This window comes from Phascolarctos cinereus, unplaced genomic scaffold, assembly GCF_003287225.1.
Source record: "Phascolarctos cinereus isolate Bilbo 61053 unplaced genomic scaffold, phaCin_HiC Scaffold_5;HRSCAF=322, whole genome shotgun sequence".
In the NCBI taxonomy this organism is placed as follows: Eukaryota; Metazoa; Chordata; class Mammalia; order Diprotodontia; family Phascolarctidae; genus Phascolarctos; species Phascolarctos cinereus.
Window position 1 is genome coordinate 475,147,062 of NW_027555958.1, and position 135,095 is coordinate 475,282,156.

At 36.6% G+C, this 135,095-nt stretch overlaps 1 pseudogene; it reads right to left on the bottom strand.

Annotated features, from left to right (window-relative positions):
* Nucleotides 1-11,926: 11,926 nt before the first annotated feature.
* On the bottom strand, nt 11,927-121,317 carry LOC144457719 (serine/arginine-rich splicing factor 9-like; annotated as a pseudogene).
* Nucleotides 121,318-135,095: the final 13,778 nt, after the last annotated feature.

Consider the following 135,095-nt stretch of genomic DNA (forward strand, 5'->3'; position numbering starts at 1 on the left):
CTCAAAGTCTTTTAAAATGCCTCAGTTTCAATGTAAAATTTACACTGTATCTCTATCTATCTGTATTTGTATCTCTATCTCTATCTATATACCTCTGTCTGTCTATCTATCTATCTATCTATCTATCTATCTATCTATCTATCTATCTATCTATCTATCTATCTGATTTCTTCATAATTTTTATCCTCACATATTTCCCAGTGCATCTCTTCCCTTTACTTTTCCAAAGAACCATTCATTATAACAAAGATTAAAAAGAAAATAAAAAGTTTAGCCAAACTATGCAACAAACTGGGGAGAGAGGAAAGCCTGACAGACATTAAATGAATTGTTACATGATAGTGTGCCATCTTTGTAGGAAAGTTGAGAATGTCTTCTTATCTTGATTATTTTCATATCTTGTCAGGTTATTATAATTTCTAAAATACGGTTTTGATTCTTTTGTGGCTGTTTTTCTTTCCAAGTTCGTGTTTGTGCTCAGTGCATGTATTTTCCATGATTCTTCTTAATGAACTTTTCATTGCTTCACCAAAGTCTTCCCAGATTTCTCTCTATTCCTCATTTCTTACAGCACAATTATATTCCATTTCTTTCATGTGCTACAAGTTGTTTATCTATTCCCCAGTAGATAAACTTCTTTGTTTATCAGTCTTAAACACTCCAAAAAGTGGTGCTGTAAATATTTTCACCTTTATAGAGCCTATCTTTTTGTCTTTTAAGTAAGTGGATCTATGTTTATTTATGGGAGAGGCAGCATGACATAGTGAACAGAGTTCTGGCTTCATGATAGGGAACATCTGTGTTCAAAATTCTGCTTTGATATAGAAGGAAGGAAGGAAGGAAGGAAGGAAGGAAGGAAGGAAGGAAGGAAGGAAGGAAGGAAGGAAGGAAGGAAGGAAGGAAGGAAGGAAGGAAGGAAGGAAGGAAGGAAGGAAAGGAGAGGAAGGAAAGAAGGAAGAAAGATAGAAAGGAAGGAAAGAAGGAAGGGAAGGAAGGAGGGAGAGAGGAAGGAAGGAAGGAATGAAAAAGGAAAGAAGAAAAGAAGGAAGGAAAGTGGAAAATTGACATTTATTAAACTTCTGCTATGTGCCAGGCATCACGCAAAGCACTTAACACACTTTGTTTCATCCTCACAATAATCCTGGGAGATAGTAGCTATTATTATCCCAATTTTACAGTTGAAGAAACCAAGACAGACAGAGGCTAAATGCTTTACCTTGGGGCACATGTCTTCAGGCTAGATTTGAATTCAATCTTCCTGATGCAGGCCCAGCCCACTGCCTTGTGCCACAAAGCTGCCATAGGAAGGTAATTTAAAGTCTGTGAACTTCAGTTTCTTTATCCTGAAATCAATATTTTTGTTGTTTTCCAATTGTTTTTCTTTTATGTCCCAAACCTTGTGATCCCATTTGAGGTTTTCCTGGCAAAGATACTGGAGTGGTTTGCCATTTCCTTCTCCAGCTCATTTTACAGATGAGGAAAATGAGATAAGCAGGGCTAAATGACTTGCCCAAGGTCCCATAGTTAGTAAGTGTCTGAGGATGTATTTGAACTCAGGAAGATGAGGCTTCCTGACTCCATGCCCAGTGTTCTTTCCACCTTATCATCTTAACAATCAATAGATTGGACTAATGAGCCTCTATGGGCCTTTGCAGCTCTAAATGTAAAAACTATATGAGTTTCTATCTCAGAGGGTATGGCTATTTTAACTACCCTCTCTGCATAATTTCAGTTGCTTCTCAGGAATGGGTGAAACGATCCGCAGCTCCGAATACAGTGCAGCAGTGTGTTTCTCTGTCAGTGACTCTTCGTCTCTTATGTCATCTTTTCCAGATTTGCTGTGTTTCAGCAGAAAACTCAATGTTCTTCTCTCCAGATGACATTTTCCCAGTCTCTTTTGCTGGATCTTTGTTCAGGCCACAAACACTGACTATAGATTTTCTCTATGTCCTGTGTCATCTTCACCTTTAGCTCTATATTATCTCCCTTGTTGATACCATCAACTCCCATGTATTCAGTTATCATCTGTATTCAAAATATTCAATTTGTTGTCAAGTTTTATTCCTATCATTAAAACATTTCTCCTAAGATTCTCCTTCATTTTCCTCATACAGCCACTAATCTGAAGTAGGTCTTGATCACTCGATTCCTAGATCATTGCAACAGCCCTCAGGCTGATCTCTCTTCTCCAAGTCTTGGAGGGGTAAACATGATTGGGGAGTTTAGCATGATAACAGGTTGGGATCCTGAGTAACCCTAGAGAATGGTGGAACCCTCAATAGTAACAGGAAAGTTAGAATGAAGGGACAGTCTGGGAAAGAAAGAGAGTAAGTTCTGTTTTGGGAAATATTAAGTTTGAAATGTCATCTTGCATAAAGTTTCAAATCAAGTGAGCACAGAGAAAGTGAAGGCACCTAGGGTAGATAGCTTTCCAAGGAATTAAGCCAAGAAAGGGGAAAAGGAAGATGTAGGTAGATAGGCAGGATGTTCAGATTGATTGAGTTGTTTTGTTTCTTTTCTTTGTTTTGTTTTGTTTTGTTTTGTTTTTTCCCAGGTAAGAGAGTGATATAAGTGCCTTTGTAGGCAAAAGGTAAAGATCTGATAGTTGAAAATGGAAAGTTAGAGAATGGGGTCAATATACTAGGAAAGATAGTAGGAGATGAAATCATCCATGCATTTCACATAGTTTTCCTCCAAAAGGAGATAAAACTTTTAATCTTAAACAAGAGGGAAGGAAGAAAGAGAGAGAGAGTGAATACTCATATACATATAATATACACACATATTATGCATGCATACATATATATTCATATACACAAACATATACATATATAGACACTAATATGTGTATTTTTTTGCTTTTGTGATTTGACCTCTGTACCACTCATTATATAGAATTGCATTAACTATTTACGTTTGTGATTGTTACCCTGGAATTGGTAAACTTGTTTTATTTCATTAAGCTAGGAATCTTAATGTTTTTGCATGTTTGTCACGGACAAACAATCTGATCTTTGGCAGGCTGATCAAGCCTATGAACACTTCCTCAGAACAATGTTTTCAAATGCATCATTAAAAAAAGTAGGACTACAAAGGAAACTGATTATGTTGAGCAATGACTTATATAATATATATATATATATATATATATATATATATATACATACATACATATATATACATATATATATATATATATATACATACATACATATATATACACATATATTTTTTTCCTTGCTAGTTCACAGATTCCTTGACATCTCTCATTAGATTAAGAATAATTTTTCAGCCTTTTTCCATTCATTTGCTATTTATCTATGCCCCAATTCATGATCTTTTTTTTTAAGTGTTATATGGTGTTGTATCACTCTGATCCAAGCTAAATACAAGATGTAGGTATTTATTCTTATTGTTTCTGGATGTGACCTCTGCTACAACAAAAGAGTCTTTGGTTTTATTTTGGCCTTCTTCAGTCCAATATTTTATCCCCCTCTATCACACTGATTGAAGTCCTTGGATTTCAGGATGTTGAAAATATCCTAAAAACAATAATTAGCTTTCTTAACAAAATACCTGTGTATGTAACTAATAGTGAAGGATACAAAAGCCATGTAGATGAAAATGATAAAAATCTTTGTAAAGCCTTATAAATGACTTACATTTCGTAGGTAAAACACAATAGCCATGATCAGGAGAGGTTTTTTTGTTTATTTCAAAATTCCTACCTAGTGAATTACTGATTATATATATATATATATATATATATATATATATATATATATATATATATAGTGTGTGTGTGTGTATGTATGTATGTCTACACACACATACATATACATGCATATATATATTATATCTATAATATATACAACACAATATATATATATATATAATAATATATATAATAATATATATATATATATATATATATACATACACACACACATATATCAATGTTTCTTGTGTCTGTCTTTCAAGTCATATGACCCCATGCAGAAAGGGTTGCATTAACAAATAAGAAGTGGAAGGAAATGATGTGTGGTTATTGTTATTAAGCCAAGATAAATGAAGTCTCCAGTGTAAGTGACACAGGCCAAAATGAAAATTGGTTTAATTTGTCCCACCAGAGAAGATTTAAGTTCCTTCAGGCTTAATAGCTGTTTCAAAACTTCAAAATTAGCATGAAATTAGGGCCAAAAATGAATACCTGTTCTTGTAATGATTGTGTGTGTAACACACACATACACACACAAACACACAATTTATCCAGAGGTTCACCTCAACCAATTACTTTTTTTCTTCTCTAGAAATCTGTTTACTTGAGAGATAAAACTGCTTTCATTGGGTCAAGTAGTGAGTATAAAATAACATTTAAAGCCAACTTTTTCTTGATAATAATGTGGGCCTTTTATCTACAATACCATGCTTGCTGTCAAACATCTAGACAGGAATTTTGAAGTAAACATTTTGAGTCAGTAACTTTATACAGGCATAGCATAAATGAAAATTTTAAAAAAAGACTTTAACAAGTCAACAAGGATTATTAAGTAAATATTATATACCAGTCATTGTGCTAAGCAGTAGGGATACTAACAAAGTCAAAACCAAGGTTGTTGACCTAAAGGAGTTCACAATTTAATGGGAGAGACAAGCAGAAAATTTTCAAATTTATGAGACTTAATTAAAACCATCAGCTCAGATGGTTTTTACCCTGCTGTAGTCTAATATTCAATAAATGACATGCATGGAAGTCCAAATTGAGCACCAAGTACAAACAATGAATGGATTCGTAAAAATGAACAGAATGTTTACATTGCATTTAATAAATTATGAGAAAAAGGTCTAATTCCCTCACCTTTAGGATTTGAGTCTACAGCTAATTTTGGTGTCATGTCTACATCTGGGCAGCCCACCAGGCAATAATAGAGTTATAGTGCTGTAATTATGAAGGTAGCCATATTTTTTATTTCACATTATTATTCTCATAAAGTAAAAGAGAAAAGACAAAGACAGTGACATAGCATTAAACAATGAGTTATCTTTTATTTAAAATGTTGTGTGATGAAAGCAAATGAAAAAAGAAATCTTTCCTAAGTGCTGTCATTTCTTTTATGGAAAGCATTAACCTCAGTAGAGAAACCCTCCATTGATTTATCTTCATTGGAATACAAAGATGAAGGACCTACAGTATGATGGGGGGAGGAGGAAAGGAAAAATCCAAATCTTCCATCACATTAGAGAAAGCTCATGGTAACTTTTTAAATTGATTGTATACTATGGCAATTTTTTTTTTTCCAGTAAAAGTATTGATTGGGAGGCAATCCGAAATCAGGGTCTTCATTTTACAGACTTACCACTGATGCTTGCTTTTTTTTTTTAAGTTAATGCAGATGAAGTGGAAATGAGGGAAAAGGTTAAAGTTAACATTTTGCATTTGAAAACCTTTTTAGGCTATGCTAAAATCAAGCATGCTTTAATTGTAGCTAAGGTCAAGTCCAGAGAATAAGAATAAATACCTTTGTGTTATATTTAAAATATAACCAGTGCTTTTGCTCACTTCAGAAAGACACAGTAGAAAGGGACCTGAATTTTGTTTGCATTTAGAGAATCTGGCCTTAAGTCTAACGTGGTAGTTTCCTGTATGGCATGGGCAGCTAGGTGGTACTTCAGTGGGTGGAGCCCCGGGCTTGGAGTCAGAAAAATTCCTCTTCCTGAGTTCAAATCTGGCCTCAGACACTTACAAGCTATGTCAACTTAGTCAAGTTACTTAACCCCATGTTTGCCTAAGTTTCATCATTGGAAAACAGGCTGGAAAAGGAGATGCCAACTTACTCTCATATCTTTGCCAAGAAAATCCCAAAGGGAGCCATGAAGAGAAGAACAAGACTGAAAATGGCTAAACAACAACCTGTTTGACCTTGGGCAAGAACAGCAACAAGAACAAGTTAGTATTTATTAAAGAAAAAAAAGCTTTAAGTTTTGAAAAGCACAAGAGACATGGAATTTCATTTGATACTCACAGGGACCCAGCAAGGTAGAAGTTATTTTTATCCAAATGTGAAGTATGAGTAAACTCAATCTCATCATACAATCAATAGAAGTCATCTAATTCCAATCTGTCTTTACTCAGAGAGTTATTTGATTGGTAGTATGCTGGTTTTGGATTCAAAAGACTTGAGTTCAAATCCTGTTACAGAAACATACTGGTTTTAGTGAATTCAGCATTATTGTTTATTTTTGTCTTTATTTGACTTGCTCAGCTCCAAATCCCTTATCTCATGTTCTCATTTTATCCTCACAACAAACAAATCTGGGAGGTATAGTCAATATATCAGAAATAAGGGTCACAGTTGCCAAATTACCCCTAAAACCTTACTTACAAAATGATCAAAGAAAATGCCAAATTGAATTTTGAGTGGAAAAGCCAAAAAAAAAAAAAAGAAAACAGAATGGGTCACTACTCTAGTCCAGGAAAGCTTAGATAAACAGAAAGAGAAGTATAAAGACATGAGATGAGGGATGGCCAGCACTGCAGGTGGGGTTTCCACCTGTTGGCCTCAACAGCTGTGGCAAGATCAACTGGACACCAGGCAATCCAAAGACACAGGCAATGGAAAATGACTGAACACCTGGCCAAAAAGAGATCTCAGGGACTCCAGTGAAAGTACTAGACCCATTACCAAATGTCACATGACAGTCTGTAGCCTATTACCAAGTTTTGAGTGGAGACAATGGAAAAGAGTGGTCACAGTCAGGAGGGAGCAGGACCCCTACATAAGAGAAGACCAGGGTTCAGAGCAAGACATCAGTGATCAAATCTCTTCTCAGATCAAATCACATCTATAGGGCCCTAGATTAAGCTACAGAAACTCAGACCAAACATTCCTCCTTCCCTTATATATGAAAATAACCAAATTTTAATATAATGCTCAAAGTCAAGAAATAGGCAGGAGAAATGAGCATATAACAATGGCAATAAAATAACCTAATCATAAAAAGTTACTATGGTAACAGGAAATTTTAAGACAAAAACTCAGAAGACAATAGCTTGAAAATATCTACATGCAAATCCTTAAAAAAAATCCAAACTGGACCGAAGCCCAAGAAGAATTCCTAGAAGACAAAAAGGAAAGAGATAAAAAAGAGCAAAAAAAATTTTTTTTAAATCAAATAAGAGTGGTAGGTGGAAAATTGAAAAAAAAAATAAAGGAGAGTGATGCAAGAATATCATGAACAGAGAATTATCAGGATTTTAATGTAGAAAACAATTTCTCAAAAATTAGAAATTAGCAAACGGAGACTTATGATTCCATGACACATCAAGAGATAATAAAAATTAGTCAAAAGAATGAAAGGAATAGAAAAATCAAGAGATATATCCTAGGAAAGAAAACAAACAAACGACCCGGAAAGTAGATTGAAGGGAGCCAGCGAAAGAATTATGGACCTACCTGAAAGTTATAATGAAAAGAATGAGCTTGGACATCATAATTCAAAAAATTATAAAGGAAAATTGTCCAGATATCATAGAACTAGAAGGCAAAATAGAAATGGAAGGAATCCACTTCATCACCTCATAAAAGAGAACCCAAAATGAAAATTCCTAAGTAACATTATAGTCAAATACCAGAATTCCAATGTAAAAGAGAAGACATAAAGCAGTCAGAAAGGAACCATTCAAATACTATGAAGCCAAAGTTAGTATCACCCAAGATTTAGCAACTACCACATCAAAGGACTGAAGAACTTGGGATATGCACTTCTGGAAGGTAAAGGGGATACAATTTAAAGCAATAGTAATCTACCCAGAAAAAGTGAATATAATCCTAAAGGGGGAAAGTAAGTTTTTAATGAAATAGATGAGTTGCAAGCACAAGACTCAAAAGAGTCACGAAATAAAAAGAACATGAAACAAATTGTAAAAGACTTAATAAGGATAAACTGTTTATCACATAACTAGACATAGAGATAGGCAGATAGATATGAATCTATGTGTATATGTATGTATGTATGTATGTATGTATGTATATATGTATGTATGATGTATGCATGTTCATCTAGAAAAACCAGAGCTCAAAAATATCAAGGGAGTCAATGAAAAAAGTGAAGAAGGGCAAACTCATAATACCTAATTTCAAAATCTTCTACACAGTGTAATCATCAGAACAATATAGTACTGATTGAGAAATAAAGTGATTGATCAATGGAATGGATTGAGTACACAACACACAGAAATGAAAGACCACAATAACCTAGTGTTTGATAAACCCAAAGATCCAAGCTATTTTAGCCAAAAATTAATATTGGACAAAAAACTACTGGGAAAAATGGAAAGCAGTTTAGCTGAAATTAGGCACAGGCCACTATCTCACACCATATACTAAGATGAAGTCAAAATGGGGGCATGATTTACATAAAAAGGGTGATGTTATAAGCAAATTAGGGAAGTGTGGGGAGGGGGAGGATTGCCTATCAAAACTATGGAGTTTATGACCACACAAGAGATAAAGAGTATTACGAAAGGCAAAATGGATTATTTTTTCTCACATTAAGTAAAAAACGGTTTTACACAAACAAAAACAATGCAGCCAAAATTTAAAAAGAAAGCAGGTAATTGGGAAAATATTAAAAAATTTCCTTTAAAAGTCTCATTTCTTAAATATACAGTTAACTGACACAAATTCACAAGACAAGAGTAGTTTTCCAACTGACAAATTGTCATAGGATATGAATAAGCAATTTCCAGAAGGAAAAATCAAAGCTAACAATAATCCTATAAAATGCTCACATAAACAATTAGAAAAAAAATGAAATAATTCTGAAGTACTACCTAACACCCATAAGATTGACTAACCTGAATGAAAAGGAAAATGATAAATGGAGAGGGGAATGTGAAAAAAATAGTTATACTAATGCACTATTGGTAGAGTTGTGAATTGGTACAACTCTTCTGGAGAATAACTTAGAAGTATGCCTAAAGGGATTTAAAAATAATTACCCTTTTTTTTGGCAATTGGGGTTAAGTGACTTGCCCCAGGGTTACACAGCTAGTGTCAAGTGTTTAGTCTGAGGCTGGATTTGAACTCAGGTCCTCCTGAATTTAGGGCCAGTGCTGTATTCACTGTGACGCCTAGCTGCCCCATAACTGCTTACCTTTTGACACATCAATATTGCTACCACATCTTTACCCAAATAAATCAAACAAAAATGCAATATGTACAAAAAACATTTATAGCAGCTCTTTTTGTAATGGAAATGATTAGAAACTGAAGCTTTAGGTTCCATTGTTTTTAGTTGTGTCTGACTCTTCATGACCCCATTTGGGGTTTTCCTTGGCAAAGATACTGGAGGAGTTTGCCATTTCATCTCCAGTTCATTTTGCAGAGGAGGAACTGAGACCGACAGGATTAAGTGATTTGCCCAAGGTCACACAAGTAGTAAGTGTCTGAGGCCAGATTGGAACTTATGAATAGGAGTCATTCTGACTCCAGAACCATCATTCAACCCATTGAACCACGCAGCTGCATTGAAGGGATGTCCACAAATTTGGGAACAGCTGAATAACTTCTGACATGTGATTGTGAAAGAATGCTATTTTGCTAGACGAAATTCTGAAGGAGATGGATTTAGAAAAAAAAAATTAGAAAAGTAATATGAAGTAATAAAAAGTGAAGTGAGCGGACCTACGAGAGCATTGTAACACAACGGCAATATAGTAATGATAACCAAGTGTGAAATAATTACCTACTCTGGTCAGTACAATGATCCACCACAATGCCAAGGGACTCATGACAAAAAATACCATCCACTTTCAAAGAGAGATTTTTTATGAACTCTGATTGCAGATTGACACATTTAAAAATATTTTTTCCTCCTTTTTTTCTGCAAAATGGCTGATGTGGAAATGTTTTGCATAACTTCTTATTTATGATGGATAATGTATTTCTTTCCTTCTGAATGGGTGGTGGAGGGTCTAAATGGAGATAATTTCAAACAAAATACAATTTTAAATAAAAAAAAAAACTTAGGAGGCAAGTAGTCTATTTTATTCCTGATTTTATAAAGAAATATGGTCTTCTTGTGGTTTAATGTCCTGCCTAAGAACATCTACCTTATGAATGGTAGTGGCAGAAGATAACCCCCAGTCCTATTATTTCAGTTCCCATGCTTTCCCAACTGCACAACTGAAGCCTTTATAAGGTTGAAATTATAACAATGGTTATCGTCTTAACACTTCTTGAAGGGTCATTACATGTGGTCTAGTCCAACCTTTTAGCCCATGTATCCAACCCCTTCTCAAACATCCTGACAACAACTTATCCAAATTTGATTGAACTGGAAGTGCTAAGTGTAGCAGAAAGCGCTCTGGGGATGAGAACAGAGAAATGTGATTTCCATCCTGGCTCTGTGCAAACATGGACAAGTTGTACAAGCTCCCTGGGCCTTCATTCCCTTACCTTTAAATTGAGAAATTTGTAATAAAAAAATAGCTCATCTGTTATAATAATACCTAACACTCTACTGAATGACCTCTAAGGCGTCTTCCATCTCTAAATGCAATGATTTTCTGTGGTAGGGAATTCAGTGCCTCATGAGGCAGCCTTTTTTTCCTCCATCTTTTTCAGAAACCTCATACTGCTGGGAAATCTTTTCTTCTATTGAGCTGAAATCTTTCTCCCTGTACCTTTCATCTGTTGCTTAATCTGCCCTTTGGTACTTTGCAGCCATGTCTTACTCATCTTCAACATGAAAAACTTTTACATTTGTAAAAACAGCCACTAAGTGCTAATCCCATTCCTACCTAGCATTCCAGGGCACTACTACCCTGGGGGTTAATACATGGGCTAAAAGGTTGGACTAGACCATATGTAAGGACTGCTCCATGCCCCTGTCTTTTTATCCTACTTCTTTCAAACTACCTTCATGTGACATGGTTTCAAGTTCCCTTGACATCTTTAAATCTCATGACTGGACATGTCCCTATTAGTTAACGTCTTGTCATAAAATGTGCCCACAAGAGGGAAACACAGGGCTTCATTTCTCTGGGCCAGAGTCCAATGGGAGGAGAATCTCCCCATTTTTGGATGTGCTCCTGTTAGTGCAGTGTCAAACGATCTTTAAAAAAAGAATTCTGGTAGCCGTGTCAGGTTGTTGATTAGCAGAGAGCTGGTGTTCACTTGAAATCGCTAACAGATATTCTTTGGCATGGTTTTGTTTACCCATCTGAACTGGTATCAGCCGGGCGTTCCTTTTTGAGGACTTGATGCTTTTTAACTCATGCACAGTACTGGACATCCATGTCATTGAGAGAAATTCAAATGGAAAGATCAATTGATTCAGCTTATCAATGATCAATTAGCAACAATTTATTAAGTGCCTCCTGCTACCACGACGAGGGAAGTTCTGGGAATCCCGCCTCTTCTTAAAGTGATCGCTCAAGGGGAAGCCCAAGCTCTGAAGGGGGTCCACCCCTGCCACTTTGGGACGGTGTGAATTATTACAAAGGCTTTCCTGCTGTCAAGCTTCACCTGACATCTGGATCACATCTTCTCATTGTTCTAGGTGCTTCTCTCTGAGACAAAATAAACAAAAAAAAATCTCTCTTAAAAAAAATATTAAACTTTAGAAATATATTTCTAAACACAATGGGCTGATTCCTATATATAGTGCCTGTGCAGAGTGAGCCACCATGCCAGGGCACTGATTTTTCTCCATCATTGGGGGAAGAAAGGGAAATATGCACCTTGCTTCTAAACCAAAAGCACAATTTCCGCAGTTACAAACATTTCTCTGCCAACATGGCCCTGGCAGAAATTGTACATATGTAGTTGTGTTGTATAGAGTTTTTCCTTTAAAAAAAAGTTATTAAAAAATTCCTAAGACACCAAGTCAATTTGGAAGTAGATTCCAAGCAGAGGGTAACTCAGTTCACACTAAAAATAACGACAACAACAAACCAGAAACGGTTTCCTGACGGTGCGAAGGGAGAGGTGTGATCTGGGGAGCCCCTGCTCTGGGAGGCAGAATCACGGCCCCTTACCACGAGCGGACGGGGAGCAGCCGCAGCTGGTGCTTCTTTCTGCATCAACTCTGATATAGGAAGTTTCACCCTCCTGAGAATGGAATTCGGGGTGGTCCGGCCTGGGCAGGGCGTATTCCGATCTTCCTTGCTGAGGGGCGGCACCGCCCCACGCCATCGGTCTGCACACCTGCAGCTCCTCGCCCGTGATCTTCACATCCTGCCGGCTGCCCGAGGGAGGAAGGACTGGGCCAGAAAGGCCTGGGCCAAGACCTCGACATTCAGATCTTGACCACGGTCTCTTCCCCCCAGAGGACCTTCACCCACAGGATCCCCGGGTAAACCTCCCCGCCTCAGCCGGCGCTGGCCATAGTCATGACCGTCCCTTCCATACTCGGCGTCCTCTGCATCCCTGCCGTCGTGGAAGCGCACGGAGGCCGATGGCTCCAGGCCCCGGCGGTTCTGGAGCGCCAGGGCCCGGGTGCGGCCGCACTTGCAGAGCAGGTCCTCCACGACTTCTCCCTCAAGTCAGCCGCACGTAGATCCTCCAGTCCTGGTCGCTGCCCCAGCCATCTTCCTCCCCCCAGGCCATCATCCCGGACATCCCCTCAGCCACTTCCCGCAGCCCAGGCTGCTCTCTCCTATTCTCTCTTTTGCACGTCAGACCTTGAGTTACTTGAGTTACTTTCTTTCTATGTCACCATTGAGATTTCTTATCACTAGTTCTTTTATTACTAGTAGTTATTTTCCCGCACTTTACAGATGAGGAAACCGAGTCTTGAGGGGAGGGGAGGGAAAGAGCTGGGGAGCCCTGAGCAGTAAAGTGGAAAATATTTTGGAATTATAATCTTTGTGACCTTAAATAAGTCATTTAACCTCTGGCCTTCAGTTCTCTTACCTGTAAAATGAAGGGTTTGATTATATACGTATACACATACATACATTTCCGTATTTATTTATTTGTTTGTTAACTGAATGACTGCCTGGTTAGCTGTCTGCTACGTTCCCTTACCATTCTGAATTGATTCTTCTATAGTCCTATAAGTTATTTCTCATGGACACACAGTTGGTTGGCGGAAGATCTAGGACTTTCCAGCACCTTCCCTCTATTTATTATCTCCAATTTATCCTGATCACAGAGTGATTTTACATATTTGTTTTCCTGTTGTCTCCCCTGATAATTTTGAGGTTAAAAAAGTGTCCAGGGTCCTCCCTAACCTCAGTAAATGGGGAAGCAAAAAGATGTACCCACAGACCACTCCATGTCTTTCTGAAAGAGCTAGCACAACATCCCTATTGGTAAAAAACGAATGTTATCATAATTTATGGCCAATAGTAACACATCTGGAAAAAGGCTAATTGCTGAAAAAGGTGGCTATGGAGAACTGTCCATGGTGAAGAATTGTTCCAGAAAGTTACCTTGAATTGCATTGTTTCCCTCATAAAGTCCACACTTTCTTGAACAGGATGTGAATTGTCCATGCTCTCATGTCAATGGCTTTCAGAACACTTTGGGATGCTAAAATGCTACCCAGTGTTTCCAGCATGGTGCAATCATTGGCCTATTATATTACAGAATCATTGAATGTGAGGCCTGGCAGGAACCGTACATTATCTATATTCAGCCCTGTCATTTTTCTGAGGATGTCACAGAGAGTTGTAAAGGTCAAATGAATGGATTAAGTCACATAGCATTAGTGGCAGGGTGTTACTATCTATTTTTGAGATTCATTTGTGTTTGGGGTGGGATTTAAAGGTATAACACTAAAAAGTGTGAAGATTGTACAGTATCACCTTTCTAGACCTAGCTCAATGAAGCCTTCCCTGTTCACTTCATCCAGAAGTAATCCTTTCTCATCTGAGCTAATAGAGAGGATCCCATTTGAATTATTGAAACTCAATATTCTACTCTCATGGGATCTCTGATCTCCAAGCATAAGGGTTATTTCAGAAAAGGTCGTCTCATCTTTTACCCTCAATTTACAGAAAGGCAAACTGAGATAGAGAGAGACAAAGTAACTTAACCAAGGCTAAAGAATCTTAATCTGATCTCAGGTGTGAATTATAAGTTAGGTACTCTTTATTATACCATTTGACCTTCTTGATATCACCCTACTTTATTACTATAAAACTTAGCTATAGTATAATAGCACAGCACAATATAATTTATTATATTATAGTACTCTATATTACATATCATATCATAATAATATAGAATATTTCACTACTTAGTTGTACCTCTTTGCATTAGAGTTATCTCTATTTTTTGCTCTTGCACACTTAAATCAATATACTTGCAAGTCATGGCATCACCCTCCTGATGCCATGGTCCTCTTCGAGAATGAAGGACAAATAACAACAAAAATAAATTGGCTGACACTAGAATAAAAACTCATTAAGTGTATGGGCCATAATTTAATTAATCCCAAATTTTCAAGAACATGGACAAAGTATAATATTATGCAATGCATAGAGCACTTGACCTGGTTTTAGGAAAAACTGAGGTTAAATCCCACCTCTGATATTTAGGTCTTATATCACAGTTAATCAGTTCATCAAATATGTCCATGTAGGAGATAAAAAGAGAAAAATTAAAAAAAATATATTTTTTCCAAAGCTTCATATTCTATGTAGGGCTGAAACATGTTCACATATAAGTATATTCAGAATAAGTACAAAATGAATTAAAGTAGTTCAGGGAGGGAAAATGGACTCCACTTGTTGAGGGTCTAGTACTTGAGCTACAACCTGAAGATGAATCTGGTCTTTTATTAAGCCAATTATTAAGCACTTACATTGTGGCAGCCACCTTTGAATAGGGTGGCAATGAGTGGGGAGTGAATTCTGGGTATAATGACCAATGAAAATGTACAGATATCAGAGATGGAGCAATCTGTGTGAAGAATAACAAGAAGGCAATTGTGTATAAAGAGCAGAATTCATAACAAGGAGGGATTTATAATACAGCTTGAAAGGTATGCTACTTAACATCTCTGGGCATCAGGCTTTTTTGCCTGTAAAAGTGAGAAAATAATACCTCTAGTATCTTCCTTACGGACTTCTTATGAGCTCAAATGAAGTCATTTACTTAAAGCTCTTTGCAAATTGTCAAGCACTTATGAAACTGCTTAGATAAGAAAGATAGGCATATTACCTCTACTTGGCTTGAGGTAAAATAGACTTATATACAGTATGACAGTAACACATATTTACTTATTTAAATATACACTAGGATTTTGAGCCCTAAGCATATGAGATGAACAATAGAGACATTTGAAGGTTGAGGTAGAAAGGGGTAGATGGTAACCTAGCTGGCAGTGATGCCCAGAGACAATTCAAGGTCAGGGAACAGGATAAGCATGTCAGGCTAGAATAAGAAGGTGTGTAGCAATGATGCACAAGGTAGGGGCACTGAAGACAAACTTTAAACTCATGCTGTTGAAAACAGATTTCCAATGGGAAGCAGACCCTACATATTCTTGTGATAAAATGATAGAATTTTATATTAAGCAGGGGGTTTAGATATCTAGTCCAAAGACCTACTGTATTCCTTAATCAGCTTTAAGATATCCCTGAAATGTGATCACCCTATTTATGCTTGAATCTAAGTTAAAGGAGACTTCTCCAGGAATGGTAAGGTTGTCCAGAGCAGCCCATTTGCACATAATAGTGTGTTGATTGCATCTAGCCCAAGGACACTGTAAAACTTCCTGGAAACACTGCATACTCATTTAAAGGAATCTGGTTGGTCTATACACTCAGGAAGGACCAAGGCGATGAAGAATGCCTGCTGCCCAGATTTCAGCACAAATTTGCATAAACACCTAACATGCTCACCCAACATTACATATAGTATGTGTAGGAGAGACTGTACAGGTGGGCAATGGAATGGGCCCAGAATGAAAGAGGAAAACGAGAGAAGTCTGGACTGTTTTCCATAAATTGCAAAACTTTCTCGATGATAACAAGCTTGCTGTGAAAGCAAAAATCATTTTTTCCCCCATACTAACTTTTCAATGGCACGCTGTATGATAGAAAGGCATGGATCACTACTATTTCTAAAAAACCAAAGATAGTCATCACATGGTGTACATTGATGGGGTATATGATGGCTGTGATCAGGATTCAATAGAGAGAATGGGATCTAACAAAAAACATCATTTCCTGACTGCCAACAGTACAGCAATGTGATTCTCTCAGTTTACTTTGGTAGACCCTCAGGTGAATGATTCACATGTCCATCAAGAGGTCCGTGCTGGAAGCCTTTCTAAGGCTATATATATCACACTCCATTAACATGGCCTTTAAGAATCTAGGATCAATATAAGACTACACTGCATGTTCGAAACCCATAAAAAGATAAGAAGAATGAGATAATAATAATAAATAAGATCAGAGGAAATAATAGTGACAAGTTACTATTGAACCGTTTGTCTTTGAACATGATCAAAAAATGTCAGATTCCAGAGGAAAGTGAGATCAATATTAGAAAGCACATATATTAATTGAAACAATTAATAATTTTAGCAAAGTAGCAAGATAGAAATAAATCCACATAAATCATCAGCATTCCTATATGTCATCCACAAAAGTCTGCAAAAAGAGATAGTAAAAAATACCCCTCTTCAAATAACTCTAGACAGCATAAAATACCTGGGAGGATACCTGTCAAAACAAAATCAGGAACTAAATAAACAAAATTATTTTTAAAAAAGGTTTTGTATAAATAAAATCAGATTTAAATAATTGGAGAAATATGAATTGTCCATGGGTAGGCAGGGCCAGTATAACAAAAAATGATAATTTTACCCAAAGTAATTTATATATTCAATGCCATCCCAATTAAATTGTCACTTTTAACTGAATTGGAATGAAATAATAACAAAATTCATTTAGAAAAACAAAAAAGTCAAGTATCAAAGGAAATAATGAAAAGAGTACAAATGAATGAAGTTTAGCAGTACTAGATCTTAGACTATATTATAAAGCAATAATTATCAAATCTGTCTGGTACTGGCTAAGAAATAGAAAGGTAGATCATTGGAATAGAGTAGACATGCAATTTAGAGCAGCAAATAAATATAATAACTTTGTATTTGACAAGTGTAAAGTGGGATAAAAATTCATTATTTGGTAAACAAAAATGTTAGGAAAACTGTAAAGCAGTATGGCAGAAGTCGGGCATAGACCAATATCTTATACCATTTGCCAAAAACAATTTGAAAATGAATACATGACTTAGATATATATATATATAGATATAGATATATATATATATATATATATATATATATATATATATATATATATATATATATAGATATAGATATATATATATATATATATATATATATATATATAGAATTATTTTATTTTATTTTTGGCGAAGCAATTGGGGTTAAGTGACTTGCCCAGAGTGACATGACTAGTGAGTGTTATGTGCCTGAGGCTGGATTTGAACTCAGTTCCTTCTGACTCCAGGGTTGGTGATCTATCCATTGGGTCACCTAGATGCCTCTAAAGAGAAATGTTTTTACAAGACAATTAGAAGAACAAGGAACATATCACTTATCAGACTTATTAATAGGTGAACCATAGACAAATAAACAAGTGTTAGGGAGCAAAGTTAGGCATAAAATGAATAATTTTGATTACATTAAATTTAAAAAGAAATTGTGCATATAGCCAAGATTAGAAGGAAAGAAGTAAATTCGAGGAAAAGTTTATGAACAGTTGATCAGACAAAGGTCTCACATCTCAAACATATATAGCACTTTGTTAAATCTATAAGAACGTGAGTCATTCCTCAATTGATAGATGGTTAAAGGATATGAACAGGCAGGTTTCAAATTAAGAAATCTAAACAATTTATAGTCACATAAAATGCTCTAAATCACTATTGATTAGAGAAGTTTAGATTAAAGTCACCTTGAGATAGCATGGTATGAATATCAGATTGGCTAAAATGATAGAAGGGAAAGTGATAAATGGTGAAGGGGAAATGAAAAAAACTGGGACAGTAATTCATTGTTGGTGGAATTGTGAACTGAGGTAACTATTTTGGAGAGCAATCTGGAAATATACCCAAAGTGTTATTAAACTACCTACACCCTTTGGCCCAGAAATGCAACTATTTTATCTATTTCCAAAGATCATTAGGGGAGAAGTAAAAGAGCCTGTATATTCTAAAATGTTTATACTGACTCTCTTTGTGGTAGCCAAGAACTAGAAATTGCAGGGCTACCCATCAATTGGGGAATGCCTAAAGAAGTTGTGCTACGTGATTGTGTTAGAATACTATTGTGCTATAAGAATTAAAGAGATCAGTGATTTAAGAAAAAAAGCATTGAAAGATTTGGATGTAGTAATGAAGAGCAGAAAACATTGTATAAACAGCAATATTGTTTTAAGAACAACTTTGAGTGAATAAGTTATTTTGACTCATAAATATGAAAAATTAATCATAAAGGACATACGAAGACACTATCTGCATTCAGAGAAACGACTGATAAATAGAAGTATGTATAGAATAATTGTACCTATTTGTGTATAATGGTAGCTATCTCTAGAGTGGGAGGATGGAAGGGAAGAAAAAAAGAAAACAGTTGCATGAGAAGTTTCTTGTCTACTTGAAAGGAATAGCAAGTTGAGCACAGTAGATTTGCAGTTTTGTGCGCAATCATCTTCTTTGTTGTGCTATGTTATGGAAATGCTTGCTTTATTCCATAAATTAAAAGTAAAATAAAAAAGAAAGCTCAAATGGCAAAAAGGTAACAAAACACAGGTGCTGGAGGTGCTTTTCTTCTCTTTGTGAAGTGCTCAAGAAGCTTCCTCTCAGTCATTGTGCTGAGAACACTGGACTTGTTATCAAAAAGGACTAAGTTCAAGCCCTACCTCAGATACTTACTAGCTGTGTGACCTTGGGCAAGTCATTTAACCTGCATATACACACATGTATGCATGTATACATATGGATAAATGTCTGTGTATCTGTGTATGTATGTGTGTATACATATATATGTATGTATGTATGTATGTATGTATGTATGTATGTATCTCAGAACAGATTTTTTAGGTAAGTAGTATGTGTATTCTCATTTCACTGTTAAGGAAATTTAACCTCAGAGAAGTGATTTGAATTGCCCAGAACATAGTATTTATCAGAGGTAAGATGGTGACAAGGATTCCTTGACAGTACCTTTTATGTTCATCAGAGACCCGGCACAAATGACTGAGTCCTGTGACCTCTGACAGCAATGTGCCTTGAAGGGAAGGCCCTGCAGATCATAACCTGAGACAACCTAGTGACACAGATTCATCCTGGCCAAGTTTCGTTTTCCTTTTTTTTCCCCCCCTAACTTCTTGGCAGCATGGTGGAGCACAAATACATTCTTGAGTTCCTATTCCCACTCTGACAATCACTATGCCTTTTGTCCTGGGGCAAGGAATCTATTCCAGACTGTCGTGCTCTCTCTGAAGTCAGAAGTAATCCTATGATGGCATCAGCTCAAGGCTCCTACCGTAATTTCACAAAATTATCCGTTGAGAGTCATTTGAATCGTCTGTAATTAAGGAGGTTTTAATAAAGCAGTACAATAGACACAACTGGTACAAAAGCCACTTCCCAAAGTCTGTGACATTCTACTGTAATCACATGTAGAGGACAGGGAAACATGCTTAAGCTTAGAAAGCATGTGTGGCCAAGAGTAACATGCCACCTGGTCCCTGGCAGGTCTTCTCTGACATTTGTGGAACACTCAAGCAGTTCCTCATTAGGCATAGTGCAGATTTTTTTCTAGGTTCCTAATATAGCCAAGGATCTACATTCCATCTATCCTTGATTTTTAATGTTGATGCTACCCTCACCTGACCCAGGGATGCTGCTAGAACTCTGATGAAGTGGGACTTTCCTCATGCCCTTTTGAGCTCTCAAGGGCCTCCTCCATTCAAACATGGGACTGAGGCAAGCGAAGTCAGCCACTGGTGTACCGCCAGTTAGCAGATCAGCTGGCCTGCAGGAGACAGTGGTGCACTGGTGCACTAATCCCATCTCCCTGTGATATTGTAATGACAGAGAAGCTGAGGTGGCATGAATCACATCTTCTCAGAATTACATGTACCATTCAAAATAGTTCTTCTTGTTCAGTTGTTTCAGTTTTCTCTGACTCTTTTTAACCCCATTGGGGGATTTCTTGGCAAAAGTACTGGAGTGGTTTATCATTTCCTTATCCAGCTCATTTTGCAAATGAGGAAACTGAGGCAAATAGTGTTATGTGTCTTGCCCAGGGTCACACAGCTGGTAGTTGTCTGGAGCCAGATTTGAACTCAGGAAGATGAGTCTATCTATTCAGCACTATCTCTACTGTGCCTTCAGCTGCTCTACCAATCAAAATACTTTTGCTGTAATATGGAAGTTGTTTACTCCTGTCTAGAAAAGCAGCATGCAATTTGATTTCTACAAATCTGACTTTGTATGTTAAATAAAATCCTTCTAACTTTTTTCTTGAGTTTGCCTTATTTGAGCAGGGAAAGTCCTGAACTAAGTCCTGAGATTTTGTTTAATGAAGGAACGGAGCCTTGCCTAAGTTTGAACCTGGGTCCTCTTTCCCCAGCATCCCAACCTCACTCCACATGGTTCCTCTTTCTGGGTCTTACTTATCCCACACTTGCTCCAGTGTCTTCAATAATTGCAGTTCAAAACTCGTTAAACAATTTGTACTGACTTCTGGACCAACCTGCATTTCTCAGGAGTAGTGGAATATAACTGTTCTGCGAAGTTACTCAACTTCCAAAGATTTTCTGAGTGAGTCTAAAGCCTCTGCCTAAGATTGAGCTATTGGGCATCTTAGCACTTCCTCAGGGAGAGCTAGCATGACTCAATGGAGTAAATAAATCCACCTTGCCCTTCTGACAGCATGGCATTTCCCTCATATTATAGTAAGTGAAGATCCAGTAGTCCTTAACATTTTACCAAATGCTCTGCAAACATTATCTCCTTGGAGTTTCACACAAGTAAGTTCCTATTGTGCTCATTTTAAAAGGAACCGCAGAGAGGTAAAGGGATTGATCTAATGTCACACAGCAGATGAGTGTTAGAAGTTGGAATTGGACCTGGGTCTTTCTGATTCTGCATCTGTCATTGTGGTCATTATACTTTAATCCCTTTCAGGGCCTCTGACTCCCAAAGAGACTCACAGAGAGTTCACCTACCAGGAGAAGCAGACTGATAGACAGAGGCAAGCAGAATGATGGCTTAGGACCCCTGAAAACTCTGTTCACAAAGTGGCTGGCTCACCTCTTTCTTCCGTTAGCCTCCAAGCTTTGTGAGGTTCTGCAAAGGCTGCAGGATTGGGAGCAATGTCCACATTCCAACAGAGAACTCTGCTTTTTCCTGCTGTTATATATACTGGCTGCAGGCAGCATCAGTAAGGGAGAGAGAGGTGTGTTTATGAGAGGTGCAGGAAGACACACTATACTTTGAATTCAATCAATCAAGGTGCCTTTAGTAAAAGCCTGCCCATTTCCAGGCCCTAGAAATACAGAGAAAAAATGAAGCAATCACTTACCTCAACGACCTTCCATGCTATTAAATGAGACAATATATTTAATAATAATGATAACGATGATGATGATAGTAACAACAACAATAATAGCTGACGTTTCTATAGACACTGTGCTAAGTGCTTTACAATTATTAGCTCATTTGATACTCGCCACAACTCTGAGAGATAGGGACTGTTATTTTCCCCATTTTGTAGTTGAGTTCATTGAGGCAGACAGAAGTTAAATGTCACATCCAGGGCCACACAGATTATAGTTGTCTGAGGCAGAATTTGAACTCAGGTTTTCCTGAGTTCAGGCATGGTGATCTATCCACTGCATCCCTGCAAGGCCCAAACTTGAAAAGTTACAGAGAGAAAAAGAAGATACCCAAAATCACTTATTTTACAAAACCAGAAGGAAGAAAAAGGGAACTGTGGGAATGGAGGAAATGGGGCTTGAGGTGGGCCTTTATATGTTAAGTCCTCTTTCCTTCCCTTCCTTCTTCCCTCACTTCCTTCCTCCCTCCCTTTGTTTTTTTTTCCTTCCTTCCTTCTTTCCTTCCTTTTTTCTACCAGTTTTCCCTCCTGTCTTACTTCCTTTTTCCCCCCTCTATCTATTCCTATTCCCTCCCTCCTCTTTTTTTTTTTTTTTGGCTCCTTCTTTCCATGAAGATGTATTAAGCATTTGCACTACTGTGTGCTAAGTATGGGGCCGGATGCTAGGAACAGACAGATAAACAGACCTTATGGGAAGGATTTAGGTCAGAGTACAGAATGCTTCTCTTCCCCTGATTGGGTGTTCTGAAAGCTAGTACTAGACTTGTGATCCCTTTTAGTGGTTTCTTTGGTACTCACTGAAATTTGGGAATGATTACAGCCCAGAAGGACTAAAGACCTTCTCATGTTAATTAGAGTTCCTGCCAGGAATCATAAAAGACACAGCCATCAGCTGGACAAAGAGAGTTCTGAAAGCTGCTCCAGCCCTGAAACGACTCCCACTTCTTACACTCCTTAAACCAAGGTCAGGTGAGGCAAAATGATGCCTGGTCCCACAGAACTTCTGAAAAATCACAGTCATTTTTTATTTCAGATTTGTTCCATATGTTTTCTTACCTAGAGTAACAAGTAGATTACAGTTCAACTTTTTTCCCCTTTTCATTACAGATTTAAACTGTTTTCTACCTGTAGCCAATGTTTAAAAACATTCATTGGTGCCTGTGTTTCACACAGAAAGGACAAATTCCAACATATTTATTCACAGGTCATCTATGACAATAAAAGCATTCAGCTGGGAGTCATGAACATTTCATTATGTGTCTCACATTAGCTATGAGTCCATCAAAAAGTGCTTGGAATTGTCAGAAACTTGGTTGTCTCATTTGTAAAACAGAGATAAGTTGACTTGTAGCATGTAACCCTCAACATGATCATGCTAATTAGATGTGAAAAAAGCAAGAGGTCAGAGTGATCTGCCCACCAGAATCATGGGATCAGTGGTTTAGAGCAGACAGGCCCATAGCAGTCATTTAATTCAAGTCCCTCAACTAAAGCCCTGCAAAGTTAAAGAATTTGCTTAACATAACACTATGAATAACTTTCTGAGCCAAGATTTGAACCCAAACCTACTGATTCCAAACTTTGTACTCATCCCAACAAGCTATTGGGTTGAATCAATGGTTTGAAAATAGAGTTCTCCCAAACTCCAGGATTCTGAGAGGCACTTCTCAAGGACATATGAAAGAAAGAATGCCCACTGTGGGTACCTTAATTCACAATGCAGCCTTCAGATCTGGTTATTTTAGAGTCCAACTGATTGAGACAGATGCTCCTGAAAGCCAGGTCCCCACTGCCAAGTATCTGAAAACCAGAGACCACATAATTTCAATCAAAAATGGCTATTCTAACCCAACTCCTATATCAGAATGTGTAACCTTAAGTGAGAGACATCATTCTGGTCCTGTCTATATAACTTTATACTAAAGATAGGGCCTTGGCCCAGGATTCTAGATGCAGATAGGTGAGGTGGTATAATGGAGAGGGGCCTCTATTTGGATACAGGAAGACTTAATGACAGATACTAGTTGTATGACCCTGAGAAAGCCACTTAAATCCCCTCAGCCTTGGTTTTCTTACCTGTAAAATGGACATAATAGTTGTGTGAATAAAATGAGATGATGTTTTAAAGGAGTCTTGCCAGCCTTATAATGCTATGTAAATGCGAGCTATTAATACTGATTTTAATATATTTCATTAGTATTAGGACATGCCAATGCATGATGTTACTTTCTTTGCAACATATAATCCTAAAGAATTACTCTGGAACCCTGAGCTCTGGATGAGTCAGAGGCAGGACTCAGTGCAGGTGATCCTGATGGTGAGGCTGGATCTCTGTTGAGGACACAATGCCACCTTGTTTCTTGTAAAAAAAGCATATTATGTCTTCAAACAAGGAAAGTTCTTTGCCATTCATTGAGAAAATGATTTAAAATGAGGTAATGTCAATGAGTACTGAATCGTGAGGTCCTTAGCAAACAGAACATTTCATAGAGGCATCTATTGATGGTGACCACAGGACAGGATGGAAATGGGGAGTAGGCTTCATGGAGATAACAAAAGGAAAAGAATATATCAAGAGCTGCTGAGCCTCCATAATGAAGAGGGGCAGGAGAAGCATATACATTGGGAGCTTCAGCTGATGTTAGCCAAGGCAATAGGATTCTTGCAGTCCTTCACTTACAGACTTCTCAAATTGGGTCTATAAACTCTAGGTCACTTTCGGACACTAAGGACAGTAAAGCAATTCAATGGCTGGGGGTGGGGGTGCACTGCAGACACACACCGGCAAGAATTTTCATATCCCTGAATTCAGTTTAGTTGTCAAAGCATTCAAGAGACAATGACAGAAAAGTGAATGAAGATTTTCTGTCACTGGGCTAACAGGAGAAAGAGACAGGGACAGAGACACAGACAAAGAGGCAGAGATAGAAAGGGATAGAATCAAAGAAATTCAGTAAAAGAGATAGAAAATCAGAGAGAGATGAAAATAGAGAGAGATAGAAACAGAGAGGGGAAGGAGGAGTAGATGGTGGAGAAAGAGGAAGAGGAGAAGGAGAAGGATGAGAAGGAGGAGGAAGAGGAGGAAGAGGATGAAGAGAAGGAGGGGGAAGAGAAGTAGGAGATGGAGGAGACAGAGGAGGAGGAGAAAAAAGGAGGAAGGGAGGAAAGCGTGAGCAATGAGGGACCAGAGGGCACTGTGTTCCTCTTCCTGTCTGCTTCACTCCCAAGGTTTCATGCCAGCCCCTCATTGGACCCAAGCTCCCATCAGCAGTGACATTCTAAGATAGAATAAGATGTTCAGAGGCCTTGGATTCCCTTTCACTGGCAATCTCCAAGCAAGAATTGAACAAAGGCTCAGTGCCTTGTTGGGCTGCACAGGGATCCGGGCAATAATGTGGGGCTTGGGCTGCCAGCTCGGAGAGTTTGTGCTGCTGTGAGAAGAGGAAGATTCTGAGATTGGAAAAGAAGAAGACAAACATGGTTTTAGGGGAAACTGAGGTGACTGGAAGAGAAAAGAAAGGTTTTCACTGACCTTGGATTCGGGAAGATCTCGGCTCCAAGTTCTGCCTGAGTCGGTGACTGCATGACTTTGAGCAGATCATTAAACTTGCTGGTGCCTGAGGCAGCTCTCTAATCCATGGCAGTGGAATTTACTCCCATTTGCCAGTGAAATAAAAGTTTCAGGTATTATTATTACTAAGAAAAAAGCTACAAAATATCACCAACTAATTTTGCATTATTATTATTGTTATTATTATTAGTAGTAGTAGTAGTAGTAGTAGTAGTAGTAGTAGTAGTAGTAGCAGCAGCAGCATAGGAACAAAGCTAACAAATGCCAACATTTAAATGTGGGTTGGAGGGGCATGGTTTTGGTTGTAAACTCTAATCCTTCTTCCTGATTCATTCAGATAGACTTCCTGCCAAAATAAAGGACAATTCTTTTAATTTTTCCAGTGTTTTGCTCTCAAATATCAGACACAGGTAAAAACCAAAATATGACAAATACAAATATTTAAAAAATAAAAAAGCTAAGCCTGGGAAGGCTATTAACATCATGATCCAAGTTTGAGGAACAAATATAACAAATAAAGCCTTCTTTTGATTATTTTCTCCAGACCCTGGCTGCCTCTGTTTGTAAACCTGATGTCTCAGTTAACACTTCCTGTTTAGATTGAGCCTTTTTTATTTTTTTTTTCATTAAGAAACAAACAACAGAAAAAAAAAAAGACTAGAAGGTTAGTATATGGTAGAAGGATGAACAAAGAATATGTTATTTACGGCAGTGAGAAGATGCAAGGACTAGAGCCCTGGGCCTGAAATCAGGAAGACCTGAGTTCAAATGTGTCCTCAGAAACTCACTAGATGTGTAATACTGACAAGTTGCTTAACCTCTGTCTGCCTCAGTTTCCTCACCTGTAAAATGGGGATAATAACAATACCTGCCTCCCATGGTGGTTATGAGGATCAAAGGAAATAACAACTGTAAAGTGCTTAGGACAGTCCCAGGCACATAGGAAGTGCTCTATCAAGGGAATTATGGTTATTATTATTTAGAAATTTAAGAAGCAACCTTTGAGATTCCCAGGGGTTATGATATACTTCATGGAAGCCTACACTTTGTAGCCTGTGAGCTGCACAGGGACATACCCAAGAAAAGAGTGTTCCAAATAGTGGCCTATCTTTGCAATTTCAGTTTTAACCTGGGTCTTGTCCGTCAATGAGTTCTACTCCTAGAGACTGAAATGCCTGAACCAGGGGTGGGGAACCTGCTGCCTTGAGGATGCATGTGGCCCTCTAGGTCCTCAACTGTGTCCCTTTAACTGAATGCAAACTCCCCAAGGCCACAGGTCCCCTTCCCTGACTAAACTAAACTAAGATGATCTGAATTTATGAGGCAGGTGATATCACTCATGCTAGCCCAGAAAAAGCCTGGTTGGTCTAGCATTCCTCACTTTCTTTCTTCTTTTCTAACATTTCTATTTTTTGATATCTCACTTCTTGTGCAGAAGTCACTGTACATACTATATTTAGTATACTTATTTATTCAGAGCATTCATCTTTCATTTGGACTTTGGATGACCTGTAGTTTTGATTCTGCAAAGATGTAAGTATTATGTGACTAATAGCCATATAGAATCCCTGGAAGAAGTTTCTTGTAAAAAAAGTGTTCAAAATGCTGGTTTATTTGTTTGTTTTAGAGGTAAATTTGAGGTCATTAAAAGTGTTGTACTCTTTTCCTGAGTAATTCTATCTACTCTGTTGAAACAAATACTTTTCACAATAACTCCAAATGTCTGATCATTCAAAGAAAGTCAAGAATGATAGTTATTACAGGATAATAGGATTCAGAGATCATTGGGTCTATAAATTTGATCTCCAAAGCAGATATTTTACAGCAAGAAGCAATGCAAGGCCCAGGTTTCAGGGCTCTTTTGCCTCAATCATCCTGCTTCCGCAACAAAATCAGATGCTTAATGTTGAAAGAAGAATAATTCTGCATGAAATGTCTTTCTTAATGCACCATAGCATGGTCTAAAAAAAATCAAATCATCCAATCTCCGGACTTGGTCCTAGGAGGCTAGAGCTGGAGTCTTTCCTCTTTAGTTGATATATTTGTGATGTTAGTGAAGTCACTTGTAATTTTTCTGCATCTTTTTGATCTCATCTTCAAAACAGGACTAATAGCTGCAAAATCTCCCTCTCAAGGAAGCTTTGCATAATGCCTAGCACGTGAGAGCTGCCTTGTAAATGCTTGTTGACAGACTGGAGGCTGTTATAAAGAAAAATGAAACTACCTAGAGTTTACATGTGAGTGTGTGTGTACAAACACATACATACGCATATACATTTGTGTGTTTGGGTATGCATAAACCATATTTAGTTTGTCTATACACACAAATTATATTATAGTTTATATGTGTGTACCCATGTAAATATATATGCATGTATATGCGTGTGCATGTATGTATGTATGTTACAAACAATGGTAAGAGGTAGTTTGGAGAGGTGCCATTCTAGCAGGGCTTAATGAAGCTGTACCTGCCCCATTGTTTCATCAGATGCTTTCATCGGAGCATAATTAGCTTCTTCTGTGTCATCTGGAGGCTTGGTTTGATGACGGCTAGCAGTTGTTGGTGTTTTGTCCGAATCGCTCCAAGCTCCTCAAGGACATAACATTGTCCAGTGTCCTGTGGTATTTATGAGAGTTCTTAGTCAAAATTAATCATGGAGGAACCAAGATGGCAGAAGAAAGGGAACATTTTTCCCAACCTCTCTAAACATTGCCCTCCAAATGTGTTGTTTTTTTAAAGACACCAAATTTAATTTTAAGTGGTGCAACCAACAGAAAGTCATTGTTCCAGCCCAGGAACACCAGAAGGCTCAAAGACAGGTCTGGGAATACTGGGATCAGAGCTGAATAGGAGGTAACATCAACAATGGGCTTTGGACACAGCTGTTAGAGTAGCAGCAGTGCTACTAGGAGTGCTCAGTGCCCACACAAGTGAAAGGGTTTAAACTGGTCGGAGAGAGAATAATGGGGCCGCCTGTGTTATCAGGTACAGGTGTCATCTGGAAAATCTATCACCCGTTCTGTGGGTCTAGCTCACAGCGTCAGTAATGAGCATCTGTGGTTGCAAGGGAGCAGGGTTCCAACCTGGAAGGGCCAGAGTACAGACCAGGAGAAGAGTAAAGTCACCTTTCTCTGATTACATTATCTTGGAGGAAATGAATTTTTTTTTCTTCTTTTAAAAATTAATTTATTTTTTGTTGATGTATTTTGATTCATCAACAATCACTTCCATAAGCTTTTGAGTTTTATATTTTTCTTCCCCTTCCTCCCCAAGATGGTGCACAATCTGATATAGGCTATACATATACATTCCTATTAAACATATTTTCACATTAGTCATATTGTAATGAAGAATTAGAACTAATAGGAGGAACCACCAGAAAGAGGAAATAAAACAGAAAGAAAAAAAGAACAAATAATATACTTCCACCTGCTTCCAAACTCCATAGTTCTTTCTTTGGATGTGAATAGCATTTTCCATCATGAGACTTTTGGAGATACCTTAGATCCTTGAATTCCTGAGAAGGGCTATGTCTATCAACATTAGTCATCCTACTCTCACAGAGTTGTTAGTTTCCACTTGCCAAGTTCCAATTTTTAACAAAGTGTTTTCTTCTATTAGATTTTGTACCTCTTTTTCCATTTGGTCCATTTTATTTTTTAAGGAGTTCTCCTCAGTGAGTTTTTGTTTTTTTGGTCTCCTTTTCTATTTGGACAATTCTGCTCTTTAAGGACTTGTTTTCTTCCATTAATACTTGTCCTTTGTTTTGTCCTTTCTCCTTCCTCTTCTGAGCTATTGACTCTGTTTTATCTCTCTCATTTCTTTTCCCATTTTTCTTCTCCCTCTCTTATTTAATTTTTAAAATCCTTGTTGAGCTCTTCTGAGAAGGTTTTTGGGCTTCATGCCAGTTCTTATTTCCTTTTGAGGCTTTAGATGTGGGTTTGTTGACAATGTTTTCCTTTTCAGAATTTCTGCCTCCATCTTCACTCTCCCCATAATAAGAATTGATGGCACATTTCTTTTTGCTCATGATGTTTGCTCATTTCCTGGCCTTTAAAGAGATTGAGCTCTCCTGCTGGGGAACAGGGAGTACTGAACCAAGCCTCTTGAGCTGGGAGCCTGGGGCCTGGTCACTGGCTTCCTGTGCTGGTGGCTCAGACGCTGGCACTTAGAGGCTTTGGGGTTCTAGCAGGTTACCTGCTGTTAGGCTGGAATCAGCAACACTGCAGCTCTAGGGGGAGGGGTGGGGAGTCTGGCACCTGGAGGGTAGCTGCTCACCCAGGCCTTTCATTCCTTTCTTTGGCTCCTGCACATCTGGGCCTTACAGATGGATGTGTTGCTGCTTCAGGATGTTTTACTACCTGGGACTTTCTGTACTGCTCCCCCTCCCCCAGGGCAAGAAGGACCTTTCCCATTAATCCCTCAAGCTTCCTGAACTACAGGACTGTTGTGCCCCAACTTTCTGCTGGTTTAGTTTTTACAGGGTTTTTTCCTGGGGCAATATTTTCTAGGTTTTCAAGAGTTAATAAGGAAGGGTGTGAGGGACTTACTTCTTACTCCGCCATCTTGGTTTCCAGAAGGGGAACTTAAAGCAATGAAATCTTAAAGGCCTCCAGAACAAAGTATGTAAATAGTAGGGCATAAAAAACATGAACCACCCAAAGACATAAATTTAAACCAATTCTACATTAAAGTCCAAAATCAAGAAATAGGCAGGGGGTAAAAAAGAGCCAACAACAAAAAAGATCCAGACCATAAAAATCTCTGTGATAATAAGGAAGCTCAAAATACAAACTCAGAAGACAATGACTTGAAAATATCTACAAGCAAAGCCTCAAAGAAAAATGTAGATTGCATATAAGCTCAGAAAAAAAAAAACCTAAAAGGTATATGGAAAGAGATAAGAAATATTTTCAAAATAGACTAAGTGGTATAGGAAAATCAGGACAAGAAATGAGGGCAATGAAAGAAAATTATTTTAAAAAAGGAGTTAAGAACTGGATAAAAGAAATTCAAAAACTTCATTGAAGAAAATAATCCCTTAAAAAACAGAATTGGTCAAAAGGTGAAAGAGGCACAGAACCTCTTAGAAGAAAATAATTCCTTAAAACTTAAATTTGATCAAATGGAAACTAGTGACTCAATGAGAAAATAAAAGACAATTTGAAATGTCTCATAAGGGAAAAAAAAACAGACCTGGAAAAGAGATCAAGGAGATATAATTTAAAAATTATTGGATGACCTGAATGTTATTATTAAAAATAATTAGAGAGTTAATATATTTCAAGAAATTGTAAAGGGAATTTTCATAAACATTAACTTGGAACCAGAGAGAAAAACAAATAGAAATGGAAGGAATCCACTGATCACCACCAGAAATAATTCTCCAAATGAAAATTCTCAGGAATAATATAGCAAAATTCCAGAGCCTGCAAGTGAAGTATGAAATATCGCAAGCAGTCAGAAAGAAAAAAAAAATAGCATGGAGGCACAGTCAGAATTACACATGATTTTGTAGATACCACTACAAAGCAGCAGAGGGCTTGGAACATGATATTCTGGAAGACAAAACAGTTGGGATAACAAACAAAATTACCTGCCCAGTAAAACTGACTATAATCCAACAAGGGTAAATGGAAATTTAAAGAAATAAAGGTCTTCCAAGAATTCTTGATGAAAAGAAAAGAAGTGAATTGAAAATTTGACATTCATGTGTAAGCCTCACAGAAGCATGAAAAGGTAAACATGACAGATAAATCATAAGGAACTTAATAAAGATTTTTACGTGCTGAAACGGAAAGATCGTACAAGTGCCACTTCATTAATTTATCATCATTTGGGCAGTTAGAAATCTACTTAAAGGACATATGGGTAAGTCTACTATGTTGGGATGATCAGAAAAAGAAAAATGGAAGGGTGCAAAAGAGGGATTTACTGGGAGATAAAGGAAGAAGAGGGGAAAATAATCTCATGTAAAAGAAACACATAAGGAAGAGACTTTATGACAGAGGGTAAAATGAAGAAGAGGAAGTAGGTAATGTTTGAATCTCCCTTTCAACTCTGTTGGTTCAAAGATATTCTTTTCTCTTTGAACTAGTACAGATGAGAGTGAGAATCAAACATTATCTACTCCCTCTTTATCATTATCCTGTCCATTATCAAAAGCCTTTCTTGTGTGCCATGTGTATAAATATTGGATTTAAGTGAGGCAGAGTTGCACAAAGTTGTCAGCCTCACTCTGTCTTCCATAGTCATCAAAGTCCTGTGGCAAGAAAAAAGTCAGACTGACTGGTGATGACCCAGGATGCAGTAGATGATTTTGGCATCATGATGTCTGATTAAGCCCTAAGTTCTTCACAGTGCCTGCTTTCAGCTGCCCTGATGGCCATTTCACCAGGGGAAGTCTTCACAGGCTTGGGGTAGACATCCCCTACCTCATCAATCGGTTTGAAGCTTGTTGGTATATGAGGTGTTCAGGGAGGACTAGCACCTCTGGTATGACTTCTTCAGCCATTTTAAGGGCTACTCATATACCTTTGGTGTCTGCCTGTCTTCCAATTCTCATCTGTGGCTCCAAAAAGCTATAACATGTGTGATGGCCATACCCAGGTATAACCTTCATAGCACACAGGCTAAGCCAGATTGAGGGTAACATATATACACATATGTATGTGTGTCTTTATGTGTGTGTGTATGCATACACATGCATATATACAAACACATATACATAACAACGTACATTATGTATATTATCCTCACAAATATTTTGCACTTATGTGTATACAAATATACACAGATGCGCAGAGTTGGGTATAGAAATCCATCTTTCCAAACAGGTGAGCAGAAAGGGGAGGGGCTAAGAGAATGGTGGCAGTGGGATTGAGATGAAGAGCTGATTAAGGTAGGCAGCTGTGAGAAGTCAAATTGTTTTTTGAAAATGTCGTGGGTCCGGTAAATACAAGAGAATGGGATGGAAAGAAAGAAACTGTTAGCAGTCCTAATTGTGAAGGTGAATGTGATGAACTCATCCACAGAGGAGGAGAATATATCACAATCTGTATAGGAAAACATAAGCTCACAGTATGTTATTTGTAAGAAGCATACTTAACAAACAAAGACATCCACATAATTTAAGGGCTGGAGCAGCATCTATTATGCTGCAACTGACGTAAAAAAGGCAGGAGAAATAATCATGATCTCAGACACAGAAATACAGCAAAAACAGACCTAATTAAAAGAGACAATCAGGGAAACTACATTTTGTTTAAAAATTCCATAAACAATGAATTAATATCAGCACCGAACATATATGCACCAAATAAAATAACATTTGAAACCTTGAAGGAAATGTTACAGGAGGGGATAGTAAAGCTATTCAAATAGTCATAAGAAAAAAATGCTCTAAATCACTAATAAATAGAGAAATGCAAATTAAAACGCCTCTGCAACACCACTTCATAACTATCAAACTGGCTAACACGACAGAGAAGTGAAATGACAAATGCTGGAGTGAATGTGCAAAAATAATAGGGAAGCTGTACAACCATTCTGTAGAGCAATGTGGAACTATCCTCAAAGGGGTGGGAACCCGTACCCACCCTTAGACCCAGCAATACCACTTCTTGGTGCTATTTTGTCATGTTTTTTTTGTAGCCAATTCTTTGTGACCCCATTTGGGGTTTTCTTGGCAAAGATACTAGAGTGGTTTGCCACTTCCTTCTCCAGCTCATTTTACAGACTAGGAAACTGAGGCAGAGTAAAATGACTTGCCTATGGTCACATAGCTAGTGAGTCTGAGGTCAGATTTGAACTCACATTTTCCTTACTCCAGTTTGGGCATTCTATCTACTGATCCACCCAGCTTCCCTCTGGTGTAATACCATTATTAAGACTATATCTCAAGGACTCAAAAGAAAAATAAATAGAACCCATCTGTGAAAAAAAAAATAGCAGCTCTTTTTGCATTGGCAAAGAATTGGAAATTGATGTGAGGCCCATAAATTGGGGAAGGGCTGAAGAAGTTGTGGTCTATGACTATGAAGGGCTAATATTTTGCTGTAAGAAAAAACAATGTGAAAGACAGCTACTCTGATCAATACAATGATCCAGGAAAATGACAAAGGACTCATGATGAAAAATTCTATACACCTCCAGAGAGAAAACTGATAAGCTCTGACTGCGTAGTGAAACATATTTTTCCCTAACAACAGCATTTGTATGAAAACATGTTTTGCATTACCTCATATGTAAACGATATTAAATTTCTTGCATTTTAAATAGGTCAGTGAGAGGGTCCAGGCAGAGAGAGAATTTGGAACTTATAATAAAAACTTAAAAAAATTCTACATGACCTGAGATATATATATATATATATATATATATATATATAAAAATATATATAAAAGTATATATATATATACACATATGTATATATATATATACACATATGTATATATATACACATACGTATATATATACACATATATATATATATACATATATATACACACATACACACATATATACATACATATTTTTTCTTTTAGTCATAATATTGATTCATTTCACTGGTAGTGTGGCTAAGTAGTGGAAACTTAGTTCCCTCAGACTTTTTCTTAGGTTTTCAGTGAGAATGAGGTAGGAATAAGATCACTTGGAGTGTTAGAGAATAAGTTTGTAATTTAGTTATTTGATGTGCATGTGGGAATGCAAACACTGTCAGTACCATCTCATTTGGGTGCAATATATATATATATATATATATATATATATATATATATATATATATATATATATATACATATATCCCTCTCCACTGGTTCTAGCCTGGCTACTGCTAGTGCTTTTTTTTTTTCTCCTGAGATGACTTCCTCTTCCCTATGTACATTTTAGATGTACAACATTGTTTGCATGTCATCTCATTGCACTAAATGTAAGCTTCTCGAGAGCAGGTACTCTGTGTTTTTCTTTTATTTTTTTTTTTATCAACAGCACAACAGACAGTTCTTGGTATACTTTAAGCACCTACTAAATGATTCTGGACAATGGTGATAAAGTCAGTATTTCCTGCCCACCAAATGCGTATGGACAAGAATAAAGTCACTATTTGAGATAGAGCCCTTTGGATCATGTGAAAATCTGGAGACCAGTGATCTGGCCATGCATTTCAGATGTCTGACTTTACAAGCGGCTGCCATGATCCACCCCTAGATGAGTTAAACACAGATGACTCAAATTACTTTTGACACTGTAAATTTATGCTACATATTCAGTTATGCCTCCCAGCTCTTCTGACTCCTGGATCTGTGTGTGTGCACACGTATGTGTGTGTATGTGTAAGCATGTATGTATGCATGTGGTATGTGCATGCTTGTGTGTATGTTTGTGTGTGTTGAGAGAGCCTCAGTTTGAGTTTCTAAATGGTCTTGGTACCAGTATTGATTGTGGTTTTAGGTCTGTTCATTATTATAACCCAATGGGCCTTTTAATGCCCTCAATAAGGGGAATGACTGTCAAGGTACTAGTACAGATTGTAATAGTTTGGAGGAGATTTTTAACTATAGACATTTCCTCAGCCCTTTAAGTGGAAGAGGAAAAATCCTTTTTTTTCTTTACAATGCAATGGTTTTTTTTAGGGATTGTTATTTTCCTACACATGCTCTTCTTTGTGCTCTTAAAGTCCTTTACAAACTCTCCCCAACCTACCTCTCAAGCTTTATTACACAGCAGTCTCCTTCGTTTACTCTATAGTACTATTGAAAGGACTTTCTCAATATTCCTCAACCACATATTCCATTTCCTATCTGCATGCCTTCCCAGTACTGTCCCCAGATGAAACACCTATTCCTGTTATGCACTCTTTCTTCACTCCCCCCCCCCACCGAATCTTTGGTTTCTTTCAAAACACAGCTTATGACCAACTTTTATATGAAGCCTTTGATGATCCCTCCCCTCAAACTCTGCCAAATTATATTACCTTTATTTTGTATGAATCTTCTGTGAAAGAAAGAGAAAAATAAAATAAGGAGAGAAATAAAAAAAGAGAAGGAACAAAAAAGGAGAAAGAAGAAAGGCAAAGAAAGAGAGAAGGGAGAGAAAGAATAGAATGGGGGGAGAGACAGAGAGAGAGAGAGAGAGAGAGAGAGAGAGAGAGAGAGAGAGAGAGAGAGAGAGAGAGAGAGAATTCATTAAGTGCTTACTGTAATCTATACTCTAGGTACAAGGTACAAGCAAATGAGACAACACTTCCTTTAATGGGCTTACATTCTAATGGAGGAAGATAATAGCTAAAGAGGAGCTGGGGATCTATTGTGGGCTTAGAAACAAGGTAAATGATGTCATATGGAAGTGACATGGAAGCCCGGACCCAGGCAAAACAAATCAAAATTTGACCTATGAGACCCCGTTTTTTCAGGGATAGAACCTAGGTTATGGGTAGTGTGGTGGGGTACTGGTGATAGTTCCTTTAGATATGGCGTAGCTTAGGTTGAAAAGGGTGTGTGGTACCTTCTATCACAAAGTGAAATGTCTTCCTTATAGGCGAGAGTGTTTTGTAATTGTCTCTGGATCTCCATTGTCTGTCACATGTCACTTACTAATACCTCATTAATTGATTGACTTGTAGATACAGTTTAGTAAAGTGAATGGGATCTTTTACACAGTCTTGAGACCAAGCATGACCAAATGTGTTTTATGGATATAAAAAGAAGATAAAATTTTGGTTCAAATGGATTAATACTGCTGTCATTGTAGCTATGAATGCAGTGTGCATGACAAGGAAGATCTTCTGCTTGTCCTCTTGCTATAGCTGGGCATTGTATAGAGATGAAAAGGCATAATTTCACTGGGGTTTCAAAATAACCAAAGCAGGCACTGTCTAGAAACCAAGACCTAGAGATCTTATTGACATGCCCAGAGTGATTGTGCTGATAGAGCACATAGGCTGGATTGGACTCTTGGGATTTTTCTGTTGTGAGTGCCAGCATAGTTTGCTGTATAGAGAGTTGGCCTCAAGCCCAGGAAGGCTAGATTTAATCCCTGCCTCTGTCACATATAGACTGGGAAACCCTAGGTGAGGAAGGGGTTACTTCATCCCTCAGAACTCTAGGAACCCTATAACACAATAAGTTGCAGAGGGGACAAAAATATGCATTATTAAAGGGAGTTTTCTTTTCCCTATTTTATTTTATTACATACACACACATTCTATAAATACTTCTCTTTTTCAGTTCTTTCTCTGGATGCAGATAGCATCTTTCTTCACATGTCTTTTATAGTTAATTTGGTTATTTATAATAGTTAAAATGACTTATTCACTCAAAGTCATTCTTAAAACAACATCGTTCTTCCTGTATACAGCATTTTCTTGTTTCTTCTCACTTCACTCTTCATTATTTCATGCAAGTCTTTCTATGTTCTTCTAAGATCATTGAGCTCATTATTTCTTATAACACAGTTGCATTCCACCACAACCATATACCACAACTTGGGAGTTTTCTCATGAAGAATGTGTCAGTACAAGTCCTCTACTGATGACAAGTTTAGCTTACTAGTCACTGTATTTTCCTCCTGCTTGAAACCTTGCCCTGTCCTACATAATGCTTATTCCTTACCTGGGTGATTATCTCCAGTTTTTCCTCCATCCTGTTTGTATATCATTGTCTGCATGTTATCTCTCCCTTTAAATTATTTGGATTGTAAGCTTCTTGAGGTCAGGGATGTTTTTGTTTTTGTAACCTTTCTTTGTGTCCCCAGCAGGTAGCATATAGTAGACACTAAATCCATACATGTTGACCTGTTGGTTCTGAACCTATGGAAATATAAAGCCCTGTTGCTATGGATATTTCAGCAAGGGAAAATCTGTTGGCATTTAAGCCTTGAGAAAATTGATAGTAACCACTAGCACCTGTAGCTGTAAGAATGCTTTGGGGCATGGATCACTAAAAAGAAAACCTTTTACTTTTTTAGACTTCCAATTTCCCTGTTGCCAGTTTCAAGCCTGGTATTTACTGCATCAACCTTCTATAAATTTCAGTGTTTCCAGCCTTCATGAATTTGCTTTTTTCTCTCCTGCTTTGATCTCCTTCTCCTTCATTTGTCTCTATGTCTCTCTTTCTCCCTTCCACCCTCCTCATAGAAGATAGAATGTCTAGTTTGAAACCTGCCTCTTCAAATTCACAGCTATGGAGCTTTGGGCAAATCATTTAAAGTTTATTCTTCAGTTACCTCATCTATCAAAGGAAATGGCAAAGCTAGATCTCAGCTCTGGCGGCAATCTTATCTTGCTCAGATACACCACGCCACTTCCTGGTCTTCTCCATGCTATGTTATTCTCCTTCCAGCTTCAATCACGGGCCCAGAATTCAAGCTTCTGCCCCGAAAGCAGTGATCTGATTGATGACCACTCCTGTTTACTTCACTATTGATCTGTTTGTCATTCCTTAGTACACCTGTTCTCCTCACTCACATGCCTTTCCCACTGTACCTTTGCAAATAGTAACAAAATCAATATTAATTCTTCTGTAAAAAAGGTACAAAAACATACTATAACTCAAATCACCATTCTCTCAGAGCCCCTATACAAACACTTCCTCATACACCACTTCTATTCATATGTTGTTTTCCTATACTAGAACATAATTTCTTCGATTGCAGGCAATGCCTTGGTTCCTTGTGTATGGGCCCCCATTACTGAGTGCAGCAGCTAAAATGCAGTAAGTGCTTATTGAGAGCTTCTTCAGTCATTCTAAAGTACTCTTCATTCTGTGATATTCCAGAAATCTACAATCCACAATGAAATCCAATGGATACTGTCTGGCTCGTTAATGAGAAAACAGTCACAACTGGATTCTTCTTTCCAAGTTCCAATCCCATCTTCTACTTTGTTAGCCTAGTCCCCATCAGACTGATGAGTTATGCAGATATAAATACCTCCCATCCAACAACCCCATTCAGTAGGTGGGTTTCAGTAGAAACTATCAAATTAAATTGAGGCAACCAATTAACTAATCATTGAGTAGCACAGCCTTGGCTTGTGAAATATAGCCTAAAGTAAAGGAGGATATTTTCATTTATCAAGCATATATATATATATATATATATATATATATATATATATATATATATATATATATATATATATATATATACATATATATTTTTTTTGCTCTGGAAATAGGCAAAATGTCTACATATTGACTAGAACCACTTTGGAAGAACAGAATTCTTGATCCTAGTGGTATTCACAACCTGAATTACAACTCTAATTTGACTTCAAGGAACTTACATTTTACTGTAATAAATGAAAAATATTTGCAAAAATAATAATAAATACAGGAGCACTTATATGGCATGGTGGACAGAAGGTGAGGAGTGGAGTCAGGAAGACTCATGATCCTGAGTTCAAATATGGCTTCAAACACTTACTAGCTATGTGACCCTGGGCAAGTCACTTGAACCAGTTTGCCTTAATTTACCTGGGTCAGTTTTTCTCATCTGTAAAATGAGCTATACAAGGGTACGGGCAAACAATTCCAATATCTATGCCAAGAAGTGGGGTCATGGAGAGTTGAAAACAACTGAAAAATGATTGAACAACAACAATAACAAGATTAAATATAGAAAACATACAAAGTAATTTCTGAGTGAACCCAAGAAAAATTAATTCTCTCTGTTTCTCTGACCTTCTTCAGAGCAGCAGCAGCTGCTGCTTAGAAGGAAATTATGTGGGTCTCTTTCTGGCACTGGTGCAGGACTCTGGCATTGCCCATATTCAGGTATAAATCACAGTCCTAGGGCAAGGAAGATCACTAGTACACCAGAGCTTGTGGAGTGGGAACCCTCATTGTAGTTCCAGGGGGAAAATGAGTGCTTGTGATCACTCATATACTAGAGGGTATGACAGGAGAGTAGTAAACACACTTTTCCTTAGATCATGCCATCTTGGAAGAACGTACACACTCTCAGAAGTATCTGTGAAATCAGCTACACACACACACACACACACACACACACACACACACACACACACACACAAAGTTAAAGCTTGGGACTTCACTCCCTCCACTCCAGGCCAACTTTCATATTATGGTAAAAGTCAAGAAATAGGCTGGAAAAATGAGCAAAGAACAACAAAAAATATCCTGAATATAGAATATTACCAGGGAAGATTGAAACTTACACGAAGAAGAAAATAATAAGGTCAAAACTGCTACATCCAAAGGCTTAAGGGAAACTGTGACTTGGTCTCAGACCATGGAAGACCAAAAAAAAAAAAATAAAGATTTTAAAATTAAAATAAAAATAAAAAGGGTAGAGGGAAAATGTGGGAAAAGAAATGAAAGTGTTACAAGAAATTCATGAAAAAAATATGCAACAGCTTGATACAGGAAGCACAAAAATACTGAAGAAAATAACACTTCAAAAAAAGAAAACAAACAAACAAAGCAGAATAGGCCAAATGGTAAAAGAGGCACACAAATCAAAACTATATTAAACATTTTAGAAAGAAATACATTCATTTTATTTTCTCCATAATTCATTTTTAAAAGCAATAGATTTTTTTATTCTTTTGTAAGTTCCAAATTCTCTCTTTCCCTATTCATTCTCTACCCCCTCAAAAGGCAAGAAAAGTGTTAAATCTGGTCATCATCCTAGCAGGAATACACTTATTAAAAAAATCTTATTTTTTTGAACATTTATTTAAAAAAATTCTTTCAGTCCCTTTAGGTCCTCTCTTGCTCACTGAGAAGGCAAGCAATGTGACTGATTATACACGTGAAATCATGCAAAACATATATCTGTATTGTCTTCGATCAATGTGTTAATTGGAGTAGCTAAGTCTTTCATAGTTGATCAGTGTTATGATATTGCTTTTATTGTGCAAATTATTCTTCTGGGTCTGTTTTCTTTATTCTGCAACAATTCATTTAAGTCTTCCCACATTTTTTTTTTCTGAAACCATTCTGGTCATCATTTCCCGTAGCACAATAGTGTTCCATCACAATCATATACCACAACTTGTTCAGCCATTCCCCAATTGATGGACATCCCTTCTATTTCCAATTCTATGCCACTACAACAAGAGCTGCTACAAGTGTTTCTTTCAATTTCTATTTTATTCTCTGCATCTAAGCTATCAGGATAATTTTACTTTATAATTTCATGAAATATGATGTCTAGGCTCCTTTTTTTTTTTAATCATGGCTTTCAGATAATCCAGTGATTCTTAAATTATCTCTCCTTTTTTTCCCCCTATTTTCCAGATCAGTTGTTTTTCCAATGAGGTATTTCACATTGTTTTTCCCCCATTTTTTATTCTTTTTATTTTATTTTATTTTATTTTATTTTCTATGGCTAATGGAAACAATAGCTTCCACTTGTCCAATTCTAATTTTAAAAGAACGATTTTTTTTAGTATCTTTCTTCCATTTGGTCAATTCTGCTTTTTAAGGAGTTCTTTTAAGTATTTTTTTTTGCCTCTTTTATCATATGGCCAATTTTGGCTTTTAAAGTGGTATTTTCCTTAGTGCTTTTATGCCTCTTTTACAAAGCTATTTATTCTCTTTTCATAATCTTTTTGCATGACTCTGATTTCTTTTCCCAATTTTTCACTCTATCACTATTATCTCATTCTGTAGCTCTTCCAGGAATTCTTATTGGGCTTCTGTCCAATTAACATTTTTCTTTGAGACTTTATTAGTAGCTGTTTCTACATTGTTGTCTTCTTCTGAATTTGTGTCTTGATCTTCTGTGCCACCATACTAGCTTTTTATTGTCAGAATCTTTTTTTTCTTCTCATTTTTAAGTCTCTTTCTTAACTTTGAATTTTATATTAAAGTTGGACTCTGCTCACCTGAGGGTGGGGCGCTCTCCCAAGATTCAGGCTTTTTTATGCCATTGTTTTTGGAACTAGTTATGGGGGATTGTTAGTTTTGATGCTTTTGAGGTGGTGTCTTCTAAGGAAAGGTGTGATCACTGTTTTCTTGTTCTGCATTCTGGTCTTGACCTAAGAAAGGCCCCTGCTCCCTAGTGATCACAAGCATTAGTGTTTATCTCTCCCCAGGAATGTCTCTGGTCTGAGTGGTCTCAAAGCTGCTGATGCTATTATAACCTTCTCCAAGGCCCATCACTGGTGCTATAGCCACATGGGCTCTTAGCCAGCCCCCACACTGGGTATCACTGATTTTCCCTTCCAACTTCCTCAGTTGTCTTGGGCTGGAAATTTGACTCATTCTAATCTTTTATTGGCTACGCAACTTTCATATTGGGGAATATTGGAGAATTTGGTTGGGTTGCTGTCTCTACTTAACCATCTTGGCTTGGCCTCTCCAGGAATGCAAATTGAATTTAAGGCTTTGGAACCAGTTTTACAAACATGTAATAATGCAAAACAATATTTTACATTAGTCATGTTCCCTTCCTCCCCCTCCCCCCAAAAAAAAAGGAAAACAAAAAGGAAAGAAAAAGAATGCTTCAATCTGCACTCTGAGTCTATCAGGTCTCTATCTGCAGGTAGACAGGATATTTCATAATGAATCTTCTGGAATTCTGGTTGGTCATCGTGTGGATCAGATTTTCTAAGTCTTTCAAAGTTAATTACCTTTACATTATTATTGTACAAATTGTTTCCCCTTCATTCTGCATCAGTTCATATAAGTCTTCCCAGGTTTTTCTGAAACCATCTGGCGCATCATTTCTTAAAGCATAATAGTATTTCATCACATTCATCTACCATAATTTGTTCAGTCATTCCCCAGTTGGTGGGCATTTATTAGTTTCCAATTCTTAGCTACCTCAAAAAGAGCTGCTATAAACATTTTTGTACATATGCATCCTTTTCTTCTTTCTTTGATCTCTTTAGGGTATAGAGGTAGTAGTGTACCGCTGGGTCAAAGTATATGTATGGTTTTGTGGCATTTGGGGCATAGTTCCAAACTGCTTTCATAATTTTTGGATTAGATCACAGTTTCACCAACAGTGAATTTAACATTTTCCTATATTTTTCAATCTTTTGACTTTGTTTTTTATTATTTCTTGAAGCCTCATGGAATCATTAGCTTTCATTTGGCCAATTCTAATTTTTAAGTAGTTATTTTCTTCTGTAATATTTTCTACCTTTTTCATAACATTTTTCATTGCTTTCACTTCTTTTCCCATTCCTCCCTGCTACTGCTCTTCTTTGGTTTTTAAAACCTATTTTGCTCTTCTTTTATCTCTTTCTTTAATGCTACTAAGAATTTTAGTTGGATGTGTGTCCAATCTGTATTTTTCTTTGAGGCCTTGCTTGTTTTCAAGTCATTATCTTCTGTTGTTGTGTTTTGAGCTTCTTTGTCACCATAGTAGCTTTATTATAGTGAAGTTATTTTCTTTGTTTGCTTGTTCTTGCAGCTTATTTCTTCATGTTGGACTTTATGTTAGCCCTGAGCTCTGCTCACTTCTGATGTGTGTTAGGTAAAATGTCTATTCTGAGCTTCTGTCTTTTCAGACTTTTCTGCTGTCTTCTGAGCTCAGTCAAGGGGCTACAAGTTTTTGGTGCTATCAAAGTTGTGTGATCAAGGCAGAGTTCTGTTTCATTGTGCTCATATACAATACAGACAGTTCTCACTTTATATAAATATATATATTATGCAACTTTGACTTTATATAAACAGTTCTGAAAGAAATCTGAATCTATCCCCAAACCCCCATCTATGTTAACTTTGCTGCATAGTACTGCACTTTCTTTTTCCACTTCTCCCCCTCTATTTGACAATCTGTGGTCTCTCTTCCCTTCCCCCAACCCCCCACCCCAAAAAACCCCCTCTAAATGAAAGCAGAAGAATGGGGGTAGGAGACATTGCCACTGCCACATTGCCACCATCAGTGGATCAAGGTCTTGGCTTGAGGCCTCTAGCTCTAAGATAAGAAACCTTTGCCCTGCTTTCCCCATCCACCCATGTGTCAGGCCCCTAAGTGTCCTTGAACTATGTGCCAGCTCCCTCCTTCCGCTGGGTGGGCAAAATTACATTATACATATATAAAAAATTATGTAGAGGTCTATGGAAATGTTCACTTACGTAAAATGAGAACTGTCTGTCCTTTGTTCAGTTATTCCTCAACAAATGGGCAACTAATTTGTTTTCAGATCTTTGTTGCAATAAAAATAGCTGGTAACAAAAAAAAAAAAGAGGCACACAAATCATACGAAGAAGAATGCCTTAAAAAGCAGAATTAGCCAAATGGAAAAAGGTGTACAAAAATTCACTGAAAAGAAAAAAACTCCTTAAAAAATAGAATTGGACACATGGTAAGGGAGGTACAAAAGCACAATGAAGAAAATTATCCCTCAAACATTGTAATTGTGTAAGTGGATGCTAATGAGTCAATGAGAAATCAAGAAAAAAAAATCAAAAGTATGAAAAAAAAAAAGAAAATTCAAAATATCTCATTGGAAAAAACACCTGGCCTGAAAAATAGATCCAGGAGAGATGATTTAAGAATTATTACACTATCTGAAAACAATGATCAAAAAAGAGGCTACACGTCATCTTTCAAGAAATTATTCAAGGAAAACTGCCCAGATATTCTAGAAACAGAGCATGAATTAGAAATTAAAAGAATCCACTGGTCACCTCCTGAAAGAGATCTCCAAATTAAAAGTCCCTGGAATATCAAAGCCAAATTCAATGCTTTCAGACCAAGTGAAAAATGAAGCAAGCGGCCAGAAAGAAACAGTTAAATAATATGGAGAAAACATCAGGGTAATATAAGATTTAGCAGTTTCTATATTGAAAGATCCGATGGCTTGGAATATGATATTCCATGCTACCTACATCCAAAGAAAGAACTATGGAATTTGAATGCAGATTGAAGCGTACTACTTGCTATTTTTTTTTCCTCTTCTGCTGAGGTTTGTTTCCTCTTTCTGGTGATTTCTACTATTGGTTCTAATTCTTATTTAGAACATCACTAATACGAAAATATGTTTAATAGGAATGTATATGTATAGTCTATATCAGATTGTGTATCATATTGGGGAGGGTGGTGGGGAGGAAAGGGGAGAAAAATTTTGAAGTCAGAAGCATATGTAAGTTATTGTTGATAAATCAAAATAAATTAATAAAAAAAATGATATTCTAGAGGAAATAAGTGTTAGTGTTATAACCAAGAATCACCTACCCAGAAAAAATGAATAGAATACATCAAGGGAAAAATGGACATTTAATTAAACAGAGGATTTTTAAGCGTTGTTGATGAAAAGACCAGAAGTGAATAGAAAATTTGACTTTCAAATACAAGACTCAAGAAAAGCATTAAAAAAGTAATCAAGAAAGAGGAATCAAAAGGGATTCAATAAGGATAAATTGTTTATTTTCCACCACGGTAAGCTGACACTTGTAACTCCTAAGCATTGTCAAATTGTCAGGGTAGTTAGAGGGAGCATACATAGCCAGGGGGCAGGGATGAGAGTTTAATATGGTGCGATAGTATCCAAAAAAAAAAGTAAAATTAAGAGGTGAGAAAGAGGAATACAAAAAATTTAAAAAAGAAGAATGCTTTGGAAGGAAGGAATTGGTAGAATGGGGGTAAATCATCTCACATGAAAGAGCTTTTATATTGGAAAGCAAAATGGGGGATGTAGGCGGGAGCACTTAAACTTTACTGCCATTAGAATTGGCTCAAAGAGGGAATAACAGACTCACTCCGTTGGGTATAGAAATCTGTCTTACCCTATGGGAAAATAGGGAGGAAAGGGGATCAGAGAAGGAATTGGGGCGGTGCTGACGAGGGAGAGAAGATTGGGCAAGGCAAAACACTTTTGAGGATATACAGGATGAAAGGATAGATAGAGTAGGATAAAAAGGGGGAAGTTAGATGGGGGAAAATACACAGTTAGTAATCATAACTGTGAAAAAGAGTAACAGCAAGTATCTCTGATAAAGACCTCATTTCTCAAATATGCAGAACAGAGTAAAATTGGTAAAAATAAGAGTCATTTCCCAATCGATAAATGATCAAATGACATGAAAAGGCAGTTTTCAGACAAAGTAATCACGCCTATCTATAGGTTAGAGAAATGTAAATTAAAATAACTGAGGCATCACCCCACCCTATCAGATTTGTTAACATAACTGAAAAGGAAACTCACAAGTTTTGGAGGGGCCATGGGGAATGTGAAACACTAACGCACTGTGCTTTTGTTATGAACTGGTTGAACACTCCTGCAGATCAATTAGAAGCCGCCCACAGGACTGTGAAACTGCGCATGCCCTTGGGACCAGAAATACTGCCGCTTAGTTTGCGTCATGAAGAAATTGAAAAAAATGAAAGGACCTACAAGCACAAAAGTACGTGTAGCAGCTCCTTTCCTGGTGACAGAGAACTGGAAATCAAGGCATGTCCATCAGCTGAGGAGTGCCTGAAGAAGTTGTGGTATATGATTGTGGTAGAATTCTACTGTGCTATAAAATGGTGAGCTGGAAGCTCTCAGAAAAAAAAAAAAAGACTTACACACACTGCTGCAAAGTAAGCAGAACCAGAATAACAGTGTATACAGTAACAACAACATTGTACGACGATCACTTGCAAATCAGTTACCTGTTGTTATTAATACAAAGGTCCAACATCTCAATTCCTAAGGCCTTATGATGAAAATTATTCAGCTCCAGAGAAAGAAATGATGGAATTAATGCAGGTTAAAGCACAATTATTTTTTGGTCTATATTTTCTTTTACAACATGACTAATACCGAAATAAATTTTTCATGACTGCACATATATAACCTACATGAGAAAGCTAACTGTCTCATTGAGAGGAGAAGGGAAGGAGGGAGAGAATTTGTGTCTCAAAGTTTTAAGAAAAGAATGTTAAAAGTTGTTTTTGTGTGTAAATTGGAGAAAATTATATTATTAAAATAAATTTTTAAAAAGTATTTTAAATATATGTTCCTTGCTATCTACATATACATATGATTATGCAGTATTTCAATATGCCAATGACGTCTGATGTACTATAACCTAAAATGATTGCTGGCTTGAGGATCACTATTTAATCTTTTTTTCCATAAAGTTTATTTTAATTAATAATTGAAATTATGATTTTAAGCATCTTAAGCAATTTTATATGACATTCTCCCCTGCTGTTTATTAAGGGTATTATTACACAGCATTCTGGGAGTTGTGTCAGCTAAGAAAAAATAGCTTATAATGATATCTTTATCATCAAACTGTGGATAAACAATAACCTAGCATGAAGAATATCTGCTCCAACTACTTTTGCCATGGCAGGGCTAGCATAGGATGCTACATTAAGGTAATATGCAGTTGAACATTTTGAGGACTACATTTTATGATACTCCTGATTTTAACTTCTATTAGTTTACTAGCTCATCCATTCATAATATCTTGTCCTGTCATCCATATTACCTTTTATAACTCATCTCCTATTGTCCCAAACTATCCTATTTCAAATGAATTGCTTTAAAATATACTGTTTGTGAAATTTTCATCATCTTCTGTAGTCAACAACATGCAAAGTTTCCTTAACCCCAAAATAAAGAACTGAGCAACTATTCAACAGAACCCTCCTATCAGCACCGTAGAAATAACGTTGAATATTATAACCTTATATTTGGAAGCACGCTCTTGCATCACCTAATTTCTGACCCAGTTTAGATATTCATTTAAAAAATTCTCAATGACCCTTTGCCTTCTTTTGAAATCATTTCTATGATGGGGAGTTCATTGCTCTGGATGATGATATAGCTGAATTGCTTCACTTCCTAGAAAAGTTTTCGTACTAAATTATGCATCCCTGTAATTTTTACCCATTTGATCAATATATTCTGGCTGGTACACCACAGATTACTTTTTTCTTCCTTTCGTTTTCCTTCTTTCTTCCTTTTCTTCCCTCCTTCTCTTCTTTCCTCCCTCCTCTCCATTTCCCCCTTCTTTCCTTCCTTCCTTCCTTCCTTCCTTCCTTCCTTCCTTCCTTCTTTTTCCTTCTTTCTTTTCTTCCTTCTTTCCTTCCTTTCTTCCTTCTCTCCTCCCTTCTTACCTCCCTCCCTACCTTCCTTCTTTCCTTCCTACTTACCTACCTGCCTGCCTCCCTCTCCAGTTTCTTCAATCATTACTAATATGGCATTGTTTTCCCACATTTGTCATCCTGGTAATTCTCCTTTATACGTATTCCACTTGGTCCTCATGATATTAGCTTGCAATTTCTCCAATTCTTGAAATTTTATCTCTCATCTCTATTTTTTAAACACTTGATTTCTGATGTCTGGGATGTATTCCATCCTTATTTTCACTTCATACAATTCTCAGATTTCTTCAAAGTACTTCTTAGGGACTTCCTTCTTAACAAATCCTGTCTCACTCTAACTGGAGTTGTTCTACCTTTTGAAACTATGTAATGTGCATACATGTACATATGCACACACATATATGTATCTGCATGTGTACATACATATATGCTTATACATACACTTCCCTCTGTCTTCTCTTCTCTGGCTTAGATATCTCTAATTCTTTAAAAAAAAAAAAGAATCTTCTTCCATATTTCCACTGAAGGAACTACAAATGTTGACTTGAAGAATGGTAAAATCATGAAGGATGTAAGAATAAACTTCAAACATCTGACAGACAATCTCATAGAAGAGGTATTAGGCTTGGCCTGGTAGACGTTGGAGAGCAAAACTAAAAACAATGAAGTTTCAAAGAGGGAGAGCTGTCATTTTGTCAAGGAAAAACAGAAACAAAAATAAAATTGGCAAACAAAATTTACTAACAATTAGAGGTCAATAAAGGCAAAGAAATTGTTTAAGGCCACCCCTCTTGCAAATGGTTCTGGATGCATTTGGCTTGTTCTGTGAGGTTATAACTATCAAGTCGAGTACATTCAGAACCGTTCAAATACTCTCTTTCCTGAGATCAATGACATGGGCAGATCCCTTAACCTGAAGCCAATTATCTTAAATGTTATGGAGACTAGACTGGATTTATTGTTTTCATTGTTGTCATTGTTAATGTATTAGCTTTGTGTTAGGATTAATAACAGTAATAATAATAATAACAATAACAATAAAACCTTCATTTAGCGCTTTATCATATTATTTTATATTCAAAACAACTGGTGGATGTACTATCATTAATTATTGTTAATGATACCATTATTTTCCCCATTTTAGAGATGAGGAAACAAATTCTGAAACTGAAAATGCAGATGTTGGTATCGTGCAGCAAATTATTCTATTTTCTCTCAGTGACACTTTGGCAGGTAAAATTTGACATCATCTCAAATCTTTTATTCTTGCTGCTACAAAATGACTATATTTTTAGAATGCATGCTGTATTTTAACCATTGTCCCTTTGGAAAGATGTATGGTTAGCACATACCATATATTTTTCTCTTAAGGAGATTTCATTTTCTTCTCCACTTGTTCTTCTGTGCTCCCTCAGCCAATTTCTGAAAAATTGCAAGCCTCTGCAATCCAGCTGAACACAAACTGAGTAGGATATTAAGCTCATTTGGCCTTTCTAAAACCTTTTCTTAACTTCCTTTTCTGGGCATCTCCCCAGTGGGAAGAAGGGTACTAAAGCTTCTGTGCAAAGGTCAGAGAAAAAAGACAATTTGCCCAATGACTTCACAGCATCTTTCTGTAGCCCCACATGCACAATTGGACTACGGAGGACTGCCAGGGAGGCAATATCCAAGGCATATTTTAAGCCAACAGGCAGAGCCTTCATCATTTTGGAATATAGATGATTCACTGCATTAATTTTACAATTTACCTTAACAAAGATTCTGGAAAGCAGAAGCAGTCTGACACCGAGTGGGTGATTTGCGGGACCAGTGGTGTTTGAAGCCATCTATTATATGGGGTGGGCCATCAAAGAGGCCGTTTAGAGACTGATGTCCAGAGACAGACTAAAGTTCAATATTTCAACAGTGAAAGTATTATTAATAATAATGCTGTGGAAAGAGGCTTGGCCTTGGTGAAAAGGTGACCTAAGATCAAGTTTTACTGCTGACACTTAATTACTGGGCAACCCCTAAGCCCACTTTTCTTCAATGATCCCAAGGACTTTCCTTTTGGGTGGGGGGGAAGTTCATATTTACTTATTTCTTCCTCTACTTATTTGTTTGTATTTTCATTTATTATCTTTGTCTCCTAATGAAAAACTTTGCCCCAAGTGAATTTTCTTTTAAAAAAAGAAATCCTCATAACCAAAATGCGTCATACAACAAATTAAATATCCACATTGTTCAGGCTGCAAACTGTATGTCTCATTCTGGATTTCAAATCCCTCACTTCTCTGTAAAGAGACAGCAAGATCTCAGATTGCTAATCCCCAGTCAGCATGGGTAGAGAGGATTTCATCATCAGGGAACTCCTATGCTGACAACATCATCATAAATAATAAAATCATAAATAATAAAAGTTGTGATGCCTATATTAGCAACAACAACAAATGTTTTATAGCAACATTGAGCTTACACAATACTGCACACTTTGAGATAGACTCACAATGACACTCAAGTTAAATGTTATCTGTAATACTTTCCCATTTTATAGAAAAGGAAATGAGGCTCCAGGAGATGAGGTGACTTGATGATGGTTCCAGAGCTAGTGAGTATACAAAGTGAAGTTCAAACCCAGACCATCCCGACTCCTCTATCTACTACGCTCCACTAGCTTTTGTCTAGACTCCAGTGGGGAGCCTTCTTCAATAATCCTATCTTAGACTGGAAGGCATCTCACAATCATGTGCATCATCACTACTGAGAAATAGATTGTATAACTTTCATTACTCCTACTTTACAGATAAAGAGGAAACTCAGAGTGACACAAGTAAATCCATTTCTTCCTGATTACACAGTTAGGAAGTGGCAGAACTAATAATAAATAGAGTTGTTGTAATTATAACCGACATTTATATTTTTATTGTCTTTAAAATTTATGAAAGTTTCCATCCATCATTCCCTCTGCCCCGTATACACTGTTAAAGTTTATTTTCCCTGACAGTAGACTATTATTCATTGTATTTACTACTCCAGGGCCTATCAAAGTCCCTGGCACATAGTAGGCCCTCAAGAAAAGAGTGTTTGTTGACTAACTCATTTGAGTCACACTCCAATCCTACAGGTTAAGTGTTGTCATTTTTACTACTTTACAGATGAAGAAACTGAGGCTCTGGAAGATTAAATGCAAATACAGTGTCTAAGTACAAGAGGTCATATTAGAAACCACATCTCTGCCAGCCTAAAAGAGAGCAGACTTTCCAGCACACTGGATTGCCATGGACTAGACACAAACAAAGACAAGTGCTTGTCCACAATAATGCCTAGGTCACTGTCTACTATCATCTCACATTCAACTTTATGAGATAGAAGAAAACTGGGAATGGCTCTAGAATACCCTGACAGGATTTGGTTAAAATCCACTCCCAAAAAAACACATGAGGGGAAGGTATTTCTGGTGGAAGTGGAGCTTCAACAAAAATCTAGGTATTTACCAAATGCTTCCCTACATTTAAAAAAAAAAATTACCAGTGAAGGTGAAACAGGGAAAGACAAAGAATCATTTCAGCCTTGCATCTATTTTATTGGGCCCTTGCTATTTTTAGTTATTTTTGTTATTTAATTAAAAGGGGTTCATCTATCAGAAACAATGAGATACCCAATTAGATGCTGAAAGTGAAGAAGTCTGTGAAAAGAAGTGTGTATAAATGCTTGTTTCTGCATTTTTGGACTTCCTAAGTAGTGCTAGACTTCTACTTCTCCCCTGATGATTGTTCAAGATTCAATGGGTTAAAATAAAGAAACAAATATAGGCTAGATATAAGGAAAATTTTGGCAGAAATGAATGATTTCCACAATTGAAATGGCCAGCCTGGGGAGGTTGTGTGGTAGCCCTCTCCTAAAAAGCATTATGGCAAAGCTGTGATGGCTATTTATTGAATATGCTATGAAGGAAAATTCTGTTTCAGCACTCAATCATGCTTGAGGCCTTTTTCAACTCAGGGATTCAATGAATTCATGATTTTGTGAACACATGAAAATTGTACATGTTCTGACAGAGTAAAAACATGGGTCCAGCAGGAAAAACAGCATATCCAGAACTGAAGAACCTGGGCTCAAATCCTTGCTCTGCCATTTAAGCCTCATGTGACCCAAGGAAAGTCATCAAACTTCTCCGGGCCTCAGATTCTTATCTGTGAATTGAGGAGTTAAACTAGAAGACCCATAAGGCCCTGTCTAGCTTTAAGTATCTGATCCACATTATTAAAATGAATCCCAGTCCAGCTTTGGACTTCTTGGGAATGTGTGTGTGTGTGTGTGTGTGTGTGTGTGTGTGTGAGTGTGTGTATTTTCCTTATGTCTGCTCAGAAGTTAACAGTATCAGATGCCTTGGAAGAGCATCCTTGAAATCAATGTATTACTTTGCAATCTTTCAATTTACAGTTATTCACAGATGCATCAAGTGTAATGAGATCCATTCAGCATGCCAGCCTCCTTTATTGGCTGTGGGTTTGATGGTCAAGGACATACTCTCCTATTCTTGGAATGCTTCCCTCTTTCAATCACCACACCAATGATCACTCAGAATACAAGTGGATTCTTTTTATTCAGAACAACCAGGTGGTTGAAGAGAGTTGGTTAATAAGCAATCAGCTGAATCAAAAGCAATAATGAAGTGCCTTGAGGTTTTGTACTGTATTGCTTCATGCATAATATCTATTTTGTGAGTAAATATACAGCATGCTTCACCATTGAATGACTTTGCTGATGCCACATTTCTCTCTTTGTGGGAAGATTCAGTTTCAAAGCTCTTACTGCCAAGAGAGGCCCAACATCTGGGGAAGGAGCTGTGGGTCCTTGGTTGTGCAAAAACCTCACAACTGCAGTGTTGAGGTCTCTTCTAATGCTTAACCATTTACAGAAGTACTAGTAAATTAAACTCATATTCACAGGGAAATGAAAAATTACCAGGGAATTCATTTTAAATATATATATGCTTTGATTATCCTTCCTTCCAGGAAAGAGAGGCAGACAGGCAGACAGACAGACATACAGAGAAAGACAGAGAGAGAGAGAGAGAGAGAGAGAGAGAGAGAGAGAGAGAGAGAGAGAGAGAGAGACAGAGAGACAGAGAGAGACAGAGAGAGAGAGAGAGAACAAAGTAAGCAAGCATAAAAGCTCCAAAGAAAGAGAAAGGAAGGAAGGAAGAAAAGATAAAAAAAGGACAACATTTGTGACAAGGAAGGAAGAAAAATAGCAAAAAGCACAATCCTTCAAACAAATATGAATATTCAATAAAAATTTTCACATTGACTTTGTCCAATAATATCTGTCTCATTCTGTATATTTAGTCGATCACTTCTCTTTTAGAGGTAGGGTGATATTCTTCCTTATTGGTCTTTAATGGAGATTGCTCATTGTATCGGTTAGAGTTCTTAAGTATTTTTAAGAGTTCATCTTTACAATTTTTTTCATATAAATAGATTTTGTTCACTTTGTGCCTTATCAATTCATACACATCTTTCAAGATTCCTCTAAAACCCTTCAATTGATAATGTGTAATAGAACAATAAAATTTCAATATACTCATATATCATCTTTTATTCATTCTGGGCTTCAGAGGAAGGAATTAGGATGGCTAAGGTTTCCAAATTCATGCCTCATGGAGATAAGCTAAGAAACATGAACAGGTTTAACTTGGAGAGGAGAAGATTTTAGAATACATGTTGTTTGTCTTCAAGGATGTGATTTTTTTTCCTTGAGAACTGAAGTGTCCAAGTTTGTGTGTGTGTGTTTGTGTGTGTGTGTGTGTATGTGTGTTTAATGCATACTTCCTTGCATAAGTTCTGACACATAATTGAACAACTTTTTGATTTTGCTAGGACCCTGTGGGTTGTACTATGAAAAAAGAGTAGAGTTTGAAAGGAGGCAAATGTAAACTTGATGTAAAGGGCAATAAAACCCCCACTAAACTAAACTATACCAAAAAAAAAATCCGTACAGTGAGCACCATTTTAAAGTCAAATGGGATATTTTGAGATGGTGTTAAAGTCAAGGTAGAGAGTGTGCTCTATCTCCTTCGGTCTTGAAGTAAAGATTATATGATCACTTCCTGGGGATGTGGGACTGAATTAATTTTAGGTATGTTCAGCTAGATGAAATGGTATATGGAGGTCCCTTTCAACTCTGAAATTCCATGATTCCAATATTGTTGGTAAAGTACTAGGAGTATCATTAGAGTATCTGAAGAGTCTTTGTTCAGAAGACAAGCTTGGGAATTCTGAGATACGCTTAAAAGTTTTGGTTGCCTTGAAAAATTCTATGACTAAACAGATTTTTTTTTAAAAATGAACTATTTTGGTATATATGCAAAGATATATGTGTATGTACGTATATGTGTATGTATGTGTATATGCATACATACATAGACATATGTACATGTACATACACGTACATGTATACATGTATAATATAGATATTGTATAAAATATATAAATGATTTATATATAATAATTATGTATAATATGACCACAGAACATCACTTACATGTAATAAATACTTTTAAATAATTAATATAGATATAACTCTTCACTCTGGGTCTTGCCTTACTCAGACCTCCAACCAGCACTGACACTGGTGATTTGAGATCCCACAGAGGAAGTCTACTACTACTTTCAGAGTTCTATGTGTAAACCTATGGGTGCCTATCCTCCTAACACAATCTTATGAGTCATGAACAGCATCCTGTCCCTTAACACTCAGCCTACATTTAATTTCAAGAAAAGCCTTTATTCAAATGCTATAGCAAGAAGAGTAGTTTCAAAGCATATTCCCTGAACTGCAGATGCTTTGTCCTACAAATACACAAGTACACTGAGAAAGAGACTAGGCACGCATTTCAAGTACATTAGTACTGAGACAAAAGCTTAGGCAATAGAGATAGGTGAGAGAACACACAAATGCAGATTTCTAGGCCTCAGTGTCTTTTTTTTTTCTTATCCTTAGGTTCCTTGAGATGTGTGATACCATGTGAGAAATTAAAGATGGGCCAGGCCTTGTGTTACTCAGAGGGGCTGCCTTCTCACAAAGCACAATGTATCCATTGTACAAGTGACTCAGCTGGACTTTTTCCCTCTATCACGCAACTTTTCTATGAGTACACAAGTAACTCCTTTTTGGGGCTGTCTGGCATGTTGTGTAGCTGCTGAGCTCACTCTTCTCTGGGTTTAGCAGCTCCTAGGCTAGACAGGAAGTTCTGTCTCACACCTGACTGCATCTAGGCTGGCCCAGTTAGGTCACTTGCCCATGGAAGCCAGGTTGTGCTGGGAAGGCTAATCTGCTTCTGGGAACACCTGACAGATGCTGTACAACTCGATCAGTCTCCCCCCCAAAATAAAGCAAACAGACAACAACAACAGCAACAAACTACATACATGGGCATAACAGTATACTTACACTAAATATACATTTTAGGTTGTCCAACTGTTGGTTCTTTTCATTCATGAGAATTGGGGTGAAATCCCCCAGCTCTTCATGGAAACTTCTCTCAGTCTGTTCCTATCCCCCCTCTTATTTACTGTACTTGGTTCCTTATTAACTGGCTCTCCTTGTCCTTGAAGAAACCTTTGATCCTTTTCAAAGAAATACTTCACAAATCTTTTCCCAAAGATTTGTGAATTTGGGCTGGAATCCAACTGTCCCCAAGGGTATCTCATACTTGTTCTTCCCTGGAGAAGCCATTGCCCTATTCTCTCTAAATAAACTTGGCCAGATTCTTACCCCACACTTTAAGTCTCTCATCTTGCTGTTGAAATCCCAGAAGCAGATCCCTTTGACATTGCTGTGGATATACCATTCTTGGCTGTACTATAATGTTTAAAATATTTTAAAAGCTAAATAACTAGATGGAAAAGAGTAAGGGAAGTCATAATTTTCAGAATCACAGAACCTTTTTGACTAATCATCATCATCATCATCACCATCATCACCATCATCGTCATCATCATCATCACCATCATCACCATCATCACCATCAGCATCCTAATACTACCTACTGGCCCGTTATCTGGTGATGAACCTATCCAAATATATTTAGGTAACTACTCAATTCACAAATATACAAACTATCGAAAACATTGTATTGGAAGTTCTTTCCAGCAAGGTTGGACATATTAGCACTCACAGATCCCAATGCCCTAAATAGCATGTCTGTTCAGAAGCCAGTTTTCGCCAAGCCATATAGAGACAGTGGACTAGAACTTTGCATCTCATTTCTACCCCAATGTGGAGAACCCTCTTTATCCTCTCTCTTTTTATACACGCACACACATACATACATACACATAATATTATATAAATAAAATATATACATACATGCATACACACTTGTGTATACGTATACATACATGTATGTGTAGGAATATTTTCTTAGATTTGGTCCAAACTAAACTGTGAAGATGATTTTGCATCTTTATTTAGTCTCAGACACATTAGCTTAAAGACTCAGTGTGGGACAATGGATACCACACTAAGAGTAAGCAAATATGGGTTCAAAACAATTATCAGATGCAAGTTATGCAAAATAGGTATCATTTAATCTCTTAGTACCTTAGTTTGCTCATCTGTAAAGTGAAGATAGTGAGAATGGCATCTCATAGTGTTGTTATGAAACATCACTCAATAAACATTTATTTAGCACTTATGTGCAAGACACTTTGCTAAGCACTGGGGATACAAAAAGAGGTCAAATATTGTCTGTCCTCAAGTAGCTTACAAATGAATGATGGAGGCAAAATGCTAGCAAATATACACAAAGTGATGCACACACACACACACGTACACATAAATACATATGTACATATATACATACACACAAACATACGTATACACAGATGTATATATACGAGATACATAGGAAATAATTAACAGAGAGAATATATTGGAATTAAAGGTGGTTGGAGAAGTCTTATTGTAGAAGGTGGTGTTTTAGTTGGGAATTAAAAGAAGTAGGGTGGGAGGGTAGTAATCAGACTGGAGGATGGGGAGCATTTCAGGCTTGAGGGGCAGCTGAAAGAATACCTGGAGCAAAGATATGAATGTCTTCTTTATGGAAGAGTCAGGAGGTCAGTGTCACTGGATCAAAGAGCATATGTCAAGACGTAAGATGTAAGAAGACTTGTATTTGCTCCTGGAGGCAGTAGGAAACCACTGGAGTTTACTGGGTAAAGGGTTGAAATGTTTGGATCTATTTTTTTTTTAATGAAAACCACTTTGGTGGCTGAATGGAGGATGGATTGAAGTGGGAGAGAGATTGAGGCAGGTTGGCCCACCAGCAGGCCATTGCAGTAGTTCAGTCATGAGGTGATGCTGCACTAGGATGGTAGTTGTATCAGGGGAGATAACAGGGGATATCTAAAGATATTGCAAAGTGAGGTCCATGTGCATTGGCCACAGATTGGATATAATAAAGGGTGAGTGATAGGCTATGAGCCTGAGGGACTAGGAGAATAATGTTGACCTCTATAGTAGTAGGGAAGGTAGAAGGAGGAAGACATTTGAGGGAGATTAATGGGTTCTGTCTTGGACATATTGAAGTTAAGATGTCTACTGCACATGAAGTTCAAGACATAAACACACTGGAGTTCAACAGAGAGACTGAGGCAAGAAAGGTAGATTTTGAATAATCAGCACAGAGATGGCAACTAAATTCATGGGAGCTTATAAGATCACCAAGTGAAATAACATAAAGGGAGAAGAAAAGAAGTCACAGAACCCTGAGCAGAATGGAATGGGATCATTTGAACAAGTTGAGCTTGGTTAAGAAGTAAGAAGACAACATCAATAAATGTGGAGAATTTTGCCATATTTAAACTTTATATAGATACCACTTATCATCATGATCTTTTATACATTTTCATCATCATCAAATCTGTAAATACCTTTTCATCTAAGTCTCTAAAAAAAGTTTAAAATAGCCATAGCTTATAATGTTAGTGCCCAGGAAGCCCAGAGCACCAGAAGGAGGTTGCTCAAGAGTGGTCCTCAGATCACAGAATTATAAATAACCTGACAGTCCTTGTGGCTTCCCTTTGTTTGTTTTGTGGTTCTTGTTTCAGATTAGAAGATTTACTTGTCTGCTGAAATCCCAGACAGGAAACCCCTTTATCCTATACAGATTATCTTTTGTTTTACAAATTGCAGTCTTTATGGAGATGTCTGGGGTACATTTATGTGCTTTGCCTAGGGTTATAAAGATAGTATGCATTAGAAGTGAAACTTGAATCCTACTCATTCTGATAACACAGCTACCTCTCTATTCACAAAGTTCAAATCTACTCTGTGAAGTTTATATCATTTATGTCTAACTATATCTATTGTTGTTTATTGTTCAGTTATTTTTCTCTCCAACTCATCATGACCCCATCATGGGTTTTCTTGGCAAAGATACTGGAGTGTTTCTCCATTTCCTTCTAGAGCTCACTTAACAGATAAAGAAACTAGACATTGCTGGGTCAAAGGCTATGCATTTTTATAGCCTTTTGGGTATAGTTCCAAATTGCTCTCCAAAATGGTGGGATCATTGCACAACTTTACCAACAATGCATTAGTATTCCAATTTTCCCACATCTTCTCCAAAATTTATCATTTTCCTGTTTTGTCATGTTGGCCAATCTGATAGGTGTGATGTGGTACCTCAGAGTTGTCTTGATTTGCATTTCTGTAATCAATAGTAATTTAGAATATTTTTACATATGACTATAGATGGCTTTAATTTTGTCATATAAGAACTGTCTGTTCATATCCTTTTACCATTTATGAATTGGGGAATGACTTGTATTCTTATAAATTTCACTTGATTCTCTATATAGTTTATAAATAGAGGCCCTTATCAGAGACACTATTGTAAAGGTTCTTTCCCAATTTTCTACTTTCCTTCTAATCTCAGTTGCATTGGCTTTATTTGTGCAAAAAGTTTTCAATTTAATCTAATCAAAATTATCCATTTTGTGTTTCATAATGTTCTCTATTTCCTGTTCTGTCGTGATGTCTTCTGTTCTCCATAAATCTGATAGGTAAATTATTCCTTGCTCTCCCAGTTTGCTTATAACATCAGCCTTTATATCTAAATCATAAACCTATTTTGACTTTATTTTGGTATATGGTGTGAAATTTTGATCCATGCCTAGTTTCTGCCATACTCTTTTACAGTTTTCCCAGCAGTTTTTGTCAAAGAGTGAGTTATTATCCCAGAAGCTGGAGTCTTTGGGTTCATTAAATAATAGATTACTATAGTCATTGACCATTGTGTCTTGCATACTTACTTACCCTATTCCACTGATCCACCACTCTGTTTCTTAGCCAGTACCAAACAGTGTTGATGATTGCTGCTTTATAATACCATTTAAGATCTGGAATGGCTAGGCCACCTTCCCCTGCATTTCTTTTCATTAGTTCCCTTGACATTCTGGACCTTTTTGTTGTTCCAAATGAATCTTGTTATTATTTTTTCTAACTCTATAAAATAATATATGTATGTGTGTGTTTGTATGTATGTGTTGTATGTATGCATGCATGTATGTATGTATGTATGTATGTGTGTATGTATGTGTGTATGTATCTCAGATTGGGTCTCTCAGTCTCAGGTGGAAATGCAGCTGGCTTTTCACAGGACCTATCTCATTACTGATAAGCATTCCAGCCGTCATTTACTCCTATTCTTGCCTGAGTCAGTCTCTGCAACCTTAGTCAAAGTCCGCTCTCAGAGATTCACATTTGAATGCCAAATGGAGCACAGACGCTTGATCTCTATAGCCTCCTAGAGCTCAGAACTTTAGAGATCAAGATAGCTGCCAGATTTAGATTATCTGGGAGCTAGGGTTACAGGTATGCCCCATGACATCCAGTCCCTTGGCAGCAACATAAGGATTATTTCAGATATATTTGGTTGAGCAAGAAAGGTCATTGGTTAACTTTATCAATAATTATTTTTGTCCCCTAAAGATTGTGGGTGTGCATGTGTGTGTGTGTGTGTGTGTGTGTGTGTGTGTGTGTATGTCCAGGGACATAGTGCTGTCTACCTTACCCTATTTATAACTCAGGCTGAAAAACAGTGGTTCAAGGAAAGATTCCAGGCATACTCTATGGTAAAGAGACATATTCTAACACAAATTTAGGCATGAAATTTGGACCTCTACATTAATACTTTCTTTATTATTTTTTTTTTTTATAGAAAACATTTGAGGTATCAAACTGATTTTATGACAGAAGTCTCAAGCAATGTCCTAGTGACCTTTTGGGTATATTTCACAATTTCAGGGTATTTACAAAAAAAGAAAACATATTTTCATAAAGACCTTGTGCCTTGAATACATCCAGGTAAATGGCCAGAATTCCTTATTAGTTATGATTTCTCCAAGACAGCTGAAGAGATTTGGTAAAAAGAACACGGAAAGAAAGTTAACCCAATCTGTGAGTTGCAGATTTAGTTTTGGCCCTGCTTCATGGCAGTGATTTATTTGAGCACGTGGCAATGTCAGCCCAATGACAAAATGAGTCCAGAATGATGGAGCCAAAGACTGGAATCACTATTTTCCATTCTTAGGACTCATACTGAAACTGACATCTTTGTTGTTACCACTGGGACAGTGGCAGGAACTGTGAAGTGGCATTTGATGAACAGCATATGATAAAACTAGTGAGGGAAGAGGAAAGAGAAAGAAAACTGAGTTAGTTTACATTTAAACAGGCACACAGAGGTGGAAGAATTCCCCCAGATACTGTCAGTCATGTTTTAAGACTCAAGTAATACAGAGGAACAATCAGTGCTCTACTTGAGCTCATTGGGGAGAAATATATATATATATATATATATATATATATATATATATATATATATATATATATATATATATATATGTATGTTAATATGGTGTCCGGTGTATAGAAAGCTGGCCTTTAACCAAGGACAAACTGTGTGAGTGTGGACAAATCACAACCTTTCAGTGCCTTAACCTCTGACACTAAAAGTTTATAAGATTCTGAGAAGGTAGCTAGCTCCGCTGCTACAGATTTTCCTTATCCTGGCATTCCCTTTGCCAGTGCAATTGCAGGTTCACTAAATATCATCCAATGATGACCTTGGGACTATCTCACTTAAGAGAGAATGGAGGTAGAGGCTAAGCATTGGTCTGTGGCCATTTCATCTGGAATCATCAACTCATCTGGAACATTGCCACAAAAGCCAGAGACATTGACCCCACTTTTTAAAAATTTTGAACATATTTATTTTTGAATAATATTTCCTCAATTGTAAAAATACTTTTTAATATTCATTTCTAAAATGTTGACACCCTAATTCTCTCCTTCCCTCCTTCTCTCTCCTCAATCTAAGTAATTTGATATGTTATACATGAATAATTATGCAAAACATATTTCCCTAGTAGTTATATTGTGAAAGAAAACAGGAAAAAATCCACAAAAATTTTAAAAAGTAGAAAATTGTGTGCTTCAATTTGCATTCAGATGCCACGAGTTCTTCCTCTGTAGGTGTATGCCATTTTTCATCATGAGTCCTTTGGAATTGTCTTGGAACATTGCATTGCTGAGAATAGCTAAGTCATTCAGAGCAGATCATCAAACAATATTGCTTTCAGGTTTTTCTGAAATCATTCTGTTGATCATTTCTTGTAACACAATAGTATTCCATTTCATTCATATTCTACAACTTGTTCAGCCATTTCCCAATTGATGGTCATCCCTTCAATTTCCAATTCTTTGCTGCTACAAAAAGCGGTACTATCTATCTATCTATCTATCTATCTATCTATCTATCTATCTATCTATCTATCTATGTATCTATCTATCTATCTATCTATCTATCTATCTATCTATCTATCTGTCTGTCTGTCAGTATCTATCTATATTTGTACAAACAGATACCTTTCCATATTTTTTAAAAATCTTTTTTAGGATACAGACTTAGTAGCAGTATTGCTGGGTCAAAGAGAATGCATAGTTTTGTAGCCCTTTGGGTAGAGTTCTAAATGGCTCTCCAGAATAGTTAGAAGAGTCCACAATTCCACCAACAATGCATTCGTGTTCCAATTTCCCCACATCCTCACCAACATTTATCATTTTCCTTTTTTTTTCATATTAGCCAATCTGAGGTGATAACTCAGAGTTCTTTTAATTTATGTTTCTCTAATCAATTTTCATTTAGAGCTTTTTTCACATGATTATGTATAGGTTTTATTTCATCTGAAAATTGCCATTTCATATCATTTAGCTATTTATCCATTAGGAAATGACTTGTAGTCTTATGAATTTGAATCAGTTGTGTACATATTTGAGAAATAAGGCCTCTTATCAGAAAAACTTGCTGTTAAAAAAAATCCTCCCCAGTTTTCTTTTTTTCCTTCTAATCTTGGCTGCATTGGTTTCGTTTGTACAAAATAAAAATATTAATCTAATCAAAATTACCCACGTTATATCCCAAAATACTCTCTATCTATTGTTTCATCATCAATTCTTCCTTTATTCATAGATCTGACAGGTAAATTATTCTATGCTACCTTATTTGCCTTTGGTATTACCCTTTATTCTTAAATCATGTAATCCACTCTAATTGTCTCCATTGTATAGTGGGTTCATCTCATTCATATTCACAATTAAGATTAGTAACTGTGTATCTCCCTCCATCCTACTTTTCCCCCTGTTATTCCTTCTCTCTTTCTCCTTTCACCCTGTCCCTCTTCAAAAGTGTTTTGCTTCTGATCACCATCTCCTCTAATCTTCCTTCCCTTCTATCAGCCCATCACCCCTTTGAAATTCCCTTCCCTTCTTGCTTCCCTGTAAGGTAAGACAGATTTCTATACCCAAATGAATCTGGATGTTTTTCTCTCTTTAAGTCAATTCTGATTAAAGTTCAAGCCCTTCCAAATTCACTCCCCAATTCCCCCTCAATGTAAAAGCTCTTTCATGCCTCGATATATGAAATAATTTACCCCATTCTGCCTCTCCCTTCTTGCTTCCCCCAATGTACCCCTTATTCTTGTCCCTTATTATTTTTTTTTATATTATCTCATCATAGTCAACTCACACCTGTATCTTCTTTTATGCATAGTCCTAAACTTCCCATAATGATGAAGCTCTTAGAAGTATCATCTCCCCATGTAGGAATGTAAACAGTTTAATATTATTGAATCCCTTATGATTTATCTGTTCTGCTTACCTTTTCATGCTTCACTTGAGTCTTTTATTTCAAAATCAAACATTCTATTCAGCTCTGGTCTTTTCATCAGGAATGCTTAAAAGCTCTCTATTTCATTGAATATCCATTTTCCCCCTGGTGGGATTTAAAAATCCTGAAACTCTGTTGCTATAACTGCTATCTCCACTGCAGTATATAAGGGCTTCAGACAGACCACCACCCCAATATCAAAGAGCTCTCTTGAAAACCTTTTCAGTTTCCTTAGGCCAGAAACATGTCTCATCCTGATCTTTTGTAGGCTCTAAAATTTTATTTAAGGCATTAATTTAAAAGTTGTTTGGAGGGGAATGTTGGAAAACCTCAGCTTGGTGGCTGCCCCTCATTCACCATCAAGATGATAATTCTTAACAGCAGCTTCAGTGAAAGAAAGCTGGCAACCATTCCTGCAGGGGATTAAAATATTAATCTGGATCTGAACCAGACACCACCAGACCTGGAGGAGTTGAAAGGAAGATCAGAAGAACATGGGTGCCAACTGTTACCTTTTCTATTGTTCTGACCAAAAGCAAGTGAGCTATGGTAGAAGGATCAATAATGGTGTCCCAATCCCTTACTCAAAGGCTTGTCCTGAGCCCTCCATTCTTTTTGTGTCTCTGTCCCTGTTTCTCTTTCTCTCTAGGTGTCTCTCTCTGTTTCTGTCTTTCTCTGTATCTCTGTGTCTCTGTCTATCTCTCTGTGTCTGTCTTTATTTCTCTGTTTCTCTGTCTCTCTATCCCTTTCTGTCTCTGTCTCTCTCTGTCTGTCTCTGTGTGTGTCTTTCTCTCTGTGTCTTTGTGTCTATGTCTCTGTTTCCTCTCTCTCTTTCTTTCCTCTTCTTTATCAGCATTTTGTTCAGTACTGACAGATGTATATGTTGAACCTTCATTTCCATGTCTGTCATCACTGCCAGTTTCCTCCTGGGTATCTCCACTTGTAGATCTCATTGTAACCCATACCCTAAATCCACCCATCTTCCAAATTTCCTTTTGTTCTGTGAGGGTACCACTTTATTTCCAGAGGCCAGGTTTTTGAGCTTGTTGTCATTTTCCATTTTTGCCTCCCCAGGCCCCTTTTCCATGATTGCCAATCAGTTGCCACTCTTTTGATTCTGTGTCCACAGTATCCCTTACATCTCTACCTTTCATTTCACCCACACACTTCAAACCTTAGTTCAGGCTTCTTCACCATTCCCTAGGCTATAAAAATAGCCTCTTGCCTTCATTTTGTCCTTGGGTCACTCGATTCTCCAATCTACCCTCCATATAGCTGCCAAATTAATATTCATAAAAGGTTTGATCATGTCTTTCCCCTTTTCAAGATATTTCAGTATCTACTTGTAACTTTACATGCTCACTCCTTGTATGGCCCTCAGCTCCTCAGTTTTCTGAGCCTCCTTGTTCTTGTTGATAAAATGAGATGATAACACTACCATTTATCTCACAGGGTTATGGTAAGAATCAAGTGAGATAATGTATGTGAAGTTTTTTTGAACACCCAAATGAAACACAACTATATAAATGAGTGATATTCTTCTTCAACCTCAGCACAACTCACTGGGGAAAATAGTATGACTACCAGGATTGGGAATGATGGAAAGTTCATGCTGTAGGTTGCCAATCTTGCTACTCCAGCATGGTGTCTGTTAATTAATATTGAATGCCCTAGTTATCTTTGAGGGCCATCTAGGTTACACAGTGGGTAGAAACTTAAGTTTGGAGTCCAAAAGATTCATCTCCTTGAGTTCAAATCTGGCCTCAAGCATTTACTAGCTGTATGTACTTGAGCAAATCATTTAACCCTTGCCTCAGTTTCCTCATCTGTAATGTGAACTGGAGAAGGAAATGGCAAACCAGTCCAGTATCTCTGCCAAGAAAACACCAAATAGGGTCACAAAGAATGAGATATGACTAAAAATGACTGAACTGAATTTATCTTTAACCTCCCTGCTTCAGGTGGCATCTGTCACCTCTCCACCCATACAATTACCCCCTTGCTGCAGGCCCTCATCACCTCTTGCCCTCACTCTTTTGATCACAGAAGTTATTTGCACATACTATTATTACAGGAGGTTATTGCATGTTCTCATTTGGTCTCTGGGCATAATCTTGTTCTACCATAATGCAGTCCTCCTCACAGCTGAGAAAGAGATTTTCTAAAATAATCCCCTCTCCGTCGAAACAAACTTTAAAGGCTTCCATTTAGGTTTAGGAAAATATATGAATTCCTGTTTTGCATTTAAAGAACTTCACCACCCAGATTCTACTGTCTTTTGCAGCCTTGTGACATATTAGCCTCTCCATCCAACACACACACACACACACACACACACACACACACACACACACACACACACACACACACACTACAATCCAGTCACACAGTCCTTATCATCCCTTACAAGCTGCTACCATCTTGGTGAAGACCTTCATCTCCTCATCCCCGGATTATTCCCAAAGCCTGGGAGCTGGCTTTCCTGCTTCAAGTCACTTTCCAATCTAGTCCATACTAAACACAACTGTCAAATTGCTCTTCCTAAAGCGCAGATGTGACAAGGACACCTCGATAATCATTAAACTCCATCGCTTCTCTGTCTCCTTTGGAATTGAATATTAAAACTTCTCTTTGCTATTTATATCCCTTTATAGCCCAGGCCCTCCTACATTTCCAGTCTCCTTCCAATATTCCTTCCTCCACAAATGCCCCACATACTCTGCCGTTAGTGATTTTGTTGGTGTTCAGTCATTTCAGTTATGTCTCACTCTTCATGTCTCTGTTTAGGGTTCTCTTGGCAAAGATACTAGAGTGTTTTGGTTTGCCATTTCCATCTCTAGCTCACTTTACAGATGAGGAAACTGAGGTAATAGGGTGAAGTGACTTGCCCAGGGTCACATAGATAGTAAGCATCTGAGGCCAGATTTGACCTCATAAATGTAAGTCTTCCTGACTCCAGGCCCATATCTATGTACTATGGCACCACCAAGCTGCCCACATTCAGTGATTCTGGCCTCTTTTGTTATTCCTCACAAAAAATGGTTCATCTTCCAGCTACATACATTTTACATGACTGTGCTCCAAACCTAGAATTATTTCTTCCTCATCTCTGCCTTGTGGCTCCCCTGGCTTTCTTTCAGTTGCAGAAAAAATGAAATATTTTGCAAGAATTCATTTCTAAGCCCCCTTCATTCTAGCATATTTCTTCTGTTGATTATATCTAATTTCTCTGATTTAGAGTTTGTTTGTACAGGTTTGTTTTTACCTGGTTGTTTCACATTGTTTTCTTTATTGGGATGGCAGCTTCTTGAGGGCAGATTCTGCCTTTTTTTTTTTGTATACCCAACATTTAGCATCATACCTAGTAAATAGTAAGCAATTAATAAATGCTCATTAATTAATGGAAAAAATCAAATTGGTCAACCAAAAATAGACATATATTAAGTGCTACCAGGTACCAGACACCATGTTAAGTGTTGGGGACAAAAAGACAAAAATGAAATAGATACCCTTATGGAGCTTAAATTCTTTTGGGAAGTGTAACCTATTGTTAAGTAAGTATATTGAAAAATTCTGGGCACTTTTTTTTGGGTGGCAATGTTCTAACAGCTAAAGGCATCAAGAAAGAACCATTGTTGAGATGGTTCTCTCCACTTTATCTCTTACATCTTTCCACTTTATGACTATGTCGCATCAATATTCAAAATCTCTCAGTGGCCATTGCCTGTCTGGACTTAGACATTAAATAGATACTCCTCTGACTTCAATTTTTTAGTCCTCTAAAATCTTATTCCCGCCAAGTTTTTCAGTGGGAAACTGATAACACCACTCCCATTCATGAACACCACATTTTGATTTCCCAGGATTTCTGACTAAGTCCCAACCTTGATGCTTCTCATATCTCTATGCTTTCTATAAACCATTCCCCACACTCAGAATGTTTTTCTTCCATATCTCTCCAAGCACCTCAGAATCTTTAGCACCTTTGAAAACTCCGCTCTCAGAACACTTCCTCTGTGAATATTGTGCCAGTCCCACAGTGGTTACTACTTTCACCTCTCAATTTCCCTAACCCTGAATGGGGGATCAAAAAGTTCATTCTAGTTTTAAGCTACTGAAGCTTAGAACTGTACTAAGTTTTGGAATACTCTGTACTTTGTGGATGCACATTTCCTCTCTCCAAGTATAACAAAAATTCACGGAGGGTATTACGCATTTTTTTATTCTGTTTTTGTTTCCCCTACACCAAGGACAGTGTCTTGTATGTAGTAGATACTTAATAAATGCTAATTGAATTTAATTTACCTGTATCTATTGGTGTTCTCTTTTTCTTCATAGTTATACCATATTCTTTTCCAGTATTTTATACCAGTATTCTTTTCTTCCTGTTTCTTAGCTTATGAAAAGCCCAATTCCTTTTAATTAAAGAAGTCAAGCTGAGAAATAGGATGTCCTCTAAAAAGTAATAATAATGAGTCTTTACCTTCTGCTGAAATCATAGCATAAAAGACAAATATATATGTAAAATAATAATAATGTAATATGCATATATAGGTGTATATATGTGTGTATCTATGTTTATGTGTATATGTATATTTATACATGTATGTATAGATGTGTCTATATATTTGTATAATTTCTGACCTTATTATCAAACCTCAGCATGAAAATGGCAATGGACAGACCACAAAAGGCTCTTGCTTGTTTAGTCTAATGTGCAGAGTAGCCTCTGAAAAGTCGCCTACAGGTATTGCATGTTCTGGGAAGCAGAGACTTGCCACTAACGTTTGGCAGAAGTCATCCCTCCTTGTTGATAATGGGCAGTAAAACTATCACACACATTCACTAAGCTGCCTGATTCAAGAAAGCCTGAGCTTCTTGTACAAGACTTTGGAGTTTCATTTCTTCCTGTCAGCATGCTTTGCTTATAGGTATTGACATTTATTTCCCCATTTTTATCCGTATAAATGCAATGGGAAATGCTACATGCTCAAATCAATAAGATACCCAGTACACATCTCCATACAAATGTGACTGTGTAGCCAGCAATTCCTTTGTGATTTCGGGGACTGTTGCTGTGTACAAGAAGAGAGTTTTATCTGTTGGCAAGTCTTGCCACACATACAAAACATATGGACAGAAGCCAACCCCTCCAGAGCTTGCCTGTTGCCCTGAGGCATAAGGGATTCATTAAAAGCAGATGATAATGTTGGAAGCTGTGGGATGGCATCTGAAAAGGCTACTGGATGGCCTTGTTGCTTAACTTTCATGCTAATCATTTGCACAGAGAAGGCCAATGTGCCCCATGTCATCCACACAGGAGCCTTAAACTCTTTGACACTGAGGGCTGTCGTGGTGATTTGCCAAGAACTAGAGGACTGAGGTTAATGTAAATGTGTTTTCTGAAATGTATGAAAAAGCAAGTTTACTTTCTTACTTCTTGCCTGTTGTCACTTCTTCCATTCATACCTTGGAGTGGAGGAGAATACTGCTGCTAAGCAGATATACCATCAGGCCAAATTCACCATTCTTCATCTATTTCTCTAGTCTATACGTGCTAAAGAAGAATGGAAAAATAATACCTCAACCATGTGACTGTACTATTTGTTGTTCAGTCATTTCAGTCATGTCCACTCTTTGTGACCCCTTTTTAAGGTTTTCTTGGCAAAGATACTGTAGTAGTTTGACTTTCAAGGAACTGAGCCAATGAGGGTTAAGCGACTTGCCCAGGGTCATACAGCTATTAAGTGTCTGAGGCTGCATTTGAAGTCAAGGAGATGAGTCTTCCTCTCTGTAGATCCAACACTACCAAATGTGCCACCTAGCTGCCCCTCTGTATAGTATACATGCCTTTGTGTGAATAGATTTCTTCCATTTAATTTACTGAATTTTAGTCAAGAAATTATTCAGGAGGTAGGTAACTGATTTCTAATGATTAATGATTTTTGTCCCTGGCTTATAATTTTCCTTTCCATCATCTGTCATGATCACCACCACCATCAACATCACCCTCATCATCATCATCATCATCATCATCATCATAATGCATTTTTATTATTTTTATTTCAATTCTTATTTTTATCTTATTTCATTGTTATGATAATCCTACAAGGTAGATGCTGTTATCATCTTCTTTTTGAAGATGAGGAAAATGATACTGAGAATTTAAGTTTCCTGGGTCATGTACTTCAGAAGTGTCTTAGGAAGATTTGAACTCAGTTCTTCTTGACTCCAAGTAGAGGATTCTACTTCCTCCACCATATAGCTTAGTTATCTCATCTCTGGTGATTGATGCCAATACAGTTCCGCTTACAATCCCAAGAGTAAAATATGTATTGAACTTTTTTTTTCCCCAAAAGATTACAGTACTTGATAGAAGCATGTCTGGGTTCCTCTGACAACAGCCTTATCTAATACACCATTTACCACCAGAAAACTTTAATACTGAAATCATTCCTACTTTAAAATACATATTTCATTCTTCACTACTCAACCTAGAGGAAAAATAATCTACTTTCACTGACTATGCTTTCTTACCAACCAATGATTCCTCAAATGAGTGCAATTAGACTTCCACTAACTATTGACATTTTTCTTTTCCAAGTCCTTTAGGGCCTCCTAATCAACAAAACTACATGTTTGGCCTTGTTAGCAAGTCATAGTATATCCCAACTTCCTTGATGTGTTCTTCTCCCTTTGATTCAATGACATTTAAAGTTCTTACTTCTTTATTACTTCTCCTCTTCTCCTTGTATCCTTTATTATAGATGTTACCTAGACCTAGGCCCTCTGGCCTGTGATATCATTGTCTCTGTATACTTGGAAAGCCTATGTAATCTCATGGCTTCTATTATGCATACTATGCAGTGGTCTCTGGAACTAATATATCTTAAAAACAAGGGCTCTTAATCTGAACTTAAATACATAAAATCAATTTCAGTATCATTCATTCCTTTTGTAATACTATATATTTAAATACATCATTCTAAGAAAAATTCAATAAGTTTCATCATATGTGCAAAGGAGTCCATGAGACAAGAAAAATGAAGAACCCCTGAATTAGCTAAAATAACCTATTTTAAAGAGAAAAAATAATTGAAGTTTTGAAGCACCTCACAACTTAGCTTCAGCCCATTTTTTTCTAGTTTATTATTAGTTGATTATCCTCTTTCATAAACTCTATAGTCCAGTTAAATGAGCTTTTTTTTGTCGGTTCTTCCCAAACATGGTCAGTGATTTACCAATGGTGGCAAAGTTAGATTGTTAATAAGAGAGCAGGACATGAACTAACATTTCCTGCCTTCTAGTCTAGAACTCTAGTCACTATATGCCAGTTAGGTTTACTTGGCAAGATTTACATTGAAAGTATAAGCTGAAAGACAAAAGAACATCTATATTGGAGCAAATCACACTTTACTACTCTTTCTGAAGGGCAGTGGAAGAAAGAATTCCATATTCCTTTTTCTCAAATGCTTATCTCATCAAAATAAAAGAAAAAGGTTTCCTTTTCTTTTATTTCTAATTTTTTTTTATTAGTTCTTCATCTCAAGGATCTATTCAGTCTTTAGCCACATTCATTATGAAGGGACAGCAGTAAATGCACATATATGTGCATATATATGTATGCATGTAATACACACACACACACACACACACATATATATATATATATATATATATATATATATACATATATATATATATATATATATATATATATATATACATATGTATAATAAGAAAACTGAAGCTAAAATACTTTTTTATAACATTTTCTGCTGGAGTATCCTTGGGGGGAGGAACTGATTGTCTCCAAACATGAATAATGGGATTCATTACTACAACCAGTTGAAATCCAGCCTCACCCCAGGTATTCCCTTGCTGGTAAGCATCTTATAAAATGTGAATGGTCCTTTTATCTCCACTTTTAGAGATTTGCAAGTTTTGATGCTAAATCCAACATCAATTGAATATAAATCATCTCCCTTAGGAATAGTCTTGGCTAAGATCTCAGGCTGGGTTAAAATGGAAATGAAACTGGGTGACAGCCTAGGTCTCTTCGAGCTGTCACTTCTATGATCCTTTGATCCTATGGCCTTCTCATATGTTTAGTATAAACTAGGTTTGCGGCAAAAATAGTGCTCTGTCTACGGATTCTCTAAAGCTTAACACATCAACCAAACAGTCCATATGTATGTATTAATTTTTTAGTATATTTCAGGTAATGTGGTAAGCATTGAGGATCCAAAGATGAGAGAGGAAGAGGGAGCTGTTCTAGGTTCTAGTTTGGTACCTAGACTCTCCTTGTAGTGAATATATACAAAAACATATATTGAACAAATAGGAGCTAGTTTTGAAATACAAGACTGTTAAAGGGATGGAGAGGAAAAGGCTTCCTGTAGAAACGGATATTTCATCTTAACCTTGGAGGAAATTGGAAATTTCATGAGGTGAAGTAGAGGAAGAATGACATCTTATACATTAGGGAAAGACAGTGAAAAATCAGAGACCTCCTATGTGTGGAGAATCAGGCAGGCCCATTTGGCTAGATTGTAAAATGTGCAGAAGAAAGTAATGTGTTAGAAGAATGGACAAGAAAAAGGAACCAGGTTGTGAAAAAATGTGAATTCCTATCCATAGATTTTACATTTCTCCTAGAAGTAATAGGAAATGATTCTAATTCATTGAGTTGTACAGAGGGAAAGCATAATCAGACCTATGCTTTAAGGAAATTGTTTTGCCAGCTCTGTGGAGAATCGAGTGCAGTGCGGATATAAACCTATGTATTGAGTAATAGAGACATAATCAACATGTTAGGAAAGTTGCTATAATATAATGTTGGTCTTGCAACTAAGAACATTTTGGTTCATATCCTATCACTGTAACATACTAGTAATACTATTGGACCAAAGTGAAAAAATGTGAAGCTGTCTGAGCCTCAGGAAGGCCTCTAGGAACACCAATTTGAGGAGATAGGTTGCAATCCATAATTGTGGAAGGAGTTTCTAAACCTATGAAAAAGCAGATGTGTGATGTTGATGTTAGCCATAGTTAGAGAGTCATAGATTCTGTAACTTTTAACCATTAAAAGTGTACTCAGAGCTCACCTGGTCCATCCTCCTTCCCTTAGACTGCTAAACACCATACATTTGGAGAGAGGACATTGCAGAGTGGGTAGATTGCTGACTTGAACTCAGGAAGATGAATTTATATCATGATTTTACTTCTTAATAGTTGGGTGTGGCCACAGGCAAGGAATTTGTCTCTCCAGGCCTCAATTCCCTCATTAATAACATGCCCAGGATTGGACTAGATGACTTCTAAGGTCCCTTCCTAATCAAAGTTTGCAATTTTATGATCCCACCATTATTATAAGGGAAAGCCACAACCTAAAAAGTTTTTTATGGTCATGATGTCTGGCTTTCCCCCAATAGTTAAAGTATGATACTAGAAATGTAAAGAAAAATTAAACATTCTTATTTCATACAAAATAATGTACATAGGTGTTTGAGCATTGTATCTCCCATTAAATGGTAAATTTCTTGAAGATGCGTGATAATGTTTTAACATTACTTCATATCCCTAGTGCTTAGCCCAGTGTTTGGCACATAGTAAGCACTTAATACATGTTTTTGAGTGATTTATTTAAAACACCATGCCATATCAACATGCTAAGTCAAAATTAAGAGGCTTCATGAGGCTCTGACAAAAGCTTTTTTCTTGATTCTGGAAAGCTGACAAACTAGAAAGCTTGTTTGCACGTTCAGTCATTTTCTAGTGAAATATAACACTTCACATAGTGGATTCATCAAGACTAGAATTACAGATTGAAAGAGGAAGGAAGGGGCCAGGTTGTGAAGAGCTTCATGTGCCAAAATGCAGATTTAGTGATTTATCTTGGAGGTAATAGAGATGCCTATGATGTGTGGAACCTTGGTTTAAGTAGTAGGGAAGATACAAAGTTGAACCAGACACTTCTCTTGCCTTAGTGAAATTTATAATCCAGGGGGGTTGGGGGGGATGTGACATAGACAAAGATTTGAATTGAAATTCACCTCTCAAAGGATCTTCTTTGACTTTGAATATGTGCATAAGTAAAGGCCTATTGGAAGAAAGCCTTTAAAAGGACTTTTTTTTTTTTGCAACAAATCATTTCCTTTCAAAATTGAAATAAAATAAATATACTGTGATCTAGAATTTTATGTAATTTTCTGTCAGTTGTGTAATTATGAAGATATAATCTTATGAATGAATTATTTTCCTATGGTCTTCCTGTTTCCTTCTCATGCCTTCATCAAAAATGCCTCCACTACATACTGATACTATTTTCAAAAAAAAATGTAGAAATGATAAAATACTGAATTATTGCTGGTTTCTTCTTTGCCTTTGGGGAAACAACAATATTTTTTTCTCTGAGTTTGTTATCTTTTCTTCTTTCAGGTATCTTGAAAATCTGGACACTAAATGTACCTCAATTTTTTAAACTGTATTGCCACCATCTTAGATCTAGTCTATACATAGTAATTCTGTTGCAAATGTTTTCTTCCCATCTTTGTTGTCTTTAATTCTTTTTGTCCACAGAACATGGAAGACTTTTAAATTAGTGTCCAAATTAAATGACTTGGTGGCCATTGATGGAGAAAATATTGTTATAAAAATATTGATAGATGATTTTTTAAAATTTTTGTTTATTTTCTTTATTCCAGGTTGTTTTAAAATGTTATTTAGGTGCTGTGGCTTAACTGGAACTCTTGAATAACTTTCTATACACTTTTATTTTCCTCTTTCTTTCTTGCTGTCCATATTCTTCTCCCACTTCAAATTTTACAAAATCATTTATGGTCTAGTTTGGTGCTGCCTTTGACTGTTATATTTCTGCTTGACAATTAAATCAAGCATTAATTGGCTATGGTGATATATAAAGAGAAATTATTACGTCTTATTTAGTTGAAGATAATTAGTATCTACAAGTTTCAGAAGACATTGAAATGAAATGCAATCTATATCCTTTTAATTAAAAAAAGAAAAAAATTGAAAAAGGGAGAGATCAGAAAAGAAACATGGGTAGTCATCTAAATGTTTTATGTTGTAAACAAGGTTGCCTTTATACTGCATTTTTAATTAATGTAACAGTAAAATTTCTGGAGAATTTCTGCATTTTTTGTGATACTTAGAAGTCATAAGGAATATGGTGAAAATCAAGTGCTTCCTTGAATTCAATTAAATCCTGTTCATGTTGCATATTTACATTTTTTTCTCTTACATGCTAAATATTCAGTAAATGCAAGGGTGAATAATATTCTGCTGCCCAGGGATCATAGAAGCTTGTAGGGGAATAAAATAAGTTCATGAATATCTATAACATGAGGTAGAATATAATTTCACTAGAAGAGAGGCACCAACAAATGCTGTAAACAATCAGAGAAAGGAGAAACATGTCGAATTGCAGGTGTCAATGAGGATAATGGAGAATCTAGTATTTGACTACAGTTGATATATGTTCAGGCAGTGTAAAGCACATGAAAAAAGAGGAACAGGAAGGAAACTAGGAAATTAGAATTTCTCTATATGGTAGTTATAATGTGGTAGGAGAATGTTGGAAAAGAAGTATGGACTTAAACTCTCAAATCTACCATCAAGTGGGGAAGAGTCAAAAAGTGGGTGATAAGAGAATATAAAAGAAAAAAAAACAGTGGAATTACCAAAGATGTCATGACAATGAGAACTCAGTTAAAAGTTCCTGAGCACAGACAAATTAGCCAATAGAGAAATATTAATAACCAAATTTGAGATGGCCTCCAGGATATCTATATGTACAAATATTTCTGAATACATATTTCAAGAAAAAGGAAAATGAATTATTATCTATTGAAATTCCCTATGAATTCCCATGAGAGCATGGAAACAGCAGGATTTTCTGAAATGGTTTAAAAGAGAAATAAAAATTGTCAAATTAGAGTTTATACAATGCACAGCAAATATGCTAGACAGAAAAGGTGGGAAGGAAGGTTGAATCCATCATGGCCAGTCTACTCAAAAAATTTGAGAGACAGAACAATTGATTAAGATTTGAAATGCATGGAAGTAAAGAACAACCTAGAAAAAGAGAAGCAAAATCAATAGCATTAAGAGAACACATGATCTCTATGCATACAACACACATTGTCCTTAAAGGAAGAATGCATAGAAACAAATTAAGGATAAAAGGTATCCTGGAAAAAAAAAAGTCCAAAAACTTGAACACTGTCATATAATAAATTATGTAAGAAATTGGAATGGAACTTCCACACACAGACTACAAAGTACCAATTGAAAGAATCCAAAATTCACCACAGGAAAATTTAACAACAAATTTTTAAAATATTATGGTGAAAACCCCAAGATACTGGTGGTTACATTTTATGATCACAATGAAGAAAACAACACGTTCTTCAAGCAAACAGGAGAAAGTCCTTAAAAACAAAGCAAAATAAATTTTAATTAATGCAAGGCTATTCTGTACCTTCCAGCTGCTGCAGAAGTGATTGGAAGGGCAAAGTTGCTTAAGATGCTTCCCAAGGTGATGTATCCTGAAAACTTTGAGCCTAATCATCACTGAAAAGAAGAAGATAAATAGTCAGAATAAAAAGATGTGAGTATATTATTTACTTTGCTAATACTCTGAGCAACAGAAAGATGTAAAAAATAAAATGCCTTTAAAAATAGAAAAAGAAAGAAACTTATAATACTCAACAATAACACAGAACAACAACAAAGAGACCATCAAGAGATTCCTTTCCAATAGCGCACAAGTAGACAAAGGAATGTTAACAGAAGTGATGGTTGAGGAACAGTTCAAAAATACCACAGACTAAACTTCTTAACACTGCACCAAGGGCAACTCAGTGTGTGTGTGTGTTTGTGTGTGTGTGTGTGTGTGTGTGTGTGTGTGCATGTGTGTGAGACAGAGAGAGAGAGAGAGAAGAGAGAGAGAGAGAGAGAGAGAGAGAGAGAGAGAGAGAGAGAGAGAATATGTTATTTAATAATAAGAAGAATCATTTGGGGAATAAGAAGATAGTAACTAATGTTTACCTAACACTTACCATGTACCATCTCCTGCTCTAAGCCCTTTACAATTTTTATCACTTTCATCTTCACAACAATTCTGGAAAGTTGGTTCTGTCATGCTCATTTTGTAGATTAGGAAACTGAGACAAACAGAGGTGAAATAATTTGCCCATGGTAATAGAAGTAATAAGTATCTGAGCCTGGGTTTTTACTTAGGTCTTCCTGATTTCAGGCCCAGAGCTGTAACCATTTCAACAGATAGCTGCCATGAAAGGGAGAAGTGTGATGTACCCTAAACAAGTCTGTAATAAACGATAAAGGAAAAGAAGAGAAACAAACAGCCTAGTGGTGCCTCTTAGGAAGAGGCTGAGTTACAGAAAAATGGCAGATATGGCAATGTGATGATTGAAAACTTGGGGATGGAGAAACAAAGGTGGAAATCATGACTCAATGGTGGGATGGAGTTCTATTGCACAGCACTCTAATGGATGAAAAGATATTCTCATGGAAGACACAGGCTTCACAATGGACACGATCTGCAATTATGGGGTGTGTAGAGGCACTGCGACCTGATAGAGTTGTGTGTCTATGGACAGCATCCTGCTTCAGGAGGAAAAGAAGCAGAGTTATTGAGTGGCAATTGAAATTCAGAAGGGTGTGAAGGCATGAGCCCTGAGAGGAAATTTCATGACAAATGAGGGAAAAATAATAATTATGTGGAGGGAAGCAAGTAGTAATGAACCACATAATCACGGACAGGAAACAACAACAACAGCAACAACAACAACAACAAAATGTCTCTCAAGTTTAACAGAGAAAAAAAGAGAAAATAAGGAAATCAGTATATATGGGGGGAAAAAGAATTGTAGGTTAAATATCTTTTTTTTTTTACAGAAAAAGAGAAACAAAAGAAAAATCTACTTCAGTGGAAAAAACCCTCAGTATTAGAGGAAAACGGAAGAAAACATAAACCTAATTCACAACTTTTACATGAATTGGTTAAATTATTCATTTGAATGAATGACATTAAACTTTCCATGTAAATTAAAGAAAGTGACAGGCTGCATATGAAAAGAAAACTGCACAATCAGTTGCTTTAAAGAAGCACACATTAAAAACAAAAACATACACAGAATAAAAATGATGGCCTGGAACAAAATGTACTCTATATCAGGTGAATTCTAAAAAGCAGCCGTTGTAATCATTGTATCAGACAAAGCAAAAACTTTCAACATAGAGATAAAAATGGAAGAATGTCATGCCAAAAGAATCACAGGCAAACAATCTTCATCGATGTCATAGGCATCTGCTCCAAACTTGTTACCATCTACACTTATAAAGGAAAACTGACTCAATTACAAGACAACATAGACAGTAATAATGTAATAGCAGGAGAAATTTATTTAAATCTCTCTGGTTTGGACAAATCTATAAGAAAGACAAAATGTGGAAAATTTTAGGAGTGAACAAAGAAATTCTTGCAGAAATTCAAGCTAAAGATTTACGGCATTTTATAACTGGGACTGTGAAAGGCTCCTCATTTTTCAGCACGACATGGAATTTTTGCAACAACTGACTGTATTTGGGCACAGATATACTGCAACTGAAGGTAAAAAGGCAGAAAGCGTAAACACATCCTTTACAGACCATAGTGCAATAAAAAAAATAATCAGTTCAAGGAGCAGAAACAAAGGACCCAGCCTCAGATAAAGACTTAAAAATGAAGTAGAGTATGGCACTGAGGTTTTGGTCCTGGCTAACTCAGAGGCTGGTGGGACCTTCAACAGGAATAAGGAAATTCATAGGAGGATAATTTGGGGAGGGTAAGTTCTGGCTTGCATATATTAAATTAAAGATCTCAATGAGACAGCCATTCTGAGATATGCAAAAGGGAGTTGCTTCTAAAAGCTAGAAGCTTAAGAGAGAGAATTGTTGCTGTTATTATTAAATTGATTATGTCATGTCTGACTGTGATGCCATTTGGTGTTTTCTTGGCAAAGATATTGGAGTAGTTTGCCATTTTCTTACATGGCAAAGCTGGCCTTCTATCCACTACTCCACCTAGCTACCCCTAAGAGAAAGATTAGGGTTGGATGAATAGATCTGAAAATCATTTGCAGAAAAATGATAATTTAATTCATGGGGGTAGGCAGTTAAATGGGACACTGAATAGGATGCTGGACCTGGAGTCAAAAAAATCTGAGTTCAACTACAGTTCAGACACTTACTAGTGTGTGACCCTAGGCAAGTCACTTAACCCCATTTGCCTCAGTTTTCTCATATGTAAAATTAACTAGAGAGGAAATGGCAAAATCTCTTTATCTACCTATCTATCAACTTTTTCCCTTCCTCCTCTTTTAAGTGCCAGACACTATGCTAAGCACCAGGTTTACAAATACAAATAAAAATAAAGACAAGTCTCTACCTTCAAGGAGTTTGTAATCTAAAGGGTAAAACACAGAAAGAGGAATCAGTTAAGGGGTTAAGGTTTCTAACTGGGAACTTTAATGGAGCAATCATAAGATGTCTAAAAGAAATATTCTTGATGGGGAATGGGGTTCAGGAGCTCATGGCTCTCCCCTCCAAGCAGAGGGTACACAAAGAGGCACAAAAATTGCTGATGAGATGTGATTATCAAGGGTGACTTAATCTCATGGGATAATGAGATTTCCCAATGGTGTGGTCAGAAGCTAGATGGTATAGAAGCCTAAGAGTGTGAGAGGAGATAAACTGAAAGTACCAATCCATTTAACTATTTATTTATTTATTCATTTTAGGAATATGATAATTTCTGAGTGCATATAAGGAAGAATTGAGGAGTAGGTCAAATGAAAAGAATAGATAGAAGAATTAAGGAATTAAGGTGCTTAAGAAAGTATCTATATATGTTGAAGTCATCTAGTATAAGAATAAGAATTTAGGGCAGAAATATAATGAGTCAGACACTGAACTCATTGGGGAAGGAAGGGAAATTTCATTGTGGTCAGTAGGCAGGAGCACAAAGAGTCTTGATTACAATATAAATACGGAATGTATGTGCCTCAAAAGAAGAAAGATTACTGATTAGTTAGAGGGAGAATCGAGAAATTTCAATGGCAATCTAGGAGGGTTCCAAGTACTTCACCATGATGACTGAGTCATGGAGTATGACTGAAAACACACTATTAATGTATGAGATGACCAAGGATGCCATGTCCTCTTAAAGAAGCTAGGTCTGAGGAAAGAAAAAGGAAAGTTTTATGATGAAAAGGAGTTGATGGCCTTTGGATTAGGCATTCCAGAGAGCATGGCTGAAAAGTTTAGTAGATAGAGGATGGGATATTTTGTGGATAAGGCTTTCCTTTATACATAAATCATCCCATTTTAGAACTAGGATGGATTTTGAAGTCATTTACAGCAATGTTCACATCTTTAATATAAAGAAACTCAATTCCCTAAAAGACAAAATGACTTTCTCATGGTTACATAGTCTTCTATTCATTTGGCTGTGATGAGAAGTTAGATATCTTGATTTATACCAAATTCTGCTTCCAGTGATCCATCTACATTTATTCCATTTTCCTTCTGTTACGTAGACAATCCTTTAATTAACAATAGAAGTTCGTCACCATCTATGTCACGCCAAAAAGCACAAATAAGAAAGAAACATTGTCATCCTTATGATATTTAACTGCAGGCATTATTCAGCAAGCTGGTTCATTTTTCTACCCCAAAGGAAATGTTTAACACTTCTGCTATTGAAGAAAACTATGACAACCTTTTCAATTTCTCCAGATACATTTAAAAATTAGCATGTTGTAAATGAATGCATTACTTGAAAGTGGGCTGTGAAAGCATTTGTGTACTTCTTTTTACCCTAGAAAGAGTAGACTTTTAAGAGCTATGTCATCCAAGCATAACAAAAATTCATCCAGAGATATATGAAGGAGAACCAGATATTAGGTGCAAAAGTGAATATTGTAAAAGTGAAGTGAAGGAAAATATAAATCCCTTGCAATACTCATCATGAAACTAAGAAGGAGAAAATTGAGCCAGGCTCCTACATGGAGACAAGGGAATTGCCTGTATGACCTTTGGAAGTCCCTCCTAGTCCATTAGAGAGATAATAAATTCACCAACAGAGTCCAATTTGGGGTAAAGAGAAAGTGAAAAATTGATATGATAAAACATGCAATACAGCACTCACAGATCCTTAAAGCAATGTTATCTACTCCATCCTGAATACAAGCCTTCTGCGCTGTAATGATGAAATTTAGTTAGGAAATCTATCGGAGAAATGGAACTCAACATGACAAAGTGTTGAGTTGTTGGGGGTAGAGGCGATATTCTGTTTCTTGACACATAATGTACACTACACTTCATTAAAGTGCAATTGTCAACTTGGAGGAAAAGAAACATCCTCCACTAAGTCAAAATAAAATGTTAAAATACCACAGAACGAGAACAAATGGATGGGGCATGTGTATGCATAATTTAATAAGCTGTCTCTGTCTACCACCTCAGCTTTCTCAGTATTGTAAAGCTTCAAATAGGAACTGGTTAGATATGACCCCTTCACCACACCATTAGATACTCTCCCCTGAACTCATGTCACCTATCCCCAAACTTTAATGAGCAAAGTTGAAGGATGCATTCATGACAGGGACTATTGTGTGCATCCTTAAATGATTCAGCAATACAAAATGTCAGTCTGTCAAGTGGCTTCTATGGATGGCAGCTCAGAAATTCCTAAATGCAGTAGCCACTCGTAAATTTTCTGAGACCCTGCCAAGAGCTCACAATAGCCCTTAGAGTAAAAGCAAGAACAAAAGAATGGCATCACTGCTACAGAAGTAAATATCAACAATGTCTATTTATATTTTGTTAATGTTCAGTGAAGAGAAGGTCCTTCTGAGCTAAGGGAGATCTGACATGTAGGACAACTCCAGGATTCAGAAGTCTCTGGGCTTGATTATAGTTCACCTGAATGTTTCATATACATCACAAACTGAACAATCCAAAACAGAACTCATCCCCCCCACACTAAATCTGTTCTTCTTCTAAAATTCCCATTTTCTATTGAGGGACATCATTAACTTTCCAGTTTCCCACATTTGTAGCCTGAAACTCACCTGGAGCTCTATCAACTTCCTCATCCTCTTTTTTTTTTTTTCAGCCAAAGACAAGGTTTATTAGAACATTGTCATATTGGGCCAGACTCTTAAGGAATCTGAACATGAGGAAGCAGTGGCTAGATTATAAGAATATCAGCAGTGGCCAGATTATAAGAATCCTAGCAGTGCTAGGTTGTAAGAATCTAAGCATCTTAATGGAGATGAGATGGACCTTATACAGAGAAAGCCTGTGGGAGGGATCTAGGAGTAGCCAAGTATTCCATGAGGTAATGAAATTACCAAGGGTGGGAAGTGGCCTGGAGACATAGGGAAGCAAGACAACGCAAGGGTGATTGGGTGTAGCCACAATGAAAGGCCAGTTGATGGGATTATAGCCTGAGGTGAACACCAGATATTTGGATTTGGCCGTGTGGGAAAGTACAGGGTTTTTCCTTTCTGGGGTACAGATCCCAACCCCATCATTCCTCCCTAAAACAAATGGGACCCAAATTCTTTTGGAGTAAGGGGCAAAGGTCTTGGCTTCTGAAATGGCTTCCTGATGGCAAGGGGCATAGAGTTGTCCCTGCCTCAGGGGGGTCCCAAAGAGGAGGTTGACTGGAACTGAGCACAGGCTTCATCCAGGGAATGATGTGGGGACATTGACTGGTACTCACTGTTTGCTACCAACTGTAGATGAATGACCTATAGTCTGGAAGACACAATTCTGACAGAAAGGAAACTGCAGGGCACAGTTATAAAGCAGGAACTAGATTTAGGGCCCAACTTTGAGAGGACAAAACATTCTTAGCTCTGTTTGGATTCAGATAATTCAGTTTTCCAACCATGAAGTATCAAATCCACCTCATAGCCAGACTAAGGAATAGCCGGGTGGGTCACATTCCCTTTCAAAGGAACATAATGGGGAAACTGAGCCAGGAGGATCCCATCTTAGACTGAGGCTAAAATTGTCCTCTCAGCTTTTCCTGATGCTGACTTCCCACCAGTATCACCTTCTTTGAGTAGCTTTTGGGATTTCTCTCAGATGGCGGATTATTGATTATCGATGGATTATGATCCATGAGACGACTCAAAATAAAATCCTATGGGCTTTTACCTGAACCAGCAAGTTTTACTAATCACAGTTTAGGAAAAAATTTGTCTAGGATTTACATCTCAAACTTAAATTTGTCCTGGTGTAAAAAGCCAATTAGAGATTTCTATACACTTGCCAATTCTCAGCAAGCCATAGATAACCCAAACAAGCTTTTTGGCTAGTTTACACATTAAAACAATAAGCAACAAAAGCTAAATTATTTTAGTGGTAACCAAATTATAAAAAGTCGCTTTACATAACTGATCCAGAAAGTTCACCAATTTGAAAATTAAAACAAACCCATTACCAATCAAGTGGCTTCAGTTTTGTTAAATGCACTTCCAAATTACTTTACAAAGAATCAGCATCTCAACCTTAACAGTTAAAACTACAAATTTGAAAGAGTGTACTTACCCAAGTTGTTCCTCATTCTTTTTATCTAAGAGTTTGACCAATCTTGTTTGTCCCATTTTGCATGTCCATCTCTTCACTCAAAAACTGCTCACCAGTTATTTCAGTGTCTTTCCCATTGGTTACTGTTTAGAGTCAAAGTTTTCAAAGGTCTTAGAGAAATGAGACATATAATATGACTCAGATGAAGTCACTTGTGAATGTGAGAGGAGAATCTTCCATGTTACCCAAGGGGAAGCCCTTATAAAAAGAAATTGCACAGGGCTCAGTTTCCCTCAGTGTAGAAGCCAGGATATTTCCATGCTCTCAGAACATTTCTCAAAAAAAATTAAATAAGAAATACTGTGAAACTTTAAGTATATTCCATGAGGACAGTAAGTATATTCCCCTGATACTTTGTTGAACAGCTATTAAACTCAAAAAAAAGGAAAGGGCCTGAGGTAAAGCCTACTGAGAACAAGGCAAGATTATTATTCCTCATTGTTTTTTTCTTTCCTATGGAAAAAAAAGCTGGAAAATATTCACAGACTCTAAATTGGCCAACAAGCATGAAATATTGGTATGTCACCAACACAAAAGGATCTTTTCTTACTCTTATTCAACCGGAAGTGAACATAGACAGCGTAAAAAAAAGAAATCTGGATTTGTAGTCCTTGAATCACCTTTTAAATTTTGACTACTTATGTGACCTTGAAAGAGGTACTTCCCTTATATGAACCTGAGTTTACTTATTTTTAAAGGGAAGAGGCAGCCTAGGTCATTGCCAAGGTCTCTTCTACTTCTAAAGCAATGATTCTACAATCTTACAAGCTTACAGTGGTATCATTCAAAGGTCAGCCACATCCAGCCTTCCCTCTGTTTTGTACAGTTCATAAGCTAAGAATGATTTGTACATTTTTAACTTTTTTATTTTCGAAATGTGATGCAGCAAGATGGATTTGGCCTTCCATTCCTGAGTATAGTGGCCCAGGTATAGTAAGTAGATCAAGTGATGGACTGTGAATCAGGGCACTTGTGTTTGAATCCCATCTGGTGAAACTTATTAGCATGGTGGACTTGGCCAAGTCATTTAAATCAATCAGTAGGAAAATATTAGGTGACTACCATATACAAGCCCTGGGGTTACTGTTGGGGTACAGAAGTGATGACTAAAACAGGCCTTCTTTTCAAGAAATTATGTTTCAATATGTGTGGTGGTGAGGTGGGGGTGGGAGATGAATTTGGTTGCATCATGCAGAGAGCACTGGCCTAGTGATTGGTAAGATTTGAACTCAAGTCCTGCCTCAGACATTTACTACCTGTGTGATGCCGGACAAGTCATTTAACCAACTGTGCCTTTGTGTCCTCATTTGTAATAAAAGGGGGTTGGAAGTTATGACTCATCAGGTCCTTTCCAGGTCTAAGTCAAAAATCCAATCATCACATAAATTACGTATATATTTGTATGCATACAATTGTATATGCAAATATAAGCCAATGAGGATGAATCAATACCAAGTAGTTAAATACAACATGGTTGGGAAGGAAGGCATTGACAATCAGAACCACTTTCACTTAGAAGATGCATTCATCTTAGATCCTGAAGGAAGGTCAAGGGGTTAAGGAATGAATTCCAGGCATGAAGGACAGCCAATTCAATTCCTGGGGGAAGGAACTGGAGCATCATTCAGAAGGAACAGAAATTCAACTGTGGCTGACCTCAAGGTGCTTCCATGGAAATGCTAGGGAAAGAGAGCATGGACAAATTTGAGTCTATGTAAAGTAAAAGCTTAACAAAAGCTTGAGCTGGCTTTGTGTGGAACAACTAAAGCTGAGGGGAACTAGTAAAGGCTTCTTAAAGATAATAGTGCTTGAGCTGAGTCATAGAGGAGACCGGGGGATCTACAATTCACAAGTTAAGAGGGAATAAATTCAATATTTGTGCAAGGCATGAAGATATTGGACAATGAATGAGGAAAAGCAAGAAAGCCAGTTTGGCTAGGCTGTGGCATGCATGGAGGGGATTAATCTTTAATAAGGCTACCTTACCCTTCCCCCCCATGCCATGTGGATAATTATAATTGAAGTACTCCTCACAGTGTTCTTGTGAGGAAAGTGCTTTGCAAGTCAAAAGATGCTGAATAAAATCGTAACCATCATCAAATCTTGCCCCCTCAAAACAAATCACTTTACTACTTATAGACTCAATTTCTTCATTTTTAAACTCCCCCTTAAAATGAAACCTATGCACATCCCTAGGAATGACAGGTTGCAAGATGATTATTATCTTTCTCCCCAAGCCCTTTTATCTTCCTAAATGTCCTCTTTCTCTCAAGACACAGCCATCCTCCGAGACTTCCAAGCATGCAGCCTAGGTGTCATCCGTGATTCCTTAATGCCCCTCAAATGCATATCCAATCAGTTGCCAAGTTCTGTTCTTCCTAAATGTGTAGCCATCTCCCTTCCAAACTCCATCTCTATTCTGACACGGCCACAGTGCTGGGGCAAGCCCTCATCACCTCATTCCTGGAACATTACAGTAGCCTCCTGTGAGATCTCAGTTCTATTTCTTCTCACTCTGGTCCAGCATCCACATTCAAGTTACATTAATCTTCTTAAAGCACAATTCTGATTTTATCTCCACCACCCCTAAAACCACTCAATAAAGTGTAGTCACTCCCAAGTACTTTGCAGATCAAATAAGAAATCTTCCATTAGGCATTTAAAGACTTTCGTAACTTGGACTGTGCCCACCTTTCCATTCTTCTTCTCCCTTACACCACAACACATTCTGAAATCCATACACACTGCCCTCCTTGCCCCCTGAGCATGTAATACTCTATCCTCTAACTCCAATGACTTTCTATAGCTGTCCCCAATTCCTAGAGCACTCACCCTCCTTACTTCCACTTCCTGCCTTCCTTTAAAGTCTCAGCTAAAATTTCACTGTCGGCAAAAAGATTTTCTTGACCTTCTTTATTACCAGTGCCTTCTCTCTGTTCATTGTCTCCTATTTATCATGTGTGTATGCCAATATGTAAAAATCATATCATATACTTTGTTATGGACACACATATGTAACCATACTATAGCAAATGATATAGCATGTTGTAAATGCATTATCTATATACATATATGGATATGCACACTTATAGAAGTATATAGATAATTACATATGTCCATATATTAATGTGTGTATCAATATAGTCCATTGAACTCTGAGTTCTTTGAAATCATAGATGATATTTTTTGCCTTTCTCTTATATCTCCAGGTCTCAGCACCCTGCCTGGCATACAGTAAACACTTAATAAATGCTTGTTAACTTTGAAATAGAGCACATGGATCTTAAGGAAATACAGGAGATAAAGGAGCAAGGGCAGTTGGGTAAAGCAGGCAGTCTGATTATTGGCCTGCTCAAGACATGCCTCTTACTTTTTCATATTAATAAGAAATCTAAATCTTACTTTAAGAAAAATGTCATGACTAATGCTCAGAATGAACCAAGGGTAGAGATGATTGTCAAGGTTAAAACTGAGGCTTTTAATTGCAAAAAGTTGGTGAAAATGATGAAAGCATGATGACTGGCTATGTTATAAATTTAGTCCATAACCTGAAATGAGCCCTAACTATGGCAAGGTAATCACTTTACCCCTCCCTTATTAACACACTATACCATTAATCATAATGAATCTTCTAAACCTCACCATCTTTGGTTAAAGCTTCCATGTCTCCCCTGTCCTGCTCTCTTAGCTGGTAACTTAGCCTAGTATTGGACTGTACAGCAGGCATAAAAACATATACTTCCTATGGTTTCTGTGAGGATCACAACAGAGGATGTATGTAAAGTATACTGTAAACTTTAGGGGCTGCTGAGTGCAACAGTGGGTAGAAACCTGGGCCTGACTTGACCTGAAGTCAAATCTAGCCTCAGATGCTTGCTAGCTGTATGACCCTGGGCAAGTCATTTGGTCCTGTTTGCCTCAGTTTCTTCAACTGTAAAATGATTTGGAGAAGGAAATGGCAAGCCACTCTAGTATCTTTGCCAAGAAAACCCCAAATGGGGTCACAAAGAGTCAAACACTACTGAAATACCTGAACAGCAACAACAGTAATGTAAACCTTAAAGAACTATAGAAATGCTAGGTGGTGGTGGTGGTAGTAGCAGCAGCAGCAGCAGTGCTAGTCATATTAGTAGCAGCAGCAGCTGCAGCTGTAGCCACAACATCAATAGCTGCAGTACGAATAGCCCACAGGTTACTGCACAGCTCAGAGAAGAGAGCAAGAGACTTTGAGGCAACAAAATTAGTTCAAGTCCAGCCTCAGACATTTACTAGCTGTGCTGATTGTTGTCCTTCATACTGGAAGAGGACCAAATTGGTATCACTATGTTTAGGCCAATTTATAGTGGATCCAACTGGGGCTGATCAGAGCAATGAAGCTTGAAAAGCTCTACCCCAGGTTGGGCATAAAGAGTTCATATGAACATCTGGGATGCAGATGGCTGTAAATTTGTTCATCGCAAACGTCTTTGGAACTACCACAATTCTGCCTAGCTCATTAGAGCACAGCATCTATTTGATGCGGGCACACCATGTTGGGTAGTCCTGTGCCAGGGTCTCCCATATCACACAATCAACTACAAATTTTTCCATGAGACCTCGAGAGTTTCCTTGTATTGTTCCTTCTGAACTCTGTTTAAGTGCTTACCTTGTGTAAATTCTCTGTAAAATAGTCTTTCAGGCAAACTCACATTTGGCATTGGAACAATGTGGCCATCCCATCAGGGTTGTACACTCTGCAGTAGAGTAGGAATGGTCTTCAGTTCAGCTCAAGAAAAGACCTAAGAGTTGGGGACTTTTCTTCCAAAGTGATCTTCATTATTTTCCTAAGACAAATCAAATAGAAGCAATTCAACTGCCCAGAAGGGCACTGGTATCCTGTCTACTTTTTACAGGCTTAAAACAGTGAAATCAGCACAAGGGATCTGCAGATCTATAGACCTTCAGTTTGGTGGGTAGCCCTTTATTTCCTTCTGAGCCTCTCAAACACTGAGCTAGCTCTGGCAAACTGTGTGTCATTCTCATCATCCATGTATTTACATCATTAGAAAGTATACTGCCAAGGTAAGTGAACTTATACACAGCATTAAAATTTCTCCATTTGCTGTAAGCAATGATTTCACATATGTGTGGTTCTGGCAGATGGAGAATTTCTGTTTCCTCGATGTTAATTATTAGATCAAAATTAGCTTAGTGGCAGAAAACCGATCCATACTTTGTTGCATCTCAGATTTAGAGGCTGCACTGAGTACACAATTATCTTCAAGCAAAAAGTCATTTGCCAACTCTCCCTCCACTTTACATTTGGCTTGTAGCCTTTTCAGGTTAATTTACCATCAGTGGGGTAACTGACCTTGAAGTCTTTTTAGTCGTCATTGAAGGCATCTGACAACATTGCTGAAAACATCATACTAAAAAGCATGGGAGTGAGCACACAGGCCTGCTTCACTCTATTGGTGAATGGGAAAGTATTAGAGCATCATCCGTTATCCAGAATCCATACAAACATGTCATCTTGAAACTGGCATCCAATACTGATGAACTTCTTCTGGCAACCAGTTTTGCCATGATCTTCCATAAACCTTCATGGCTGGCATCATCAAAAGCCTTGGTCAGATCAACAAATGGTGTGTATAGACATCTGCTCCACTTCTGGCATTTCTCCTGGTGTTTTCAGGGAGCCAATACCATATTGACTGTTCGTTGGTCCTTCCTGAAGCCACACCGGCTCTCGAGTAGTTGACCATCTTCAAGGTGAAGGATGAGCCTTTTAAGGAAGACACTGGAAAGAATCTTGCTGGCAATGACGAAGAGAGAGACCCCACCAGCAGCAGCACAACTTATTTCCTTTTCCTTTATACAGATGGATATTGGAGGCATCCTTGAATTTTTGTGAGATAACCTCTGTTTGCCATATAACTCAGAAGATTTCAGTCAGCTTTTGCATGAGAAATACCCTTACCCCCATCTTGTAAGTCTCAGCTGAAACACAATCAAAACGATGTGTTCTGCCACACGAGTAGCCTAATGGCATTCCAAACTTCTTCTTCACTTGGAAGTTCACCTAGCAAGGGACTGATTTCAGCCTGAGGTATAAGTTTGATAGCTTCAGCATTGGTTGATGACTATCTGTTGAGAACACCATGCCAGTGGTCAGCCCATTTCTCCAGGATTGTGTTCCTTTCACTAACAATCAGCGCTAAGTAGTTGAGGTGTTTGGTCTGTGGCTGATAAGTAGTCTTTGGGGCATCATAAAAGTGCTCGCGATTTTTACTCTCAGCATAAAACTGAATTTCATCTGCCTTATTATGGAGCCAAGAATTTTGCATCTCTCTAAGTTTTGTTTTCACTTTACATTTGATGGAAACACTGCATTTTTAGCGAAAGACAGCCTATCCTACTAGTAAATCCTGTGGATTTATTTTTCATTTAGTAACTTCTGAATTTCCCCATCACTTTCATCAAACCAATTCTGAAGTTTTTGAGTGTTTTGGCCAAGAGGAGTAACTGTGGTGCTGTATATCAAATCTTTGAAAGTTACCCATTCCTTTTTGGCTTCATTGTTGCCAATCCTAAGTTGACTCCGCTTTCCCTCCAAGTTAATAACAAACTTCTTTGTGTTCTCACAGAAAAGCGCTCCAATCTGTTGACATTGTCTTCTGCTAGGAGTATTGCCCTGGGCCCACTACTTGTGTTGAATGTGAATGTTCAGCTTGAAGATATCTAAAATTGGTCCAGCACTTTGCACCCAAAATCGCCTTAGTCATTCTCACATCCTGTCTGTTTTCCTTACAATGACTTAGTCTGTTAAGGCCAATGTTTGCTTCAAGGGTGCATCCACAATGTTTTGTTGCATTTAGATAACAGTAGACAGTACTGGTGATGAGTAGGCCGTGAGATGCACAAGTCTTCAGTAGTAAGTGACTATTGCTGTTACTGTTTCTGACTCTATTTCTCCCAAGGACTTCCTGCCATGTCTGATAGTTTGTGCCTACTCTGTCATTAAAGTCACCCAGAATTACAAGATACTCCTATTTCAGCACACTGATGATGGCGGTCTCCAAGTCTTCACTTCTTTTTTCGCTGACCTCATCAGGGTTTGAAAGGTGGGAGCATACAACCTAATGATGTCTTCTTGATTCTGCTCATTTAACTCTTTGTTATTTTATGCAATTTTCTTTAATAATTTCTTGTAAAACTGTATCCAGATTTTTTTATCATAACTTTTAGGTAGACCAACATTTCTTCTATTGTCTCTCCTTGATATGTCTTCCAGATCAGTTATTTTTTTTTTAATGAGATGATTCAGATTCTCTTCTATTTTTCTAGTTTTATTATATCTTAGTGTTTTATGTCAATTGATTCCACTTGTCCAATTTTATTTTACAAGGAGTTATTTTCTTTCTTAAGATTTTGTTTCTCTTTTTCTAGTTGATTATCTTTCTTTTCAAAATTTTCTTGGGTTTCTCTTTTTTTTTCTTTTTTTCCTCTTATTTGATTTTTTAATCCCTTCTTAAGTTCTTCCAATATTTCTTTTTGAGTTTGTGATCATTTGACATTATTCTTTAGGATAGGAGTGGCTTTTGTCCAAACTCATTGTCTTCCACTGAATACAACCCCAGATCTTCTTTCATACCAAAGTAGCTATCAATGGTGTTTTTTTTCTTTGCTTATTCATTTTTATTTTTAATTTCTCTTCTTTCATTTTTAGCAACTTAGCATTTATGATCAAGTTTTAATCACAAGTTGTGGGTAATATTACCCTAGGCCTCAGGTCCTCTTTCCTGTTATTTTCTGAATTCTGTCTGGGGCCTCAACCTCAGGGACTTCTCTTCTCCTCTTCTGAGCCACAGTTAGCCCCGCTCCCCACGCACCGCCAAGGGTCACTTCTGTTCAGCACAGCCAATTCTGACTTCTAGAAACTGCAGCGGCTCCCTGAAACTTCCTTCACTCAGCTGTTTGCTATTCTATAGATGAAAGTTTGTGAGGTGAAAGTTCCTGAGGTGGAATTTCTTGAGGCCTTCTCTGCTTGCTTCAGGGCCTACCTTTTTTTGATTCAGTGGAGTAGTGCTGGAGGTGTTCACACTTCACTTACACCAAACCTCAGCCCCTTGTAACCATCTCTGAGGTACTTTTGAAACATCTTGAGAGGACAACTGCTTTACCCCTTTATTTTTGGTGCTCTGCATTCTTTTAGTAGTGATTTTCTGTCTCTTTGTGGAGGAAATCTGGAGAGCCTGGAAATTTCTGACCTAGTCCACCATCTTCACAGAATGTATTAACCATCTTTTCAAACTCGTAGGAATATTTCATGAACCAACACCTTTGTGGCTATTTTTCATTGGGAGGGGGGATCCAGACTGATTTAATCATTGAAAGAACTGCAGTCAGGGAAACTTCTTATTTCCATTCCAATTGGAAACTCATTTGTAACTTTTGGTTTAACACAGTTGCTTACAAATGCAGGGAAGTTAAATGACTTGTCCACGATCACAAAACTAGAAAATATGAGTATTCTAGACTACTCAAACCTGGATCTTTCTGACTCTGTAACTGACTCCTCACTATTCAGTATACTGTGCTGCCTCTCTTCACATACGTATTCTTTTTAATAGTGAAGGAAGATTTTGGGGAGATCGAATAGTTTAAGGTATCATATGCTCTCAGACATGGCAAGATAGTTGGTGAACAAAGTAATCCACTTGAAGGCAGGAACTCTCTAGCTTACTTGCATTTATACCCATTTGTTAATCCTTTGCTTAGCGTTCCCTACACTGAAGTGCCCAGAACATGATAAGCATCTAATAAATAGTCTGTCATCTTTCTAGCTTTTTACCCATCTCTCTTAACTTTCTATAATCTCCAAACCTACTTATCTATTAGAGGGATACTTAGTATTATAGCAATGGACATGATGTGAGCTCATATAATTCACTAATATTTAAGGGGAAAAGAAAAGTAGTGAATGGGTACATGGCTATGGAGAAACTTGTTTTGTTCTATGGATACCATTCCCCCAATTGACACTTGTGGTGTCCGGGATAGACTTGCCTCAGTTTTCCATGTTTCCTCTCCAAGTCTTCTCTCGGTCTTGGTTTTCCAAGAAAGTGGTTGGGTATATTCAGAATATAAAGAGACTATGTTTGTAACCTTTGCCTATGTGTTACTACTACTCACCGATCAGAAAGACATTAGTGATTCCCTGTATTAAGAGATTTTTACTTATTCATGGTTCCAACAGAATTGAATACTGACTAGGAAGCTACCTTACTGGAATTTGCTTAATATTATTAGCCTTTCTTTTTCAGGGCAATTTTCTTTAAAGAACTTTGGAATCTTTTTGGATGGAATTTCATTCACTAAGAGTTTCTCTATGAAAGGCATACTCAGTGCTAACATCCTTTGAAGCATCCATAAGTCTGTTGAATCTATTGAAAGATAAAGACTCCTTTATATGAATCTACCTTTTCTTGATTTTGAAGATACTCTTTCAGCCTAGTGCACTATGGGTTTTCATTTAATTAAGTCAGAGTTTCTTTTTCATGTTTATATGTGTCATGCTCATCTTCCACACAGCTGGAAGAATAAAGTGCCTTGGAGAGAGAATTCATTTGTGTGGTATGAAACTCTAATGACCACATGTATTTTAACCAATCTGATTGTATTCTTTTTTCAATTTTCTGAACTAATCCGTTTAAATGGAGCTCGAGCTGAGATGGATAAAATAGTTATTGGTTTGCCTTACCCACATGTCATTACAAATGAGAGAAGATAAATTGCATTACACAAATGAAATAAAACCAAATTATTTGCAATGACAAATCCATGGCTTGCTTATTTCTTACCTAATGTGGTAATGGCAGTATTTTGAGTGAATAATCTGCATACACACACACACACACACACATACATACATGCATACATATATACATACACATATGTTTTTTATATATGTAATATGTATTAGATTTGCTTTCTCTTTGTAGATCGAAAACAAGTTAATGGAGTTGAATTACCCAGAAAATGGTGCACACTGTTCCTTTAAAAAAAATTTTCTCCAAGTTCTTATACATTTTTAATTAATGAGCTGTGGAAATACGTCAGAAAACTATTTCTAGAATTCAGGAAATTAAAAATATAATTAAGAGTAGATATGATAGTACTGATGAAAGATAGCGTATCTTTCATCAAAAAGTAATTTTGCCTTTCAAATTTCTCTCCATCTATACACAATCAAATAAACTTTAAAAATCAGGACAGAATAATAACCTGGCACTTAGAAGATGACTGCTTTTATAATGATCTGGCTCAAAAAGCCTACAGAAACATGGAGGAGCTCGGATGTGTATATAGAGGGACTGTATGCTTATAGTATCATACCTGCATGTGCAAGCAAGTTTGAGCAACAAAAAGAAAAGTAGTATAAGGCAGGCATTTGCCTTCTCAGTTATTTTCTACTAAGGCAGCATGACTTAGAGGACCGAGACAGAGCTGGCATCAAGTCTTGCAGTCTTCCTCATAGCCTAATCCTTTTTGCAGGGGCTTATTTTTAAGCTTTCACCTTGTATCTTCTATTTGTTTTTTTTTTAACACTCCTGATCAGTTATCTCAAAACTTCCAGGTGTTCATATCCATGAAAATTAGTCCTAAATCTACTTATCAAAACTGTATCTTTCCATAATCCCAACCGAGCCCTCTTATAACCCAGGAGTCCAATCTTCACTATTTCTCACACTACCAGTCCCCCCCATCCCCATATTCAAGCTCTTGCAAGGCCTGACAATTTTACCTTTGCAACATCTCTCAAAAAAGCCCTTTTTCTTTTCTAACATCACCAACACTTTACTGGAGAACCTCATCAGTTCACCACTTTATTACTGCAATAACCTGCTGGTGAGTCTACCTGCCTCAAGTCTCTCCCCACTCCAATTCGTCGTCATTTCACTCACCTAAATGATTTACCTAAAATGCAGGTATGATCATGCCATCACCTTATTTAAAAAAAAAAAAAGCCTTCCCATTGATTACAGGAGCAAATTCAAAATGCTCTGTTTGTCATTCAAAGCTCTTCATAACCTGGTCTCTTCCTATCTTTCAAGTCTTCTCAAACCCTACTCCTTAATGTGTACTCTCTGACATAGTGACACTGGCCTCCTTCCTGTTCTAACAAGAAACTATATGCTTGGCTGCAGGCATTTTCTATGCCCCCCATAGCTAGAATGTTCATCTCCCTCACCTCTGACTACTGACCACCCCAACTTCCTTTGAGTCCCAACTAAAATCTCCCCTTCTACAAGAAGCCTCCCCTAACCTCTCTCAATTCCAGTGTTTTTCCTCTTTTATTACACCCTACATAGCATGTTTACTGGCCACACCCAAGTAAACCATCTCCTCAGACAGGCCAAAGCATGCTGAGGGTAACTGACAGACCCCAAAGCTGTCAGTAAGTTAGGGAGATGTCTACCCCAAGCTTGCGAAGATTTTCCCTAGCATAATGCGTGCATGAAAACAATTTGTTCCAATGGCCATGAAGGCTGCTGATCCAGGTGCTGTGGAGTACTTAGAGCTTGGTCAGACATTGAGTACATGAAGGCCATCCACTGTATCCCAGACCACCACCAGTTGTCCTGACTTTTGTCTTGCCACTGGACTTTGGTGGCTCTGGAAGAAAGAGTAAGACTGACAACTTTGTGTAACTGCCTCACTTTCATCCAATTCACATCCAAGTTAAGACATCACCCCATGATGCTGTTGGTCCTCTTTGAAAATTAAGGAAAACAATATTACCTATTCATATTGTCAGTATCTCGCTTTGTGTTTGTTTAGCTGCATTTGTTAAAATGTTATCTCCCCTATTAAATTATCAGCTTCTTGAAGGCAGGGTCTGTCTTTTGCCTTCTTGTGTTCCCAGCACTTAGCACAGTACCTGGCACATTGTTGGTACTTAATAAATTCCTGTTGAGTGATTGATTGATTGATTGATTATAGTTTACCAACTCCCTCCTGGACAGCATGACTTCATTCTCTTATAAGTATCTCAAACTTAACATGACCAAAATGGACCCATTTTTTTCCCAAACCTCACCTCTCTTCCAGCTACCTGATTTCTGTTGAGGGCATGACAACCTTTCAATTATCCACATTCTCATCCAAGGGATCAACCTCGACTCTTTCCTTTCCCTCACCCCCCAATATCCTAACTCCATGACATCCCTATGTCTATCCTCTTTTCTCCATCACTGGGCCACCACCTACTACAGTCATTTATAACCACTTAGATATACTATTGCTGTTGTTTCCTAATGGGATTTCCCTGCCTCCAATCTCTCCTTTATTTCTAATTGATATGCTCCATGTCTAGAAAATCAGTATTCCTAAACCACAGTTCTGACCAATTGTTGTTCCACTTAAGAATTTTCAGTGATTTTCTATTTCCTTCAGGATAAAAAGCCAAACTCTGTGTTTGCTGTGCATTAGCCATCACAACATAGTTCCAACTAAAATTGTCAAGTGGAAAGAGTGCTAGGTTTTCAGTAAGAATGCCTAGGTTCTGATCTCAACTTTGTCTATTACTTCATATGTGTACTTGGACAATCACTTAATCCCTGTGGATCTTAGTAATGCCAAATGAAAAATTAAGTAGCTGGACTAGATTATTTTCTTTTTTTTTTTTTTGGCTAGGCAACGGGGTTAAGTGACTTGCACAGGGTCACACAGCTAGTAAGTGTTATGTATCTGAGGCCAGATTTGAACCCAGGTCCTCCTGACCTCTGGGCCAGTGCTCTATCCACTGCACCATCTAGCTTCTCCTGCATTAGATTATTTTCAATGTCTCTACTAGCTTTGACATTATATCCTTACTTTTCTGTATTCATTTCACTAACATTGCATTCTCCTGTCAAATTAGTTTCCCTAACATTCCTTTAAAGTATATTCTAACTCTTTGTCTTTGCACAATATCCCCACTCCTGGACTCTTCTTTCTCCTCATCTCTGTCCCTTAGACTCCTTAGCTTCCTTCAAAGCTCCACTAATAGCCCATCCCCTCCTAGGTAAGGGCTTTCTCTGATCCACCAAGTACTTATTGACCTTCCCTGAAATTAGTTTGTACTTTCTTTGATTTAAAAAAATAAAATATTTACCCATCTACAAGTTTTTATACCAATAGAATCCAAGATGTTTGAGGGCATAGACTGCTTTGATGTTTTGTCATTCCAATTCCAGCACAAAACTTGACTTATAGAAGATGTTTAAAATGATTATGGGATGGAGTGTAAACAGTATTTATCGATCTGGGAAAATTGTTTAAAATAATGTCATTATTAGATCATAACATTTTACTCTCCTCTTGCTTCTGCTCTTGTCTTCCAGACTTCAAAACCATGCCTTAGCTGCTATCACATTCTGAAACTTTTCTTAGAACCTGGAGTTACCTTGATAGGGAGCTTTCAAACACCCCTGTGGCTTGTTCACCCTCAATTCCTTTTCTGGGCCAAACCTTTACTGCCACTGATGAGTGCCTCTTAAGGTCTCCATTTTCTGGAGTGGCCTAGGCCTTCATTCTTCTTCTGCCTCTCTGCTTGGTTTCTACATTTCAAAATCATATGCTCATGATGGGTAACTTTATCTTTGCCCTGCCTTACTCAGCACACTTTCCATCTCTTTTTTTTTTTTTTTGCATTTGCTTTTCCTTTAGAATGTCAGCTCCTGGAAGCCAAGCCTTTCCTTTCTTTTTGTTTGTGTTTGTTGCTCTCTGGTACATATCAAGTGCTTAGGAAAGGCTCATTTCCTTCATATTCTCGCACCAAATATTTTCAGCATTTTCAATTGAATTTAAAATGGCCTTTATTAGCTCCATATTATTAGTTGCCATAATCTGAGGGAGCCTTGCTTCAGTGCACCTCATTTATAATTGTTCTAGGATATTAGAAAATGATTGCTTTTTTGAAACAAATCCATACCAATGAAAGCAATAACTGTTTTCATTTTCATTCATTTTTCCTCAGGGATCCTGGGTGTGTTGTTGTTTCTTTCTTGCAGTTGATCAACCTAAATCTAGTTATCACCATTCTAGAAAAGAATCTTCCATGTAATTTAATTGGAGGACAAGAGTTTCCATTTCAAACTTTCATACATACCATCTGATACACAGTAATTAGCTTGTAAAGGTTTTTTTTCATATTCTGCTGCATTTTGTTTGAAGATGAAGAAATTTTACTTTCTTTTAGTTAGTCGAATTTTTTGTTTTAATCATTACTATTGCCATCAGGGAAACCAGAGGTTAAATACATCCTGCTGCAAGTTATATGATCAGGGACAAATTATTTTACCTTTTTTTTGTTTATTTGTTTTTGTTAGGCAATGGCGTTAAGTGACTTGCCCAGGATCACACAGCTAGTGAGTGTTATGTGTCTGAGGTTGGGTTTGAACTCAGGTCCTCCTGAATCCTGGGCCGGTGCTCTGTCCACTGTGCCACCTGGCTGCCCCTATTTTACCTTTCTAAGCTCTATTTTCCTCATCTAGAAAATGAGAATAAGACTCCCTAAAACGCTATCCTCCAAAAATTTTTGGGAGGGCCTCGTCAGCTGAGGTTTGTAAGATGCCTTGCAAATGTGAATGCTGGTTGAGGATGGTCACAGTCGTATTCTTTTCTTCAGACATCTTTAGTTGGGTCTGACCCTTCAGGATCCAATTGCAGGTTTCTTGACATAGATACTACAGTGATATGTCACTTCCATATCCAGTTCATTTTACAGATGAGGAAACTGAAGCAAACAGGGGTAAGGGACTTGTCCAGGGTCACACAGTTTGTGAGTGTCTGAGGCCACATGTGAACTCAGGAAGCTGAGTCTCTATCCACTCTATCACCTAGCTGCCTTAGGAATGTTCTTAGCATTGTTATAAAGTAAGCTAAGAACAGAAAGAAAATAAAACCAGTGTGTTTAGGTGCCAGTTGTATTGTTTTTGTTGTTGATTTCATAGGATTTTGATTAGAAAAGGAGGAAATATATAGGATGTTATTTAACAAGTTTTTTGGGCTCCAGTGAGATATTATTGATGATGTCTAGGTATTGTTCCCTGGAGCAAATATTCCTTCCTTTAACTACCACAGGGGCCAGATTGCTTCATGCTTTTATCTGTTGCATTTGTTTCTAATTGTCCTGAATTTACCTGATTTTGATATACTCATTCAACAAGTCAGTCAGTAAGTGTTTAAAAAAGAGCCTCCTATGCTCTAAGTTGCAGGGATTAAAAAAAAAATAAAGCAAAGGATAGTCCCTTTAGTCATTCAGAGCAAAGGGGCAAAAGGATAGAAGCAAAGAATTACAAACAAGATATATACAGGCTGAATTGGAGACAATAGAGTGAAGGCTCTAGCATAAAGGGTGCACAAGAAATGCTTCTCATTAGAAGGTGGGATTTTAGCTGGGTCTTTAAGGAAGCCAAGAGGTGGAGAGGAAGGGGATTATTCCAGGCCAGATGAAAAATCATTGAAAAATGTCTGCAGCTGGGAGGTGAAGCATCTTGTTGAGGAACAGCAAGGAGGCCACCATCAATAGTGCACAAAGCATATGGAAGGGAGTAATATGTAAGAAATGAAAAATAGGAGAGGCCAACATTTGAAAGGCTTTGAAAATCAACAGACTTTATCCTGAAAGTAAGAGGGAGGACCTAGATTTTCATTGAATAAGGGGGAGGTGACATGCTAAGAGCAAATCATTAAAAAGATCAAATTTGACTGTTGAGTGGAGAAAGAATGGGTGTGGGGGAGACTTGTGTCAGGGAAAGCAGCCAGCAGGCTATTGTCCTGGTGTGATGTGATGGGGCCTGGTCCTGGGTGGTTTCAGTGTCGTAGGAGAGAAAGAGCTATATGTGAGAGATACTTCAAAGGTAAAATCAAAAGGACAATTAATTGGATGGGGTGGGGATGAGAAAGAGTGAGGAGCTGATGTAATCACATAATGTCACAAAGGTTGGGAGCTAACGTGACTGGAAGTGTGGTGGTGTCTTTAGAGTAACCGGAAAGATTGGGGGGAAAGGAAGGAGGAACTGGTCAGTTCCCTTTCGGAATTGTTTTAACATTGAGCTTTTGACGGTAGTGCTGTAAGCTCATTGTGATCTGATAGCCAAAAGCAAGTCAATCACAATAAGCACAACATTGAAAGACGTAGCTCCAATCAAAAAGGAGGTCATATTTGAGCGATACTCTCCCCTGGTCAGAACACATTGAGAATATCATATTTACTTCTTGGCAGCATATCTCAGCCATTTTGACACTGATACACTAGTAAGTATTCTAGAGAAGAGCAACCAGAACAATGAAGGGCATCGCATTCATATCACCAAAATTTCCTCTGAAGAATTTGGAGACGTATAGCTATTAAGCCAGGAGGAGAAAAGATTCAAGGATAAGGGAGGCAGAGGTGAAAGATGTCTTAGTGTACTTGATATATAGTTTGGATAAAAACAGCACCGTACCAGAAAACCAACCGATCAGAATACTTTTTTTCTTTTGTGTTAAGAAATAATAGCCTTAAACTGGATAAATCCAATGTTGGAATTTTTTCTTGACTATGTATATGTAAAAGAATGGGTTTGCTTTCCATGTCCATAGCAGGGAGAAAGAAAATTCATCTTTGATTATTGGAAAATCAATTTAAATAAGCTAAGTATATTACATGTAATTTTGATATATACTGTTTTTATATATTGAATTGAGATGCTTTTCACAGTTGAACACCTTTTGCCAAGTAGAATCTTTTGCATATTTGAACTTAGCCCATCTTCCTACTTTAATGTAATAATAATAAGAATAATAATGAGAAGAGTAAGAGAAAAAGAGAAAGAAGAGGAAGAAGGAAAAGAAGAGGAAGAGAAAATGAGAAAGAAGAGGAAGAAGAGGATAAAGCAGAAGCAGAAAAAGCAGAAGCAGAAGCAGAAGGAGAAGAAGAAGAAGATTTATAAAGCAATTCAAAATTTGCACTCAGAAACTCCATTTTTTATTTCCACCAAGAGAATGTATGATCTCTTAAGGGCAGAAACTTTTGAAATCTTTGTTTTTGCTGTTGTTTGATTTCTCCTAAGCAGTTACCATAGAACTTGACACACAGTAGTCAGCTAATACAATGATACTGATTTCTGAACCCTGCTATTCCCTGAAGTTTTCACCTACTAGTTCTCCCTTCTTTTATATCCCACAGTGCTTAATACCAACTTCTTCACTTCCCACCTCTCAGTTCCTTGAAATCTGGCTGCTGACCCTGTTACTCAAATGAAACTGAACACCCTATGGTTACTAATAATTTCTTAACTACTAAATCTGATAGCTTTATCTGTCCTTATCCATCCTGACCTCTTGTTACCCAATCTCTGATGAAGTGGCTCTCTTTTTCTTCACCAGAACTAACACATCTAAATGTAACCTTGTTCCTACTTCTTCTTTTCTTCTATACTACTTTCCCAGTCACCCTCATTCTTCAATCTTCAATATCTATCTATATATTCTCTCCCCCATTTCTGGTGCAGTTATTAGGGAGCTGAAACTGGAATCAGGAAATCTTGAGTGAAAATCTGTCCTCAGTCAACTATTAGCTTTCTGACCATGGACAAGTGTCTTAACTGCTTTTTGCCTCAGTTTCCTAACATGTAATGAGGTTAATAATAGCATCTACCAATAAGAGTGATAGAAAATGGGAATATAAAAGTACAAAAAATGAGATATTATTGGTAACTTGCTTTGAAAATTTAAATCACTCTACTGCTTACAAAAATGCCAAAGCCATTTTTAGGTCCTTATTGCATCCAACCATCACCTCAAGCAATCATCTTGTACCTCAGGATACTGCCAGAAAACGAATAAATAAGCAAACAAAAACTGTGAATATTCATTCTTTCCTCTTACTCAATTTTTATTCACTTGTCAACCTTTTCCATCTGCATTTGACCTCATCATTCAACTCAATCTGCCATCTCCAAAACTCCCAGGAATCTCTTCTTTGGTGTATATCAGGGCCTTTTCTGATTCCTCATCTTCTCTGATCTCTCTCCTGCTTTTGACAGTTAACCAAATCTTCATTGTGGATAGTTTACCCTTTCTGGATAGAAACCCCTTCTGGGGTTTCATGAAATGGACTGCTCTCATGATTCTCCCTCTCCATGTCTCACTACTCCTCCCTCTCTTTTATTTTTCTCTGAATGATTATGCACATTTTATACCATAACTGTATAGTGACAGCTCGGTTGTGCAATAGCTAGTGTGTCAGGCCAAAAATTGGAAAGATTCATCTTCCTGAGTTCAAATCTGTCCTCAGACACTTAGTAGCTGTGTGACCTTGGGCAAACCACTTCACCCTGTTTGTTTCAGTTTCCTCATCTGTACAATGAGCTGGAGGATAAAATGACAAACCACTACAGTATTTCTGCCAAGAAAACATCAAATGGAATCGTGATGATATAGACATGACTGAAACAGTAGAAAAACACCCAAACAATGGCTGTAAACCCAGGATCCAACCTGGGCTCTCTTCTCTTCTCATTTTGTTCTCCCAGTGACAAAATCAGTTACCATGTGTTCAATTACTTTCAATCAATGCATATGTTTCCTATATCTTCATATCCAAGTTCCACCTTGCTCTGCAGCTCTACTTCTGAATCACCAACTTCCATTAGATATCTCAAGCCAGATATGTCATAGATATTTCAAACTCAACATTTCCAAAAGTGATCTCAGTGTCTTCCCAAACCTACCCCTCTTGTAAACTTCCTCCTTTTTTTCAGTCTGTGTGTGTGTGTGTGTGTGTGTGTGTGTGTGTGTGTGTGTGTGTGTCTGTGTGTTTGGATGCTAATGATTTTTTGCAGTCTTTTTCCTATCTATATCTATAGACTGATTTTCATATTCTTTTCCACATATCCTTTAACTTCTAGGGGAAGTAATCTAGTTGCTATCATCTGTTTTTTAAAGTTATATTATTTTTAAAATTTATTTCATAAAATATTTCTCAATAATATGCAAAAATTAAACAATATGTTTTTTAACTTTTAAAGTGCAAAATATTTCCCTCCTTTGTGTCCCTACTCCCTCCTTGAGAAAGCGAGCACTTTGATTTTAATTATACATATGAAGTCATGCAAAACATCTGTCCATATTATCCATGATTCAAAAGAAAATGCCAACAAAATGAAATAATAAAAATAATGTTTTAAAAGTATGCTTCAGTATTCATTCAGAGCTCATAAGTTCCCCAAAGATGGATATCACTTTTTTTTTTTTTTAGCATGGGTCCTTTGGAATTGTCTTTGATCATTGTCTATCAGATTAGCTAAGTCTTTCACAGTTGATCATCTTTACCATATTGCTGTTACTGTGTACAATGTTTGCCTAGTTCAAATTACTTCACTTTGCAGGAAGATTTATAAATCTTCCATTTTTTTCCCTGAAACATTCTTCTTGTCATTTCTTATAACAGAAGAGTATTCCATCATAATCATATACCATAAGTTGTTCAGCCTTTCCTCAATTGATTGGCATCTGCTCCATTTCCAATTCTTAGCCACTACAAAAAGCTGCTATCTATATTTTTGTACAAATATGTACTTTGCTGTTTTCTTTAATGTACTTAGGATACATTCTTAGCTCTCCCAAATGATTAGGCTAGTTCACAATTCCACTAACAGTGCATTAGGATACCAGGTTTTCCATATCTCCTGAAGTATTTATAATTTTCCTTTTATATCATGTTAGCCATTATGATAAGTGTATCACAGAGTTGTTTTAATTTTCATTTCTCAGTTTCATGGTTATTTAGAGCATTTCCTCATAGAAGTATTCCTTAACATTTTATTGTTGATATTTTTTCCTAGCTCTATGAAATAATTTTTGGTAGTTTTCTATGGTGCTGAATAAGCAAGTTAACTTAGGTAGAACTGTCTTTTTTTTTTATCATATTGACTTAGATTAATTATTTCATCCACTTTTTTAGTTGATTTTTATAGATTTCTTTGTGTATACAAACAGGTCTGCAAAGAGTGATTTTTTTTCCATCATTGCTGTTTTTATTCCCTCAATTAATTTTTCTTGTTTTATTTTTAGAGCTAGTATTTCTAGTAAACTTTTGAATGATAATGGTGATAATGGTCATCTTTGCTTCACTCTTGAGATTATTGGAAAGACTTTAAGATTTTTATTTCATTATGATCTGGGAAAGGTGTATTTAATATCACTGATTATCTGTATTTGGTTGTGAAGTTTTTATGCCCTAATATATGATCATTATTTTGTGGTGTGAAATGCAGTTCAGAAAAAGATTCCTTCCTATTTGCATTCAGTTTTCTCCAAAGGTCTATCATATTTAGCTTTTCTAAAATTTTATTTGTATCCTAACATTCTTTCTTATTTATTTTATGGTTAGATTTCTCTAGTTCAGAGCAAGGGAAGTTGAGGTCTGCCTCTAGTATAATTTTAATATCTATTTCCTCTTGTAATTCATTTAAATTTTCCTTTAAGAGTTTGGGTGTTGTATTATTTGGTGCATATGTTTAATATTGATATTACTTCATTATTTATGATAACTTTTAGCAAAATATAGTTTCTGTCTCTATCTCTTTTAAGTCCATTTTTTGCTTTAGTTATGTCTGAGATTATGATTGCTACCTGTGACATTTTTTTACTTAGATGAAGCATAATTGATTCTGCTCCAGCCCCTTATTTTAAATATCTGTCTCTCAGCTCTGTGTGTTTCAAGTAAAAATAGTATCGGATTCTGGTTTCTAATCCATTCTTTTGCATGCTTTCATTTTATGAGTGAATTTAACCTATTCACATTCTCAGTTGTGATTACTAATTGTACATTTCCCTGCATCTTATTTTCTTGTGTCTCTCTGTCTTTCTCTCTGTCTCTGTCTCTGTCTTTCTCTCTGTCTCTGTCTGTCTGTCTGTCTCTCTCTCTCTCTCTCTCTCTCTCTCTCTCTCTCTCTCTCTCTCTCTCTCTCTTTCTCTCTCTCTCTCTCTCCCCCTCTCTCTCTTTCTCTTAACCTGTCCCTAATCTGTTCTGGTTTGCTTCTGACCCATGCTTTCTCCTATCTGCCTTCATTTTTACTACACCCTCTTTCTCTTCTGCAGTTTTTTATTACATAGTATAACGTGTGTGTGTGTGTGTGTGTGTGTATACACACACACACACACATCTATGTATATATACATATATATGTATATATATATTCATGTGTGTATATTTGCATGTATGTATATACATATTAATATATATGTGTGTATGTGTGTGTGTGTATTCCTCCTTTGAGGCAATTTACCAATGAGTAAGGTGTTCAAGTGTTGCCTAACAACCCTCTACAATATTTTTTCCTCCACTATAAAATCTTTTCCTTGAATGTTTCTTTTATGCTTTTTCTCCCTTTCCAAGTAAATGCCTTTTTTTTACATCATTCCAACATAATTGAGTCACTTTCTTGCCCTCCCACGTAGAATCCTTCCAATTACCCAAAAATGATAAATTTCTTAGAAGATAAATTTATCCTCTTCCCATATAGCAAGTTACAAAGTTTAATCTTATTGAGTCCTTTGTAATTTCTCTTTCATGTTTATCTTTTTATTCTTCTCTTAAGCCTTCTATCTGAATATCAAATTTTCTATTTGGTTTTGGTCTTTTTATCAAGAATGCTTGAAAGTCCTCTATTTCATTAAACATCCATTTGTCCTTTAAGTATTATACTCATTTTTTTGTTTGTTTTGTTTTTCTTTTTTTTTTCTTTTTGTGAGGCAATCGGGTTTAAGTTATTTGCCCAGAGTCACATAGCTAGTGAGTGGTTTGTATGAGGCCAGATTTGAACTCAGGTCCTCCTGACACCAGAAGCAGCGTTCTATCCACTGTGCCACCTAGTTGCTCTTACACTCAGTTTTCATGGTATACTATGTTTTGGTTGTAATTCTAGTTTTAGTTGTAATTCTAGAATATGAAATATCATATTCCAAGCCCTCTGCTCCTTCAAACTGGTAGTTGCTAAATCTTGCACAATCTTGACTGTGCCTCCAAGGTATATGCAGGTTTTCTTTTGTGTTTTTTTTTCCTTGCAAATTGAAGTATTTTTTTTTTAACCTGGGTGCTTTGGAATTTGGCTATTAAATTCCAGACAGTTTTTATTGTGAGATCCATATAAGTTGGTGATTTGTGAATTATTTCTATTTTACTAATTGGGTCTACAATATTAGGGCAGTTTTCTTTCAAAGTTTCTTTTTTGTTTGTTTGTTTGTTTATTGATTACTTTTTATTTTTTAACATCAAAGTGATTTGCAAATACCCCTTACCCACCTTTTCTTAGGGATGGATTTCTCCTTAAGAAAAGTAAGTTCTTTTCCTAAAGAAATGTAATTCCTTAAGTTAGAATTAAAAAAATAATAATTCAGCAAAAATAGTCAATACAATCTGACAGCATATCTAATATTCTAAACCCATTGGGCCTGTCTCTCCAACAAATGGAAAAGGGTGCATTTTCTTATGTCTTCCAGGGCCAGGCTTGATTATTATAATGACATAGTCTTCACTTTTATTTTGTTGTTATACATTTGTTTTGAAAAGTCTCAAATTACACTCTACATAATTTATTCATAACCTAAGGCAGAAATGTTTTACCTTCCTTTAAAAAAAATGAAACTACTTGTGTGTTGTTTTCAGAACAGGCAAGAAATCTGACAGAAAGAAAGATGAATAAATAGAAAATAGCTTTAATAAAATGTATGACTATTCAATCACTTTCACAGAACCTGAAAGAGACATTAGAGGCATTTAGCCGGCCCCATCAAATACCAAATGAGGAAAATGAGGCCTAGAATGGTTAAATGATTTTATCGAGGTTATGCAGGTCTAAGTGGAAGAGCCTTTGATGGGTCCCCAGATATACAACCAGTGGTCTTTTGACTGCAAAAAGTTTTATTTTTATGTTATTTTATTTTCACCAATTTGCTTATAAAAATAACTTTAATATTCATTTTTGAAAATTTTGAGTTTTAAATTTTCTCCACCTTCATGCCCCCCTCCAAGAGACAGTAAGCAGTTTTATATACATTATAAATATGTGATAATTCAAAACATGTTTCCATATTAGTCATGTTATGAAAGTTGGCAAAGACCAAAAAAGAAAATAAAAAATACAAGAAGAAATTAAAAAAGAATGTGTTTCAATCTTCATTCAGTGATGTGCATATTAAATTTACCCAAAATTATTTTATAGAGCTAGCATAAATAATAACAAAATTCATCTGGAGTCTTTCTCTATGGGTAGATAGCTTTTTTCTTTTTTTTGTCATGAGTCCTTTGGAATTGTCTTAAATCACTGAACTGCTGAAAATAATTAACTAATTAACAGTTTGTCATCATACAATAGTGCTGTTACTATGTGCAATATTCTGCAGATTCTTTTCACATTACTTTGCATCAGTTCATGTAACTCTTTTCAAATTATCCTGAGATTATGTTGTTCATCATTTCTTAAAGGGCAATAGTATTCCATTACACTTTTATATCAAAACTTGTTTAGTTATTACCCAGTCGATAGGCATCCTCTCGATATCCAATTCTTTGCCACCACAAAAAGGTCACACACACATACACACACACACACACAAAGAAGTCCTTCCCCACCATTTTTTAAAAATCTCTATGGGATGCAGACTTAGTAGTGGTATAGTGGTATTGCTGGATTGAAGGGTATGCACAGTTTTATAGATCTTTGAGTATAGTTTGAAAATGCTTTCTAGACTGGTTAGATAAGTTCACAAAACCATCGAAAATGCACGAGAGTCCCAATTTTCCCATAACCTTTGCAAAATTTATCATTTTACTTTCCTGTTATATTGGCCATATTCCTGTCCCATTGGATGTGAGGTGGTATCTTACAGATGTTTGAATTTGCATTTATCTAATCAATAGTGATTTAAAGTATTTTTATATAGCTTTTATTTCTTTGTTTGAAAACTGCTTGTTCATATGCTTTGACCATTTATCAACAAACAAATGCCTTCTATTATTATAAATTTGATTCAATTCCCTCTTTATTTGAAAAATGAGGATTTTATCAGAGATGCACTGTAAAATATTGCTTCCCAGCTTTTTTTCCCATTTGTCTTGGTTGCATTATTTTTATTTCTGCAATTAAAATTGTGTATACATATATATATATATATATATATACATACATATATATATATATACATACATATATATATATATATATCTGTGTGTGTGTTTACGTATGTATTTCATTTTACATCTCTTAATTTGATCTATCTCTTGTTTCGTCATAAATTCTTCTTTTCATAAATGTGGCTGTTAAACTATTCCTTGCTGTCATAATTCATTTGTGGGATCACCTTATATGTCTAAGTCATGTACTATTTTGACCTCATGTTTCTATGAAGTGTAAGATGTCCTTCTATACCGACTTTCTGCCTTATGGTTTTCTGGTTTTCCCAGCAGGTTTTCTTTTTTTTTTTTTTATTTGACCAAATAGTGAGTTCTTGTACCAAAATCTGGGACCTTTGGGTGTATCAGACACGACTTACAATGGCAGTTTACTTGTCTTGTGTGCTTGATCTATTTCACTGATCCACCATTTTATTTCTTAGCCAGTACCCGAGAGTTTTGATTATTACCACTTCATAATAAAGTTTGAGATCTGGTAAAGCTAGACCACCTTTTTCACATTTTTTCCCATTAATTCTCTTGCTATTCTTGACCTTTTGTTCTTTGTGATGAATTTTATTATTTCTTAGTTTTCTCTAGCTCCACAAAATAATTTTAGGCAAATTTAATTGGTATCACACCAAATAAATAAATTAATTTAGGTAATATTGGTTTCACTTACACATGGGAAATTAGTATTTTTTCCCCAAATATTAGATCTGTCTTTATTTATATGAAAAGTGTTTTAACATTGTGTTCATATACTTCCTGGGTTTGTTTGGCAGGTAGACTCCCAAGCATTTTACATTGTCTACAGTCACTTTAAATGGACTTGCTCTTTCTCTCTCTTGCCACTGGACAGTGTTGGTAATACATAAATATTCCGATGATCCATACGGGTTTATTTTATATCCTGCATGTTGCCTAAACATGTTAATTCTTTCAATTTCTTTTTAGTTAGCTCTCTAAGGGTGCCGTAATATCATCTGCAAAGAGTGATAGTTTTGCGTTCTCATTAGCTATTCTTTCTATTTCTTTTTTTCCTCCTATTCCTATAGCTCGCATTTCTAGCACAATATTGATTTGTAGTGGTGATAGTTTGTTACCCGGCTTCACTTCTTGTCTTATTGGGAAAGCTTCTAGTTTATCCCCATTTACAGCTAATGTTTGCTGATGGTTTCAGTGTTTTCAGTAAGAATGCGTATTGTATTTTTTAAAAGCTTTTCCTGTATCCATTGAAATAATCATATGATTGCTGTTGGTTTTATTATTTACACAGTTAATTATCCCGATAGTTCTCCTAATATTGAACCAGCCCTATGTTTCTGGTATAAATTCCACCCGATCATAGTGTATGATTCTTGTGACATATCAATGTAATTTCCTTACTAGTATTCTATTTTTAAAAAATGCATCAATATTCATTAGTGAAATTAGTCTATAGTTTTCTTTCTCTGTTTTCGCTCTTCCTGTTTTAGGTATCAGAACCATATTTGTGTCATAAAAAGAATCTGGTAGGATACTTTCCTCACCTATATTTCTAAATCATTTATATACTATTATATTGCATTTTTCTTTAGTTTGTAGAACTCACTTATTAATCCATCTGGAAGTGAGGATTTTTTTTTCATAAGGAGTTCATTGATGACTTGTTCAATTTATTTTTTTTCTAAGATGGGGTTTAAATATTCTATTTCTTTTCTTGTTAATCTGGAAAGTTTATTTATTTAAATATTTACTTCTCTTAGATTGTCAAAGTATTGGCGTATAATTGAATAAAACAGCTTTTGATAATTGCTTTAATTTGCACTTCATTGATCGTGAATTCATCTTTTTCATTTTTCATACTGGTAACTTTTTTTTTTAATCACATCAATAAATGCATCTATTTTTTTTCATTGAATCAGCTACTGTTCTTTGATTGGTTGTTTTTGGTTCAATGGTTTTCTTACCTTCAGTTTCATTTATTCTTTGATTTTGACGATTTCCAATTTGATGTTTTGTTTTGTTTTTAAGATTGATTAATTTATTCATTTTTAATTGTCGACATTCACTTCCAAAAGATTTTGAGTTCCAAATTTTCTCCCCATCTCATCCCTCCCCCACCCCAAGATTGCATGCATTCTGAATGCCCTTTCTCTACTCTGCCATCGCTTCTATCTCACCCCCCCCTTCTCTTATCCCATTCCTCTTCTATTTTCCTATAGGGCAGTATAGATTTCTATACCCCATTGTCTATATATCTTATTTCCCAGTTGCTTGTGAAAATAATTTTTTAACATTTGTTTTGGAAACTTTGGATTCCAAATTTTCTCCCTCCCTCTCTCCTTACCCATCATCATTAAGAATGCAAGCACCTCAATACACATTATACTTGTGTAGTCATGAAAAATACTTCCATATTAGTCATACTGTGGAAAACTAACTATATTTCCCTTAATCCTACCCTGGCCCCCATTTATTCTATTGTCTTTTGACCCTGTCCCACCTCAGAAGTGTTTACTTCTGAATACCCCCTCCTCCAATCTGTCATCTCCTCTATCTTCTTCTTGCTCTCTTATCCCATTTCCCCCTTTTTTCTAGTAGAGTAAGGGAGATTTCCATACCCAATTGAGTGTTTATGTTATTCCCTACTTAAGCCAAATCCTATGAGAATAAGATTCACTCATTCCCTCTCACCTTCCCCTCTGTCCACTCCACTGCAAAAGCTTTTACTTCTCTGTTTTATGTGAGATAATTTACCTCATTCTACCTCTCACTTTCTCCTTCTCCCAGTATATTCCTCTCTCACCTCTTAATTTTATTTTCCAGATATCACCCATTCATCTCCAACTCACCCTGTGCAGTCTATGTATCTATCTATGTATCTATGTATCGTCTATCTATCTATCTATCTATCTATCTATCTATCTATCTATCTATCTATCTATTTTCACCCTCCAAATACCCTAAAACTGACAAAGATCTCATGAGTAACAAATGCCATCTTTCCATGTAGGAATGTGAACAGTTCAACCTCAATAAGTTCCTTATGATTTAGCTTTCCTGTTTACCTCTCCATGCTTTTCTTCAATCTGGTATTTGAAAGTCAAATTTTCTATTCAGCCATGGTCTTTTCATCAAGAATGCTTGAAAGTCCTCCATTTCACTGAATATCTATTTTTCACCAGGAGAATTATACTCTGTTTTGCTGGGTAGGTGATTCTTGGCTGTAATCCTATCTCCTTTGCCCTCCAGAATATCATATTCCCAGCTCTCTGGTCCTTTGATGTAGAAGCTACTAAATCCTGTGTTATCCTGATTGTGTTTCCACAATACTTGAATTGTCTCTTTCTGGTTGCTTGCTATATTTTCCCCTTGACATAGGAACTCTGGAGTTTGGCTACAATATTCAAAGGAGTTTTCCTTTGGAGATCTCTTTCAGGAGGTGATTGGTGGATTCTTTCAATTCCTATTTTACCCTTGGGTTCTAAAATATCAGGGCAGTTTTCCATGATAATTTCTTAAAAGATTATGACTAGGCTCTTTTTTGATCACGGCTTTCAGATAGTCTAATATATATTTTTTTGATTATCTCTCCTGAATGTATTTTCCAGGTCAGTTTTTTTTTTTTCCAATGAGATATTTCACATTATCTTCTATTTTTTTTTCACTCATTTGTTTTTGTTTTACAATGTCTTGATTTCTCATGAAGTCACTAGCTTCCAATTGCTCCATTCTGATTTTTAAGGAAGCATTTTCTTCAATGAACTTTTGGACTTTTTTTTCCATTTGGCCAATTTTGTATTTTAGGACATTCTTCTCCTCATTGGGTTTTTGGACTTCTTTTTCCATTTGGGTTAGGCCATTCTCTAATGTATTATTTGCTTCAATATATTTTTAGGTCTCCTTTAGCAAGCTGTTGACTAGTTTTTCATGATATTATTGCATCACTCTAATTTCTCTTCACAATTTTTCCTCTAAGTCTCTTACTTGCTTCTCAAAATCCTTTTTGAGCTCTTCCATGCTAATTCATATTTTTCTTGGAGGCTTTGGATGTAGGAGCTTTGACTTTGTTGTCTTCTTCTGGTTGTATGTTTTGATCTTCTTTGTCACCAAAGTAAGATAATATAGTCTGACTCTTTTTGCGCTGCTTGCTCATGATCCCGGCCAATTACTTGAGTTTTAAACTCTTTGTTAAGGTAAGAGTCTGCTTCCAATGTGGAGAGTGTACTGTCCCAAGCTTCAGGGGTTTGTGTAGCTGTTTTCAGGGATACTTGCAGGGACCTGTAAGTTTTCAGTTCTTCCAAGGTGGTATGATCAAAGATGAGGTGTTTATTCTTTTCCTGGCCTCTGCTCTGTTCTATGAGTCACCACAAGCACTGTTTTCTGTCTTGGAATTTTGAGGAGGATTCCCTGTCCACCACCACTGCAAGCTCAGGCAAAGCCAGAGAATCATGCCTTAGCACCAGGAAAGAGATCCCTGAAATGCCCCTCTGATAAGGTGCTCAATTCCCCTGTAGTCTATGGGCCAGAAGCTCTGGAAACAGATGCTGCCCCAGGGCTTCTGCCAGGACTGGGCCTGGTTGCTGCTTCTCTCTCACTATAATCACAGACATTTCCTACTGACCTTATAAGTTGTTTTTGGTGTTTGTGGGTTGAGAAGCCTGGAAATTGCCACAGATGCCTATGATTCATTTCTCTGAGGCCTGCTCCAAGATTGTTGAGACCTGGTCTTTGAGGACATGCCCACTCTGAACTGTGTTTCTCTACTAGTACCACACAATGGACCTTTTTAATCAACCATCCAGGTTGTCTTGGGCCAAAAGTTTGCTTCACTCTTGCTTTTTGTGAGTTCTGATGCTCTAAAATTTGTTTACAGCCATTTTTATATGTATTTGGAGGGGTTTGGGGGACAGCTAAAGCAAGCCACTGCTTTTGCTCTGCCATCTTGTCTCCACCCTTGCAATTTGAAGTTTAATTGGGGATATTTAATTTGTAGGGTTTTTTCCTAGTTCTTTTTTTTCATTTACATACCAAATGCATTGATCTGCTCTTCTCTACTTTACTGATTTAAACATTTAGTGATAAAAAAATTTCTACATATTGATTTGCGTGCATCACATAAATTTTGTTATTTTGTCTCATTGTTCTCATTATCTTTAATGAAGTTGATTGTTTCTATGATTTTTTTTTTTATTTTTAGTTTTGACCCACTCATTCTTTAGGATTACATTGTTTAATTTCCAGCTATTTTTTACTTTAAATTTATTCATCTTCAGTTGTCAACATTTACTTCAACAAGATTTTGAATTCCAAATTTACACCCAATCTTGCCCCCTCCCCCCAACCCAAGATGGCATGCATTCTGAACATCTCTTCCCCTAGTCTGCCCTCCCTTCTATCGCTGCACCCCTTCTGTTATCCTCTTTCCCTTCCACTTTCCTGTAGGGCAGGATCGATTTCTGTACCCCAATTCTTGTATTTCTTATTTGCCAGTTGCATGTGAAAACATTTTTTATAAACATGTGTTTTTAAAAGTTCGGGTTCCAAATTTTCTCCCTTCCTCCCTCCCCACCCACCCTCATCGAAAAGGCAAGTAACTCAATATAGGTTATACGTATGCAGTTATGCAAAACACTTCCATAGTAGTCCTGTTGTGAAAAACTAACTATTTCCCTTAATCCAATCCTGCCCCCCCCCCATTTATTCTATTCTTTCTTTTAACCCTGCCCCTCCTGAAAAGTGTATGATTCTGATTACCCACTCTCCCAATCTGCCCTCCTCTCTATCATTCCCCTGGTCTCTTGTCCCCTTCTCCCCCTATTTCCCTGTAGGATAAAACATATCTCCATACTCAGTTGAGTGTTTATGTTATTCCCTCCTTAAGCCAAATCCTATGAGAATAAGATTCACTCATTCCGTCTAGCCTTCCCCTGTTCCCCCTCCATTATAAGAGCCATTTCTTTTCTGTTTTTTTTGTGAGATAAATTACCCCATTGTACCTCTCCCTTTCTCCTCCTTCAGTATAATCCTCTTTCACACCTTAATTTTATTCTCCAGATATGACTCCTTCATCTTCAATTCATCCTGTTTCCTCTATCTATCATCTCTCTCTCTCTCTCTCTCTCTCTCTCTCTCTCTCTCTCTCTCTCTCTCTCTCTCTCTATTTCCTTCAACTACCCTAATGCTGACAAAGGTCTCATGATTTATAAATATGATTTTTTCCATGTAGGAATGTAAACAGTTCAAGCCTAATAAGTCTCTTAAGATTTCTCTTTCCTGTTTACCTCTTCATGTTCCACATAAGTCTTGTATTTGAAAGTCAAACTTTGTATTCAGCTCTGGTCTTTTCATCAAGAATTCTTGAAAGTCCTCTATTTCACTGAATAACCATTTTTTCCTCTGAAGGATTATACTCAGTTTTGCTGGGTAGGTGATTCTTGGTTGTAATCCTATCTCCTTTGCCATTCAGAATACTATATTCCATGCCCTCTGGTCCCTTAATGTGGAAGCTGCTGAATCCTGTGTTATTCTGATTGGGTTTCCACAATACTTGAATTGTTTCTTTCTGGCAACTTGTAATATTTTCTCCTTGACCTGGGAACTCTGGAATTTGGCCACAATATTCCTAGGAGTTTTCCTTTGGGGATCTCTTTCAGGAGGAGATCTGTGGATTATTTCCATTTCTATTTTGCCCTCTGGTTCTAAAATGTCAGGGCAGTTTTCCTTAATAATTTCTTGAAAGATGATGTCTAGCCTCTTTTTTTGATCATAGCTTTCAAATAGTACAAACATTTTAAAATTCTCTCTCCTGGATCTATTTTCCAGGTCACTTGTTTTTCCAATGAGATATTTGACATTGTCTTCTAATTTTTCATTCCTTTGGATTTGTTTCACAGTGTCTTTATTTCTCATAAAGTCACTAGCTTCCAATTGCTGTATTCTAATTTTTAAGGAAGAATTTTCTTCAGTAACCTTTTGAACTTCCTTTTCCATTTGGCCAATTTTGCTTTTTAGGGCATTCTTCTCCTCATTAGCTTTTTGGACCTCATTTGCCATTTGGGTTAGGCTATTTTTTAAGCTATTATTTTCTTCATTATTGTTTTGGGTCTCCTTTAGCAAACTGTTGACTTGTTTCTCATGATTTTCTTGCATCACTCTCATTTCTCTTGCCAGCTTTTCCTCTACTTCTCTTATTTTCTTCTCAAAATCCTTCTTCAGCTCTTCCAAGTCCTGGGGCTGATTCATATTTTGTTTTCGGAGGCTTCGGACATAGGAGCTTTGCCTTTTTTGTCTTCTACTGATTGTATGTTTTGATCTTCTTTCTTACCAAAAAAAGATTCTATGGTCTGACACTTCCTATGAGTTTTGCTCATGATCCCAGCCAATCACTTGAGTTATAAACTCTTTACTAAGGTAGAGGTCTGCTTCCAATGAGGAGAATGTACTGTCCCGAGCTTTGGGGGTTTGTAGCACTGTTTTCAGAGATATTTCTAGGAACCTGTAAATTTTCAGTTTTTCCAAGGTGGTATGATAAGGGGTGAGGTGTTTACTCTTTTCCTGGCCTGTGCTGTGGTCTATGAGTGACCATAAGCCTTCTTTTCTGTGTTGGAACTATGATGAGGATTTCTTCTTCACCACCACTATGAGCTCCACCATGCCAGCATTCCTTCTCACCCCAAGACCGCTCCTCAGAACTTTGACCCCAATCTAAGCATGGGCAAAACAAGAGAATCCTGCACCAGCAAAGAGATCCCTGCAACCCCCCTCTGATCAGCCACTCAATTACCCCTCCCTCTGTAGGTCATAAGCTCAGGAAGCAGCCACTGCCCTGGGCCACACTCAGGATATGGGCTGAAAACTAGCATCTCTCTCACAGCAGGAACAGATTTTTCCCACTGATCTTCTAAGTTGTCTTTGGCATTCCTGGGAGGAGCCATCTGGAAACTGCCACAGCTGCCCATGATTCAGTCCTCTGAGGACTGTTCTAGGTTTGCTGCAGCCTTCATGCTCACACCAAACTGCATTCCTCTCCTAGCCAAGCGCGATATACCTTTCTGATCAACCATCCAGGTTATCTTGGGCTTGAAATTTATTTCACTGTCTTTTTTTGTGTTCCGCTGCTTTAGAATTTATTTAGTACTATTTTTTATAGGTATTTGGAGGGGTTCGGGGGGAGCTCAAGCAAGTCACTGCTTTCACTCCACCATCTTGGCTCTGCCCCCCAAATTAATTTTTTAATATTTCTTCTTATGGCCACTTATTGAATGTAATCTTATTGCATTATGATCTGCAAAGGATTCATTTAATATATCTGCCTTCCTACATTTGATTGTAATTTTTTTCCCCTAATACATGTTCAAATTTTTCTTCTTTTTTTTAAATTTTATTAATTTATTTTGATTTATCAAAAATCACTTCCATATGCTTTTAGGTTGAAAATTTTTCTCCTCCTTCCTCCCCCCCCACCAAGACGGTGCACAATATGATATAGGCTTTACATGTACATACCCATTAAACATATTTTCATGTTACTGAAGTTATAAGTAAAAATTAAAACCAGTAGGAGGAAACATCAGAAAGATGTCACAAACCTCAACAGAAAGTAAAAATAAGTGATAGTAATGCAACTTCCATAGTTCTTTATTTGGATGTGGATAGCATTTTCCATCCTGAGACCTCTGCAGATGTCTTAGATCCTCACAATGCTGAGAAGGGTTCAGTTTAACAATCTTAGTCATCGAATAACATAGTTGTTAATGTGTACAAAGTCCTCTTGGTTCTGCTCACTGCACTCAGCATCAGACCATATACTTCTTTCCAGATTTTTCTGAAGTCAGACTGTTCATCACTTCTTATAGCACAATAGTATTCTATTACATTCATATACAAAAACTTGCTCAGTCATTCCCCAATTGATGGGCATCCTCTCTATTTCCAATTCTTTGCCACCACAAAAAGAGCTGCTATGAATATTTTTGTACATGTGAGTCCTTTTCCCATTTCTATGATCTTTTTGGCATATAGCCCTAGAAGTGCTATTGCTGGATCAAATGGAATGCACATTTTTGTAGCCCTTTGGGCATTGTTCCAAATTGTTCTCCAAAATGGTTGGATCATTTCACAACTGCACCAACAAAGTATTAGTGTTCCAATTTTCCCACATCTTCTTCAACATTTATTATTTTCCTGTTTTGTCATGTTGGCCAATCTGATAGGTGTGATGTGGTGCCTCAGAGTTGTTTTAATTTGCATTTCCCTAATCAATAACAATTTAGAACATTTTTTCATATGACTATAGATGGCTTTTATGTCTTCATCTGACAACTGTCTGTTCATATCATTTGTCCATTTATCAATTGTGGAATGGCTTGTAGTCTTATAAGCTGAACTTAATTCTCTATGTATTTTAGAAATGAGGTCTTTATCAGAGAGACAGGTTGTAAAACTTCTTTCCCAATTTTCTACCTTCCTTCTAATCTTAGTTGCATTGGCTTTGTTTGTGAAAAAAAAATTTCAATTTAATGTAATCAAAATTATCCATTTTGCTTTTCATAATGTTCTCTGTCTCTTGTTTGATATACATATAGATAGATAGATGATATAGATATAGATAGATATAGATATAGATATAGATATAGATATAGATATAGATATAGATATAGATAGATATAGATATAGATACAGATATAGATATAGATATAGATATAGATATAGATATAGATGATATATATTTTTTACTTCTATTCCTCTTACCCTTCTTTGTTTTCTTTTTCTTTTCCACTCACTGATGGGCTGTTGCTAGGAGATGCTATCTCCATGTGCTTCATATATGTTTAGTTTGAACTGGAGGAATTATAAGGCTTTGGATACACTTGAGATTCCAGAAAATTTTAAATTGGTTCATGGACCTTTAGGGATCATTTGCATCTTAACTCAAAATTAACTTAAAGACTAGAACCTCCTGTGTTATTTTCAAATCTATATACATATAAGAGCAGCAATCTAGAAAAGAGGACACCTCAACTTTTACTATAACATTGGGTATCAATTGAATTATATAAACATAGACAAGTCACTTGAGCAAGAAGGCTCAATTTTCATACGTAAAATGAAATAGTTTATTTAGGTGATCTTAGTATTTCTTTTTCTGTGGCTTCTAAAACTATGCCTCCTAAGCTCTCATTGATAGTTTTCCAATTATTAATGGAGGTAAACTCTATCAGGTTTTAGAATAGGGATTTAAAGAGAAGTTAAAAAAATAATAGTAATTTTAAAAAATCCTCCCCAACTGTAGACAGTTGGGGAGAGTTGGCTAGAAACTAAATACACTGCAGAAGGAGCAAAGGGAAATCCTCCTTCCCCCTTCATAGAGTTTCTGTGAAGTTACCAATAGCTGTAACTTTCAGCTGTGCTGTAAGTATCAGGGCATTTCTAGAGGTCATAGTTTACCCTTCTGTCTTTGAAGAGTCACAGTCCATAAAGCCATTGTTATCCTTGGTTGATTGATGGTATATATATATACATATACATACATATATATACACACACATATATACATTAATGTGTGTATATATATGTATATATATATATATATATATATATTTGTGTATATATGTGTGTATGTGTAGATATATACACACACACACACACACATATACATATGGTGTGTATATATATGTATATATGTGTATATATATATATGTATATATACATATGTGTGTGTGTGTGTATATATATATATATATACCGTGTGTGTGTGTGTGTATACACACATACACACACACATATATGTATATATTATATGGTATATATTTATACACACACATATAAACATTATATATACATATATATGGTATATATACACACACATATATACACACATATATATATACATACACATATACACATATATACATACATACATACATACATATGTGTGTGTGTGTGTGTATACACTCACACACACACACACACACACACACATACATATATACCTGCAGTTGCTTTCTTTGGTATGGGTTGATATTACTCCACTGACTTTTCTACTGTCTGTACTAAATGAACTCTTCTGTAAATGCTGGCTATCATTTGAACTTCTTTTGCTTCTTATGCTTCTTTAGACTCACAAATTTGCCACAAGGACACTTTTATCTCAAGATAGTTCATCACCTAAAATAACAGAAGAACAATCCCAAAGGAAAGAGAGACTCCATGAGCTCAGGGAAATAGTGAGGTTGGGTAGAAAAAAAAGAGTTTATTGTTGCCTTCCATTCTGACTTTCCAACCCTAATTACCTATAGCTCAGGGAAGTTATTCATTCAGTGAGATTAAAGGAAGAGAGTGACGACAGACACATAGAAATAAAGAGAGACACACAGAAATAGAGACAGACACACAGAGCAACAGAGACAAAGAAATACAAAGAAAGAGAGAGAAAAAGAGTGAAAGGCATAGAAAGAGACAGACACAGACACAGACACAGAGAAGGACAGACCAACAAAGATGAAGAGGAACAGAGATTGTTAGGTTGCCCCTTTTGTATGAGAAATCAGTTCCAATTCAGAATCTTGAGTTATTGGTTGTTCCTCATCACAGAGTCCAGCCCCTCAGTCTCCTGCAGAAAGAAGTAATTTTCTTAAGCTCCATGTGTTGTACTGGAGCTAGGGAAGGAGTATATGTTCATTTTCTACATAATCCATCAGAAGAAACAAATCTGAGCCTATTGTAAGGACTAGGAGCACATTAGTCAGTCCCCATTTACACCCCACAAATTCAGAGCTGGAATGTTTTATCTACTTGTATGTGTCAGTTTCTTCATTTTTTAATATAGAAAAATATATTTTTCTTTACAGGATATGTAACCAAAAAAAAAACCCCAAAACACGTAGATTTGCTTGGGACTCTGATTTCTCCAAATTAAAATAAGAGAAAACCAGTGTGCTCATAATTGGGATGTGCCTAGTTTCCACACAGGGAAATAAATGCACTTGAAATAAGCCTATACATATAACCTTTATGGAGGCATACTGAGTGAGAATTATTCCTACAATTGTCCCTTCCCTAGGGTCATTTAAATGGTTTAAATTCCATTTAGATATTAGTCCTATAGAAGCACCATAATTACTGAAGATAAATGCCTCATCTACTTTCAAATCTTCATTAAAATTAGCTTTGTTATTTTTGTGGTGCCCAATAGCACTGCTATTAGAGTTAAGAGTCTGTCAGCATTTCCATTTACAAACTCTGTGTTTTTTTAGAGTTCATTATCTTTTCTGTTTTGAATTGCATTAGGCTGAAAATTAGCTGTCAGCATGAATATGTATTATATTACCCAACCTCCATGTACACATCAGTTTGGCAATATAGAATACAGAGATCAGTAACCTTCTTTCTCCCTCTTTATAAAATTCTAAAGGTGTCTCTTGCTGCTTGATAATCTCATGGCCAATGTCTGGCAGAGCCATTTAATAATGAACTTTAACAGGGAATTGATCCTAAAAGTAGCCTAATCATTCCGATGTTTAAAATGATATGAAAAAGTAATATTGAACATGGATAACACCTCTCTTTCTATGCTCAATATGGACTTCAAAGCATCAAGGCCAAATTAAACGTCCATGTAATTAAAGCTGAATGGAGGGGTTCATGTCCTGAAATTTAAGCAGAGAAACCTGTGATGAAAGCTACTTACTTACCCAAATGGGGGAGGAAAATAAACTTCAACAGAATAAGACACTGTACTTGTCATTTTGCTCATTCTGTTCAAATCATTTCTCCTAAAGTGGGCGTTGAACTTATGCTTGTGTGGAAATTGTCAGAGAAACCAGAGTGCTAATGGCAAGAGAAATTGTGTCAAAAGTTATGGAAATTTGAAACACATGCTTTTTCTCTCCAAAGAGGAGCAAACAGCTGGATTTTTTTCTCTAAAAGATGGTCATCATTCAGTTAATCCATTGCCACCTTTTCTGATCATCCAATGCTTATAAAATAGAACCAGGGCCTTTGAGTGTGGGAATGCACCCCTCTTGCCATTAAAAAGAAACAAACAAAAACCTTAGAGCAGGGGAACAATGAAGAGAGTGATTTAGTGATGGGAGGGGTGGGGAAAACTAAACCACACACTGAATAGCTAAATGATAAAATGGAATACGACAGACTAAAGGATTTGTTAGAGGAATAACTCAATGATGAGCTTTTGATCACTGACCATAAGCTAGTGAAACTGAAATGAGAAAATAAAATGTCTCTGAGGAAATGTTTGAATAATGGAGTCATCAATTGACCCAAGACTATGGAAACTGGAAACTCTGAGGAAAAGAAATGAAGAGAGACAAGGGCATTACAATTATTTGGGAATGATATGTCAGGGCAAAAAAAAAAGAGGCTGGAATTCACAAAAGTCAATGACAATTGACAAACTTCTAATCAGGTTTCTCTGTTCATGCAAATGTCTTAAGATAATCACTTCTTGGTTATAAGTTAGATCTTTTGCATTTATTCAATTATTTTCATTTAATCAAGTATGAATGTTCTTAGCTCTTTGCCAGGAACTGTGAATAATAAGATAGTAGATATATGTCTAGAATGACATCCTTTCTCCCCTCTGCCTTTTATGATCCCTGGCTTCCTTTAATACACAACTTTAAAGCCACCTTCTATAACAAGGTTGTCCTGAGCTCTCTAGTGATCCATATTCAATCCCTTCTTAAATAGCTACATACAGAGAGATCTACACCTATAGTTATATCTAGATCTATATCTATGTATGTATCTATCTTTGTTGATATTGTAACACAACACTGGAATATATTTACTTTGGAGAAAATATCTCTCCTGGATATATTTTCCAGGTCAGTTATTTTTCCAATGAGATGTTTCACATTGTTTTCTATTTTTTTCATTCTTCTGGTTTTGTTTTACAAAGTCTTGATTTCGCATAAACTCACTACCTTCCATTTGCTCCATTGTAATTCTTAAGGAAGTATTTTCTTCAATGAGCTCTTGGACTTCCTTTTCCTTTGGCCAATTTTGTTTTTAAAAGTATTCCTTTGCTCATTGGCTTTTTGGACTTCTCTTACCATTTGGGTTAGGCTATTTTTAAGATATTATTTTCTTTACTATTTTTGGGGTCTCCTTTAGCAAGCTGTTGACTTCTTTTTCATGATTTTCTTGCATCACTCTCATTTATCTTCCATGGTTTTCCTCTCCTTCTCTTAATTGCTCCTAAAAATATTTTTTGAGCTTTTCCATGGCTTGCAACCAATTGATATTTTTCTTAGAGACGTTGGATGTTGGAACTTCGACTTTGTTGTCTTCTTCTGTTTGTATGTTTTGATCTTTGTCACCAAAGAAAGACTCTATGCTCTGACTACTTTTGCTCAGGTTGCTCATGATCCCAGCCAATTACTTGAGTTATAAACTTTTTTGTTAAGGTAGGGGTCTGCTTCCACTGTGGAGAATGTAGTGTCCCCAGTTTTGGGGTTTTTGTACAGCTGTTTTCAGAGATACTGCTAAGGCCCTGTAAGTTTTCTATTCTTCCAAGGTGGTATGAAAAGGAGTGGAGTGTTTACTCCTTTCCTGGGCTGTGCTCTGGTCTATGAGTGATCACAAGCATTCTTTTCTGTCTTGGATCTGTGAGGATTCTCTCTGCACCACCACCACTACAAGCTCCACTATGCTAGCCCTTCTTCTCACCCCAGGATCACCACCCAGAACTGTGACCAAGATCTAAGCACAGGAAAAGCAAGAGAACCCTGCAGCAGCAAAGAGATCCCTGCAATCCCCCTCTTATCAGCTACTTCATTTCCCCTAAGTCTCTTTCCTAGAAGCTCCAGAAGCAGCCCTGCCCCCTGGACCACGTGCAGGGTTTGAGAGTGGGACAAAGCTTCTCTCTCATGGCAGTCATAGACTTTTCTCAATGACCTTCTAACTTACCTTTGACATTTGTGGGTTGAGAAGCCTGGAAACTGAAACAGCTGTCCTCGATTCAGTCCTCTGAGGCCTGCTCCAGGTTCACTGAAGCCCATTTCGCTTGTGTGCCTATGACAAACTGCATTCATCATGCAATATACCTTTCCAATCAACCATCCAGGTTGTCTTGGACTGAAATTTGTTTCACTATGTTTTTTGTGGGCTCTGCTGCTTTAGAATGTTTGGAGCCGTTTTTACAGGTATTTGGAGGGGTTTGGGCCTCAAAATGAATTCTGTAGCAACAGAACCCACAAAAGTATGGGAAGGAAGAATTTTCCAGGCAAAGGTAATTTAGAAGGACTTCAATAAAAGTCCATCTCATTTGGGTAAAAGAGTAGCACAGCTCAGCACAGACCATGTACTGTCAAGCCATCAGGAGGCCCTAGCCATAACATAGATCTGTAAACAATCCCAATCTAGCAGGACATCAACACACAGTGCCATCTGTGAGGCCTCCAGCCCCAGCACAGCAGGCAAGCCACTAGCCCTGGATATCCACCCCCAACAAAGAGCCACCAGCCTTAGAGTCCCCAGTGCAGCAAGCCAGTGATGAGGCCTCTGGCCAAGTGGAAATGGAAGTAAAAAAGCTAACTGAAGAAAGTAATTCCTTAAAAATTAGAATTGGGCAAGTGGAAACTACTGTTTCTATGAAACATCAAGAATCAATCAAACAAAATCATAATGAAAAAAGAGTAAGAAAATGCAAAACACCTCATTGGAAAAACAACTGAACTGGAAGATAGATCCAAGACAAATAATTTAAAAATTATTGGACCACATGAAAGCCATGATCAAAAAACCATCCTGGACAGTCTTTCATGAAATTATCATGGGAAAACTTCCCTGATATCTTAAAACCAGAATGCAAAATAGCAATTGGAAGAATTCATCAATCACCTTTTGAAAGGGATCCCAAAATGAAAACTCCCAAGAATTTTATAGCTAAATTCCAGAGCTATGAAGTCAAGGAGAAAATATTGCAAGCAGCCAGAAAGAAGCAATTCAAATATTGAAGAATCACTCTCAGGATTGCACAGAATTTAGCAACTTCGAACTAAATTGATCAGAGGGCTTGGAATATGATATTCTGGAAGGTGAAAGAGCTTGAATTGTAAGCAATAATCCACTAACTTGCAAAACTGCATAGAATCCTTCAGGAGAAAAATGGACATTTAGTGGGATTGATGGCTTTCAAACATTCCTGATGAGAAGATCAGAACTGATTAGACAATTTAATTTTCAAATGCAAGACTTAAGTGAAGTATAAAAAGAAAAATAGGGAAGAAAAATATGTTATTCCATAAGTTTTACCTGTTTCCATCTCTACCTGGGAAGGAAATACCTATAACTCTTAAGAACTGTATCTCTATTAGGACAGTAAGAAGAAGTATACATAGATAGAGGGTAGAGTTATAAGTTGACTTTGATGAGATGATATAAAAAATAAGGGGTGGGAAAATTATTTCACTAGGAAAAGAGGAAAGGGAGAGACAGAATGGGGTATATCACATGAAGAGACATGAAAGACCTATTACAATGGAGGGAAAGAAGGAAGGGGGAGAGCATTATTTGAACCTTATTTTCATCACATTTTGTCCAAAGATGGAATAACCTACACACTCAGTGGGGGTATAGAAATCTAGGAAGTAGGAGGGGAGGGGTCAAGAAAAGGGGGGTGTCTGATAGAAGGGAGGGTAGATTGAAGGAAAAGGTGGTCAGAAGCAAAACACTGGTGAGGAGGGACAGGGTAAAAAGAGTGAAAGAGAAAAGTGTAAGCAGGGGAAATTGTATGGAGAGAAATAGACAGTTAATAATCATAACTGTGAACATGAATGGATGAACTCACCCATAAAAGGGAAGCAGATAGTAGAGTGAATTAAAAAAAAAGTTAGTCCTACAACGTGTTGGTTACAAGAAAAACTTTTGAAGGAGAAAGAGACACACACACAGAATAAAGGTAGAAGGCTGGAGCAGACTATGCTATTCTTCAACTGAAGTTTAAAAAAAGTAGCAATCATGGTCTCAGACAAAGCAAAATAAATCTTATTTAAAGAGATAAGGATGTAAACTACATCTTGCTAAAAATGCCATGGACATCAAATATTGTAAAAATTAAACATATATGTACCAATTGGTACAGCATCTAAATTTCTAAAGGAGAAGTTAAACGAGTTACAGGAGGAAATAATAAAACTATACTAGTAGGGTACTACAACTTTTTCTCAGAACTGAATAAATTTAACCACAAAATAAACATAAAGCTAAGGATATTAATAGAATTTTAGAAAACTGAATGGGAATAGAAAGGAATAACCCTCCCAATTTTTTTTTGTTTTCCTCAGTGGTAAATGGCACATACACAAAAATTGACCATATATCAGGGGGGAAATATTACAATCAAATGCAAAAGGTAAAAATATTAAATGCATCACTTTCAGATCAAAATACATAAAATTACATTTAACAAAAGACCATGAATATGTAAATTAAAGTTAATTGGAAACTGATTTAATCCTAAGGAATAAGTGAGTGAATGAATCATGGAAAGAATAAATAGTTTCATCAAAGAGAATAACAATAATGAGACAATAAAGCAATATTTATGGGATGTAGCCAAAGCAGTATGTAAAGGACTTTTTCTTTTTAATCTCTAGAAGCTGACATCAAAAAGATAGAGAAAGAACAGTTTAATGAATTGGGCATGCAACTAAAAAAGCTAGAAAAAGAACAAATTAAAAATACCAATTAAACACCAGATTGTAAACCCTTAATATCAAAAAAGAGTTTAATAAATTGAAAGTAAGAAAATCATTGAACTAATGTGTATAAGAGCTATTTTATGTGAAAAAAATATCAATAAACCATTGATTAACTTGATTAAAAAGAAACAAAAAAGAAAACCAAATTACCATTATCTAAACTGAAAAAGATGAATTCACCACCAATGAAGAGGGTATTAAATCAATGCTGCAGAGCTATTTTGCTCAAATATCTACCAATAAACCTGAAAATCTTAATAAAGGTGGATGAGTATTTAAACAAAAATTGTTCAGATTAGCAAAAGAGGAAATAAAATACTTAAAAACTCCATTTTAGAAAAGTAAATTAAACAAGCCATTCAATGAAATCCTTAACAAAAAAATATCCAGGACCATATGGATTTACAAGTGAATTCTACCAAGAATTTAAATAATAATTAATTTAATGTTATATCAACTATTTGGGAAAATAGATAGAGTCCTACCAAGTTCCTTTTATGACACAAATATAGTCTGATAAACAAACCGAGAAGAGCTGAAAGAGAGAAGAAAATTACAATCCAATTTCCCTCATGAATATTGTTTCAATTAAAAAAAAAAATAAATACTCTCCCCTATCAACCTCTGAAAACCAAGAAAACATCACCCCAGAAAAAAACCCAGGAACAGCTGAAGTAGAAGAAAAACAGGGAGCAGCAGTGCAGCAGCCCAGCAAATGGGTTTCCCTGTGCCTCAGCAAAAATAATGGAGGCAGAACTACAAAGAGTCTCAGGCAGATAAGTACCCTGCAGCATTTGTCTTAAAGGAGCTGAAGAAAGCACCTAAAGTCTTCCTAAAGGCCCAGCCTTGTTGGTTCCAGCCCCAAACCAGGTGAGCTGTCTGAGCCCTGCATCCTCCAATAGTCAACCAGGAAGAGATCCTGAAGCCCAGGTGGTAGAGTAGGCAAACACCAACACCTGGACATCTGAGTACTTTGGTGAGGGTGGGGGGAACAGGTGGAAGCCAGATCAGAATACAGTAAGAGAAGAAAAAGAAATTGAAGGTATTAGAAAAGGCAAAGAAGAAACAAAGGTACCACTCTTCGCAGATGACATGATGATATACTTAGAGAATCCTAGAGAATCAAGTTAAAAAACTACTTGAAATAATAAACAATTTTAGCAAAGTACAGGCTATAAAATAAAGCCACATAAATTATCAGCATTTCTATATATTACCAACAAAGCCCAACAACAACAGATAGAAACAGAAATTCCATTTACATAACCGTAGACATTATAAAATATTTAGGAGTCTACCTCCCAAAACAAATCCAGGAACTCTATGAACACAATTACAAAACACTTTTCACACAAATAAAATCAGATCTAAATAATTGGAAAAACATCAGTTGCTTATGGGTAGGCCGAGCTAATATAATAAAAATGAGAATCCTACCTAAGCTAATTTACTTATTCAGTGCCATACCAGTCAAACTACCAAGAAATTATTTTATAGAGTTAGAAAAAATAATAACAAGATTCATTTGGAAAAACAAAAGGTACAGAATATCAAAGGAACTAATGAAAAGAAATGCAGGGGAATGTGGCCTAGCCATTCCAGATCTTAAATTGCATGATAAAGCAGCAATCATCAAAACTGCTTGGTACTGGCTAAGAAATAGGGAGGTGGATCAGTGGAATAGGTTAAATATGCAAGACACAGTAGTCAATGACTATAGTAATGTATTATTTGATAAACCCTAAGACCCCAGCCTCTGGGATAAGAACCCACTCTTTGAAAAAAAAAAAAAACTGCTGGGAAAACTGGAAAAGAGTATGGCAGAAACTAGGCATGGACCCAAATCTCACACCTTATACCAAAATAAAGTCAAAATAGGTTAATGATTTAGATATAAAGGCTTATACTATAAGCAACCTGGGAGAGCAAGGAATAGTTTACCTATCAGATATGTGGAGAACAGAAGAATTCATGACCAAACAGGAGATAGAGAACATTATGAAAAGCAAAGTAGATAATTATGATTACATTAAATTAAAACGTTTTTGCGCAAAGAAAGCCAATGAAACCAAGATTAGAAGGAAGGCAGAAAATTGAGAAATAATTTTTACAACCAGTCTCTCTGATAAGGGCCTCATTTCTTAAATATGTAAAGAATTAAGACAAATTTATAAGACTACAAGTCATTCCCCAATTGATGAATGGTCAAAGGATATGAACAGGCAATTCTCATTATTGATTAGAGAAATGCAAATCAAAACAACTCTGAGGTACCACATCATACCTATCAGATTGGCCTACATGACAAAAGAGGAAAATGATCAATGTTGGAGAAGGTGTGGGAAAATTGGAACAGTAACGCATTGTTGGTGGAGTTGTGAAATGATCCAACCATTTTGGAGAACAATTTGGAACTGTTCCCAAAGGGCTATAAAAATGTGCCTACCCTTCAACCCAGCAATAGCACTTCTAGGGCTATATCCGAAAGAGATCATAGAAATGGGAAAAGGACCCACATGTACAAAAATATTCATAGAAGCTCTTTTTGTGGTGGCAAAGAATTGGAAATTGAGAAGATGCCCATCAATTGGGGAATGGCTGAGCAAGTTGTGGTATATGAATGCAAGGGAATAGACTTGTGGTATAAGAAATAATGAACAGTTTAACTTCAGAAGAACCTGGAAAGACTTGTATGGTCTGATGCTGAGTGAAGTGATCGGAACCAAGAGAATGTTGTACACAATAACAACCACAGTATGTGGTGACTAATATTGATAAACTTAACCTTTCTCAGCAATACAAGGATCGAAGACATCTCCAGAGGCCTCATGATGGAAAATGCTATCCACATCCAAAGAAAGAACTAAGGAAGTTGAATTGCTATCATTTTTTTTTCTCTTCTATTGAGTTTTGTTTCCTCTTTCTGATGGTTCCTGCCACTGGTTTTAATTTTTACTTGTAACTTCACTAATGTGAAAATATGTTTAATAAGACTGTGAATGTATAGCCTAAAAAAAAAATACTAGCAAAGATATTACAGCAATATATCAACAGGATAATACACTATGACCAGGTTGGATTTGTACCATGAATGCAATGAATTCTAACTGTGCATACCTTTTTATCCAGTAATACCACTGTTAGATCTGTATCTCAAAGTGATCATAAAAAAAAAAATGGGGAAAGACCCACATGGTGTAAAAAAAAAAGTACTTATAGCAAATCTTTTTGCGTTGACAAAAAAGTGGATATTGAGGGAAATTGGCGAATGGCTGAGCAAGTTGTGAAATATGACTGTAATGTAATATTAATGTAGTATAAGAAATGAGGAGCAGACAGATTTCAGAAAAACCTGCACATGCTTAAACAACCTAAAGTTGAGTGAAGTGAGCAGGTCAAGGACATTGAAACACTGATAACATTGTCTGATGATCAACTATGATTAACTTAGTTCTTCTTAGCAATAAAACAATCCAAGAAAATTCCAAAAGGTAGAAAATTCTGTCCTCATCCACAGAGAACTGAAGGAATCTAAATGGAGATTAAAGCATACTATTTTTCTTTTCTTTTTTTTTTCTTTTTTCCCTTCTTTTCTGTTTCTTCTTTCAGAACATGAGTAATATGAGATGTTTTACCTGATCACACATATATAACCTATATCAAATTGCTTACCACTTTAAGATGGAAGTAGAGAGGGAGGGCAGGGTGGGAGAAAATTTGCAACTTTAAATTTTATTAAAAGATGTCAAAAATTCTCTTTACATGTCATTGGAAAAAAATAAAATGCTATTAAAATAAAGAAGATTCACAGCCCATCCATTTAGCACCAGAAAATTTTAAAAAATAATAAAATTGAAAGTAATCACTGTGAAAATGTTTGCAACTTATATACTTATTTCAGTTACAGAGGATGAGTCAAAAAATTTTTAAAACAAGATTCTTCAGTTACCTTCTAGAGTGTAGATACATACACACATATATAGTTGATTTAATATAAAGGGAGAAATAAGGGATTTATGTGTGTGTATATATATATATATATATATATATGTATATATATATATGTGTGTGTGTGTGTGTGTGTGTGTGTGTGTGTGTGTGTGTGTGTGTGTGTGTGTGTGTATGGACAGCACCATCTCTGTAATTAGAAGACCTGAGTTCAAATCTGTCCTCTGATGTTTACTATCTACGTGATCTCAAACAAATCACTTAACCACACTTCTAATCAATTACTTCACCTACAAAATGGAGGAATTTGACCCATGTTCTTTGAGAAATCTTATTTCTGGTGAAACATATATTGTAAAATGTGTATAAGCCCAAACTCAAAGGACTAATTGAATAAGACGCTTTCATCACTGGTAGAGATTGATTACTCAATGTTCCAGGTCTATGTGAATGGTTGGTGGAGTTAATTAGAGTGAGAAAAAACAAAGACCTGCAATCTTTTGCTTCCAGCTTTGAAAGATGTGTTATTCCAACCTCTCTTCAGATTGCTAAACTAAGAGAAAGATTCTGGAAAGGAGCTTTCATGCAGAGAAGCAGACAGTTTCCATCATATCCCTATGCATTGCATACTACAATCTAGACTTCAGGAAAATTTCCCTTGGATGACATTTGGAACTTTCTCTTTGGATTGTGATGACTTGCCTCCCTCCTTCATTCTGTAGTGTTTGGTTTATATTTTCTTATGTACACTTTCTCTTATTTCTTCTTTGCTATTCATTTGGATAAATGCTTTTATTTGTCATTTTTCTAGATGTTTTCATTGCAGAGCAGGAATCTGATGAGAAGGGGATCAAATCTTGGGACACTCCTTTACTATTAAAAATAATAAACAGACATTTAGCTTGAGTCTGAAAATTACCTACCTTGTTGTTGCTCAGTCATGTCCCATTCTTGGTGATGCCACTTTGGTGTTTTCTTGGCAAAGAAACTGGAGGGGTTTTCCATTTCCTTCTCTAGCTCATTTTACAGATGAGGAAACTGAGATAAACAAAGTTAAGTGACTTGTCCAGAATCACACAGCTAATGAGTGTCTAAGGCCAAATTTGAACTCAGGAAGATGAATCCTCCTGACTCCAAGACTCTATCAGCTATGCCACCTCACAAACCCCATTTCACATATTTTGAACTAATAATATTTAAGGGAGAAGATGGGTATAAATCTATATTCTCACTGAAGAGAGTAGTGTAGCAGTCTGTGGCCTCAACCTCCTGATTTCCCTTCTGGCAGAAATCAAACTCTCCCTTGAAGAAGATTAATGGGAGGAGACATTAGAAATATCTATTCTTGTCTCCCACAAGTCTTACCTAGACAGATTGATATGGACACATGTTGCCTGCGTGGGCCAACAGCAGCACTTCACATGCTGCCTTCTCTTGCATGTGTTTGAGAGTAAACACAATGAAAGAGATCAATTGCTTATAAGATCTTCATATCTCTCATAAATATATTTTGTTATACATCATTCCTATAATTTCCCTATTGCAAATAGAGAAATTATCAGTCATATCATAAGTAGCTATTAATAGTTAACATTAGCTGAAGAAACATAACATATAGATGCATGGAGGACATGAGAAATTCTTTCCATGAGAGTTGGTCTGGATGGTTTAAGAAAGAAACAAAGATTCATTTACATAGAATGATACAGAAGAATTGTTAATGATAAAAAAGATGAAAAGAAAGCTATTATGGAAGCTTGAGGAAGTGAGATATTGTATATAGGTGACAACTTGATAAAAGTGTAAAGGTGTACGAAGTTAAATTTGTCATTAGGGAATCATGCTGCTCTTTTTCTGAGGAAAGTGGAAATCTGCCACTTTGAAAAATAGAAAGTTGTTAATGTTCAGTTCTGGTCATTTGTATGGGAGGGAGTGATACACAATCAATCAATAAGCATTTATCAAATGCCTGCTACATGACAGACGTTGTGTTAGATCTTAAGATACAAACTAGTAGAAGAAGCTGTCCCTTCAATCTAAAAGTTTATTTAAAGCTGCTAAGGTGAAGTGAAAGTATAAGAACCAGTTGTATTCCAATATCATAGATTTAGGGCTGAAAGGTATTTAAAGTGTGTCTTACTTTATGGATGAGAAAATAGCGACCTAGATAATTTAAGTGAATTGCTTAAGATAAATTAATTAATTAAACATTGCTTAAGCACACACTGCGTTGAAAGCACTGGGGATACACATGAAAAAATAAGGCAGTCCCTGCCCCAAGGGAGCTCATATTCTAATCAGGGAGATAGCACATATGGAAGGTTTCAGTTGTAAGTCAGATGGAAAGGGTGCAACATCAAAGGAAATGGTAATACCACCACTTTATTGCCATTTATACTGATAAAATCATAGAAATTTCTGTAGCTGACCGTTAGATATTGCAAGGAATTAGGTGACAAGAAGCTTATTTTCTGGGCCTTCAATTGATTTGGCTATACCACTTAAATAGGCAGTTGCCAAGTTGCTTTCAGGATAATAATTCTAGGCAGTTGACTGGAAGCATTTCCATTCCCAATGCTCATAGGTTCATTGTCATATTTTAGTTCCATTACAGAGTTTTTGAGGAGATAGTAATAAAAGAATTGGTGTTGGTCTACCCTTCCTGACACATTTTGCCTCTACCTCTACCTCCGGGTGTCTTGCTGCCTCATCTAAGCTGGCCTTCCAACCCTGTGGGTGGTAGATGAATGTCAGCTGATGGAGATGTTGACACTTTCTCCATGGGTGTTCCCTCCTAGGATGATGCCTCTGAGAGCTGGGCTGTCAGCAGAAGGGTGGTGAAGTAAATAAAACAGTGCTGGCATTCCAAAAGTTTTTATGCTTTTTTGTCAGTAGTAGTGAGTCAGCAGGTATTGGTGGTGATTATGAGGAAGTTCAGCAGCTTCTCCATAGTAACTTTTCCCTTAATGATGGCTATGGTTAAAGGACATTTTTATTTCCAAAGCTGTCAAGTTCAAGATCCTGGGCTCTCTGTTAGAACATGAGGGGATAAATGGGGCAAGTTGTTGTGAATGTTAATCTAACCTGCCCTGAAAATTCTGCCTCCATCATTGTTGGGAGAAAGGGAGGGAGACATCCTGCTATTTATGTGTAGTCTATGTTGTAACTTCTCATAGAACATAGATTAGAATTGCTCAGGAAGGTAAAAAAAGAATAATCAGCTTAGGAAGCTCAGTATCTTTCCATTTAAACTCTCCCCCTTCAATTTTCCCTATTATTGTAGGGGACAAAATCTTCATCTGAGTCCCTGAAGTTCATACCCAAGGATTCATTTTCAATTCCTTACTATGTCTCGTGTCCATCATTTCTAATCTGTTGCCCAGACCTATATATTTCACCTTTGAAACACCTCTAGAAGATGCCTCCATCTCTGCTCTGATACTGTTATCACTTTTCTTGAGGCATTCCTCATCTCTGGGTATTGCAATAGCCTACTGGTAGATCTGCCTGTCTCATCTCCCAAAATGATTTTGCTAAAGCATCAATCTGACCTTGATACCCACCTACTCAGTAAACAACAATGGCTTCTTAACGTCTTCAGGAGGAATGGAAAATATTCTGCTTGTCTTCAAATCCCTTCAAAATGTAGCCCCATAAAGCAACGTTTCTGGTTGTCTCACATCTAACTCCCTGCTATACACTCTTTGATCCAATGACTGCCTCCTGGCTATTCCATGAAGAAGACACCCCATCTCTTGTCTACAGGCATTTTCTCCAACATTCCCCCATACCTAGAAAGCTTTCCATCCTCATCCTCACTTACTGGCTTCCCTAGCTTCTTTAAATCACAACTAATTTTTTCTTTATTTTGTATAAAGCGTTCCCAGCCCATCTTCATTCTTGTACTTTCTTTTAATCCTTCCCTCTTTGTGTGGTATATAGCTTACTTGTAACTATTTGTTTGCTTATTGACTTCCCCATTAGATTGTGAGTTCTTTGATGACAGGAGACTGTCTGTTGCTTCTTCTTATATTGCCATTGCTTAGTACAATGCCTGGCACACAGCAGGTACTTAATACATATTTATTTAATGCATGAGTGAAAATAATAGCTAAGTCCTCATCTCCATCATTGGAATAAAGTCCTGAATCCATGAGATCAGAAATCCATCTCAGTGTTGAGACTCATAATTGATTCATATTTATTTTCTTTTTGTAAATGGTATTTTTTCAATTACATGTAAAAACAATTTTCAAGATTTATTTTTATAAGATTTTGAATTTCATCTTTTCTCCCTCCATCCCCTTCCCCCTTCCCCAAGACAGCAAGCAAATTGATATAGGTTATACATATGCAATCGTGTAAACATATTTCCATATTAGTCACATTGTGAAAGAAGAAACGGCCTAAAAAGAAAAACCGCACACATGCACACACACACACACACACAATACTTCAAAAAGTGAAAATAGTCTGTTTCAGTCTGCATTCAGACTCCGTAGTTCTTTCTCTGGACATAGATAGCATTTTCCATCATGACTCTTTTGGAATTATCTTCAATCATTGTATTTCTGAGAACAAAGTCTATCACAGTTGATAATCACAGAATGTTAACGCTATTGTGTGCAATGTTCTCCTGGTTCTACTCACTTAACTCAGCATCAGTTTATGTACGTGTTTCCAAGTTTTTCTGAATTTCACCTGCTCAATTCTTATAGTGCAATAGTATTCCATTACATTCATATAACACAACTTGTTCAGCTGTTCCCGAATTGATGGGAATTTCCGAAATTTCCAATATTTTGCCACTACAAAAAGAGCTGCTATAAATATTTTTGTAGATGAGGGTCCTTTTCCTATTTTTATGATCTCTTTGGGATACAGACCTAGAAGTGGCATTGCAGGGTAAAAGTATGCACAGTTTCATAGCCTTTTGGGCACAGTTTCAAATTGCTTTCCAGAATATTTGGTTCAGTTCACAATTCCATGAACAATGCATTAGTGTACCAATTTTCCCACATCTTCTCCAACATTCATTGTTTTTTTCTGTTTTGTCATGTTGGCCAATCTGATAGGTGTGAGGTGGTACCTCAGAGTTGTTTTAATTTGCATTTCTCCAATCAGTAGTGATTTAGAATATTTGTTTTTCTTATGACTATAGATAGCTTTAATTTCTTCACCTGAAAATTGTTCATATACTTTGGCCATTTATCAATTGGAGAATGACTTTTATTCTTATAAATTTGACGCAATTTTCTATGTATTTTAGATATGAGGCCCTTATCAGTTGAACTGTAAAATGTGTTTCCCATTTTTCTGCTTTCCTTGTAATCTTGGTTGCATTGGCTTTTTTGGGCAAAACCTTTTTAATTTAATGTAATCAAAATTATCCATTTTGCATTTTTAACATTATCTATCTTTTGTGTAGTCATAATATTTTTCATTTCTCCATAAATCTTACAGATAAACTACTCCTTGCTCTCCTAATTTGCTTATAATATCACCTTTTATGTCTAAATCATGTACCCATTTTAACCTTACCTTGGTATATGATGTAAGTTGTTGATGTATGCATATTTTCTAATATACTCTTTTCCAGTTTTCCCAGAAGGTTTTGTCATAATATGAGTTATCATCCAGGAAGTTGGAGTCTTTGGTTTATCAAACATTAGGCTGCTTTAGTCATTGACTCTACCTGTGTACCTAACCTATTCCACTGATCTACTACTCTATTTCTAAGGCAATACAAAGTAGCTTTGATAATTGCTGTTTTATGATACATTTTTTTTTTAGATCTGGTATCCATAGTCCACTTACACTTGCATTTCTTTCCATTAATTCCCATGATATTGTGGATTTTTTGTTCTTCCAAATGATTTTTTAATTATTTTTCCTATCTCTGTAAAATAACTTTGGTACTGTGATTGGTATGGAATTGAAAAAGTAGTTAATTTAGGGAGATTTGTTATTTTTATTAGGCTCATCTACCCATGAGAAATAGATTTTTTTTTCCAATTGTTTGGATCTGACTTTTTGCATGTGAAAAGTGTTTTGTAATTGTGTTCATATAGTTCCTGAGATTGTCTTGGCTAGTAGATTATAAAATATTTTATATTGTCTATGACTAATTTTAAATGAAATTTTTATTTCTGTCTCTTCTTGCTGAGCTATGTTGGTATATATAGCAATGCTGATGATTTCTATGGATTTGTTTTATATCTTGCCACTTTGCAAAAGTTGTTAATAATTTCAAGTAGTTTTTTTTTTACTTGATTCTCTATGATTCTCTAAGTACACCATCACAACATCTGCAAAGAATGATACTTTTGTTTACTCATCTTACACTCTAATTCCTTCAATTTCTTTTTCTTCTCTTATTGATAAAGCTAACATTTCTAGTACAATACTGAATAATAGTGGTGATGATGGGCATCCTTGTTTTACTTTTGATCTTATGGAAAGATTTCTGCCATATCCCCATTGTAGATAATGCTTGCTGATGGTTTTAGATACATACTACTTATCATATTGAGGAAAGTTCAATGTGTTCCTACATTCCCTAGTGTTTTTAATAGGAGTGTTTGCTGTATTTTGTCAATAAGTTTTTCTGTATCTATTGAAATAATTGATAGGGTCAATTATGATAATAATTTTCCTAATATTGAACCAGCCCTGCACTCTTGATATAAATCCCACCTGGTCATAATGTATTATCCTTGTAATAAATTTTTGTAATCTATTTGCTAATATTTAATTTTTTAATTAATTAATTAATTAATTAATTAGTTAGTTAGTCAGTTAATTAATTAATTAATTTATTTATTTATTCATCCATTTATTTATTTGCATCAATGTCCATCAGGTAAGTTGGTCTGTAATGTCCTTTCTCTGTTTGGCTTTTCCTGGTTTAGAAATCAGCTCCTTATTTGTGTCATAAAAACAACTTGTTATAACTCCTTTGGATATTGTTTTTTTCAAATAGATTATTTAGTATTGGATTTCTTTGTTATTTAAATGGTAGAATTCACTTATATGTCCCTTTGATACATAATTCTAATGCCACGTTTCAATAATTTGTGCTTAGTTCTGATATTTTGAAGCCCTTGTCAATAATTTGAATGGATACC